The sequence below is a fragment of the Camelus dromedarius genome, unplaced genomic scaffold (genome assembly GCF_036321535.1).
Source record: "Camelus dromedarius isolate mCamDro1 unplaced genomic scaffold, mCamDro1.pat HAP1_SCAFFOLD_179, whole genome shotgun sequence".
Taxonomy (NCBI): Eukaryota; Metazoa; Chordata; class Mammalia; order Artiodactyla; family Camelidae; genus Camelus; species Camelus dromedarius.
The window spans coordinates 4,077,503-4,205,451 of record NW_026989756.1 but is presented as its reverse complement, the minus strand read 5'-3'; the positions used below and the strand labels follow the sequence as shown (position 1 = coordinate 4,205,451).

At 40.1% G+C, this 127,949-nt stretch overlaps 1 protein-coding gene and 1 long non-coding RNA gene across 2 annotated transcripts; both read right to left on the bottom strand.

The window, feature by feature from the left end:
- Nucleotides 1-59,514: 59,514 nt before the first annotated feature.
- LOC135320534 (uncharacterized) lies at nucleotides 59,515-85,936 on the bottom strand. The gene is made up of 4 exons (XR_010379708.1): nucleotides 85,192-85,936; nucleotides 77,631-77,783; nucleotides 76,774-76,881; nucleotides 59,515-59,532 (listed from the first exon to the last, which is right to left on the bottom strand). It is a non-coding gene; the product is annotated as an uncharacterized LOC135320534 (long non-coding RNA).
- Nucleotides 85,937-89,902: 3,966 nt separating this feature from the next.
- LOC116152163 (serine/arginine repetitive matrix protein 2-like) lies at nucleotides 89,903-117,796 on the bottom strand. The gene is made up of 13 exons (XM_064483668.1): nucleotides 117,765-117,796; nucleotides 110,432-111,464; nucleotides 108,855-108,930; nucleotides 108,454-108,573; nucleotides 108,267-108,348; nucleotides 106,906-106,971; nucleotides 106,045-106,108; nucleotides 104,607-104,674; nucleotides 102,516-102,647; nucleotides 101,038-101,145; nucleotides 99,053-99,167; nucleotides 98,604-98,666; nucleotides 89,903-96,379 (listed from the first exon to the last, which is right to left on the bottom strand). Exons 1-3 carry the CDS (start codon nucleotides 117,794-117,796, stop codon nucleotides 108,922-108,924), a joined length of 1,074 nt encoding a protein of 357 aa, XP_064339738.1. The 3' UTR covers nucleotides 89,903-96,379; nucleotides 98,604-98,666; nucleotides 99,053-99,167; nucleotides 101,038-101,145; nucleotides 102,516-102,647; nucleotides 104,607-104,674; nucleotides 106,045-106,108; nucleotides 106,906-106,971; nucleotides 108,267-108,348; nucleotides 108,454-108,573; nucleotides 108,855-108,921.
- Nucleotides 117,797-127,949: the final 10,153 nt, after the last annotated feature.

Here is a 127,949-nt window from a genome sequence, read left to right as displayed (position 1 = left end):
TGAAGAAAAAGAATAAGGCTGGAGAAATTATCCTCCCAGATTTCAGAAAATACTACAAGCTCAGTAATCAAAACAGCATAGTATTAGTACAAAAACAGAAATATGGATCAATGGAACAGGATAGAAAGCCCAGAAATAAACCCAGAAAATTTTGGTCAATTAATCTTCAACAAAGGTGGCAAGAACATACAATGGAATAAACAGAGTCTTTTCAGCAAATGGTGTTGGAGAAACTGGAGAGAAGCATGTAAATCAATGAAGTTAGAATACTCCCTTACGCCATACACAAAAATAAATGCAAAATGGATTAAAGACTAAAACATAAGACAAGACGCAATAAATTTCCTAGAAGTAATCATAGGCAAAACATTATCTCACATGCATCTCAACAATGTTCTACTAGGGCAGTCTACCCAAACAATAGAAATAAAAGCAAAACTAAGCAAGTGGGATATAATTAAACTTACAAGCTTTTGCACAGCAAAGAAAACCATAAACAAAACAAATCGGCAACCTATGGAATGGGAGAAAATATTTGCAAAAGATGAAACTGAATGGCTTGGTCTCCAGAATATATAAACAGCTCATATGACTTAATAAGAAAAACAAACAACTCAATCCCAAAATGAGCAGAAGACCTAAACAAGCAATTCTCCAATGAAGACATATAAATGCCCAATAGGCTCATGAAAAAATGCTTAAAATAACTAATTATCAGAGAAATGTAAATCAAAACTACAATGAGATATTATCTCACACTAGTCAGAATGGCCATCATTCTAAAGTCTACAAATGAAAAATGCTGGAGGGGGTGTGGAGAAAGGGCACCCTAATACACTGTCGGTGTCAATGCAGTTTGGTGCAGCCATTGTGGAAAACAGTATGGAGATTCCTAAAAAGACTAAAAATACAAATAACTTATGATGCAACAATCCCACTCCTGGGCAATTGTACAAAGGGAATGCTAAATCAAAAATACGTCTACACATCCTACAGCCAGCATAGTACTCAATGGTGAAAAACTCAAAATCTTCCCACTAAAATCTGGAACAAGACATGGTTACCCACTATCACCACTCCTATTCAACATAGTCTTGAAAGTCCTAGCCACAGCAATCAGGCAAGAGAGAGAAATAAAAGGGATCCAAATTGGAAAAGAAGAGGTAAAATTGTCACTATATGCAGATGACATGATATTATATATAGAAAACCCAAAAACTACTAGAAATTATCGCAGAATTCAGCAAGGTAGCAGGTTACAAGATTAGCATTCAAAAATAAATTTCATTTCTTTACACTAATGATGAATCAACAGAAAAAGAATGTAAAGAATCAATCCCCTTTAAAATAGCCCCCAAAATAATAAAATACCTAGGAGTAAATCTAACCAAGGCAGTGAAAGACTTCTACACAGAAAACTATAAAATACTGATGAAGGAAATTAAATAAGACAAAAAAAAAACGGAAAGATATCCCATGCTCCTGGATTGGAAGAATCAATATTGTTGAAATGGTCATATGCCCAAGGCAATCTACAGATTTAAGGTGATCCTTATCAATTTACCCAGGACATATTTCACAGAAGTAGAACAAATCATAATAAAATTTACATAACACTGTTTAATAAAAGCTATTTTTGACAAACCTACAGCCAGCACAATACTCAATGGTGAAAAACTGAAAACTTTCCCACAAATATCTGGACTGCAGTTGGACCAAAAAAAAAAAAATTATTAAGAAGAACATGATTAGAACAGCTGGTAGAATTTGAATATGAACTGTGGCATACATAATAATACTGAATCAGTATTAAGTACCCTGATTTTGATAAATATATTGTGATTGCATAAGAGAAATCTATATCTTAAAAAATAGTCACTGAATTTGAGACACGATTTCTATAAATTATACTCAGATCATTCAGAAATAGATATGCCCAGGAGTGGATCATGCGGTAAGTCTATTTTTAGTTTTTTGAGACATATCCATAATGTTTTCCATAATGGCTGTACCAAGCATATGATCTAGCAATCCCACTCCTGGGTATATATCAAGAGGGAACCCTAAATTGAAAAGATATATGCACCCCAATGTCCATAGCAGCACAATATACAATAGCCAAGATGTGGAAACATCCTAAATGTCCATTGACATATGACACTATAAAGAAGCAGTGTTATATTTATACAATGGAATACTATTCAGCCATAAAAAAGAATAATATAATAACATGGATGGATATAGAGATCATCATTCTTAAGTGAAGGAAGCCAGAAAGAGAAAGAATATATATGGTATCACTTATATGTGAAATCTAACAAATGAAAGAAAAGGAACACAGTAATGAACTCATCTACAAAGTAGAAACAGACTTGCAAGCAAAGTAAATATTCTTATGGTTACTGGGGGAAAGCGAGTGGGAAGGGATAAATTTGGGAGTTTGTGATTTGCAAATGTGGGCCACAATATATAAAAACTGGATTGAAAAAAACAAATTTCTTCCATATAGCACAGGGATCTTTATCTCCTTCTGCTTCTTTTCCAATTTGGATCTCTTTTATTTCTTTTTCTTGCCTGAGTGCAGTGGCTAGGCCTTCCAAGATTAAGTTGAATAGAAATGGGGAGAGTGGACAACTTTGCCTTTTCCCAGATTTTAGTAGGAAGGTTTTCAGCATTTCACAATTGAGTTCTATGCTGGCTGTAGGTTTGTCATAAATAGCTTTTATCATGTTGAGATATGCTCCCTATAAGCCCACTTTGGTGAGAATTTTTATCATAAATTGGCATTGAATTTTATCAAATGCTTTTTCTGCATCTATTAAATTCAAATAAGAAATTATATGGAACCATAAAAGACCTAGAATTGCCAAAGAATTGCTGAAGAAAAAGAAAAGAGGCTGGAGGAATAACTCTCCGAGACTTCAGACAATACTACAAAGCTACACTAATCAAGATATTATGGTATTGGTACAAAAACAGACATATGGAATATTGGAACAGAATAGAGAGCCCTGAAATGAACCCACAAAATTTTGGTCTACTAATCTTCAACAAAGGAGGCAAGAATATTCAGTGGAGTCAAGAGAGTCTCTTCAGCAAATGGGGTTGTTAAAACTGGACAGCAGCATGTAAAGCAATGAAGCTAGAACACTCCCTTACATCATACAAAAAAATAAACTCAAAATGAATCAAAGACTTAAACATATGACATGATACAATAAACCTCCTTGAGGAAAATATAGGCAAAACATTATCTGACATACATCTCAAAAATATTCTCCTAGAACAGTCAACCCAAGCAATAGGCATAAATGAAAGAATAAACAAATGGGACCTAATAAAATTTACAAGCTTCTGCACAGCAAAAGAAACCATAAGTAAAACAAAATGACAACCTAGTGAATGGGAAAAAAATTTTGCAAATGAAATTGACAAATGCTTGATCTCCAGAATATATAAGCATCTCACACAATTTAATAAGAATAAAAACAAACAACCCAATCCAAAATGGATAGGAGACCCAAATAAGCAATTCTCCAAGGAAGGCATGCAAATGATCAATAGGCACATGAAAAAAAGCTCAATATCACAAATTATCAGAGAAATGCAAATTAAAACTAAAATGAGGTATCACCCCAAACAAGTCGGAATGGCCATCATTCAAAAGTTCACAAATGACAAATGCTGGAAAGGCTGTGGATAAAAGGGAACCCTCCTACACTGCTGGAGAGAATGCAGTTTGGTGCAGCCACTGTGGAAAACAGTATGGAGATTCCTAAAAAGATTAGGATTAGACAACATATGACCCAGGGTACCACACTTGGGCATATATACAGAAGGAACCCTACTTCAAAATGACACTTGCACCCCAATGTTCATAGCAGAACTATTTACAATAGTCAAGACACAGGAAGAGCCTAAACGTCTATCAACAGATGACTGGATAAAGCAGATGTGGTATATTTATAAAATGGAAAACTATTCAGACATAAAATCTGACAAAATAATACCAATTGAAGCAACATGTATGTTACTGGAGAATACTATTCTGAGCGGATTAAGCCAGAAAGAAAAAGAAAAATACCATATGAGATCACTTATATGTGGAAATATATGTATATATATATATATATATAACAGAGACAGACTCATAGACATAGAATAAAAACTTCTGATCAAAGGGGAATGGGGGTGGGAAAGGACTGGGATATCAAAATGTAGAAAATATACACAAAACTGTACTGTGTAGCACAGGGAAATATATACAAGATTTTGTGTTGGTTAAAAAAGAAGAGAAATGTCAATGAATGTATATATGCACATGCATAAGAGAAAAATGGTGCTCTACACTGGAATTTGAAACAAAATTGTAAAATGATTATGAATCAATAAACAGTTAAAAACAAAAAGAAAATTTAGTGGATGAGATAATAGCATGGCTAAAGATAGGAATTGGCAGACTAGATAATGAAGAGGGACTTAAAAGTGTTTGAGAAGACATGAGGACACAAAACTGTCAGTAAAAATATGACATATAAATTCAAGCGTAAACCAATGCAAACATTGCTGTTGAAACATGGGAAAAGACAAAGAATTCAAGGTTAGGACATATAGGATTCCCAGATGAAAAAGAAAGATTATAAAAGAATAAGAAAAAAAAAAAACAAAAAAAAGGGCTGAAAATGTATTCGAAAAATATCAGACTGAAATTTGCTGAAAGCCAAGAAACAATCATCTATACGAAATCAGGAAGCAAACAGCTTCCAAAGCAGGCGGAATCCCAATAGACTTACAAGCAGCTGTATTATCATTGAAATCATCAAAGTTCATGATCAACCCAATGATTTTAAATACACCTAGAGTAAAGCAACTTAGTCACAACAGAACCTCCAGAGGGGTTTCAGCTGATATCCCTACAGAAATATTGAAGGACAGGAAGGAGTGCCAAGAAATAGAACAAATCCTGAATGAGAAAAAGCTGCAAACTAGCGTAGCCTATGCCACAAGACCGCGCTTTAAAATAATGGCAGAAGTAGAGAAATTCACAGACCAGCAAAACTTAAAACAATTCAGCAGTTCTAACCTTATCCTAAAAGAAAGATTGAGATTTCTGCCCTGAATAGAAAAGAAGCAAGACGAAATGGAAATAAGAAAACCGTCATTGGAAATGCAAGAAGAGCTATGACTTGCAGAGAATAAACAAAAAGAAGGCAAGGAGGACATCAAAACCCTAAAGATGGGATAGGGTAGCAGGAAATCATTGGTGAGATTCAGCACTATACTAAGTGAATCAGCTTATATGACCCTCTGTTTGAAGCAAATGGAGAGATGCATGGCCTAATGTGTTTGCAAAACAAAGAACAAGCAAACAGACAATCAAACAAACAAACACCAAAACAGTACGGTTGGATGATATATATCCAAAGAACCATGATAATTCAAAAGAAAATACTCAAAGGGATGTCAAAGAGCTTTCAGCAAACATCGATGCAGTATTGCTGCTTGCATGTACTCAACAGACTTATATTCAGAAAACAGATGCGTGCAATAATATTCAAAAATACTGATTCATAAGAGGACATCGTGACCTAAACCAAATGCCTATTTTGAATAAAATCGATTCGTATTCCATGATATAGATTTACTAGTCTTCCAATAGGAAGAATGAATGGCCTATTCGACCCTACATAGAGAATAAATGGCATATGCCTTTAACAAAGACAAGTAGCTCTACAAAACTGCACTAAGAGCAAAAGAGACAGACAGTAAAGTGTACATTGTGATTGGATTAATTTCTAGGAATTTCAGCCGCCATGAATCAAATGGATCCATTTTCTGGGAGTGTGTGTGTTTCAGCCGAAAAGCAACAGACGGATGTGTATTCTGGGTGAAAGGCTATTACACAAACATAAGATTCCTATAGTGGGGTCTTTTTGTACTTTTAACTGTGAGAAAAGTTAAAGATGTGTGGAACCATAAAATTAACATGAACACACTTCCCTATTTTGTACTATGTATAGAGTTCTGAACTAAAGGAAAGAGGGTAGGAAAAAAAGGACCATGGGACGCTATTGGAGAGAATCACTTTTATCTTAGGAATCTCTCGTCTGATGCAGCCCCTCCCCCAACACTGGAAAGATGCAGCAAATATTAGAGATGGCAGTTACCGGTTGCATTCCAGATGGAATATTGGTGTGTTCAACCAGGCTTGTTGTGGCTGGTGGATCCAAGTTAACTGGACAGAGCTCTGTGGGTGGATCAGTGTCATGAAGTACTGCCACCCTCTGTGGAGCTTGGCTTAGGTCTAATTTCGGAAAGATTTGTAAGTTCGAGATACTGCTGCTTCCCAATGGCCTGAGATCACGGGTCAGTTTCAAGAAACTGAAAAGACAGACTGTGGAAGATCTGCCCATCATCAGCATACCGGTGAGGCTGTGAGGTACTTTCAGACTTGCCCAGTGCTGTAGAAGTCGACTTTAATGGAGACACGAAGAGAAGCTGGCAGAAAACCTGGCTGCACAGATTGAGGAGATGTGCGAACACATTGATGAGAGTTGTTCTGCTACAATGGAGAATACTGGCATGAAGACTTCTTTAGAGAATACCAGGCTTGAAAGACTTTCATGAGTCATGTTGAGCCTCACTGATACTAGCAGAAACCTGTGGAGGGTCAACGTTTACTTGAGGAAGGTACTCAATTCTCTGCTCCAAGAAGTGGTCCAAGATTCCTGACGTCTAAAAGAGAAGAAATGGCAGGGATGATAAAACCGCTCATGTTCTTGGAAGGGTTTGTGAGAATCCACATATCCCAAGGGGCATTTAAAAATCACACAGACCACAGAGCATGAGGCCCTGGTAAGCTTTCCCCGGGGTTGGGCCTAGAAATCAAGAAATTGCTCTTTCCTCCCCTCCACTCAGGCATCCATTTCAAAGGATCAGCACTTGAGCTGCAATGAAGCCAGTAGGAGAAAAGCAAACCACTCCTACGTACAGTGTTCCTCCAACTTCACACTTTGTGCACAACACTTAATTCCTCAAAGATCAAATACTGTCGGCTATAATAGATAGGAATAGGATACATAGCTCACACAAAGAAATGATGAACTTAGCCTAGTTTCAGCAAATGCTGGGGTTACGTCTACCTTGGGGTGAAGGGAGTGTGGTAAGTGAGGGGAATCTTTGACTGAACTTGATATATATTAGGCCTCAGTTTTTCTAGACAGTATAGGTAACAGTTATAAGTCAGTTAGTGAAGTGAACTGTAAAAGTCGCCATAGACATGTAAGGACACATGATATGTGGACCATCTTTTCACTTCATTGAAGCCCCAGGTGCAGTATATCATGTTGGTGCATAATTTGTTGGGTTAAACTGCTTTACCCAACATGATCAACCGATTGTTCTCATGGTTGATAGAAGAGCACCTGGTTCTCAATAGCAGAGCAAAACTGCAGCAGTTTTCTCATAGCTATAACGCCTCTAGGAGTTTGGAACCAAGAATACACATAAATATGGTGTTTTAGTTTAATTGGGTTTCCCTAGAGAGAAATGTTCCCCCTTGAAATGACAACATTGGCCAGTATGTGTCATTGGGAGGAAAGTGCAGCACATGCAGAAGGGAAACCCAGGATGGGGGTTATTTCATGGTTCCAATAGTTATTTCATGGTTCCTGTTGGTGTTGTAGGTATCAACAGTAAAGATTTGACCTGTCCCCTTCATCATTTTGGACTGCTACTGTACATTCTATCTTTCTATTTTTCCTTTAGACCTGACAAAATTGTAAAAGAACTTCACAAGTCTGGCTTGTAATTAGATTTAGTATGTTTCAAAATCTAACTTCATTTTCATATAAATCCCAAAATATGTAAATCAATTCTATTAACCTTTTGAAAGACTGCAACTGAGGTATTAACACAATGTCAAAACTGTAGTCTTTGGACAAACCCTCCCACCATGGCTGTATAGAAAACAGAGATAAGCAAGAATAACATTTCTGTGTGTTATATATAGAATGTGTTGATTTCTCGATGCCCAGTTGGCAGGGTATTAGTGCCAACTATGCTCACTCGTTCCCATGTACACAGCAAGATAAACATCCACTCACGAAGCCCTTGGTTCAGGACACATGCTGAAGAGTGGTCCCTTAGTTCCAAAAGAGAATGAGGCCTCAGAAAACCTGGGAGGAGGAGAAGGCAAAGTAGAGAATGGAAATCAGTGCAGTACCTGACGTCTGGTGATGGAACAGCAAAGGTGAAACTCTGTTTTACTTGGACACACAATCTCAAGCGGAAAGGACACATGGGATTGAAAGCGATGCGCTGAGTGTTAGAAGCATGCACAGAAAACTCTTGGCTGACAGAACTCAAGGAAATCAGCACAAAATATCCCCACAATTGATTCTGAGACCAAGATCCGAGCTGCCAAATTTGAGCTAGCATTGGCTGTGGAAAATGAGGTATAAGGCTATGGATGATGTCACACGCTGTGTCTCAGGGATCCGGAGTGTGTTGTGGATTGTGGTTTGCCCTACCAAGAGAGGAAACTGACCTTAGACCCCAATGTGAAAGCAACCACCCTGTGCACAAAGTTGAGTTTATCGAAATGTCCTATGGCCACATTCACTGCATCTGCAGGCCAAGGGAACAATTTGACATTTTGCCAATAGAGCATGAGTGGGGCTCAATTAGAGAAATCATGCATCTGGTCTGAGGGATCCAGGGGTCCTTGGGGTTGAAATCAGATTGCAAAGTGTTAGGATCAGCTAGTTTCCTAGCCTGGACTAGGATTAAGTTTTGGTATGAGGCAGAGGATGAGGGACATCGCTGTGTTTGCCTTCGTGGTCCCAAGCCACAAGGATGAGAGAACAAAGGTTAGTTGTCTAGGTCCGCAGCATGAGAAGATGAAGCATTTCATTCACCATTACCTCCCAAATGCAGATGCTACATTTTGGATAGTACTGAAATTGTACGGCACCGAGGACAACTTGGCGGGGCTGTGGGATAATGGCAGCAGGCCCTGATGCATGACATCCTTAGATATGTTTCCACAGGTTTTTCTGTAGACAGAGAAGCTCTGGAAAGAACAGGTAAAATTGGGACATTCCCATAGAACTAGAAAGGACAAGTGCACTAACAATATTCTGTTTTGAAAACACTCCAAAATGACATACAACAGCCTACAGAGCTGAAAACATTTAGATGCTCCATTTCCACAAGAGGAAGGGTCCTGTGCACTTTCAGAAAAGTGACATAAGCATAATAAAAGGAGATTATTCTAAATGATGCACGTATGGTGTGTTCATCACAACAAAGTTATCACCAGTAAATAGAGGTATACCAGACAACACACACAGGAAGATGAAATGGCTTCAATGTCAAGGAAAATTTGTCTTCAGGGAAATATCATGGGATTGGGTACACCAAATAGACTAAAAGTTTCACTTAACCAAGCCTTATAAGTCTGCATTAGATACCTGATAGTACTTGACCAATAGAGATAAAGATATAGTAAAAGAAACAGGAAGTAACAATTTCAGTTCCAAAGAGATTGAAGGCCAAAAAAAAGCTTTCAAACAACTAGATTTTGAAACATTACTAGAGAAATTATTGAAAACGGAGGTGAGAGAAACAATAAAGAACAACAGTGTCTCAGAATCACAAAAGGCAGAATATCAGAAAAGGGGAAGAGAACCTCTAAGATGAGCCAAATAAAATAAGTAAACTCTATGTATAAGATAATAGCAGGTTAAAAGTCAGTCCTGAGCAGTCTAGATAATGCAGAGCGACTCGTGAATGTCTGTGAACAAAGGGGAACAGAAATCCCTCTATCAGAAGATGACACAGAAAAGCTAGTGTAAACCAATGCAAATATTGCTGTTGAATCCTGGGGTAAGACAAAGCATGAAAGACTAGGATTCATAAGAGTCTCAGAAGGAAAAGCTGGGTATAAAAAAAAAAAAAAAAAACCTCTGAAAAGATATTTGGAGAAAAATCTGACTGAAATTTGCTGAAAGCCAAGAAACAATCATCTATACGAAACCAGGAGCAAACAGCATCCAAATTATGTGGAATCCCTATAAACCTACAAGCAGCTGTATTATTCAAATCATCAAATTTCATGATCAACCCAGTGATTTTAAATGCACCTAGAGGAAAGCAACTTAGTTACAACAGAAAGACCAGAGGGGTTTCAGCTTATACCTCGACAGAAATATTGCAGGACAGGAAGGAGTGCCAGGACATAGACCAAAACCTGAATGAGAAAAATCTGCATTCTAGGGTAGCCTATGCAACAAGACTGCCATTTCTGATAACGGCAGATCTAGAAAATTTCATAGACCGGCAAAACGTAAAAGAATTCAGCAGCTCGAACCTTATCATTAAACAAAGATTGAGAATTCTACCCTTAATAGAAAAGTAGCAAAATGAAATTGAAATAAGAAAACCATCATTGGAAATGCAAGAAGAGCAAAGAGTTGCAGAGAATAAACAAGAAGAAGGGAAGGAGGACATTAAAACCCTAAAGATGGGAGAGGGATGCAGGTAAACATAGGTGATTTTCAGCACTATACAAAGTTAATCAGCTTATATGACTCTCTGCTGCAAACGGAGAGAAGCATGGCCTAATGTGTTTGCAAAACAAAGAACAAGCAAACAAACAAAAAATCAAACAAACAAACAAAAACCAAATACTATGGTTGGCTGACATATACCCAAAGAAACCATGATAATTCAAAAGAAAATACTCAAACGGGTGTCAAGAATCATTCAGCATGCATCGATACATTATCGCTGCTGGCATGTACTCAAAACACTTGTATTCAGAAAACAGATGCGTGCATTAATATTCAAAAATGTTGATTCATTAGAGCATATCGTGACCTAAGCCAAATGCCCATTTTGAATAAGATTGATTCGTATTCCATTATATAGATTTACTAGACATCCTACAGGATGAATGAATCGCCTATTCAACCCTACGTAAGAATAAATGTCATATGCCTATAACAAAGAAAAGTAGCTATACAAAACTGTACTAAGAGCAAAAGAGACAAACATTAAAGTGTACATTAGGATGGGCTTCATTTCTAGGAATTTCAGCCCCCATGAATCAAATGAATCCATGATCTGAGAGTGTGAGAGTTTCAGCCAAAAAGCAAGAGACAGATATGTATTCTGGATGAATGGCTATTACACAAACTTAAGATTCCTATAGTGGGGTCTTTGTGAACTGTTAACTTTTAGAAAGGTTAAAGACGTGTGGAACCATAAACTTAACATGGACACACTTCCCTCGGTTTGTACTGTGTATAGAGATCTGAACTAAAGCAAAGAGGGTAGGGAAAAAAGGACCATGGGATGCTAATGGAGAGAATCACTTTTACCTTAGGAAACTCTCGTCTGATGCAGCCACTCCCCCAACACTGACAAGATGTAACAAATATTGTGGATTGCAGGTACCGGTTTGATTCCAGGTGGAATGTCAGTGTGTTCTGCGAGTCTTGGTGTAGCTGGTGGATCCAAGGTAACTGGGCAGAGCTCTGTGAGTGGATCAGGGTCATGGAGGGGCTGCCGCCCTATGTGGAGCTTGGCTTAGGTCTATTTTTCAGGAAGCTGTGTAATTTCGAGATACTGATGCTGCCCAAAGACTTGAGATCACGGGTCAGTTTCTAGAAATTGAAACAGCAGACAGTGGAAGATCTGCCTGTCATCAGCTTACTGGTGACGCTCCGAGGGACTTTCAGACCTCCCCAGTCCCGTAGAAGTCGACTTCATGGGAGACACCAAGAGAAGCTGTCAGAAGGATGAGTGCACGGATTGAGGAGAGATGTGAACACATTGATGAGTGTTCTTCTGCTACGATGGAGAATACTGGCATGCAGACTTCTGTAGAGAATACCAGGCTCAAAAGACATTCATGAGAAATATTGAGCCTTGCTGATACTGACAGAAACTTGTGGAGGGTCAACGTGCACTTGTGGAAGGTACTCAATTCTCTGCTACAAGAACTGGTCCAAGAATCCTGACGTCTAATAGAGAAGAGATGGGAGAGTTGATAAAACGCCTATTGTTCTTTTAAGAGGTCATGAGAATCCACACGTCCCAAGGGGCATTTACAAATCACTCCGACCTCAGAGCATGAATCCCTGGTAAGCCTTTTCCCAGGGTTGGTCCTAGCTATCAAGCACTTGCTCTTCCCTCCCCTACACTCAGGAATCCACTTCAAAGGATCAGCACCTGAGTTGCTTTGAAGCCAGTAGGATTATAGCAAGCCCCTCCTAGAATCAGTGTTCCTCCAACTTTACTCTCTGTGCACAACACTGTACACCTCAATGTTCAAATACTCCAAACTAAAATAGGTAGGAATTGAATATTAACTCACACAAAGAAATGATGAGCTTCCCCTAGATTCAGCAAATATTAGGGTTACATCTTCTTTTTGGTGAAGTGAGTGTGGTAAGTGAGGGGAATCTTTGACTGAACTTGTATATGTATGTGTCCTCAGTTTTTCAATACAGTATATGTAATATTATAAGTCAGTTAGTGAACTGAAGTGTAAAAGTCGCCATAGACATGTAAGGACACATGATATGTGAACGGTCTTTTCCTTCATTGAAGCCCCTTGTGCAGTATATCATGTGGGTGCAGACATGGTTGTGTTTAATTACTTTACCCAACATGATCGGAAGATTAAGCGTTCTCATCGTTGATAATAGGGCACCTGGTTTTCAATAGCCTATCAAAGCTGCAGCAGTTTTCTCATAGCTATAATGCCTCTAGGTACTTTTGGATCCAAGCCTATATATAAATATGTGGTTTGGGTCACCTTCTGTCTTCCTACAGAGAAATGTTACCACTTGAAATGACAACATTTGCCAGTGTGAGTCACTGGGAGGAAAGGGCAATACATGCAAATGGGAAACATTTTGTGGGTTTTTTTCATGGGACCAACATTTATTTCATTCTTCCTGTTTTTGTTGGAGGCATCAACATTTAACCGTTGACTTGTCCCCTTCATTATTTTGGACTGCTTTTTTCATTCTATCTGTCTTCTTTTCCCTTAGAGCTGAAAAAATGATACCTTAACTTGCCAAGTCTGACCTGTAGGCAGATTTAGTATGTTTCAAAATCTATCTTTATATTCATGTAAACCCCCAAGTATGTAAACCAATTCTACTAACTTTTTGAAAGACCGCAACTGAGGTATCAACACAATGTCAAAACTAGAGTCTTCGGACAAACCCTCCCACCATGGCCGTATAGCAAAAAGAGATATCAAGAATAACATTTCTGTGAGTTATATATGGAAAGTGTTGATTTATCGATGCCCAGTTGTCAGGGTACCAGTGCAACATACGCTCACTCGCTCCCATCTACACAGCAAGATAAACATCCACTCACCCAGCCCATGGTCCACGAACTTGCCAAAGGGTGATCTCTTACATCCAAAGACAGAATGAGGCCTCAGAATACATGGAAGTGGGAGAAGTCAAATTAGAGAATGGAAATCATTGCAGGACCTGATCTCTGTTGATGGAGAAGCAAAGGTGAAACCCTGTTTTACTTGGAAGCACACTCTCAAGCGGACAGAATGCATGGGATTGAAAGCGATGTGCTGAGTGTTAGTAGAGTGCACAGCAGATGCTTGGCTGGCAGAACTCAAAGAAATCAGCACAAAACATTGCCACAATTGATTCTGAGACCAAGATCGGTGCTGCCAAATGTGGGTTCACAGTGGCTACGAACAATGAGGAATAGGGCAATGGATGCTGGCACACGCTGAACCTCAGGGATCTGGAGTGTGTTGTGGATTGTGGTTGGCCCTATCCAGAATGGAAACTAACTTGGGACCCCAATGAAAATGCTACAATCCTGGTGCATGAGGTTGAGTTTCTCGAAATGTCCCATGGCCACATCAACTGCATCTGCAAGCCTAGGGACCAATTTGGTGTTTTGCCAATAGAGCACATGTGGGGCTTAATCAGAGATATCATGCATATGGTCTGAGTGATCCAGGGGGCCTTGTGGTTGAAATCATTTTCCAAAGGCTTAGGATATGCTACATTTATAGCCTGGAATGGGATTACGTTTGGTATGAGGCAGATTATGCCAGAAAACTCTGTGTTTGCCTTCGTGGTCCCTAGTCACAAGGATGAGAGAACAAAGAACACTTGTCTAGGTACACAGCATGAGAAGATGAAGCTTTTCCTTCACCATAATCTTCGAAATGCAGATGATACATTTTGAATGGCACTGAAAGGTTACAACACCAAGGACACCTAGTTGGTGCTATGCAGTAATGGCAGCAGGCACTGATGCATGACATCCTTATATATGTTTCCACAGTTTTTTCTGTAGACAGAGAAGCTCTGGAAAGAACTCGTTACATTGGGAAATTCCCATGGAAAAAGAAAGGGCAAGCTCACTGTCATGATGTTGTTTTCAAAACACATCAAAATGACATTAAAGGGCCTGCAAAACTCAAAACCTTGACATGCTTCATTTCCACAAGAGGAAGGGTCCTGTGCACTTTCAGATCAGTGACATAAGTGTAGTAAAAATGACGTTATACTAAACAAGAAGAGTATTGTGTGTTCATCACAACAAAGGCATCACCAGCAATTAGAGATATACAAGACAACACACACAAAAAATGACATGGCATCAATGAGTAGGAAAAATTGTCCTCACAGAAATATCATGGAATTGCGTACACACAACAGACCAAAAGTTTCACTTAAAAAGCCCTACAAGTCTGCATTAAATACCTGATAGTAATTGACCAGTAGAGATATAGAAGTATAGTAAAAGAAACAGGAAGTACCATTTTCAGTTCCAAAGAAATTGAAGGCCCAAAGAAAAGCTTTCAAACAACTAGACTGTGAAACACTATCAGAGCAATTATTGAAAATGGAGGGGAGAGAAACACTGAAGAACAAGAGTGTCTCAGAATCACAAAAGGCAGAATTCTAGAAAAAGGGAAGAAAACCTCTAAAGACGAGAAAATAAAATCAGAAAACTCAATGGATGAGATATTACCAGGGCTAAATTCTGTCCTAATCAGACTAGATAATGCAGAGGGACTCGTGGATTACTGTGAAAACAGGGAAACTGAAATCCCTCTATCAGAAGATGACATAGAAATGCAAGGCATAACCAATGCAAATACTGCTGTTGAATCCTGGGGTAAGACAAAGCATGAAAGAATAGGTTTCATAAGAGTCCCTGAGGGAACAGCAAGATATAAAACAAAAGACAGAAAAGATATTTGGAGAATAATCAGATTGAAATTTGATGAAAGCTAAGAAACAATCATCCATACAGAAAAAGGAAGCAAACAGTGTCCAAATTATGTGGAATCCCAATAGACCTTCAAGCAGCTGTATTTTCATTCTAATCATCAAAGTTCATGATCAACCCAGTGATTTTCATTGCACCTAGAGGAAAGCAACTAAGTCACAGCAGAACTGTAAGAGTGGTTTCAGCTTATATCTCAGCAGAAATTTTGCAGGACATGAACAAGTGCCAGGACTTGGACGAAATCCTGAATGAGAAAAATCTGCAATCTAGGGTAGCCTATGCCACAAAACCACCATTTCTAATAACAGCAGAACTAGAGAAATTCACAGACTGGAAAAACTTAAAAGAATTCAGCATTTTGATACTTATCTTAAAGAAATATTGTGAATTCTACCCTGTAGAGAAAAGAAGCAAGACCAAATGGAAATAAGAAATCCATCATTGGAAATGCAAGAAGAGCAATAAGTTGCAGAGAATTAACTAGAAGGCAAGGAGGACATCAATAACCTAAAGATGGGAGAGGGAAGCAGGAAAACAAAGGGGATTTTCAGCAAAATACTAAGTAAATCAACTTATATGACTCTCTGTTTGAAGCAAACAGAGAGATGCATGACCGAATGTGTTTGCAAATCAAAGAAAAAGCAAACAAACAAATAATCAAACAAACAAACAAACACCAAAAGAGTACGGTTGGCTGATATATATCCACAGGGTCATGATAATTCAAAAGAAAATATGCAGTGATGTCAAGGTTCATTCAGCACTCATTGACCAAATATCGCTGCTTGCATGTACTCAACACACTTGTATTCAGAAAACAGATGCGTGAATTAATATTCATAAATATTGATTCATAAGAGCACATCATGACCTAACCCAAATGCATATTTTGAATAAAATTGATTCATAGTCCGTGATACAGCTGTACAAGACTTCCAAAAGGATGAATGAATGGCATATTCAACCCTATGAAGAGAATAAATGGCATACACTTAGAACAAAGAAAAGTAGCTCTACAAAACTGTAGTAACAGTAAGAGAGACAGACAGTAAAGTGCATTATGGGATTGGTTTCATTTCTAGGAATTTCAGCCCCCATGAAAAAAATGGATCCATGTTTTGAGATTGTGGGTCTTTCAGTGGAAAATCAACAGACAGATATGTATTATGGGTGAATGGATATTACACAAACATATGTTTCCTATAGTGGGCCTTTTTGTACTGTTAACTGTTAGAAAGTTTAAAGATGGGTGAAACCATAAACTTATCATGGACAAACTTCCCTTCGTTTGAATTGTGTTTAGAGTTCTGAACTAAATGAAAGAGGGTAGGAAATAAAGGACAATGGGACTCTAATGGAGAGAATCACATTTACTTTAGGAACCTCTCGTCTGATGCAGCCCCTCCCCCAACACTGATAAGATGCAGCAACCATTGTGGATGGCAGTTACCGGTTTGAATCCTGGTGGAATTGTTGTGTGTTCCACGAGGCTTGTTGAGGCTGGTGGATCCAAGGTAACTGGGCAGAGCTCTGTGGGTGAATCAGTGTCATGGAGGGGCTGCTGCCCTCTGTGGAGCTTGGCTTAGGTGTATTCTTCAGGAAGATGTGTTATTTCGAGATACTGATGCTGCCCAATGGCCTGAGATCACGGGTCATTTTCTAGAAACTAAAAGGCAGACAGTGGAAGATCTGCTTGTCATCAGCTTACTGGTGAGGCTCTGATGTACTTTCAGACTTCCCCAGTCCTGTGGAAGTCGACTTTATGGGAGACACGAAGAGAAGCTGGCAGAAAGGCTGGCTGCACGGATTGAAGAGAGATGCGAACACATGAGAGTTGTTCTGCTACAATTGAGTATACTCTCATGGAGACTACTTTAGAGAATACCAGGCTCGAAAGTCATTCATGAGACATATTGAGACTCGCTGATACTAGCATAAAACTGTGGAGAGTCAACGTGTATTTGAGGAATGTACCAAATTCTCTGCTCTAAGAAGTGGCCCAAGACTCCTGACGTCTAAAAGAGAAGAGATGGCAAAGATGATAAAACCACTCATGTTCCTGGAAGAGGTCGTGAGAATCCACACATCCCAAGGGGCATTTACAAATCTCACAGACCACAGAGCATGAAGCCCTGATAAACCTTTTCCCAAGTTTGGGCTTAGCTATCAAGCAATTGCTCTTCTCTCCCCTCCACTCAGGCATCCACTTCAAAGGATCAGACCCTGAGCTGCAATGAAGCCAGAAGGAGAATAGCAAGCCCCTCCTAGAACCAGAGTTCCTCCAACTTCACACTCTGTGCACAACACTGAACTCCTCAAAGGTCAAATACTCTCGAATAAAATATATAGGGTTTCAATATATAGCTCACACAAATAAATGATTATCTACCCCTTGATTTAGCAAGTGCTGGGGTTACGTCTTATTTGGGTGAAGAGAGTTTGGTAAGCGAGGGGATTATTTGACTGAACTTGAATAAGTATTTGTCCTCAGCTTTTCAAGACAGTATAGGTAACTATTATAAGTCAGTTAGTGAAGTGAAGTGTAAAAGTCTCCATATATATATAAGGATACAAGTTATGTGGACCGTCTTTTCCCTTCATTCAAGTCCCGGGTGCAGTATATCAGGGGGTGCCCACTTAGTTGGCTTAAATTACTTTACCAAACACGATCAGATGATTTACCTTTCTCATCGTTGATAAAAGAGAACCTGTTTCTCAATAGTCTAGCAAAGCTGCAGCAGTTTTCTCATAGCTATAATGCCTCTAGGTGTTTTGGAACTAAGCCTATATTTAAATAAGTGGTTTGGGTTGCCTTGTGTCTTCCTAGAGAGAAATGTTACCCATTGAAATGACAACATTGGCCAGTATGAGTCACTGGGAGAAAGGGCATCACATGCATAATGGAAACACTGGGTTGGGGTTATTTCATGGTTCCAATATTTATTTCATGGTTCCTGTTTGTATTGCAGACATCAACAGTAAACAGTTGACATGACACCTTCACCATTTTGGACTGCTATTTTACATTCTATCTGTCTATGTTTCCCTTAGAGCTGAGAAAATGTTACCTGAATTTGACAAGTCTGGCTTGTAGGTAGATTTAGTATGTTTCAAAAACTAACTTCATTTTCATATAAATTCCCAATTTGTACATCAATTCTATTAACATTTTGAAAGACCGCAACTGAGGTATCAACACAATGTCAAAACTGGATTCTTTGGAGAATCCCTCCCACCATGGCTTTATAGAAAAAGAAATAAACAAGAATCACATTTCTGTGTGTTATATATGGAAAGTGTTGATTTATTCATAGTCAATTGGCAGAGTACCTGTGCAAACAGTGCCCACTCGCTCCCATGTACACAGCAAGATAAACATCCACTCACCCAGCCCGTGGTCCAGGACACTTGCCAAAGAGTGGTCTCTTACTTCCAAAGACACAATGAGGCCTCAGAAAACCTGGAAAGATAAAAAGGCTTTGTAGAGAAAGGAAATCAGTGCAGGACCTGACCTCTGCTGGTGGAGCAGCAAAGGTGAAACCCTGTTTTAGTTGGACGCACACTCTCAAGCGGACAGGACGCATGGGATTGAAAGCGATGTGCTGAGTGTTAGTAGAGTGCACAGCAGATGCTTGGCTGACAGAACTCAAAGAAATCAGCACAAAATATCCCCACAATTGATTCTGAGACCAACATCAGTGCTGCCAAATTTAGGCTCGCTTTGGCTATGAACAATGAGGGATAGGGCTATGGGTGATGGCACACGCTGAGTACCAGGGAACTGGAGTGTGTTTGTGGATTGTGGTTGGCCTTATCCAGAGAGGAAACAGACCTTGGACCTCAGTGAAAAAGCAACAAACCAGGCGCATGAGGTTGAGTTTCTCGAAAGGTCCCATGGCAACATCCACTGCATCTGCAGGCCCAGGGTCCAATTTGGAATTTTGCCAATAGAGCATGTGTGGGGTCTAATTAGAGACATCAAGCATCAGGTCTGAGGGATCCAGGGGGCCTTGGTGTAGAAATCAGTTTCCAAAGCCTCAGGATCTGCTACATTGATAGACTGGACTGGGATTACGGTTTGTTATGAGGCAAAGGATGTGGGACAGCACTGTGGTTACCTTCATGGTCCAAAGCCACAAGGATGAGAGAACAAAGAACAGTGGTCTAGGTTCACAACATGAGAAGATGAAGCATTTCCTTCACCATTATCTACGAAATGTTAATGCTACATTTTGAATGGTACTGACAGTGTACTTCAGGGAGGATACCTAGCTGAGGCACTGTGATAATGACTGCAGGTCCTGATGCATGACATCTTTAGATATGTTTCCACAGGTTTTTCTGTAGACAGAGAAGCTCTGGAACGAAATCGTAACATTGGTACATTCCCATAGAAATAGAAAGGACAAGCTCACAGTCATGACGCTGTTTTTGAAACACTCCAAAATGACATTCAACTGCTTTCAGAGCTGAAAAGCTTTACATGCTTCATTTCCACAAGAGAAACAGTCCTGTGCACTTTCAGTACAGTGACATAAGCGTAGTAAATTGAGGTTATACGAAAAGAAAAGGGTATGCTGTGTTCATCACAGTAAAGGCATCACCAGCATTTAGATAAATACAAGACAACACACATAGGAAAATGACATGGCATCAATGTGTAGGAAAAATTGTCCTCACACAAATATCATGGAACTTTGTACACACAAGAGACTTAAACTTTCACTTAAAAAGCCCTACAAGTCTACATTAGATACTTGAAATTAACTGACCAGTAGAGATAAAGAAGTATAGTAAAAGAAACAGGAAGTAACATTTTTAGTTCCAAAGAGGTGGAAAGCTCAAAAAAACAAAGCTTTCAAACAACTAGACTGTGAAACACTATCAGACATTTATTTAAAATGGAGGTGATAGAAACACTGAAGAACAACAGTGTCTCAGAATCACAAAAATCAGAATTCCAGAAAAGGGGAAGAGACCCTCTAAAGACGAGCAAAATAAAATCAGCAAACTCAATGGATGAGATAATAGCAGGGCTAAAGTCAGTCCTAAGCAGACTAGATAATGCAGAGGGACTCGTGAATGACTGTGAACACAGGGGAACTGAAATCCCTCGATCAGAAAATGACATAGAAAAGCAAAGGAAAACCAACTCAAACATTGCTGTTGAATCCTGGGTTAAGACAAAGCATGAAAAAATAGGATTCATAAGAGTCCCAGAGTTAAAAGCAAGAAAAGATTATTCAGTCTGAAAAGATATTTGGAAAAAAATCAGACAGAAAATTGCTGAAAATGAAGGAGCAATCATCTATACAAAAAAAGTAAGCAAGCAGCATCCAAATTATGTGGAATCCCAATAGACCTACAAGCAGCTGTATTATCATTCAAATCAACAAAGTTCATGATCAACACAGTGATTACCAATGCACCTAGAAGGAAGCAAATAAGTCACAACAGAACTTCCAGAGGGGTTTCAGCTTATATCTCGGCAGAAATATTGCAGGATAAGAAGGAGTGCCAGGACTTAGATGAAATCATGAATTAGAAACAGCTGCAATCTAGGGTAGCCTATGCAAAAAGACCACCATTTCTAATAACGGCAGAGCTAGAGAATTTCAGATACCTGGAAACGTTAAAGAATTCAGCAGTTTGAAACTTTTCCTAAAAGAAAGATTCAGAAAACTACCCTGAATAGAAAAGAAGCTAGATGAAATGGAAATAAGAAAACCATCATTGGAAATGCAAGAAGAGCCATGAGTTGCAGACAATAAACAAGAAGGCAAGGAGGACATCAAAACCCTAAAGATGGGAGAGGGAAGCAGGAAAACATAGGGGATTTTCAGCCCTATAATAAGTGAATCATCTTATATGACTCTCTGTTTAAAGCAAACAGAGAGATGCAAGGCCGAATGTGTTTGCAAATCTAAGAACAAGCAATCAAACAAACAAACACAAACAAGCAAACAAACAAACACCTGTTGCTGATAATATCCACAGGAACCGAGATAATTCAAAAGAAAATATGCAAAGTGATGTCAAGGATCATTCAGCACGCACTGACCTAGTATCAGTGCTTGCATGTACTCAACATACCTGTATTCAGAAAACAGATGCGTGCATTAATATTCATAAATATTGATTCATAAAAGCACATCGTGACCTAACCCAAATGCCTATTTTGAATATAATGGATTCATACTCTGTGATATATTCTTAAAAGTCTTCCAACATGAAGAATGAATGGCATATTCCACACTACAAAGAGATTAAACGGCATACATCTATAACAAAGAAAAGCAGCTCTACAAAACTGTTCTAAGAATAAGAGAGACAGACAGTAAAGTGTACTTTGGGAATGGTTTCATTTCTTGGATTTTCAGCCCCCATGAAACAAATGGATCCATGTTCTGAGACTGTGGGTCTTTCAGTGGAAAATCAACAGACGGATATATATTATGGGTGAATGGATATTACACAAACATATGTTTCCTTTAGTGGGTCTTTTTGTACTGTTAACTGTTAGAAAGTTTTAAGATGGATGAAACCATAAACTTATCATGGACACAGTTCCCTCCATTTGTACTGTGTTTAGAGAAATGAACTAAAGGAAAGAGGGTAGGAAAAAAAGGATCATGGGACGCTAATGGAGAGAATCACTTTTACCTTAAGTACCTGTCGTCTGATGCAGCCACTTCACCAACACTGTAAAAATGCAGCAAAAATTGAGGATGGCAATTACCGGTTGGATTCCAGGTGGAATGTTGGTTTGTTCCACGAGGCTTGTTATGAGCTGGTGGATCCAAGGTAACTTGGCAGAGCTCGGTGGGTGGATCAGTGTCATGGTGGGGTTGCCACACTCTGTGGAGCTTGGCTTAAGTCTATTGTTTAGGAAGCTCTGTAAGTTCGAGATACTGTTGCTGCCCAGTGGCCTGAGATCATGGGTCAGTTTCTAGAAATTGAAAAGTCAGACAGTGGAAGATCTGCCTGTCATCAGCTTACTGGTGAGGCTCCGAGGTACTTTTAGACATGCCCAGTCCTGTAGAAGTTGACATTATGGGACACACAAAGAGAAGCTGGCAGAAAATTTGGCTGCATGGATTGAGGAGAGATGCGAACAAATTGATGATGGTTGTTCTCCTACAATGGAGAATACTGGCATGGAGACTTCTGCAGAGAATCCCAGGCAAGAAAGACAATCACGAGATATATTGAGCCTCGCTGATAATGGCAGAAACCAGTGGAACACCTACGTGCACTTGAGGAAGGTACTCAATTCTCTGCTCCAAGAACGGGTCCAAGATTCCTGATGTCTAAAAGAGAAGAGAAGGCAGAGATGGTAAAATCACTCATGTTGGTGGAATAAGTCGTGAGAATCCACATGTCCCAAGGGGAATTTACAAACCATTCAGACCACAATGCACCAAGCCCAGGTAAGCCTTTTCCCAAGGTTGGGCCTAGCTATGAAGCATTTTCTCTTCCCTCCCCTTCACTCAGGCATCCATTTCAAAGGATCACCACATGAGCTGCAATGAAGCCAGTAGGAGAAGAGCAAGCCCCTCCTAGAATCAGAGTTCCTCCAACTTCACACTCTGTGCACAACAGTGAACTCCTCAAAGGTCAAATACTCTCGAATGAAATAGGTAGGAATTGAATAATTAGCTCACAGAAAGGAATGATGACCTTCCCCTACATTCAGCAAATGCTTGGGTTATGTCTTCTTTGGGGTGAAGGAGTGTGGTAAGTGAGGGGAATATTTGACTGAACTTGAAATGTATTAGGCCTCAGATTTTCAAGACTGTACAGGTAAATATTATCAGTCATTTAGTGAACTGAACTGTAAAATTCGCCATAGACATTAAAGGACACATGTTATGTGAATGGTCTTTTCCCATCAGTCAAGCACTATATCATGGGGGTGCAGACTTGGTTTTGATAATTGCTTTACCCAACATGATCAGACAATTAAGCATTCTCACCACTGATAGAAGAACACCTAGTTCCCAATAGCCTAGAAAAGCTGCAACAGTTTTCTCATAGCTATAATGCCTCTAGGTTCTTTTGGAACCAAGCATGCATGTATATATTTTGTTTGGTTTGTCTTGTGTTTTACTAGAGAGGAATGTTACCCCTTGAAATGCCAACTTTGGGCAGTATGTGTCATTGGGAGGAAAGGGCAACACCTGCAAAAGGAAAACCCAGTTTGGGGGTTATTTCATGGTTCCAATACGTATTTCATGGTTCCTGTTCATGTTGGAGGCTTCAAAAGTTAACAGTTGACATGTCCCCTTCAACATTTAGGACTGCTATTTTACATTCTATCTGTTTATTTTTTCCTTAGACCTGACAAAATGTAACAAAAATTGACAAGTCTGGCTTCTAGGCAGATTTAGTATGTTTCAAAAACTAACTTCATTTTCATATCAATTCCAAACATGTAAATCAATTCTTCTAACCTTTTTAAAGACTGCAACTGAGTTATCAACACAATGTGATAACTGGTGTGTTCGGACAAACCCTTCCACCGTGGCTGTATAGAAAATAGAGCTAAGTAAACATCATATTTCTGTGAATTATATCTGGAAAGTGATGATTTATCACTGCCCATATGTCAGAGAACAAGTGCAACATGTGCTCACTCACTCCTATGTACACAGCAATGTAAACATCCACTCAACCAGCCCTTGGCAAAGGACACTTGCCGAAGAGTGGTCTGTTAATTCCAAAGACAGGATGATGCCTCAGAAACCTGGAAGGAGAAGAAGACAATGTAGAGAACGGAAAACACTACAGGATCTGACCTCTGGTAATGGAGCAGCAAAGGTGAAACTATGCTTTACCTGGACTCACACTCTCTAGCACACAGCACACATGGGATTGAAGGTGATGCGCTGAGTGTTAGAAGAGGGCACAGCAGATGCTTGGCTGACAGGACTCAAAGAAATCAGCACCAAATATCCCCACAATTGAATCTGAGACCAAGACCAGAGCTGCCAAATTTGAGCTAGCAGAGGCAGCAGAAAATGAGGGATAGGGCTACGGATGATGTCACATGCTGAGTCTCAGGGATCTGGATTGCGTTGTGGGTTGTGGTGGGTTCTATCAAGAGAGCAAACCGACTTGTGACCCCAATGAGAAAGCAACCACACTAGCATGCGAGTTTGAGTTTATCGATATGTCCCATGGCCACATCCACTGCATCTGCAGGACCAGGGACCAATTTGGCATTTTGCCAATAGAGCACATGTGGGGCTCAATCAGAGATACTGTGCATCAGGCCTGAGGGATCCAGGGGGCCTTGGGTTTGAAATCAGTATTAAAAGTTTTAGGATCTGCTACATTCATAACCTGGAGTGGGATTACGGTTTGGTTTGATGCACAGGATGTGGAACAGCTCTGTGGTTGCCTTCGGGAAACCATAACACAAGGATGAGAGAACAAGGAAGAGTGGTCAAAGTCCACAGCGTGAGAAGATGAACAATTTCCTTCAGCATTATCTCCCAAAACCAGATGCTACATTTTGAATGGCACTGACATGATATTGCACTGAGTACACATAAGTTGGTCTGCGGGATCATTCCAGCAGGCCCTGTTGTATGACATCCATAGATATGTTTACACTGGTGTTTCTTTAGACAGAGAATCTCTGTGAAGAACTGGTAATATTGGGAGATACCCATGGTAATAGAAAGCACAAGCTCACTGTCAGTTTGCTGTTTTGGAAACACTGCAAAATGACATAGAGCAGAATGCAGAACTGAAAAATTTTAGAAGCTTCATTTCCACAAGAGTAATTGTCCTGTGCAGTTACAGAATTCTGAGATAAGTGTAATAAAAATGAGGTTATACTAATCGAAATAGTATGGTGTTATCATCACAACAAAGACAACACCAGCAATTAGAGATATACCAGACAACACACACAAGAACAGTACATGGAATCAATGTTTTGGAAAATTGTTCTCACAGAAATATCATGGAATTGAATACACACAAGAGTCTATAATATTCACTTAACAAAGCCCTATAAGTCTTAATTAGATACCTGATAGTATTTGAAAGTAGAGATAAAGCAGCATAGGTAAAGAAACAGGAAGTACAATTTTCAGTTCCAAAGAGACTGAAGGCCCAAAAAATATGCTTCCAAACAACTAGATGGCAAAAAGTTACCAGAGCATGTACTGAAAATGGAGGTGAGGAAAACACTGATGAACAACATTTTGTCAGAATCACAGAAGGCAGAATACCAGAAAAGGGGAAGAGAAACTCTATAGAGGAGCCAAATAATATCAGAAAACTCAATGGATGAGATAATAACAGGGCTACAGTCAGTCCTAAGCAGACTAGATAATGCAGAGGGACTCGTGAATGACTGTGAAGACAGGGGAACCGAAATCCCTCGATCAGAAGAAGACATAGAAAATCAAGTGTAAACCAAAGCAAACATTGCTGTTGAATCGCAGGGGAAGACAAAGAATGAAGGACTATGATTCATGAGATTCCCAGATGGGAATGCAAGAGATTAAAAAAAAAAATTCTTAAAAGTTATTTGTAGAAAAATCAGAATGAAACTTTCTGAAAGCTAAGAAAGAAACATCTATATGATTTCAGGAAGTACACAGCATCCAAAGGAGGTGGAATCCAAATAGACATACAAGCAGCTGTATAATTCAAATCAACCAGGTTCATGATCATCCCAGTGAGTTAAAATGCACCTAGACGAATTCAACTTAGTCACAACAGAACCTCCAGAGAGGTTTCAGCTGATATCTTGACAGAAATATTGCAGGACAGGGAGGAGCGCGAAGACATAGATTTTAAACTGAATGAGAAAATGCTGCAATCTAGGGTAGCCTATGCCACATATCCGCCATTAATAATAACGGCAGATCTATAGAAATTCACAGACTGGCAAAACTTAAAAGAATTTAGCAGTTCGAAACTTACCATAAAACAAAGATTGAGAATTCATCCCTGAATAGTAACGAAGCAAGATGTAATGGATATAAGAAAACCATTATTGGAAATGCAAGAAGAACATGAGTTGCAAAGAATAAAAAAGAAGAAAGCAAGGAGGACAGCAAAAGCCTAGAGATGGGAGAAGGAAGCAGGAAATCATAGGAGATTTTAAGCACTATCTTAAGTGATTCAGCTTCTATGACTCTCTGAAGCAAACGGAGGGATGCATGGCCTAATGTGTTTACAAAACAAACAACAAGCAAACAAACAATCAATCAAACAAACACAAAAAGGATATGGTTGGCTGACATTTACCAAAGGAACCATGATTATTCAAAAGAAAATACTCAAAGTGATGTCAAGTAACATTCAGCAAGCATTGACCCAGTATTGCTGCTTGCATGTACTCGAAAAGCTTGTATTCAGGAAAATGATGCGTGCATAAATATTCATAAATATTGATTCATACAAGTATATGATGACCCAAATCAAATGCCGAGTTTGAATAAATGGATTCATATTCCGTGATATTGACTTAAAACTTTTCCAACAAGATGAATCAATGCCATATTCTACCCTAGGTAGAGACGAAATGGCAAAACCCTATAACAAAGACAAGTAGCTCTGCAAAAATGTACTAAGAGCAAAAGAGACAGACAGGAAAGTGCACATTGGGATTGGTTTCATTTCTTGGAATTTCAGCCCCCGTGAAACAATTGGATTCATTTTCTGAGAGTGTGGGTGTTTCAGCAGAAATCAACAAACGGATATATATTCTGGGTGAATGGATATTACACAAATATAATTTCCTTTAGTGTGTCTCTGTGTACTGTGAACTGTTAGAAAGTTTAAAGTCGTGTGAAACCATAAACTAAAAATGGACACAATTCCCTTGGTTTGTACTGTGTATACGGATCTGAACAAAAGGAAAGAGGGAAGGAAAAAGGACCATTGGACGTTAGTGGATAGAATCACATTAATCTTAGGAATCTGTCATCTGATGCAGCCCCTCCCCCAACAATAACAAGATGTAGCAACCATTGGAGATGGCAGTTACCGGTTGGATCCCAGGTGTAATGATGGTGGGTACCACTAGGCTTGTTGTGGCTGGTGGATCCAAGGAAACTGGGCAGAATTCTGTGGGTGGATCAGTGTGATGGAGGGGCTGCCGCCATCTGTGGAGCTTGTCATAGTTCATTTGTTAGGGAAGTACTGTCAGATCAAGATAATTCCCAAAGACCTGAGATCACTGGTCAGTTTTCAGAACCTGAAAGGGCAGACAGTGGAAGATCTGCCTGTCATCAACTTACTGGTGAGGATCCTAGGTCCTTTCAGAATTGCCCAGTCCTGTTGAAGTCGACTTTATGGGAGACACGAAGAGAAGCTGGCAGAAAAGCTGGCTCCACGGATTGAGGAGTAATGAGAAAAGATTGATGAGACTTGTTCTGCTACAATGGAGAATACTGGCATGGAGACATCTGTAGAGAATACCGGGTTTGGAAGGCATTCATGAGACGTATTGAACCTCGCTGATACTGGCCGAAATATAAGGAGTGTCAACCTGCCCTTGAAGAAGTTATTCAATTCCCTGCTCCAAGAACGGGTCCAAGATCCCCGATGTCTAAAAGAGAAGAGTTGGCAGAGATGATTAATGTGCTCCTGTTCTTGTAAGGGGTCATAAGAATCCACTCGTCCCAAGGGGCATTTACAAACCATTCAGACCTCAATGCACCAAGCCCAGGTAAGACATTTCCCAGGTTTGGGCCTAGCTATCAAGCACTTGCTCTACCCTCCCCTCCACTCAGGCATCCATTTTAAAGGATCAGCACCTGAGGTGAAATGAAGCCAATAGGATATTAGCAAGCCCTTCCTAGAATCAGGGCTCAAAAACCTTCACTCCCTGTGAACAATAGTGAAATGTTTAAAGATCAATTACTCTCAACAAAAATATATAGGTATTGAATAATTAGCTCACAAAAAGAAATGATGACCTTCCCGTAGATTAAGCAAATGCTGGGGTAATGTCTCCTTTGGGGTGAAAGGAGTGTTTAACTGAGGTGAATCTTTGACTGAACTCGAATAGTTATTAGGCCTCAGTTTCACAAGACAGTATAGTCAAATATTATAAGTCAGATAGTGAACTGAACTGTAAAAGTCACCAAAGACATTAAAGACACAGGACATGTGGACAGTCTTTCCCTTCAGTCAAGCCCCGGGTGAACTATATCATGGGGGTGCAGACTTGGATTTGTTAACTTGCTTTACCCAACATGATTGGAAGATTAAGCGTTCTCATCACTGATAGAAAAACACCTGGTTCTCAAAAGCCTAGCATAGCTGCAGCAGGTTTCTCATAGCTATAATGCCCCTAGTCATTTTAGGAATCAAGCCTAATGTATATATTTTGTTTGGAATTTCTTGTATTTTAGTAGAGAGGAATATTACACCTTGAAATGCCAACATTGGCCAGTATGTGTCATTGGAAGTAAAGGACAAAACTTGCACAAGGGAAACCAAGGTTGGGGGATATTTCATGGCTCCAATAGTTATTTCCTGGTTCCTGTTGGTGTTGGAGGCTTCAAGAGTAAAGAGTTGACATGACCCGTTAAAAATTTGGACTGCTATTTGCATTCTATCTGTCTATTATTTCCTTAGAGCTGACAAAATGTTACAAAAATAGACAAGTCTGACTTCTAGGTAGATTTAGTATGTTTCAAAAAATAACTTCATTTTCATATAAATCCCAAAACATGTAAATCAATTCTATTATATTTAAAAACTGCAACTGTGTTATCAACACAATGTCAAACCTGGAGTCTACGAGAAACACTCACAACAAGGCTGTATAAAATATAGAGCAAAATAAACATCATATTTCTGTGAATTATATCTGGAAACTGATGATTTATCAATGACCAGTTGGCAGAGAACCAGTGCAAATTGCCCTCACTTGCTCCTATTTACTCAGTAATGTAAACATCCACTCACCCAGACCTTGGCAAAATACAGTTGCTGAAGAGTTGTCTGTTATTCCCAAAGACAACATGAGGCCTCAGAAACATTGAAGGAGAATAAGGTAATGTACAGAATGGAAACCAATAAAGGATCTGACCTCTGGTAATGGAGCAGCAAAGGTGAAACTCTGCTTTATTTGGACGCACTCTCTCAAGCTGACTGCACACATGGGATTGAAGGTGATGCACTGAGCGTTAGAAGAGTGCACAGCAGATGCTTTGCTGACAGGACTCAAAGAAATCAGCACAAAATATCCCCAAAATTGATTCTGAGACCAAGACCCGAGGTGCCAAATTTGAGCTAGCAGAGGCAGCAGAAAATGAGGGATAGGGCTATGGATGATGGCACACGCTTATTCTCAGGGATCTGGATTGCGTTGTGGGTTGTGGTGAGTCCTATCAAGAGAGCAAACTGACTTGTGACCCCAATGAGAAAGCAACCACACTAGCACGCGAGTTTGAGTTTATCAATATGTCCCATGGCCACATCCACTGCATCAGCATACCTGAGGACCAATTTGGCATTTTGCCAATAGAGCATGTGTGGGGCTCATTCAGAGTTATTGTGCATCAGGTCTGAGCGATCCAGGGGGCCTTGGGATTGAAATCAGAATTAAAAGCTTTGGGATCTGCTACCTTCATAACCTGGAGTAGGATTACGGTTTCATTTGAGGCAGAGGATGTGGAAGAGCTCTCTGGTTGCCTTCATGAACCCATGACACAAGGATGAGTGAACAAGGAATAGTGGTCAAAGTCCACAGCATGAGAAGATGAAGAATTACCTTCAGCATTATCTCCCAAATGCAGATGCTACATTTTGGATGGCACTGACATGGTACTGCACCGAGGACACATACATCAGTCTGCGGGATCATTCCAGCAGGCCCTGTTTTATGACACGCATAGGTATGTTTCCACTGGTGTTTCTGTAGACAGAGAAGCTCTGGGAAGAACTGGTAATATTGGGACATTCCCATGGCAATAGAAAGCACAAGCTCACTGTCAGTTTCCTGTTTTGGAAATGCTCCAAAATCACATACAGCAGAATGCAGAGCTGAAAATATTTAGAAGCTTCATTTGCACAACTGGAAGTGTCCTGTGCACTTTCAGGATTCTGAGATAAGCGTAATAAAAATGAGGTTATACTAATAGAAATATTATGGTGTGTTCATCACAACAAAGCAACACCAGCAATTAGAGTTATACCACACAACACACACAAGAACTGGACATAGAATCGATGTCTAGAAAAAATTGTCCTCACAGAAATATCGTGGAATTGTGTACACCAAAGAGTCTATAATATTAACTTAACTAAGCCCTATAATTCTACATTAGATACGTGATAGTACTTGACCAGTAGAGATAAAGACGAATAGGAAAAGAAACAGGAAGTAACATCTTCAGTTCCAAAGAGATTGAAGGCCCAAAAAATAAGCTTTCAAATGACTAGACTGCATAATGCTACCAGAGCAAGCATTGAAAATGGAGGAGAGGAAATCACTGAAGAAAAAGAGAGTGTCAGATTCACAAAACGCAGAATACCAGAAAAGGGGAAGGGAAAATCTAAAGAAGAATCAAATAATATCAGAAAACTCAATGGATGAGATAATAACTGGGCTAAAGTCAGTCCTAAGCAGACTAAATAATGCAGAGGGACTCGTGAATGACTGTGAAGAAAGGGGAACAGAAATCCTTCGATCAGAAGAAGACATAGAAAAGCAAGTGTAAACCAATGCAAACATTGCTGTTGAATCACGGGGTAAGACAAAGCATGAAAGAATATGATACATAAGAGCCCCAGAGAGGAATGCAAGAGATTAAAAACAAAAAAGAAGCCTGAAAATTTATTTGTAGAAAAATCAGACTGAAAATTTCTGAAAGCCAAGAAAGAATCATCTATAAGATTTCAGGAAGTGCACAGCGTCCAAAGGAGGTGGAATCCCAATAGACATACAAGCAGCTGTATAATTCAAATCTACAAAGTTCACGATCATCCCATTGATTTAAAATGCCCCTAGACGAAAGCAACTTAGTCACAACAGAACCTCCAGAGGGGTTTCAGCTGATATCTCGACAGAAATATTGCAGGACAGGGAGGAGTGCCAGGACATAGACCATAAACTGAATGAGATAAACCTGCAATCTAGGTTAGCCTATGCCACATGTCCGCCATTAATAATAATGGCAGAGCTAGAGAATTTCACAGACCGGCAAAACTTAAAAGAAATCAGCAGTTTGAAACTAACCCTAAAAGAAAAATTGAGAATTCTACCCTGAATACACAGTAGCAAGTTGTAATGGGTATAAGAAAACCATTACTGGAAATGCAGGAAGAGCTTGAGATTCAAAGAATAAAAAAGAAGAAGGCAAGTAGGACAGCAAAACCCTAGAGATGGGAGAGGGAAGCATTAAATCATAGGTGATTTTAAGCACTGTCTTAACTGAATCAGCTCCTATGACTCTCTGTTTGAAGCAACCGGAGAGATGCATGGCCTAATGTGTTTGCAAAACAAACAACAAGCAAACAAACAATCAATCAAACAAACACAAAAAGGGTACGGTTGGCTGACATATACCAAAGAAACCATGAATATTCAAAAGAAAATACTCAAAGTGATGTCAAGGATCATTCAGCACGCATCGACCCAGTATCGGTGCTTGCATGTACTCAACACACTTGTATTCAGAAAAATGATGCGTGCATAAATATTCATAAGTATTGATTCATAAGAGTACATCGTGACCCAAATCTAATGACGAGTTTGAATAAAATGTATTCATAGACCATGATATAGACTTACATTGTTTGCAACAGGATGAATGAATGCCCTATACTACCCTAGGTAGAGACGAAATGGCATAAGCCTATAACAAAGACAAGTAGCTCTGCAAAACTACACAAAGAGCTAAAGAGAAAGACAGTAAAGTGCACATAGGGGTTGGTTTCATTTCTTGGAATTTCAGCCCCCAATAAATAATTAGATATATATTCTGACAGTGTGGGTGTTTCAGGAGAAAGCAACAAACGGATATGTGTTCTGGGTGAATGGATATTACACAAACATAATTTCTTTAGTGTGTCTCTGTGAACTGTGTACTTTTAGAAAGTTTAAACTCGTGTGAAACCATAAACTAAAACTGGACACATTTCCCTCCGTTTGTACTGTGTATACGGATCTGAACCAAAGGAAAGTGGGAAGAAAAAAGGACCATGGGACGCTAGTGGATAGAATCACATTAACCTTAGGAATCTGTCGTCTGATGCAGCCCCTCCCACAACAATAACAAGATGTATCAACCATTGTAGATGGCAGTTACCTGTTGGATTCCAGGTGGAAAGCTGATGGGTACCTCGAGGCTTGTTGTGGCTGGTGGATCCAAGGAAACTGGGCAGAATTCTGTGGATGGATCAGTGTGAGGGAGTGGCTGCCACCCTCTGTGGAGTTTGTCTTAGGTCTTTTTTTCAGGAAGCTGTGTAAGTTCGAGATACTGCTGCTGCCCAAAAACATGAGATTTCGGGTAAGTTTCCAGAACGTGAAAGGGCAGACAGTGGAAGATCTGTCTGTCATCAACTTACTGGTGAGGCTCTGAGGTCCTTAAAAAATGGCCAATTCCTCTTCAAGTCGACTTTATGGGAGACACAAAGAGAAGCTGGCAGAAATGCTGGCTGCACTGATTGAGGAGAGATGCGAACACATTCATGAGAGTTGTTCTGCTACAATGGAAAATACTGGCATGGAGACATCTCTAGAGAATACCAGGCCCAAAAACCTTCATGAGACATATTGAACCTCGCTGATACTGGCAGAAATATATGGAGTGTCAACGTGCCCTTGAAGAAGTTACTCAATTCCCTGCTCCAAGAATGGGTCCAAGATTCCTGACGTCTACAAGAGAAGAGATGGCAGAGATGATAATAGTGCTCGTGTTCTTGGAAGAGGTCATTAGAATCCACACGTCCCAATGGTCATTTACAAACAATTCAGACCAAAATGCACCAAGACCAGGTAAGACTTTTCCCATTATCGCCCTTGCTATGAAGCCCTTGCACTAACCTACCCTCGACTCAGGCATCCATTTTAAAGATCAGCACCTGAGGTGAAATGAAGCCTGTAGGAGAAGTGCAAGCCCCTCCTAGAATCAGGGTTCCAACAGATTCACACTCTGAGAACAACAATGAAATCCTCAAAGATCAAATACTCTCGACTAAAATAGATATGAATTGAATACTTAGCTAACAGAAAGAAATGATGACATTCCCCTAGATTCAGCAAATGCTGGGGTTATGTCTTCTTTGGGCTGAAGGGAGTGTGGTAAGTGAGGGGAATCTTTGACTGAACTTGAATAGGTATTAGGCCTCAGTTTCACAAGACAGTATAGTCAAATATTATGTCAGATAGTGAACTGAACTGTAAAAGTCGCTGAAGACATTAAAGACACAGGTTATGTGGACCGTCTTTCCCTTCAGTCAAGCCCCGAGTGCACTATATCATGGGGGTGCAGACTTGGATTTGTTAAATTGCTTTACCCATCATGATCGGAAGATTAAGCATTCTCATCACTGATAGAAAAACACCTGGTTCTCAACAGCCTAGCATAGCTGCAGCAGGATTCTCATACCTATTATGCCTCTAGGTGCTTTAGGAATCAAGCCTAAATGTATATATTTTGTTTGGATTTTCTTGTATTTTAGTAGAGAGTAATGTTACATCTTTAAATGCCAACATTGGCCAGTATGAGACATTGGAAATAAAGGGTAACACTTTCAAAATGAAAACCCATGTTGCAGGTAATTTCACGGTTCCAATAGGTATTTCCTGGTTCCTGTTGCTGTTGGAGGCTTCAAGAGTAAAGAGTTGACATGTCCCGTTTAAAATTTGGACAGCTATTTTATATTCTATTTCTCTATTATTTCCTTAGAGCTGACAAAATGTTACAAAAATAGACAAATCGGGTTCTAGGTAGATTTAGTATGTTTCAAAAACTAACTTCATTTTCATAAAGATCCCAAAACATGTAAATCAATTCTATTAACCTATTTAAAATCTGCATGTGAGTTATTAACACAATGTCAAAACTGGAGTCATCGGACAACACTCCCACCATGGCTGTATAAAAAATAGAGCAAAGTAAACATCATATTTCTGTGAATTATATATGTAAAGTGATGATTTATCAATGCCCAGTTGACAGAGAAACAGTGCAACATGCGCTCACTTGCTCCCATTTACACAGTAATGTAAACATCCACTCACACAGCCCTTGGCAAAGGACACTTGCCGAAGAGTGGTCTGTTACTTCCAAAGACAGGATGAGGCCTAAGAAACCAGGAAAGGGGAGAAGGCAGTGTAGAGAATGGAAACCACTACAGGATCTGACCTCTGGTAATGGAGCAGCACAGGTGAAACTGCTTTACTTGGACGCACTCTCTCAAGCTGACTGCACACATGGGATTGAAGGTGATGCGCTGAGTGTTAGAAGAGGGCACAGCAGATGCTTGGCTGACAGAACTCAAAGAAATCAGCACAAAATATCCCCACAATTGAATCGGTGAACAAGATCCGAGCTGCTAAATTTGAGCTAGCAGAGGCAGAAGAAAAATAGGGATAGGACTACTGATGACGGCACACGCAGAACTCAGGGATCAAGAGTGCATTCTGGGTTGTGGTGAGTCATATCAAGAGAGCAAACAGAACTGTGACCTCAGTGAGAAAGCAACCACAATGGCGTGTGATGTTGAGTTTATCGATATGTCCTATGGCCACATCCACTGCATCTGCAGGACGAGGGACCAATTTGGTATTTTGCAAATAGAGCACGTGTGGGGATCAATCTGAGATATCATGCATCTGGTCTGAGGGTTCAAGGGGCGTTGCGGATGAAATCAGCATTAAAAGTTTTAGGTTGTGCTGCATTCGTAACCTGGACTGGGATTACTGTCTTGTTTGAGGCCGAGGATGTGGAACACCTCTGTGGTTGCCTTCGTGAAACCATGACACAAGGATGAGAGAACAAGGAAGTGTGTTCAAAGTCCACAGTGTAAGAAGATGAAGCATTTCCTTCAGCATTATCTCCCAAATGTAGAAGCTACATTTTGGATGGCAATGACATGGTTCTGCACAGAGGAAACATAGGTCGGTCTGTGGGATCATTCCAGCAGGCCCTGAAGTATGACATCCATACATATGTTTCCACTGGTGTTTCTGAAGACAGGGAAGCTCTGGGAAGAACTGGTAACATTGGGACATTCCCATGGAAATAAAACTTACAAGCGCACTGTCTGTTGGCTGTGTTGGAAACACACCAATATGACATACAGAAGAATGCAGAGCTGAAAAAGTTTAGAAGCATCATTTCCACTAGATGAGATGCCCTGTGCACTTTCAGAATTGTGAGATTAGAATAATAAAAATGAGGTTATACTAATTGAAATATTATGGTGTGTTCATCACAACAAAGGCAACACCAGCAAGTAGAGATATACCAGACAACACACACAGGAACAGGACATGGCATCAATGTCTAGGGAAAATTGTCCTCAAAGAAATGTCATGGAATTGAGTACACCAAAGAGTCTAAAATTTTCAATAAACCAAGCCTTATAAGTCTAGATTAGTTGCCTGATAGTACTTAACAAGCAGAAAAAAAAGCAGTATAGTAAAAGAAACAGGAAGTACCAATTCAGTTCCAGAGAGATTGAAGGCCCAAACAATAAGCTTTCAAGCAACTAGATGGCAAAATGCTACCAGAGCAGGCATTGAAAACGGAGGTGAGGAAAACTCTGAAGAACAACAGTGTCTCAGATACACAAAACGCAGAATACCAGAAGAGAGGAATGGAAAATCTTAAGAAGAATCAAATAATATCAGAAAACTCAACGGATGAGATAATAACTGGGCTAAAGTCAGTCCTAAGCAGACTAAATAATGCAGAGGGACTCGTGAATGACTGTGAAGAAAGGGGAACAGAAATCCTTCGATCAGAATAAGACATAGAAAAGCAAGTGCAAACCAACGCAAACATTGCTGTTGAATCCTGGGGTAAGACAAAGCATGAAAGTATAGGATTCATAATTGTCCCAAATGGAAAAGCAAGAGATAAAATAAAAAATTCTGAAAAAGTATTTGTAGAAAAATCACAATGCAAAATGTTGAAAGCCAAGAAAGGATCATCTATACGAATTCATGAAGTACACAGCATCCAAAGTAGATGAAAATCCAATAGAACAACAAGCAGCTGTAGAATTAAAATAAACAAAGTTCATGAACATCCCAGGGTTATAAATGCACCTCGAGGATAGCAACTTAGTCACAACAGAACTTCCAGAGGGGTTTAAGCTCATATCTCGGCAGAAATTTTGCAAAACAGGGAGGAGTGCCAGGACATAGGCCATATCCTGAATGAGAAAAAGCTGCAATCTAGGGTAGCCAATGCCAAATGTCTGCCATTTCTAAGAATGGCAGAGCTAGGGAATTTCACTGACCGGCAAATCTTAAAAGATTTCAGCAGTTTGAAACTGATCCTAAAACACAAGTTGAGAATACTTCCCTGAATAGAAAAGTAGCAAGATGAAATGGAAATAAGAAAACCATTATTGGAAATGCAAGAAGATCATGAGTTGCAAAGAAGAAACAGGAAGAAGGCAAGGAGGACATCAAAATCCTAAAGATGGGAGAGGGCAGAAGGAAATCATAGGTGATTTTAAGCACTATCTTAAGTGAATCAGCTTATATGACTGTCTGAAGCAAAAGGAGAGATGCATGGCCTAATGTGTTTGCAAAACAAACAAACAATCAAACAAACAAACACCAAAAGGTTACAGTAGGCTGACATATACCAAATAATCATGTTTATTCAATACAAGATACTCAAAGTGATGTCTAGGATCATTCAGCACGCATTGACCCAGTATGGCGGCTAGCATGTACTCAACACATTTGTATTCAGAAAACAGATGCGTGCATTAATATTCATAAATTTTGATTCATAAGTGCATATCGTGACCCAAACCAAATGACCGTTTTGAATAAGGCTGTGTCATAGAACTTGATATAGACTTCTAAGTATTCCAACAGGATGAACGAATGCCATATACTACCCTATGTAGAGAAGAAATGGCATAAGCCTATAGCAAAGACAAGTAGCTCTGCAAAACTGTACTAAGAGCAAAAGAGACAGACAGGAATGTGCATATTGCGATTGATTCACTTCTAGGAATTTCAGCCATCATGAAAAAAATGGATCCATTTTCTGAGAGTTTGAATGTTTCAGTAGAAAGCAACAGACGGATATGTATTCTGGGCGAATGCATATTACACAAACATGAGTTTCCTTTAGTGGGTTTCAGTGTAATGTGAAATTTTAGAAAGTTTTAAGACGTGTGAATACGTAAACTAAAAATTGACACACTTCCCTCTGTTTGATCTGTGTATACAGAATTGGACCAAAGGAAAGAGGGAAGAAAAAAGGACCATGGGGCGCTAGTGGATTGAATCACATTTCCCTTAGGAACCTCTAGTCTAATGCAGCACCTCACCCTTCACTGAAATAATGCAGCAAACTTTGGGGATGGCAGTTACAGAATGGAATTCCAGGTGGAAACTTGGTGTGTACCACAAGGCTTATTGTGGCTGGTTGATCCAAGGTAACTGGGCAGAATTCTGTGGGTGGATCAGTGTGATGTAGGGGCTGCCATCTTCTGCGGAGATTAGCTTTGGTCTTTGGCTCGGGAAGCTGTGTAAGTTCGAGTTACTGCTGCTGCCCAAAGACCTGAGTTCAAGGGTAAGTTTCCAGAATCTGAAAAGGCAGAAAGTGGAGGATCGGCCTGTCATCAGATTACTGGTGAGGCTCCGAGGTACATTCACACTTGCCCAGGCCTGTTGAATTTGACTTTAAGGGAGACACTAAGAGAACCTGGCAGAAAAGCTGGCTGCACAGATTGAGGAGAAATGCGAATATTTTGATGAGAGTTGTTCTGCTACAGTGGAGAATACCGGCATGGAGACATCTCTAGGGAATACCAGGCTCGAAAGTCTTTCATGAGACATACTAAATCTCGGTGATACTGGTAGAAATATACGGAGTATCAATGTGCACTAGAGAAAGTTACTGAAATCACTGCTTCAAGAATGGGTCAAAGATTCCTGACGTTTGAAGGAGAAGAGATGGCAGAGATGATAAAAGCGCTCATGTTCTTGGAAGAGGTCATGAGAATCCACAGGTCCCAAGGGGCATTTACAAACCATTCAGACCAAAATGCACCAAGCCCAGGTAAGCCTTTTCCCAGGTTTGGGCCTTGCTATCAAGCACTTGCTCTTCCCTCCCCTCCACTCAGGCATCCATTTTAAAGGATCAGAACCTGAGCTGCAATGAAGCCAGTACGAGAAGAGCAAGCCCCTCCTAGAATCAGAGTTCCCCCAACGTCACAATTTGTTAACAACCGTGAAATCATTAAAGGTCAAATACTCTCGATTAAAATAGATAGGAATTGAATATTTAACTCACACAAAGAAATGATGACCTTCCCCTAGATTAAGGAAATGCTGGGGTTATGAATTCTTTGGGGTGAAGGGAGTGTGGTAAGTGAGGGGAATATTTGACTGAACTTAAATATGTATTATTCCTCAGTTTTTCAAGACAGTAAAGTCAAATATTATAAGTCAGATAGTGAACTGAACTGTAAAATCGTGAAAGACATAAAAAACACAGGTTATGTGGAGCATCTTTCCATTCAGACAAGCCCCGGGTGCAAAATATCAAGGGGGTGCACACTTGGTTGTGTTAAATTGCTTTACCCAATATGATCAGATGATTAATCATTCTCATCAATGATAGAAGAACAACTGGTTCTCAATTACCTTGCATAGCTGCATCAGGGTTCTCATAGCTAAAATGTCTGTAGGTGATTATGCAATCAAGCCTAAATGTATATATTTTGTTTCGTTTCTCTTGTATATTCCTAAAGAGGAATGTTTCCCCTTGAAATGCCAACGTTGGCCAGTATGTGTCATTGGGAGTAAAGGGAACCACATGCACAAGGGTAACCCAGGTTCATGGTTATTTCATGGTTCCCATAGGTACTTCATTGTTCCGGTTAGTGTTGGAGGCTTCAACAGTAAAGAGTTGACATATCCCCTTCAACATATTGGACAGATATTTTAATTTCTAACTGTCTATAATTTTCTTAGAGTTGATAAAATGTTACAAATTTGACAAGTCTGGGATCTAAGTGGATTTAGTATGTGTCAAAATCTAACTTCATTTTCTTATAAATCCCAAAACATGTAAATCAATTCTATTAACATTCTTAAAAACTGCAACTGAGTTATCAACACAATGTCAAAACTGGAGTCTACGGACAAACACTCACACCTTGCCTATATAGAAAACACAGCTAAACAAACATCACATTTCTGTGAATTATATCTGGAAAGTGTTGATTTATCAATGCTCAGTTGGCAGAGAACAAGTGTAACCTGTTCTCACTCCCCCCATGTACACAGCAATGAAAACTTCCACTCTCACCCAGCCCTTGGAACAGGAAACTTGCCGAAGAGTTGTCTGTTACATCCAAAGACAGGATGAGGCCTCAGAAAACCTGGAAGAAGTAGACGGCAAAATACAGAATGGAAACAAGTGCAGGATATGACCTATGGTAATGGAGCATCAAAGGTGAAACTCTGTTTTACTTGGACGCACCCTCTAAAGCGGGCAGCACACATGGGTTTGAAGGTGCTGTGCTGAGTATTAGAAGAGGGCAAAACAGATGGTTGGCTGAGAGAACTCAAAGAAATCAGCACAGGATATCCCAATTGAATCTGAGACCAAGATTCGAGCTGCCAAATTTGAGCTAGCAGAGGCAGCGGAAAAAGAGGGATAGGGCTACGGATGACGGCACACGCAGAACTCAGGGATCAAGAGTGCATTGTGGGTTATGGTGGGTCCTATCAAGAGAGCAAACAGAACTGTGACCTCAGTGAGAAATCAAACACACTGGCGTGTGAGGTTGAGTTTATCAATATGTCCTATTGCCTCATCCACTGCATCTGCAGGACCAGGGACCAATTTTGCATTTTGCAAACAGAGCACATGTGGGGATCAATCAGAGATATCATGCATCTGTTCTGAGTGTTCCAGGGGGCGTTGGGGCTGAAATCAGTATTAAATGTTTTAGGATAAGCTACATTCGTTACGTGGACTGGGATTACGTTCTGGTTTCAGGCAGACGATGCTGAACAGCTCTGAGGTTGCCTTCGAGAACCCAAGACACAAGGATGAGAGAACAAGGAAGAGTGGTCAAATTCCACAGAGTGAGAAGATGAAGCATTTCCTTCAGCATTATCTCCCAAATGCAGAAGCTACATTTTGGATGGCACAGAAATTGTAGTGCACCAAGGACACATAGGTCGGACAGTGGGATCATTCCAGCAGGCCCTGAAGTATGACATCCATACATAAGTTTCCACTGGTGTTTCTGAAGACAGGGAAGCTCTGGGAAGAACTGGTAACATTGGGACATTCCCATGGAAATAAAACTTACAAGCGCACAATCTGTTGCCTGTGTTGGAAACACACCAATATGACATACAGAAGAATGCAGAGCTGAAACTCTTTAGAAGCTTCATTTCCACTAGAGTAAGTGCCCTGTGCACTTTCTGAATTGTGAGATTAGCATAATAAAACAGAGGTTATACTAATTGAAATACTATGGTGGGTTCATCACAACAAAGGCAACACCAGTAATTAGAGATATACCATACAACACACACAGGAAAAGGATATGGCATCAATGTCTAGGGAAAATTGTCCTCACAGAAATATCATGGAATTGTGTACACCAATGAGTCTAAAGTTTCACTTATCCAAGCCTTTTAAGTCTATATTAGATACCTGATAGTACTTGACCAGTAGAGAAATAGAAGTATAGTAAAAGAAACAGGAAGTACAATTTCAGTTCCAAAGAGACTGAAGGCCCAAACAATAAGCTTTCAAGCATCTAGATGGCAAAATGCTACCAGAGCAAGCATTGAAAATGAAGGTGAGGAAAACACAGAAGAAAAACTGTGTCTCAGAATCACAAAAGGCAGAATACACGAAAAGGGGAAGGGAAACTCTAAAGAAGAAGCAAATAATATCAGAAATCTCAATGTATGAGATAATAACTGGGATAAAGTCAGTCCAAATCAGACTAGATAATGCAGAGGGACTCGTGAATGACTGTGAAGATAGGGGAACAGAAGTCCCTCGATCAGAAGAAGACATAGAAAAGCAATTTCAAACCAACACAAACATCGCTGTTGAAACTTTAGGTAAGAAAAAGAATGAAAGAATAATATTCATAAGAGTCCCAAATGGAAAAGCAAGAGATAAAATAAACAATTCTGAAGAGGTATTTGTAGAAAAATCAATGAAACATGCTGAAAGCCAAGAAAGGATCATCTATATGAATTTATGAAGTATACAGCGTCCAAATGTGGTGAAATCCCAATAGACCAACAAGCAGCTGTAGAATTCAAATAATCAAAGTTCATGATCTTCCCAGTGATCTAAAATGCACCTTGAGGAAAGCAACTTAGTCACAACAGAACTTCCAGAGGGGTTTAAGCTCATATCTAGGCAGAAATTTTGCAAAACAGGGAGGAGTGCCAGGACATAGGCCATATCCTGAATGAGAAAAAGCTGCAAACTAGGGTAGCCAATGCCAAATGACCGCCATTACTAAGAACGGCAGAGCTGGGGAATTTCACTGACCGGCAAATCTTAAAAGAATTCAGCAGTTTGAAACTGATCCTAAAACACAAGTTGAGAATCCTTCCCTGAATAGAAAAGTAGCAAGATGAAATGGAAATAAGAAAACCATTATTGGAAATGCAAGAAGAGCATGAGTTGCAAAGAAGAAAAAGGAAGAGGGAAAGGAGGACATCAAAATCTTAAGATGGGAGAGGGTAGCAGGAAATCATAGGAGATTTTAAGCACTATCTTAAGTGAATCAGCTTATATGACTGTCTGTCTGAAGCAAAGGGAGAGAAGTATGGCCTAATGTGTTTGCAAAACAAACAAACAATCAAACAAACAAACACCAAAAGGTTACAGTTGGCTGACATATACCAAAGAAACATGTTTATTCAATACAACATACTCAAAGTGATGTCAAGGATCATTCAGCACGCATCTAGCCAGTATGGCGGCTAGCATGTAACCAACACACTTGTATTCAGAAAACAGATGCATGCATTAATATTCATAAATATTGATTAATAAGTGCATATTGTGACCCAAACCAAATGACGGTTTTAAATAAGATTGGGTCATAGAACGTGATATAGACTTACAAGCCTTCCAACAGGATGAACGAATGCCATATTCTGCCCTACGTAGAGAAGAAACGGCATAAGAATATAGCAAAGACAAGTAGCTCTGCAAAACTGTACTAAGAGAAAAAGAGACAGACAGGAAACTGCACAATGGGATTGGTTTCACTTCTTGGATTTTCACCCCCATGAAACAAATGGATGCATGTTGTGAGAGTGTGGGTGTTTCAGCAGAAAGCAACAGAAGGATATGTATTCTGGGTGAGTGGATATTACACAAACATGAGTTTCATTTAGTGGGTCTCTGTGTACTGTGAAATGTAAGAAAGTTTCAAGACGTGTGAAACCGTAAACTAAAAATGGACACACTTCCCTCCGTTTGTTCTTAGTAAAAACAACTGGACCAAAGGAGAGAGGGAAGGAAAAAGGACCATGGGACGCTAGTGGATTGAATCACATTTCCCTTAGGAACCTCTGTTTTAATGCAGACTCCCCCATCAATGAAATAATGCAGCAAACATTGGGGACGGCAGGTACCGGATGGAATTCCAGATGGAAAGTTGGTGTGTACCACAAGGCTTGTTGTGGCTGGTGGATCTAAGGTAACTGGGCAGAATTCTCTGGGTGGATCCGTATGATGGAGGGGCTGCCGCCCTCTGTGGAGATTGGCTTTGGTCTTTTGCTTGGGAAGCTTTATAAGTTCGAGTTACTGCTGCTGCCCTAAGACCTGAGTTCAAGTGTAAGTTTCCAGAACCTGAAAGGGCAGACAGTGGAAGATCTGCCTGTCATCTGATTACTGGTTAGGCTCCGAAGTACATTCAGAATTCCCAGTCTTGTTGAAGTCGACTTTATGGGAGACACGAAGAGAACCTGGCAGAAAAGCTGGCTGCACGGATTTAGCAGAGATGCGAACATATTGATGAGAGTTGTTCTTCTACAATGGAGAATACCGGCATGGAGACATCTCTAGAGGATACCAGGCTCGAAATTCTTTCATGAGACCTACTAAACCTTGGTGATACTGGTAGAAATATACAGAGTGTCAACGTGCACTAGAGAAATTTACTCAATTCCCTGCTCCAAGAACGGGTCCAAGATTCCTGAAGTCTAAAAGAGAAGAGATGGCAGAGATGATAAAAGCACTCATGTTCTTGGACGAGGTCATGAGAATCCACAGGTCCCAAGGGGCATTTACAAACCATTCAGACCAAAATGCACCAAGCCCAGGTAAGCCTTTACAAAGGTTTGTGCATAGCTATCAAGCACTTGCTCTTCCCTCCCCTCCACTCAGTCATCTATTTTAAAGGATCAGAACCTGAGATGCAATGAAGCCAGTTGCAGAAGAGCAAGCCCCTCCTAGAATCAGAGTTTCTCCAAATTCACACTCTGTGAACAATGGAGAACTCCTTAAAGTCAAATACTCTCGACTAAAATAGATAGGAATTGAATACTTAGCTCACACAAAGAAATGATGACCTTCCCCTAGATTCAGCAAATGCTGGGGTTATGTCTAGTTTGGGGTGAAGGGAGTGTGGTAAGTGAGGGGAATCTTTGACTGAACTTGAATATGTATTCGGCCTTCAGTTTTTCACGACAGTATAGTCAAATATTATAAGTCAGATAGTGAACTGAACTGTAAAATTCATGAAATACTTTAAAGACACAGGTTATATAGAGCGTCTTATGCTTCTGTCAATCCCCGGGTGCACGATATCATGAGGGTGCACACTTGGTTGTGTGAAATTGCTTTACCCAATATGATCGGATGATTAAGCGCTCTCATCAATGATAGAAGAACACCTGGTTCTCAATTGCCTAGCATAGCTGCATCAGGGTTCTCATAGCTAAAATACCTGTAGGTGCTTTTGGAATCAAGCCTAAATTTGTATATTTTGTTTGGTTTTACTTGTATTTTCCTAAAGAGGAATGTTACCCCTTGAAATGCCAACATTGGCCAGTATGTGTCATTGGGAATAAAGGGAACCACATGCACAAGGGAAACACAGGTTCTCGGCTATTTCATGGTTCCAATAGGAACTTCATGGTTCCTGTTGGTGTTGGAGGCTTCAACAGTAAAGAGTTGACATGTCCCCTTCAACATTTTGGACTGCGATTTTACTTTCTAACTGTCTATATTTTTCTTAGAGTTGACAAAATGTTACAAATTGACAAGTCTGGAATCTAGGTGGATTTAGAATGTTACAAAAACTAACTTCATTTTCTTATAAATCCCAAAACATGTAAATCAATTCTATTAACCTTCTTAAAAACTGTAACTGAGTTATGAACACAATGTCAAAACTGGGGTCTACAGACAAACCCTCCCACGATGGGTGTATAGAAAACAGAGCTAAACAAACATCACATTTCTGTGAATTATATCAGGAAAGTGTTGATTTATCAATGCTCATTTGGCAGAGTACCAGTTTAACCTGTGCACTCTCACTCCCATGTACACAGCAATGTAAACATCCACTCACCAAGCCCTTGGCACAGGAAAATTGCCGAAGATTGGTCTGTTACATCCAAAGACAGGATGAGGCCTCAGAAAACATTGAAGCAGGAGACGGCAAAGTAGAGAATGCAAACCAGTGCAGGATCTGACCTCTGTTAATGGAGCATAAAAGGTGATACTCAGTTTTACTCGGACGCACACTCTCAAGCCGGCAGGAAACTTGGGATTGAAGGTGATGCCCTGAGTGTTAGAAGCGTGCACAGCAGATGCTTGGCTGACAGAACTCAAAGAAATCAGCACAGGATATCCCAATTGAATCTGAGACCAAGATTCGAGCTGCCAAATTTGAGCTAGCAGAGGCAGCGGAAAAAGAGGGATAGGGCTACGGATGACGGCACACGCAGAACTCAGGGATCAAGAGTGCATTGTGGGTTATGGTGGGTCCTATCAAGAGAGCAAACAGAACTGTGACCTCAGTGAGAAATCAAACACACTGGCGTGTGAGGTTGAGTTTATCAATATGTCCTATTGCCTCATCCACTGCATCTGCAGGACCAGGGACCAATTTTGCATTTTGCAAACAGAGCACATGTGGGGATCAATCAGAGATATCATGCATCTGTTCTGAGTGTTCCAGGGGGCGTTGGGGCTGAAATCAGTATTAAATGTTTTAGGATAAGCTACATTCGTTACGTGGACTGGGATTACGTTCTGGTTTCAGGCAGACGATGCTGAACAGCTCTGAGGTTGCCTTCGAGAACCCAAGACACAAGGATGAGAGAACAAGGAAGAGTGGTCAAATTCCACAGAGTGAGAAGATGAAGCATTTCCTTCAGCATTATCTCCCAAATGCAGAAGCTACATTTTGGATGGCACAGAAATTGTAGTGCACCAAGGACACATAGGTCGGACGGTGGGATCATTCCAGCAGGCCCTGAAGTATGACATCCATACATATGTTTCCACTGGTGTTTCTGAAGACAGGGAAGCTCTGGGAAGAACTGGTAACATTGGGACATTCCCATGGAAATAAAACTTACAAGCGCACAATCTGTTGCCTGTGTTGGAAACACACCAATATGACATACAGAAGAATGCAGAGCTGAAACTCTTTAGAAGCTTCATTTCCACTAGAGGAAGTTCCCTGTGCACTTTCTGAACTGTGAGATTAGCATAATAAAACAGAGGTTATAATAATTTGAATAGTATGGTGTGTTCATCACAACAAAGGCAACACCAGCAATTAGAGATATACCAGACAACACACAGAGGAACAGGACATGGCATCAATGTCTAGGGAAAATTGTCCTCACAGAAATATCATGGAATTGTGTATACCAAAGAGTCTAAAGTTTTCACTTATCCAAGCCTTTTAAGTCTATATTAGATACCTGATAGTACTTGACCAGTAGAGAAATAGAAGTATAGTAAAAGAAACAGGAAGTGCAATTTCAGTTCCAAAGAGACTGTAGGCCCAAACAATAAGCTTTTAAGCATCTGGATGGCAAAATGCTACCAGAGCAAGCATTGAAATTGGAGGTGAGGAAAACACAGTAGAAAAAACAGTGTGTCAGAATCACAAAAGGCAGAATACACGAAAAGGGGAAGGGAAACTCTAAAGAAGAAGCAAATAATATCAGAAAACACAATGGATGAGATAATAACTGGGCTAAAGTCAGTCCTAAGCAGACTAGATAATGCAGAGGGACTCGTGAATGACTGTGAAGACAGGGGAACAGAAATCCCTCGATCAGAAGAAGACATAGTAAACCAAGTGCAAACCAACGCAATCATCGCTGTTGAATCCTGGTGTAAGACAATGAAAGAATAGGACTCATAAGAGTCCCAAGTGGAAAAGAAATAGATAAAATAAAAAATTCTGAAAAGGTATTTTTACAAAAATCACAATGAATCATGCTGAAAGCCAAGAAAGGATCATCTATACGAATTCAGGTATTACAAAGTATCCAAAGCTGGTGAAATAGCAATAGACAAACAAGCAGCTGTAGAATTCAAATAAACAAAGTTCATGATCATCCCAGTGATCTAAAATGCACCTTGAGGAAAGCAACTTAGTCACAACAGAACTTCCAGAGGCATTTCAGCTCATATCTCGGCAGAAATTTTGCAAAACAGGGAGGAGTGCCAGGACATAGGCCATATCCAGAATGAGAAAAAGCTGCAATCTAGGGTAGCCAATGCCAAATGCCCACTTTTTCTAAGAACGGCAGAGCTAGGGAATTTCACTGACTGGCAAACCTTAAAAGAATTCAGCAGTTTGAAACTGATCCTAAAACACAGGTTGAGAATCCTTCCCTGAAAAGAAAAGTAGCAAGATGAAATGGAAATAAGAAAACCATTATTGGAAACGCAAGAAGAGCATGAGTTGCAAAGAAGATACAGGAAGAAGGCAAAGAGGACATCACAATCCTAAACATGGGAGATTTTAGCAGGAAATCATAGGTGATTTTAAGCACTATCTTAAGTTAATCAGCTTATATGACTGTCTGTCTGAAGCAAAAAGAGAGATGCATGGCCTAAAGTGTTTGCAAAACAAACAATCAAACAAACAAACATAAAAGGTTAAAGTTTGCTGACATATACCAAATAACCATAGATACTCATACAAAATACTCAAAGTGATGTCAAGGATCATTCAGCACGCATCAACCCAGTATGGCGGCTAGCATGTACACAACACTCTTGTATTCAGAAAACAGATGCGTGCATTAATATTCATAAATATAGATTCATAATTGCACATCGTGACCCAAATCAAATGACGGTTTTGTATAATATTGGGTCATAGAACATGATAAAGGCTTACAAGTCTTTCAAAAGAATGAACGAATGCCATATTCTACCCTACTTAGAGAAGAAATGGCATAAGTATATAGCAAAGACAAGTAGCTCTGCAAAACTGTACTAAGAGCAAACGAGACAGACAGTAAAGTGCACATTGTGATTGGTTTCACTTCTTGGAATTTCACACCCATGAAAAAACTGGATCCATGTTCTGAGAGTGTGGGTGTTTCAGCAGAAAGCAACAGAAGGATATGTATTCTGGGTGAATGGATTTTACACAAACATTAGTTTTCTTTAGTGGGTCACTTTGTACTGTGAACTGTTAGAATATTTCAAGATGTGTGAAACAGTAAATTGTAAATGAACACAATTCTTTCAGTTAGTACAGAGTAAAAAATATGGAACAAATTAAAGAGGGAAGAAAAAAGGACCATGGGAAGCTAGTGGATTGAATCACATTTCCCTTAGGAACCTCTATTTTAATGCAGCCCCTACCCCATCACAGTAAATATGCAGCAAACATTGGGGAAGTCATTTATCGGATGGAATTCCAGATGGAATGTTGATGTGTACCGCGAGGCTTGTTGTGGCTGGTGGATCCAAGGTAACTGGGCAGAATTCTGTGGGTGGATCAGTGTGATGGAGGGGCTGCCGCCCTTTGTGGAGATTAGCTTAGGTCTTTTGTCCGGGACGCTGTGTAAGTTCGAGATAATGCTGCTGCCCAAAGACCTAAGTTCACGGGTAAGTTTCCAGAACCTGAGAGGGCAGATAGTGGAAGAACTGCCTGTCATCAGCTTACTGGTGAGGCTCTGAGGTACTTTCAGACTTGCCCAGTCTTGTTGAAGTCGACTTTATGGGAGACACGAAGAGAAGCTGGCAGAAAAGCTGGCAGCACGGATTGAGGAGAGATGCGAAAATATTGATGAGAGTTGTTGCGCTAAAATGGAGAATACCGGCATGGAGACATCTCTAGAGAATACCAGGCTCGAAAGACATTCATGAGACCTACTGAACCTCTGTGATACTGGCAGAAACATTCAGAGTGTCAACGTGCACTTGAGAAAGTCACTCCATTCTCTGCTCCAAGAAAGGCTCCAAGATTCCTGACGTCTAAAATAGAAGAGATGGCAGAGATGATAAAAGCGCTCATGTTCTTGGAAGAGGTCATGAGAATCCACAAGTCCCAAGGGGCATTTACAAACCATTCAGACCAAAATGCACCAAGCCCGGGTAAGCCTTTTCCCAGGTTTGGGCCTTGCTATCAAGCACTTGCTCTTCCCTCCCCTCCACTCAGGCATCCATTTTAAAGATCAGAACCTGAGCTGCAATGAAGCCAGTAGGAGAAGAGCAAGCCCCTCCTAGAATCAGAGTTCCTCCATCTTCACACTCTGTGAACAACAGTTAACTCCTTAAAGGTCAAATACTCTCGCCTAAAATAGTTAGGTATTGAATACTTAGCTCACACAAAGAAATGATGACCTTCCCCTAGATTCAGCAAATGCTGGGTTTATGTCTTGTCTGGGGTGAAGGGAGTGTGGTAAGTGAGAGGAATCTTTGACTGAACTTGAATATGTACTAGGCCTCAGATTTTCAAGACAGTATATATAGGTAAATATTATGTCACATAGTGACCTGAGCTGTAAAAGTCGTGAAAGACTTTAAAGACACAGGTTTGGTGGACCGTCTTTCTCTTCAGTCAAGCACCGGGTGCACGATATATTGGGGGTGCAGACTTGGTTGTGTTAAATTGCTTTACCCAACATGATCGGATGATTAAGCGTTCTCATCACTGATAGAAGAACACCTGCTTTTTAATAGCCTAGCATAGCTGCAGCAGGGTTCTCATAGCTAAAATGCCTATATGTGCTTTTGGAATCAAGCCTAAATATATATATTTTGTTTGGTTTTTCTTGTACTTTCCTAGAGAGGAATGTTACCCCTTGAAATGCCAACATTGGCCAGTATGTGTCATTGGGAGTATAGGGCACGACATGCACAACGGAAACCCAGGTTCTCGGTTATTTCATGGTTTCAATAGGTACTTCATGGTTCCTGTTGGTGTTGGAGGCTTCAACAGTAAAGAGTTGACATGTCCCCTTCAACATTTTGGACTGCGATTTTACTTTCTATCTGTCTACATTTTTCTTAGAGCTGACATAATGTTACAAAAATTGACAAGTCTGACTTCTAGGTAAATTTAGTACGTTTCAAACACTAACTTCATTTTCATATAAATCCCAAAACATGTAAATCAATTCTATTAACCTTCTTAAAAACTGCAACTGTGTTATCAACACAATGTCAAAATTGGAGTCTTCGGACAATCCCTCCAACCATGGCTTTATATAAAACAGAGCTAAACAAACATCACATTTCTGTGAATTACATCTGGAAAGTGTTGATTTATCGATGCCCAGTTGGCAGAGGACCAGCGCAACCTGCGCTCACTCCCTCCCATGTACACAGCAATGTAAACTTCCACTCACCCAGCCCTTGGCTCTGGACACTTTCCGAAGAGTGGTCCGTTATTTCCAAATACAGGATGAGGCCTCAGGAAACCTGGAAGTAGGAGAAGGCAAAGTAGAGAATGGAAATCTGTGCAGGATCTGACCTCTGCTGATGGAGCAGCAAAGGTGAAACTCTGTTTTACTTGGACGCACACTCTCAAGCGGACAGCACACATGGTACTGTAGGTAATGCGCTGAGTGTTAGAAGAGTGCACAGCAGATGCTTGGCTGACATAACTCATAGAAATCAGCACAAAATATCCCCACAATTGATTCTGAGACCAAGATCCGATCTGCCAAATTTGAGCTAGCAGAGGCAGCGGAAAATGAGCTATAGAGCTACAGATAATGGCACACGCTCAGTCTCAGGGATCTGGAGTGTGTTGTGGGTTGTGGTGGGTTCTATCAAGAGAGCAAACCGATTTGTTACCCCAATAAGAAAGCAACCACATTGGCGTGTGAGGTTGAGTTTTTCGATATGTGCCATGGCCACATCCACTGCATCTTGCAGGCCCAGGATCAATTTGGCATTTTGCCAATAGAGCACGTGTGGGGCTCAACTAGAGAAGCCGTGCATCTGGTCTGAGGGATTCAGTGTCCCTTGGGTTTGAAATCAGTATTAAAAGATTCAGGATCTGCTACAGTCATATCCTGGACAGGGATTATGGATTGGTTTGAGGAAGAGGATTCGGTACAGCTCTGTGGTTGCATTCGTGCACCCATGACCCAAGGATGAGGGATCAAGGAAGAGTGGTCAAAGTCCACAACGTGAGAAGTTGAAGCATTTCCTTCAGCATTATCTCCCAAATGCAGATGCTACATTTTTGATGGCACTGACATGGTACTGCCCAGAGGACACAAAGGTCGGTCTGCGGGATCATTCCAGCAGGCCCTGATGTATGACATCCATACATATGTTTCCACTGGTGTTTCTGTAGACAGAGAAGCTCTGGGAAGAACTGGTAACATTTGGACATTCCCATGGGAATAGAAAGCACAAGCGCACTCTCAGTTTGCTGTTTTGGAAAGACTCCAATATGACGTACAGCAGAATGCCGAGCTGAAAAACTTTAAGCTTCATTTCCAGAAGAGGAAGTGGACTCTGCACTTCCAGAATGGTGAGGTAAGTGCAATAAAACGAAGATTTACTAATTGAAATAATATGGTGTGCTCATCACAACAAAGGCAACACCAGCAATTAGAGATATACCAGACAACACGCACAGGAACAGGACATGGCATCAATGCCTAGGGAAAATTGTCCTCACAGAAATATCATGGAACTTTGTACACCCAATTGTCTAAAATTTTCACTTAACAAAGCCCTATATATCTATATTAGATACCTGATATTACTTGACCAGTAGAGATAAAGAAGTATAGTAAAAGAAACAGGAAGTACCATTTTCAGTTCCAAAGAGTTTGAAGGCCCAAAAAATAAGCTTTCAAATATCTAGACTGCAAAACACTACCAGAGCAAGTATTGAAAACTGAGGTGAGGAAAACATGAAGTACAACAGTGTCTCAGAATCACAAAAGGCAGTATAAAAGGTAAGGGGAAGAGAAACTGTAAAAACGAGCCAAACAATATCAGAAAACCCAAGGATGAGAAAATACCAGGGCTAAAGTCAGTCCAAAGTATACTTGATAATGCAGACGGACTCGTGAAAGACTGTAAAGACAGGGGAACAGAAATCCCTCGATCAGAAGAAGACATAGAAAAAGAAGTGCAAACCAATGCAAACATTGCTGTTGAAGCCTGGGTTAAGACAAATCATGAAAGAGTATGATTCGTAAGAGTCCCAGATGGAAAAGGAAGATTAACAAAAAAAAAAAAAAGCCTGAAAATATAATTGTAGAAAAGTCAGACTGAAACTTGCTGAAAGACAAGAAAGAATCATCTATACGAATTCAGGGACTACACAACGTCCAAAGGAGTTGGAATCCCAATAGACCTACTTGCAGCTGTATAATTCAAATCAAGAAAGTTCATGATCACCCCAGTGATGTAAAATGCATCTAGAGGAAAGCAATTTATTCACAACAGAACCTCCAGAGGGGTTTCAGCTCATATCTCGGCCGAAATATTGCAGAACAGGGAGGAGTGCAAGGACATAGGCCATATCCTGAATGAGAAAAAGCTGTAATCATGGGTAGCCTATGCCACATGACTGCCATTTCTAATAACGGCAGAGCTAGGGAAATTCACAGACCAGCAAAGCTTAAAAGAATTCAGCAGTTCAAAACTTATCCTAAAAGAAAGATTGAGAATTCTACCCTGAATAGAAAAGTAGCAAGATGAAATGGAAATAAGAAAAACCATTACTGGAAATGCAAGAAGAGCGTGAGTTACAAACAAGAAACAAGAAGAAGGCAAGGAGGACATCAAAGCCATAAGATGGGAGAGGGTAGCAGGAAATCATAGGTGATTTTAAGCACTATCTTAAGTGATTCACATATATGACTCTCTGATTGAAGCAAACGGAGTGATGCATGGCCTAATGTGTTTGCAAAACCAACAACAAGCAAACAAACAAACAATCAAACAAAGAGACAGACACCAAAAGGGTACGGTTGGCTGACATATACCAAAGAAACCATGAGTATTCAAAACAAAATACTCAAATTGATGTCAAGGATCATTCAGCATGCATCGAACCAGTATCGCAGATTAAATGTACTCAACACACTTGTATTCAGAACACAGACGCGTGCATTAATCTTCATAAATATTGATTCAAAAGAGCATATTGTGACCTAACCCAAATGCCGATTTTGAATAAGATTTGGTCATAGTCCGTGATATAGACTTACAATTCTACCAACAGCAAGAATGAATGCCATATTCTACCTTAAGTAGAGAAGAAATGGCATAAGCCTATAACAAAGACAAGTAGCTCTGCAAAACTGTACTAAGAGCAAACGAGACAGACAGTAAAGTGCACATTGGGATTGGTTTCATTTCTCGGAATTTCAGCCCCCATGAAACAAATGGATCCATTTACTGAGAGCGTGGGTGTTTCAGCAGAAAGCAACAGACGGATATGTATTCTGGGTGAATGGATATTACACAAACATGAGTTTGCTTTAGTGGGGTCTCTGTGTAATGTGAGCTGTTAGAAAGTTTCAAGACGTGTGAAACCATAAACTAAAAATGGACACACTTCCCTCCGTTTGTACTGTATATACAGATCTGAACCAAAGGAAAGAGGGAAGATAAAAGGACAATGGCACGCTAGTGGATAGAATCACATTTAACTTAGGAACCTCTCGTTTGATGCAGCCCCTCCCCCAACACTGACAATATTCAGCAACCATTGGGGATGGCAGTTACCGGTTGGATTCTAGGTGGAATCTTGTTGTGTACCGCGAAGCTTGTTGTGGCTGGTAGATCCAAGGTAACTGGGCAGAATTCTGTGGGTGGATCAGTGTGATGGAGGGGCTGCCGCCCTTTGTGGAGATTGGCTTAGGTCTTTTGTTCAGGACGCTGTGTAAGTTCGAGATAATGCTGCTGCCCAAAGACCTAAGTTCAGGGGTAAGTTTCCAGAACCTGAGAGGGCAGACAGTGGAAGAACTGCCTGTCATCAGCTTACTGGTGAGGCTCTGAGGTACTTTCAGACTTGCCCAGTCCTGTTGAAGTCGACTTTATGGGAGACACGAAGAGAAGCTGGCAGAAAAGCTGGCTGCACAAATTGAGGAGAGATGCGAACATATTGATGAGAGTTGTTCCGCTACAATGGAGAATACCGGCATGGAGACATCTCTAGAGAATACCAGGCTCGAAAGACATTCATGAGACCTACTGAACCTCTGTGATACTGGCAGAAACATTCGGAGTGTCAACGTGCACTTGAGAAAATCACTCCATTCTCTGCTCCAAGAACGGCTCCAAGATTCCTGACGTCTAAAATAGAAGAGATGGCAGAGATGATAAAAGCGCTCATGTTTTTGGAAGAGGTCATGAGAATCCACAGGTCCCAAGGGGCATTTACAAACCATTCAGACCAAAATGCACCAAGACCAGGTAAGCCTTTTCCCAGGTTTGGGCCTTGCTATCAAGCACTTGCTCTTCCATCCCCTCCACTCAGGCATCCATTTTAAAGGATCAGAACCTGAGCTGCAATGAAGCCATTAGGAGAAGAGCAAGCCCCTCCTAGAATCAGAGTTCCTCCATCTTCACCCTCTGTGAACAACAGTGAAATCCTGAAAGGTCAAATACTCTCGCCTAAAATAGTTAGGAATTGAATACTTAGCTCACACAAAGAAATGATGACCTTCCCCTAGATTCAGCAAATTCTGGGTTTATGTCTTGTCTGGGGTGAAGGGAGTGTGGTAAGTGAGAGGAATCTTTGACTGAACTTGAATATGTACTAGGCCTCAGTTTTTCAAGACAGTATATATAGGTAAATATTATGTCAGATAGTGACTTGAACTGTAAAAGTCATGAAAGACTTTAAAGACACAGGTTTGGTGGACCATCTTTCTCTTCAGTCAAGCACCGGGTGCACGATATATTGGGGGTGCAGACTTGGTTGTGTTAAATTGCTTTACCCAACATGATCGGATGATTAAGCGTTCTCATCACTGATAGAAGAACACCTGCTTTTCAATAGCCTAGCATAGCTGCAGCAGGGTTCTCATAGCTAAAATGCCTATATGTGCTTTTGGAATCAAGCCTAAATATATATATTTTGTTTGGTTTTTCTTGTACTTTCCTAGAGAGGAATGTTACCCCTTGAAATGCCAACATTGGCCAGTATGTGTCATTGGGAGTATAGGGCACGACATGCACAACGGAAACCCAGGTTCTCGGTTATTTCATGGTTTCAATAGGTACTTCATGGTTCCTGTTGGTGTTGGAGGCTTCAACAGTAAAGAGTTGACATGTCCCCTTCAACATTTTGGACTGCGATTTTACTTTCTATCTGTCTACATTTTTCTTAGAGCTGACATAATGTTACAAAAATTGACAAGTCTGACTTCTAGGTAAATTTAGTACGTTTCAAACACTAACTTCATTTTCATATAAATCCCAAAACATGTAAATCAATTCTATTAACCTTCTTAAAAACTGCAACTGTGTTATCAACACAATGTCAAAATTGGAGTCTTCGGACAATCCCTCCAACCATGGCTTTATATAAAACAGAGCTAAACAAACATCACATTTCTGTGAATTACATCTGGAAAGTGTTGATTTATCGATGCCCAGTTGGCAGAGAAGCAGCGCAACCTGCGCTCACTCCCTCCCATGTACACAGCAATGTAAACTTCCACTCACCCAGCCCTTGGCACAGGACACTTTCCGAAGAGTGGTCTGTTACTTCCAAAGACAGGATGAGGCCACAGGAAACCTGGAAGCAGGAGAAGGCAAAGTAGAGAATGGAAATCTGTGCAGGATCTGACCTCTGCTGATGGAGCAGCAAAGGTGAAACTCTGTTTTACTTGGACGCACACTCTCAAGCGGACAGCACACATGGTACTGTAGGTAATGCGCTGAGTGTTAGAAGAGTGCACAGCAGATGCTTGGCTGACATAACTCATAGAAATCAGCACAAAATATCCCCACAATTGATTCTTAGACCAAGATCCGATCTGCCAAATTTGAGCTAGCAGAGGCAGCGGAAAATGAGCTATAGAGCTACAGGTAATGGCACACGCTCAGTCTCAGGGATCTGGAGTGTGTTGTGGGTTGTGGTGGGTTCTATCAAGAGAGCAAACCGACCTGTTACCCCAATAAGAAAGCAAACACATTGGCGTGTGAGGTTGAGTTTTTCGATATGTGCCATGGCCACATCCACTGCATCTTGCAGGCCCAGGATCAATTTGGCATTTTGCCAATAGAGCACGTGTGGGGCTCAACTAGAGAAGCCGTGCATCTGGTCTGAGGGATTCAGTGTCCCTTGGGTTTGAAATCAGTATTAAAAGCTTCAGGATCTGCTACAGTCATAACCTGGACAGGGGTTACGGATTGGTTTGAGGAAGAGAATTCGGTACAGCTCTGTGGTTGCATTCGTGCACCCATGACCCAAGGATGAGGGATCAAGGAAGAGTGGTCAAAGTCCACAACGTGAGAAGTTGAAGCATTTCCTTCAGCATTATCTCCCAAATGCAGATGCTACATTTTGGATGGCACTGACATAGTACTGCCCAGAGGACACAAAGATCAGTCTGCGGGATCATTCCAGCAGGCCCTGATGTATGACATCCATACATATGTTTCCACTGGTGTTTCTGTAGACAGAGAAGCTCTGGGAAGAACTGGTAACATTTGGACATTCCCATGGGAATAGAAAGCACAAGCGCACTCTCAGTTTGCTGTTTTGGAAAGACTCCAATATGACGTAGAGCAGAATGCCGAGCTGAAAACCTTTAAGCTTCATTTCCAGAAGAGGAAGTGTACTCTGCACTTTCAGAATGGTGAGGTAAGTGCAATAAAACGAAGTTTTACTAATTGAAATAATATGGTGTGCTCATCACAACAAAGGCAACACCAGCAATTAGAGATATACCAGACAACACGCACAGGAACAGGACATGGCATCAATGCCTAGGGAAAATTGTCCTCACAGAAATATCATGGAAGTTTGTACACCAAATTGTCTAAAGTTTTCGCTTAACAAAGCCCTATAAATCTTTATTATATACCTGATATTACTTGACCAGTAGAGATAAAGAAGTATAGTAAAAGAAACAGGAAGTACGATTTTCAGTTCCAAAGAGTTTGAAGGCCCAAAATTAAGCTTTCAATCATCTAGACTGCAAAACGCTACCAGAGCAAGTATTGAAAACTGAGGTGAGGAAAACATGAAGTACAACAGTGTCTCAGAATCACAAAAGGCAGTATACCAGGAAAGGAGAAGAGAATCTCTAAAAACGAGCCAAATAATATCAGAAAACCCAAGGATGAAACAATACCAGGGCTAAAGTCAGTCCAAAGCAGACTTGATAATGCAGACGGACTCATGAAAGACTGTGAAGACAGGGGAACAGAAATCCCTCGATCAGAAGAAGACATAGAAAAAGAAGTGCAAACCAATGCAAACATTGCTGTTGAAGCCTGGGGTAAGACAAATCATGAAAGATTATGATTGGTAAGAGTCCCAGATGGAAAAGCAAGATTAACAAAAAAAGCCTGAAAAGATAATTGTAGAAAAGTCAGACTGAAACTTGCTGAAAGACAAGAAATAATGAGGTATACGAAATCAGAAAGTACACATACCAAAGTAGTTGGAAACCCAATACATCTACATTCAGCAGTATTATTCAAATCAACAAAGTTCATGATCAACCCAGTGATTTTAAATGCACCTAGAAGAAGTTAACTTAGTCACAACACTACCTCCAGATGGGTTTCATCTTATATGTCGAGAGGATTATTGCAGGATAGGAAGGAGTGACAGGACCTAGACCAAATCCTGAATAAGAAAAAGCTGCAATCTATGGTAGCCTATGCTACAAGAGTGCCATTCCTATTAAAGGCAGAGCTAGATAATTTCTCAGAGCGGCAAACCTTAGAAGAATTCAGCATTTAGGAACTTATCCTTAAAGGAAGATTGAGAATTCCACCCTGAATCTAAAAGTAGCAAGTAGAAATATAAATAAGAAAACAATTATTGGAAATGCTAGAAGAGCAATGAGTTGCAAAGAATAAACAAGAAGGCAATGAGGAAATCAAAATCCTGAAGATGGGAGTGGGGAGCAGGAAATCAGGTGATTTTCAGCACTATACTAAGTAAATCAGCTTACATGACTCTCTGAAGCAAACGGAGAGATGCATGGCGTAATGTGTTTGCAAAACAGACAACAAGCAAACAAACAATCAAACAAATAAACACAAAAAGTGTACAGTTGGCTGACATCTATCCAAATGAAACATGATAATTCAAAATAAATTACTCAAAGTGATGTCAAGGATCATTCAGCCTGCATTGACCCAGTATCGAGGCTTGCATGTAATCAACACACATGTATTCAGAAAACAGATGCATGAATTAATTTTCATAAATACTGATTCGTAAGAGCATATCGTGACCTAACCCAAATGCCGATTTTGAATAAGATGGAGTCATAGTCCGTGATATAGTATTACATGTCTTCCAACAGGATCAATGAATGGCATATTCAACCCTACGTAGAGAATAAATGGCATACACCTATAACAAAGATAAGTAGCTCTGCAAAACTGTACTAAGAGCAAAAGAGACAGACAGGAAAGTGCACATTGGGATTGGTTTCACTTCTAGGAATTTCAGCCCCCATTAAAAAAATGGATCCATGTTCTGAGAGTGTGTGTATTTCAGCAGAAAAGCAACAGACGGATATGCATTGTGGGTGAATGGATATTACACAAACAAAAGATTCTTATAGTGGGTCTTTGTGTAATGTTAACTATTAGAAAGTTTAAAGACGTGTGAAACCATAAACTTAACATGGACAGAATTCCCTCCATTTGTACTGTGTATACAGATCTGTACAAAAGGATAGAGGGAAGAAAAAACGGATCATGGGACACTAATGGAGAGAATCACATTTACCTTTGGAACCTCTCGTCTGATGCAGCCCCTCCCCCAACACTGACAAGATGCAGCAACCATTGGGGATGGTAGTTACCGGTTGGATTCCAGGTGGAATCTTGGTGTGTTCCACCAGGATTGTTGTGGCTGGTGGATCCAAGGTAACTGGGTAGAATTCTGTGGGTGGATCAGTGTCATGGAGGCGGTACCGCCCTCTATGGGGCTTGGCTTAAGTCTCTTTTTCGGGAATCTGTGTAAGTTCGAGATACTCGTGCTGCGCAATGGCCTGAGTTCACGGGTCAGTTTCCAGAAACTGAAAGGGCATACAGTGGAAGATCTGCCTGTCATCAGCTTACAGGTGAGGCTCCGAGGTACTTTCAGACTTGCCCTGTCCTTTAGAATTTGACTTTATAGGAGACATGAAGGAAGCTGGCAGAAAAGCTGGCTGCATGGATTGAGGTGAGATGCAAACACATTGATGAGAGTTGTTCTGCTACAGTGGAGAATACTGGCATGGAGACTTCTGTTGAGAATACCAGGCTCAAAAGGCATTCATGAGACATATTGAACCTCGCTGATACTGGCAGAAACATATGGAGTGTCAACGTGCACTTGAGAAAGTCACTCAATTCTCTGCTCCAAGAACGGGTCCAAGATTACTGACGTCTAAAAGAGAAGAGATGGCAGAGATGATAAAAGTGCTCATGTTCTTGGAAGAGGTCGTGAGAATCCATACGTCCCAAGGGGCATTTATACACCACTCAGACGACCAAGCACAAGGCACAGGTAAGCCTTTTCCCAGGGTTGGCCCTTGGTATCAATCACTTGCTCTTCCCTCCCCTCCCCTCATGTATCTATTTCAAAGAATCAGCACTTGAGTTGCAAAGAAGCCAGTAGGAGCTGAGCAAGCCCCTCCTAGTATCAGAGTTCCTCCTCCTTCACATTCTGTGCACAACAGTGAAATCCTCATTTGTCAACTACTCTCGACTAAAATAGATTGGTATTGAATTCTTCGCTCACAACTTGAAATGATGATCTTCCCCTAGATTCAGCAAATGCTGGGCTTATGTCTACTTTGGTGTGAAGGGAGTTTTGTAAGTGAGTGAATTTTTTTGCCTGAATTTGGATATTTATTTATCCTAATTTATTCAAAACAGTATTTGTAACTATTATAATTCAGTTATTGAAATGAAGTGTAATTGTTGGGATAAATATGTAGTGACACTTTTTTTGTGGACCATCTTTTCACTTTTGTCAAGTCCCAGGAGCAGGATATAATGTGATTGCTGTATTTTTTGGGTTAAATTGCTTTTCTCAACATAATTAGTCGATTAAACATTCTCATCTTTGATAGACGAGCACATGATTCTCAATAGCCTAGCAAAGCTGCGGCAGTGTTCTCATATCTATAATATCTCTAAGTGCTATTGAAACCAAGCCTATGTAAAAATACATTGTTTGGGTTTCTTTGTGGTATCCTAAATAATAATTTTTCCCCTTGAATCACCAACATTGACCAGTATGTGTCATTATTAGGAAAGGGCACCATATGCACAATGGAAACCTAGGGTTGTGGTTGTTAATGGTTCTAAGAATTATTTCATTGTTTCTGTTAGTGCTGGAGGCACCAAGAGAAAACTGTTGACCTGCCTCCTTCATGACTTTTGGCTGCTAATTTATATTTTCTGTGCATTTTTCTTATTTGGATATTTCAAGCTGGTACCTAAATTTGGCAACACTGTCTTATAGTTAGATTTAGTATGTTTCTAAAACTGTCTTTATTATGATACATTTCCCATGTATGTAATTCAATTTTATTATTTGAAAGTCTGCAACTGAGGTATGAACACATTGTCAGACCTGGAGTTTTCGGACACATCCTCCCACAATTGATATACAGAAAAATAGCTAAACAAGAATCAAGTGTCTGTGAGTTATGACTAAATTGTGTTAATTTATCCATGCCAAACTGTCAGAGTACCAGTGCAAACTTCGCTCACTCTCTCCCATGTATACAGCAAGATAAACATACACTCTCCCAGCCCTTGGCTCAGGAACCCTGCTGAAAAATGCCCAAACATCTCTTACTTCAAAAGTCAGAAAACTCTCACATAACCTGGAAAGAGTAGAAGGCAAATTAGAGAATGGAAATCAGTGCAGGACCTGGCCTTTGGTGAGGGAGCAGTAAAGGGGAAACTGTGTTTTACTGGAATGCACACTCTAAAGTGGACGGGTCATTTGAGATGGAAGATAATGTGCTGAGGGTTAAAAGAGTGCATAGTGGACGTTTGGTTGACATATCTGAAAGCAATAATCACAAAATTTCTCTGCAATTCATTCCCAGACCAATACTCCACCTGTTAATTTTGAGCTAGGAGTGCCTGTGGAATCTGTGTGTTAGGGCTGTGGCTGATGTCACAAATTTATTCCCAGGGGTTTGGAGATTGTTTTGGGCTGTGGTTGGTACTATCTAGAGAACAGATCTGCCTGGGTCCTCTCTTAATATTAAATCTGCTGGCATATGTGTTGTGGATTAGCTTAGTAACCCAGGGCCTTAGTCACAGTCTTTCCACATCCACGGTATAATTGCTCATTTTCTCCATAAAGGAGAAATGGGTCTCATTCAGAGCCATCTTCATCTAGTTTCTAGAATCCAGGGCAATTTATTGTTGAAATCAGATTCTATAGCCCAAGGATCTGCAACTTTCATAGGCAGGATTGAAATTTCTTATTGTCCAAAGCAGAGGTTTTTGAAATGCCCCATGATTGCCTTTGAGATCCAATGCCTTATTGCAAGAGTTCTTGGAGCAGAGATCTGCTGAACAATAGGTGAATTTGAAGCCTTTCCATCAGACTTGACTACCACATGCTAATGCAACAATAGTTGTGGTGCTGACCCAGTACTACACTAAGGACCCAACTGTGGCACTGCACGCTTCAACAGGTTCTAATGTGTGACATCATTAGATTTGTTTCCACTTTTGTTTTTGTTTGCAGAGAACCTGAGGGAACCCATTATAAAATTTTGACTTTTCCGTGGCAATAGTAAGGATGAATGCACTTTCATGAGAGTGTATTGGAACCATTCCCTATCCACATATCCAGCCGGCAGCCCAGAAACCATTTGGAAGCCTCTATTCCAGCAAAAATTACTAGTCCCAGCACTGTCAGAGCTATGATAAGCATTTAACCAAAATGACACTCTGCTAACTTTACTAGAATAGGTTGTATTCACCACAACAAAAACCACACTGGCAATCATAGATATAACAGGCAACAGACACAGAAGGAATACATGGCATCATTACATACCAAAAACAATCCTCACAGCATTAATACTAAATGTGCACAGAAATGATTTCACTTACAAAAGCTATTCAAGTTTATAATAGATAACTGATAATCCTTAACCCATAGCGATAGAGAGATATAATAAAATTAAAAGAACCATTCCAAATTTTCAAAAGACAGGAGTCTCCTGAAAGAACATCCAATGTATTAGACCACCAAAATTTACTAGAATATGACTTGAAAAGGGAGGACATAAAAACACTGAAGGAAATCTTGAGTCTATGAATACAAATGCAGGCTAGTATAAATGGAAAGAGAAACACTTTAGATGAGCCAAATATAATCAGAAAACTCAACGGTGAGAATAGCTAAGCTAAAGACAGTCCAAATCGGACTAGATAATGCAGAGGAACAAATAAGTGACTTCGAAAGCAGGATAACCGCAATCACTGAGTCAGAACACGACATAGAAAAGCAAGTGAAAACTAATGCAAGCAATGCAACTGAAACCTGGGATAAGAGAAAACATACCAGTCTATGACTCATAGGGATCCCACATGGAAAAGAAGAAAGACAAATGGTTTGAAGAGATATTTGAAGAAATCAGACTGAAATTTTCTTAAACCAAAGATAGAACCAGCTATCTTAACACAGGAAGCACAGAGGGTCCAAGCATAATGAACCCCAGTAGGCCTACAACAATATATATTCTAATTTAAATGGCCAAAGTTGATAATAAAGAAATGATTCTAAATGCACCAAAATAGAAACAAGTGCATTGCAAGAGAACTTTCTAATGTCTTCAGCTGATTTCTTAATAGATAGATTGGTAATTTTTTCTTCCCTCTTTCATTTTGTGTTGATCTCTATTCCAAGAACTGATGAAAGGCAGATTCCTTCAGTCTAAACAAGATGAGTTGGCAGAGATTCTATAAGTGTTCAAGTTCTTGGAAGAGGTCATCAGAATCAACACATCTCAAGGGGCTTTTTCAGACAATACAAGAGACCATGCACCAAGCCCTGTTTATACTTTTCCCAGGAGTGGGCCAATGTATTAAGACTTGCTGTTCCTTCACACTAAACCAGCCATGCAGGTATACCTTCAGTCTGCTACTGCAGTTGAATTGGAGCCAGGTCCAATTTTACCAACACTGTAGGGAGAACCTGAGCCTGCTACTGCAGGAGACACAGCACTGTGTCCCATTTCACCAATCTTTCAAGGAGGCCCTGAGCCAACTCCTGCAGGAGACTCAGAGCCAAATCACATTCCACCAGCTGTGTAGGAAGAACCCCAAGCCTTCACTTGCAAGGGATCCAGGAATGTGTCCAATTCCACAAGCCTTGTAGGGAGACCTTGAGCCTATTCCTGCAGGAGAACCAGATCTCTGTCATATTCCACCATCCCTCCAGGAAGATGCAGGGCCTCCTCCTGCAGGAGACTCAGGAATGGGTCCAATTTCACCAGTCCTGCAGGGAGACTCTGAGCCAATTCCTGCAGGAGACCCAGGACTGGGTCCCATTCCATCAACCCTGCACTAAGACCTTGAAGTGGGTCCAATTCCACTAGCCTTGCTGGGTGACCCACAAGCCTGATCCTGCAGGAAAATTAGAGATATGTCATATTCCAGAAGCCCTGCAGGAAGACTGAAAACCTGCTCCTGCAGGAGACCCAGGAATAGGTCCAAATCCACCAGCCTTGCTGGGAGAGCACAAACCTGATCCTGCAGGTGATACAGAGCGAGGTACAATTCCAACAGCCCTGCAGGGATATCCTGAGGCCACTTCAGCAGGAAACACATGACTGGGTCACATTCCAATATCCCAGAAGGGAGACTGTAAGCCTGCTACTCCAGGAAACCCAGGACTTCGTCCCATTCCACCAAACCTGCAAACACTGAGACTGCATCTGCAGAAAACAGAGTGGGTCACATAACACCAGCCCTGTAGTGAGACTACAAACCTGCTCCTGGGGGAGACCAAGCCCTTCACAGAGAACATGAGCCAGCTCCTGCAGAAGAACAAGAGTTGTGTGACATTCTACCAGCTCTGCAGGTAATCCCTAGGCTTGCTCCTGCAGGAGACAGACATCCCAGTCCAATTCCATCAGCCTTTCCAGGGAGAATCCCAGCTTCCTCTTGTAGGAGAGCCAGAACTAGATCTCATTCCACCAACCCTGCACGGAAAAACTGAGCTTGCTCCTGCAGGATACCCACAGCCTAGTCATATTCCACAAACCCTGCAGGGAGACACTGAGTCTGCAATTGCAAGAGACCGAGGACTGGGACGAATTCCACCAGCTCTGCAGGGAATCCCTCACCTGCTCCCATAGGAGACTAAGAGCCATCAGTTCTGGTGGGGTCCCTAAGCCTGCATCTGCAAAAAATACTACAGAGTGGAGTCACATTCCACCAGCCCTGCAAAGAGAACAGAACCTGCTGCTGCAGGAGACACAGGACTAGGTCCCATTCCACCAAACTTGCAGGGATACCCTGAGCCTTAGACCAAGGAATGGGACAAATTCTGCTAATCTTCTAGGGAGACCATGAGCCTCTCCTGCAAAAGAACCAGAGATGGGTCATATTACAGTATTCTTCCAGGAAGACCCAAGGCCTGTTCCTGCAGGAAATGCAAGAACAGGCCCAATTCCTCCAGCCTGAAGGTAGAGTCCAAATCTGTTCTGGCAGGTGACCCAGAGATGGGTCCCATTCCACCAGCCCTGCAGGGAGACTCTGAGCCTACTTCTACAGGAGATCCAGGAATGGGTCCCATTAAACCAACCCTGAAGGGAGAAACAGAACCTACACTTGCAGGAACCACAGAGCCAGGTCACATTCCATCAGCCCTGTAGTGACCCCTGAGCTGGGTCCAATTACACTATCCTTGCAAGGAGACCATGTGCCTATTCCTGAAGCAGAACAAGTGATGGGGTCATGTTCCAACAGCCCTGCAGGAAGACCTGGAGCCTGCTTCTGCAGAAGACCCAGGACAGGGTCTGATTCCACCATCCCATCAGGGAGAAAACTAGCCTGCTCCTGCAAGTGACCAAGGTCTGAGTCATATTCCACTAGCCCTGTAGGAAGAACATAAGACTGCTGTTACAGGAAACTCAGAGCCATGTGCCATTCCAGCAACACTGCAAGGAGACTCTGAACCTGCCCCTGCAGGAAACAGAAACCCAGTCACATTCCACAAGCCCTGCAGGGATACCTGAGCCTTCACATGCAGGAGACCCAGGCCTGGGACCAATTCTACCAGCCCTGTGGAAAGACCCTGAATAAGCTCTGGCAGGAGACTAAGAGCCATGTCACATTCCACCAGCCCTACAGGTAATTTATCAGCCTGCTCCTGCAGAAGACCCAGAGCCAGGTCACATTCCATGAGCAATGCAGGGAAACTTAGAACCTACACCTTCAAAAGATCCAAGATTTGGACCAATTCCAATGGCACTGCACGGAGACCATGAGCCGTGTCCAATTCCACTAGCCCTGCAGGAAGGCCCCGAGCCTACTCCTACAGGAGAACCTGAGATTGGTCATATTGCAACAGCTCTAGAATGACCCAGAGCCTGCTCCTCCAGGAGACACAGGACTATGTCCCATCCACCAGCCCTGCAGGGAAACCCTGAGACTGTTCCTTCAGGAGAACCACAACTGGCTCACATTTCACCAGCAATGCAGGGAGACTTAGAGCCTGCACCTTCAAGACACCCAAGAATTGGACCAATTCCAACAGCACTGCAGGGAGACCATTAGCCAGGTCCAATTCCACTAGCCCTGCCTAGAGACCCCGAGCATGCTCCTGTAGGAGACCCAGCACTGGGTCTCATTCCACAAGGCTTGCAGGGAGAAACTCTGCCTGTTTCTGCAGGAGACCAACAGCTGAGTCACATTTCACTAGCCCTGAAAGAAGACCCCAATCCTGCACCTGCAAGGTACCTAGGACTGGAACAAAATTGACTAGCCCTGTAGAGGGACCCTGAGCCTGGTTCTGCAAGAGAATCAGAGATGGGTCATATTCCAATAACTCAGCAGGGACAGTCTGAGCCTGCTCCTGCAGGTGATACAGAGTAGGGTGAAATTGCAAAACCTTGCAGGGACACCATGAATCTGCTGCTGCAGGAGAAAAAGGATGGGGTCTCATTCCACAAGCCTTACAAGGAGACCCTGAGCCTGGTCTTGCATGAGATCCTGAGCTGGATCCTGCAGGAGACACAGGACTGGGTCCCATTCTACCAACCCTGCAGGGGAACCCGAACCTGCACCTGCAAAAAACACAGAACCGTGTCACATCCCACCAGCTCTGCAGGGAGACTGTAAGACTAGCCCTACAGGAGACCTAGAGCCAGGTTACATTACCAGTCCTGCAGGGAGACCCTGAGCCTGATCTTGTAGCTCCTCCTGCACCTACACACACACTTCTATGAGACCCAGAGCCAATTCAGGCATCACCACCCCTACGGGCTGAGATGCCTCTGCAAACACCAACACTGTCATCTAATTCTCAGAATCAACCCACTCCCAGACTCGAACTTTCTTCCCTTCTCCTGGAATCATTTTTGTTTGTTTTTTTCTGTAATTTCCTTGTTTTCTTTCATGTCATTTAGAGTATCATCTATTTTTAAGTTTTAAGTTTACAATAATAAAATTTAGATGTTTTTCCATTTTAAATTGTGCAATTCAGGAGTATTAAGTGCATTCACAATGCTGTGTAACCATCATCACTGTCTAGTTTCAGACTGTTTCTTTCCTCATAATAAAACCCTGTATCCAAACCACACATTCTCTTTTCTCCCTCCCCTAGCCCCTGACAAGCCCTAATCCTCTTTCTCTCTGTGTGTCTTTCCCTACCCTGGATGTTCCCTATCAATGAAATCATACAAAAGGTGGCTGTTTGTGTCTGCTCTCATATTTTAACAAGGGACTGGTGTTTTTTTTTTTTTTTTACTTGAAGTAGCATTTTGGTTATTTGAAAGGGAAACCCAGGTGGATTAAACATGAGATGTACAAAATGAAAATTTTTAGTAACTATGTGCATAATCTCGAGATAGGCACTGCTATTCTATGTGTGAAACCAGAGCCAGAAGGGAGATGCTTAGCTCTTCCTGTGGCAAAACATAACCTACAAAATAAAAAATAATAATATTCAAAAGCCATGAAAGTCAAACCACAACCTGGAAAAATCATTTTTCATAACCTAAAGTCAGAGAAATGTTTCACATCCCTGTGGTCCAAAAACTTCTTGAAACACTGTGTTCTAAACAGAAACAGAACAAACACATACAATTCCAACAAGAGGAAATGCAGGTGGCCAGTGTATATTAGAGGTGCTTGACCTCTCAAGTGAGGATGCACACAGATGTACACACTTTGGAGACAGCATTGGTCACCATCACACTGGCAGGACTTTAGCCTGGTGACAACCAGCTCTAGTGACAACATAAGGAGGCAGAGGCCACAGTTGATCCCCTGGAGGGAAGAGTGAGCAGACACTCCTCTCTGGGAGAACAGTATGCAGGGTGAATTACAGTTCCACAAGTTCACCCCTTTCCGAGTAGTGCTGATGCTTAGTGTTGATCATACAAAAATTCTTGCACAATTTTTCAAAGATGTCTTTTCAAGGATGTTCATCACAGTTCTGGTTTAACTAGTAGGAGATTGGAAGCAACACTAATGTTCATGGAGAGGGGGTGGGATTCATCAGTTCTGGTTCACATGGAGGAATGATTGTTGTGCAGCTGGAAAAATGACTGCTAGGTCTTTACCTGATGTCAAGGAAGCCCTCAGTTTGGATGCTTGTTAATCCATCATCTACATCCCAGATGCCATCTATGACCACATATGTGTCAAATCATCATAGATTTAAATGAATCTTGTGGTGTGTGAGAGACAGAGGCAGAGAGAATAAGAGAGATAGAGACTGAGAGATGTTCACCAAGCCATTCATGACGGTCACTTCTGGGGGTGGGATTTGCAAATCTCTGCACTTTTCCTTTAGGCAACATTTCAAGTGTTCATAATGTATCTATATTGCTTTACTAATTCTAAGGTATTTAAAGCATATGTTACTTGAGATTCATTCATATTGAATCCACAGCGTAAAGTTTATTATTTTTATTTTAAAGTATTTGTTACAAGTACAATCAGCATTTATGAGAGTAAAATGATAAATTCTAAAGAATGAAGAATCAGATAAAGAACAAAACCTTTTGGTGACTCAGACACAGGCCAGCTAGTTGGCAGCAAATGGCAGGGTGGGACAGGTTTCTCTAGAAGGTTGTGTATGTTCTGAATCAGCATCCAATAGAGGCAAGGAAAAATTGCAAGACATGTACGCTGGAAACTACAACAGCTTGTTGAGAGTAATTAAGAAAGACCTAGCCCTATTTTAAAATTTGAAGGAGCCAAAGTGACAGAGTAGACAGACTCACAGCTTGACCTCTCCCACAAATACACGAAGAATTACATCTACAAAAACATTGAATTGCACAGAAACCTCCTGAACTCTGGCACAGTGTCTCTCATTTTGAAATACAGGAAGATTCTCACAAAATATGGTAAGGAATAAAAAGAAGAAAGACAAATTCAGTGCAGGACTGATCCTGCAGGGAAAAAGTAGCATAGGAAGAAAGGCACCCTCACACTGGGACACAACCTCTCTAGCTGGGAGATCAGCTAGGAAAGAAGCAGAGCTTCCAAGGTTTGGAGGAGACAGTGGCAACTGCATGGCAGGCAGAACTGGGGAATACTGACACAGAGGGTCCCTGTGATGACCAGCCCTAGACATGAACTAGCAGGGATGAGCCAGGACTGGCTACTGGAGTCAGTGAAGAGCCCAGGCAGAGGGCTGGGTCACACTGCAGAGAGGCAGCATCAGGAAACTAGAGGGCAGTGTGAGCTCTGGCTATGTGTGTGTGTGTGTGTGGAACAGAACAGACTGAAACTCTCATAAAAAGCACCAATGTTGGTATAATGGGGGAGGAATGATGCATGGCTGTGCCAAAGTCACTTTCTCCACTTGGCTCCATTGTTGGTGTGTTCTCACGAGAAGAGAAATGGGGCTTGGTCATAGCCAACACTGCTGGACAAAGGCAGAGCTGAATGTTGAATCCATATCCTGTGCCATTGCAACTTCACAGGCGGGACTGAGATTTGTTTACAGCCACAGGCAGAGAGGGTGGATTTGCTCTCTCTGGTCACTTTGTGGATCCACACCTCTGGGACTTACAGGCAGTGAGTGGAGTTCTGACTCAAGAAGGGTGGCCAGTGAGGGTATTTACAACAGGGTGGTGTATGGTTCCATATGTGGATGCGGGATTGGGGTTTGAGCTGAACCTGTAGTGGACCACAAATTCATGTGTGTGACTACACACTTGCTAAGGCAGGTCCAAGGGACTGACACTGCTGGATCTGCACTGATGTTTCCTGGGGCTCAGAACCTGAGGGGCACCAGAGTAGGTGGCTGACATTCCCATAGCTAAAGCAGGGATAAAGCCAACATCAACAAATAGTACTTTGTAAGTCTGCATAACAAGTGACAGACAACACCACAGAGGGAACTCCCCAGTGGAAATCTCCTGCTTAATTTTCTTCACAACTGAAGTACTCCCACCCTGCCTACTACACACCACAGCTCAGAAACGGGTCTAGAAGCCAGAGAAATATAAGTAAATAAAGAAGCCGAGGAACCACTTTCAATTAAAAGAACAAGAGAAATCCCCTGAAAGAACAAACAGTAAAATAGACTGATAGTCTACTAGACTTCAAAAAGGGAATGATCAACACACTGAAAGAACTAAAAGAGACTATCAATAGAGACAGAAAACTTTGAAAAGAAAATTTAAACTATAAAGAAGAGCTAGTTAAAAATAGAAAATTCAACTACAGGCAATCAAAAACAGACTAGATAATGCAGAGGAATGAATAAATGACTTAGGAGACAAGATAAAAGAAATAACCCAATACAGCAGACATAAAAGCCAATAAAAACCAATTAAAGCAAGATAATATAAAGTGCGCCAGCCTATGCATAATAGTGGGTCCCAGAAGGAGAAGAAAGAGAAAAGGGGATTGAAAATATAGTTAAAGAAATCATGACTGAAAACTTTCCAAACCTTAAGAAGGAAAGAATTATCCAAGTACAGGAGGCACAGAGGGTCCCAAACAAGAAGAAACCAAACAGACCTACACCAAGACATATTATAATTGAAATGGTTAAAGTTAAAGATAAAGAAAATATTCTAAAGGCAGTGAGAGAAAAACAAAATGTTAGTTACAAGGGAGCCTCATAAGCATTCAGCAGATTTCTCTACATAAAAACTTCTGGCCAGAAGGGAGTGGCAAGATATTTTCAAAGTCCTGAATGAGAAAAGGCTGCAAACTAGGATATTCTATCTAGAAAGACTCTCCTTTAGAACAGAAAGAGAGAGAAAGAATTTCACAGACAAGCAAAATTAAAAGAAGTCAGCAGTACTAAATCTATGCTAAAAAAAAATTGAAAGTTCTAATCTAAATAAAACATAAACAGGAAGCTATAGAAATTAGGAAACCATAATTGGAAATGCAATAAATACAGTGAATTGCAAGGGAAAACATGAAGATATAAATAAGTCAGTAAGTCAATAAAGAAAGCAAGAAAGAAAGAGAGAATAGCAAAATCATAAAAGGTGAAAGAGTAGAGCAAGAGAATATAGATTTTGTTCCCTTTCTTTTTTTTTTTTCTTCTTTCTTTTTGTCTCCTTTCTTTTTAGGATGCACTTGAGCCTACATGACTATCAACTAAAACCAAACAGATGAAGTAAGGGGTTACCAGACTTGAAAGACAAGATAACCACAAATCAGAAGTATATAAAGAGTCATAAAACCCAAAAAGAAACCAAGCTTATAGAAAAGAAATTTATCATATGACAAAAATGAAAAAAAATTAAAAGAATGAAACAAATAAGAAATACCAAATCAACTGGAAAACAAATTTCAAAATGGCAATAAAACCACATCTATAAAATAACTACTATAAATGTCAATGGACTAAGTGTTCCAATCAAAAGAAAAAGTGAAGGAGGAGGAAAGATGGTGGAGTAAAAAAGATGCTCAGAGCTCACCCTCTCCCACAAATTCACCAAGAGTGACATCCACAGACACACCCACCACCCAGAACACCTGCTGAACTTTGACAGAATATTGCCTTCTTCAAAAGATAAAATTTTCCACAAATCTGGTAGGAGAAAAGAAGAAAAAGGAAAATAGTTCAGGACCATTCCAATGAAGAGGGAGCTGCAAAGGAGTAATAGCATTAATACACTGGGTCTACCCAACTCCAATGGCGAGTTCAGCAAGATGGATAGGGAATATCTGCGGCTCGGATCTGTACAGAATAGACTTTGACTGACAGAACTAAGTTAATTGGGCACAAAGAGTCCCAATGATCCCCAGCCCTAGACGTGAACCAGCAGAGGTGGGATGGGACAGGCTGTCTGAGTCGAGCAGAGGATTCGGGCTGACTGTACAGAGGAAACCTTGGGGGACTACAATGTTCTGTGTGCCATGGCTGGGAGAGTATACAGATTAGAACAGCCTGGGTCCCCCATAAAATCCAAAAAAAAAAAAAAAAAAAAGGCAAAGCAACACTGCTGGTGTGCCCAGGGGGGAAGGGGATCCGTAGCCTTTGTGTCCACAGACCCACAGTGCCATTATTGGAGACTTCTTGGGAGAAGAGAGTCAAGGCTCAGCCATAGCCACCATATTTTCTGGTTCATGGTTCCCAGGTGAAGGAGGGGTCAAAAGCTGAATCCCTACCTAGGGGCTCCACAACCTCATAGGTGGGACTGAGATTTGTTTACAGTCCCAAGCAGAGGGGACCATTACACACCGATGCCTCTCTGAATTGGCTTTTCTAAGACAAATGGACAAGAAGCAGTGTTCTGGAACAGAGCAGGGGTGACGGCTAGTGCAGCTGTTTTCTCTGAGTCCACCTATGAAGCATGGACCTATTGCGGCAGGGGAGCTACCTGCCAACTACCTTGCACAAGTGTGGTGCTGGGACCAGGCATCTGGTGGGGGTGCAGACCACCCACAAACTGATGCTGGGACACAGACCAGGAGCACGACTGGAGGGCCTCTGGAACCAGCAAGTGGAGTTTTCACAGTAGGATATGGGCAGGAGTGTGACAACCACAGGAAAAAAAGGAGCTCCTGCTCAATAGCCAGGGCAGACTCAGGCCACCAGAACACCAGCCACACCACCAACAAAGGGGATAACAGGCAAAAGGCATGGAAGGAAGACTTGGCAATCACCCATAATTAAAAACAACCTTATGACAAAATTATTAAGAGTGCATATTCTTGGAGAAAGGCCAAGATAGTGGAGTAGAAGGATACTTGTATCTTATCCTCTCCAATAAATACACCAAGACTGACATTCACAGACACACCCATCCACTCAGAACATCTGCTGAACTTTGATAAAACATTGCCATCTTCAAAAGACAAAATGTGCCACCAATCTGGTAGGAGAAACGGAAAAAAGAAGGAAGAAAATGCAAAATGGCTTGGGGTTGGTCCTTTGAAGAGGGAGCAGCAAAGGAGGGATAGTGCTGGTTGACTGGGTCTCCCCCTTTCCAATGGAGAGGTCAGCAGGATGGACAGGGAACCTCTGAGGCTCAGATGTGTACAGAACCGCCCTTGACTGACAGAATTAAGTTATATGGGCACAAAGTGTGTCAACAACCCCCAAACCTAGAAGTGAATCAGGGATGGGAAGGGACAGGCTGCTGGATCCAGGCAGACTCTGGTTGACTGTACAGAGGTAACCCTGGGGGACTACAGTGTGCTGTGGACAACTGCTTGGATTGTATACAGATCAGAACAGCCTGGGCCCCCCATAAAATAAGAAAAAAAAATAAAGCAAAGCAACATTGCTGGCTTGCCTGAGGGAAGGGGAGTTTTGTCCTTTGTCTCTGCTGACCCACAGCAACATAACTGGTGATTTCTCAGAAGAAGAGAGATGAGGCTCAGCCACAGCCATCATACCCACCCAGGCAGAGGCAGGGTTGAAACCTGAATATGTACCTGGCAGTTCTGCAGCCTCATAGGTGGGACTGAGACTTGTTTACATCCCCAGACATATAGGAAGGTTCTGTCCTGGTGCGTCTATGAACTCGCACCTCTAAGACAAATGAACAAGGAGCAGACTTCTGGCAAAGAGCAGGGACTAGGGCTGGTGTGGCCATTTGCCTCAAGCCCACTTACAGAGTGTGGAACAGATGTGGAGTGGGGAGTAGCACTGAACAGGGGACCAACCAACCCAACTACTGTGCAGGACTGCTGCACCTGGACACGGCATTGGGAAGGGGCACACCCTGCCCACCTACCATGCAGGAGAGCAGCACCAAGATGCAGCATTGGGAGGAGATGTGACATGTCTACCTCCAGGCACTGGGAGCAGCACAGACCAAGGGTGTGACCAGAGGGTCTCTGGAACCAATGAGCTGAGTTCATGAAACAAGGCAGGGGCAGGAGCTGTGACAACCACAAAACAAATAGGAGTCCCCATTCAATAGCCAGGGTAGGCTCTGGTTAACAGGTTAATGGCCACATCCGTAACCAAAGGGATAACAGACAAAAGGCAAAGAAGTAAGACTTGGCAACCACACTTATTTAAGAAAGACCTCTTGATAAAATTATTAAGGGCACACAATCTCCACGGGAACATCCTCTCTTCTTTTTCTGTTCCATTTTCTTTTACTTTTTAAATGTTACTTCTTAAATAATTTTTATATTTCTATTTTTAATCCCTTTTAAAATTTTCTTTTAAAATACTAATATTATTATCTTTCAATTTGTCCAATTTCATTTTTATCTTTGTTTTGTTCTTCTGTTATGATGATACTCTGTTCTCAAATATTTTTCTTCCTTTAATGTTTTAAAAATTCATCCCAACTCAATTGTTATCTTGTTTCAATATGTTCTTCTGTTATTGATTATACTGCTTTTAAAACTAATTTCTTTGTGCTTAGTTTTATTTCTGCATCCACTTTATATAAATAAATAAACTCCTAAAGGACGACAGTAGATAACTGATACTCCATAAGCCATAGTGCCAGAGAGATATAAGCAAGATGAATAAGCAGAGCCACCTCTCTCAATTAAAAGAACAAGATATATCCCCTGAAAGAACAATCAATGAAATAGACATTGATAGTCTACTAGATGATTTCAAGAAAGGAGTGATCAAAGTACTGAAGAAACTAAAAGAGATTGTCTATAGAGACAGAGAATATGTCAAAAAACGAAATTGAAACTCTAAAGAGGAGACAGTGAAAATTGGAAAACTCATTTGCTGAGATGAGAGTTGAGCTAAAGGCTGTAAAATGTTGGCTAGATAATTGAGAGGAATGAATATGTGACTTAGAAGACAGGACAACATAACAGCTGAGAGAAAACAAATAAAAACCAATGAAAGCAATATAAGGGACCTATGGAATAACATAAAGCATGCCAACCTACTCATAATGGGGGTCCCAGAAGGAGAAGAAAGAACAAAGGGGATTGAAAAGGTATTTGAAGAAATCATGACTGAAAACTTCCCAAACCTAAAGAAGGAATCAGATATCCAAGTGCAGGAAGCACAGAGCGTCCCAAACAAGGAGGACCCAACAGACCCACACCAAGACATTTTACAATTAGGATGACCAGGGTTGAGAATAGGAAATGATTCTAAGGGCAGCAAGAGAAAAACAAAGGATGAGATACAAGGGAACCCCATAAGATTTTCAGCTGATTTCTCTACACAAACAGTAAGGCCAGAAGGGAGGGGCAAGGAATATTCAAAGTCCTGAATGAAAATATGATGCAGCTTACGATACTTTATCCAGCAAGGCTATCCTTTAGAATAGGAGAGATAAAGAACTTCACAGACAAGCAAAAACTAAAAGAATTTAGCAACACTAAACCTATGCTAAAGGAAATATTGAAAGACCTACTCTAAACAGAAAAGAAGCAGGATGCCATAAAAAGGAGAAAACCATGATTGGAAAGGTGATTGCTACAATGAATTACAACAGAATAAACATGAAATCATAAAAGAGGACATCTAAATCATTAAGGGTGGGGGAGGCGAGCAAGAAAATATACAGGTTTCTCTCTCTCTCTCTCTCTCTCTTTTCTTCTTGGTAGGATGAGTTTGAGCTTATATTACTATCTGTTTAAAACAAACAGATATAGTAATGGGTTAATATATGAACAAAGTAGGGTAACCACAAGCCAAAAATTTACAATAGAGTCACAAAACTAAAAAGACACCAAGATAATAAAAAGGAAAATTATCAGACCACAAAAAGAAAAAGAAAGGAACAAAGAGGAAATACAAAATCAACTGCAAAACAAAGTTCAAAATATAATAAACACATATCTATCAATAATTATTATAAATGTCAATGGACTAAATGCTTTAATCAAAGGACATAGAGTGCAGAGTGGATAATAAAGCAAGTATCTACAATACACTGTATACAAAAGACCCACGTTAGGGAGAAGGACACACATAGATTGAAAGTGAGAGGATTGAAAAAGATATTCCACAAAAATGGAAATGACAAGAAAGCAGGGATATCAACAGTGATTTCAAATAAAATAGACTTTAAAACAAAGATTATAAAGAAAGATTAAGTAGGACATTATATAATGATTAAAGGAGTCATAGATGAAGATATTACACTCATTAACATATATGAACCCAATAGAGGAGCACCTAAATACATAACAGATAAAAAGGGAAAATTTGATCAGAATACAGTCATGGTAGAAGACTTTAACTATCCATTAACATCACTGGACAGATCTTCCATACATAAAATTAATAAGACAACGTAGAAATTAAATGATAAAATAGAACAATTTGTCTTGGTTAATATTTTCAGAACATTATATTTCCCTAAAATAGAATATACCTTCTTCCCAAGTGCACGAACCACATTTTCTAGGATAGATCATATACTTTGGCACAAAAGAAGCATTAACAATTTGAAGAAGATAGAAAATATTTGAAGCAACTTTTTCTGAACACAATACCATAAAAGTAGAAATTAACTACAGAAAAATAAAGAAGAAATAAATGACAGCATGGAGATTAAACAACATATTACTTTAAAAAAAATGGGTGGATGATGAAATCAAAGAAGAAATAAAAAAAAAAAAAACACAGTGAGACAAATGATGATGAAAACACAACCACACAGAACCTATGGGATCCAGAAAAGGCAGTGCTTAGAGTGAAGTATATAGCGAGAGAATCAGGTCTACCTCAAAAAAGAGGAACAACTGCAATAAACAATCAAACTTACCACCTAAAAGAATTAGAAAAAGAAGAGCAAAAAATAACAAAAGTAAGCAGAAGGAAGGAAATAATAAAGATCAGGGAGGAAATAAATAAAGTAGAGATATTAGAAACATTTGAAAAAATCAAGCCAAGAGATGGTTTCTTGAAAGAGTAAACACAATTGACAAAATTATGCTCTATGCTGCAAATTGACACAACAATGAAAACTGACTATAACTCAATAAAATAAAAATTAAAAAATAAATATATTAACAAAAGAAAAAAGAAAAGGTAGTTTCTACTCACCAGACTGGAGGAGGGGACTGCACCCCATGCGGGGTCACACACCATGGGAAAGCCTGGGGTCAGGATCGGAGGAGCAGGGTTCTGTGGACAGGATCTGTCACAGGGTTTCTGCAGGAGGGGAGGGTGAAGCATGTGAGCAGGCTGAGGGCTGGCCATTTGAGTAAGTTCATGGGCTCTGGGGTGGAGGGGCTCCCCCAAGTGTCTGGACTTGACTCTGGGTGAGTTGGGCAGGTGGACAGTGGCTCAGTGTGAGTCCAAGTCCAGTGGAGGGGGTAGTGCGTTAGATCTAGAAGGACTCCTTCTGGGGTGGGAAGGCCCATAATGGAGGCAGGAGGCCAAGCCCAGGTGACTGAGAACAGGGTGTGTCCTGCATAGGCCTGCAGGGCTGACGAAAGCATCCAGTCTACAGAAGGTGGAAACATGGTCCATACAAGGGCTCAGCTCAGATGTCACCCCATCAGAGGAGCCTTCCTTGCCTGCACAGTCTACAGGGACAGCCTCCTCCACGCACATCTCCAAAGCAGACACCTGCTCCATCTCCTGCATAGCATTCAGGAACCGGGCCCCTGCTCCACGCCCAGCCATGGTTCCGCTGCCCTGAGGAAAAGCCCTCACAGAAGCCATCAAGCCCTGCACGACCTGGGCCCCACCTCTCTGTCTCTTATGCCACCACTGTCTCCACCTGGCCCTCTTCTCCTCCACTCCTGCACTCCCCCAGCCCTGTGTGCTCTCCAGAGCACGTGTCCCTCCTAACATGCTGTGTGTGTTCACTGTGTCTCATCCACTGCATGCCTCCCACCCAGGTCAGTATCCAGTGCACAGTAGGGCTCAGTAAGTAGAGAATGAATGACTCTTACCATCACTGCTGGGAAGACCATTGTCTGTGGCCTACAGTGATCACACACCCGTCACACACTCGCTGAGGTCCTACTGTGTGTTGGGCGGGTTCCATATACCGGGCACAGCAGGGAGTGAAGCAGGCAGGTCTCCATTCTCATGCAGCAGACAGCCTGGTGGGGGACACAGAGAAAATTAAGTAAAATATACACAATGTCCGGAGGTGATATGTTCCATGGAGAAAAATAAGGTCAGGGAGGACATTTGAGCAGATTCCTGGAGGTGTTCAAGAAGCAGGCGGAGAGAGACCCTGGCTGAAAGAGCAGCCAGCGCAAAGGCCCTGAGTCCAAAGTGGGATGCGCGTGGAGGGTCTTAGTTATCCGTGTGAGTTCTTAGTCCTGCCTTGAGTACGTATGTTGCTTTTATTTGTAAACCTTGATTTCACCTTCAAAGCAAATTAAACTGCATCATCAATCTGCATAATTTAGCCAATTCTGTTTCAGGTGTTGTTGGCACAATGGCGGGCTAGTTACTTGGGTTGGTAAAGAATTACCAGCGTCTGAGAAGGGTCTAGGAAAGTTTAATAGGGACACTGCTATAGGCAACATCAGGCCACACAGGCAAGAGGTGCCTACACGAGTGCCAAGGTTGAGTGTGTGGGGTCTGTTATTGGGGGGGTGCTGTTCACACAAGGAGGAGGCGGCTGCATGATCAATTCATGCACAGGTACCTGGTTGGTTGTGAGATATGTCAGGGGCTTCTCTGAACAACAGGCTTTACCACATTAATAAGGGCAGGATGTGAGGCCTCTCTTCCTGGGGCAATGAGTTTTCATAGGGTAAACACACAGCAAGAGAAGATGTTTTATAGCTTGTGGAAATGCAGGTGTGCAAAGGGTCCTGCAGTGGGGAGTGGGAGGTAAGGTGCCACTGGGCTCTAGGCACACAGAGAGCCCAGGGGTGAGGGTGTATGACTCTAAAGAGTGCCACCTGGCTTCACACCAGGGACTTTATGTGAAAACAGGAGAATCTAGGTTGTCAGCACGTGTCTACTCAGTGACCTCCCTAAGCCTAGCTCTGTCAGGCACCAGGTGGCTGTGAAATGAACATGAAGGTCCCCACCCTGAGGACCCCAATGAATGAACATCTTGACATCCTCAAGCCCCTTCCCCTGCACCACCACCTCACCTCATCTGGGTCTCAGGCTCTGACCCTGATATCAGTGGCACCTTTGTTCCCTATATCCAGCTCCTCTGGACGTCTCTGTGATGAGCTGTTCCATGTCAGCGAGCGCCAAACTGAGCTCTGCCTTTACCCCATGAATGCTTCCTCCCTGTGAAGCCCCTTGTGAAGGAGCCACCACTAGCAGGATCCTTCAGCCCTGAGTCTCTGCCTTCCCCACCCCTCCGATTTCCCCCAGCCCAAGATCCCCTCTGGAGGTCCCTATTATCCTCTCCCTCCCACTTCAGTCTTGGGCTGCACACCAAATCCCTCTTCACAATCTCCCACAAGAGAGGTCCAGGTCCACTTGGGGACACTGAGGTGACACAGGCGGGTGTTGCTGGGAATGAAGAGAAGGATACTCTAGCAGAGGAGAGGCAAGGGCTCCCAATCCACCAGAACACAGGCTAAAGTGGGGGCAAGACACCCATAAAGGGTGAGGCAGGCATCACACTGCAGCCCAGCCCTCTGCTCCCCCAGGGTGCCCTGTGTTTCCTGCTTTGGCCTGGGGGACTTCCCCCCTCACTCTCTGTTAGAGGGGTGCCCATTCATTCATTCACACCCTCATTCACCATGTACATGGGTCCTGCTCAGTGCCAGGCCTCAGCTGGATGACAGCTCATCCTTGGGGACACAGCTCAGATCTCACCTCCTCCATGAAGCACTTCTGGATTCCCACCCCTCCTGAAGTTCCTCTGGCCTCAGTTGGGACCACTAGGGCTGAGACCACACTCTGATTACCTCCCAAGTCTGTGATCTCTGTGAAAGCCCTGGGCCCAATATGGAAAGAGACTCAGAAAAATGGGGCCAAAAGGGGCTAAGAAAAATGTTACTAGTTCTCTATTACAGAGAAGGGCACTGAGCAGAGAGAGGGCAGTGTCCAACCAAAGCTACAGAGGAGGGTCTCAGTGAGCCCTCCCTTGGCCCTGTTACTAGTTCTCTGTTACAGATGAGGACACTGAGCCACAGAGAGAGAGCAGAGCCCTGCTATAGCCTTGGCCCCATGGCCTGTGTCCTTTATTACTACCTCAATGCTGCCAGCAGGGGTGTGGGCCTGGAATGGAGGTTGAAAGCAGCCTGACCCCCAGGACCCCTTCATACACAAAGTCAGTCTCAGGAAACACCCCTCAAGACCTACTCTACACCCCTGGGATTGGGACCTGATTGCTGTTCCTGGAAGCTGGCTGGGCTTCCCTGTGAATTGGCCCAGGAGATGCTTGGGACAGACACAGGGCCCCTGAGGCTCCCTGTCCCCAGATGAGCAGATCTGGTCCCCTTGACTGTCCCTGGCAGAGGCCTGATGACACGAGGTGTTGGTCGGGTAGCCAGCTGTGGAGATGAGGAAATGGGAGCAACATGCAGGTACATGCAGAGGTCCAGGTATTCACTCAACAATCATTGATTCAGGCCTTGTAGTGTGGCTTGCCTGGGCCCAGGCCTGGGTGTCCAGTAGTGAATACAGTCAAACCCTTGAGCCTTCTGGGAAAGCAGTGCTCTGAGAAACGGGCCCTCAGAGCCCCCATCCTGCTCCCCATGAACAATCACACTGAGATGAGGCTGCAGCCATGGGTCCCAGTGGAGCGTGAAGGGAGGAAGGAAACCCAGAGTGGGCACTGACCATGAGCCTGGACACTGGAACCAGATGGCCTGGGCTCTGTAATCTGGGGTGGTCACCTCCCCTGTTCTCTCTGTGCCTCAGTTACTTCTGCAGAAATGGGTGATAACGCCTGTCCCTGCCCCACAGATTTTCATGAGGAGTCAGTGATCTCTTATGTGTGTAGGACAGTGCCTGGTTATGGGTCAGGATCCTGCTCACCTCACAATATTCTGTCCCACTTTAAAGATGAGAAAGCCAAGGCTAAGGGGGTTATGAGACCAGCCTGGGCTAGCCCCCTTCTCATGCTCTGCTGTCCAGGTCTCCTGCTTTTACATCATCCCTCTGCCCCCATATCCACCCAGCAAAGTAGGTGCTGAGAATCTGAGCAAATCAGAGTATGAATGGAGGCACACCCTCTCCCCAACTTGAGCTCTTGGGGCGGTGGGCAGGATGGGGATATCGGGCTCCCCCAGACTGTCCAGGAGGCCCAGCATGTCCATCACCTCATTTCCACTCAACACGGAGGTGTATGTCCAAGGGCCAGAGGACGATGGAGTAACCCAGGGTGGGTGGATGCTAGGTAGGGGTGGGAGGCACAGAGTGGCCCCTGGAAGACAGTGTCCAGGCAGCCAAGGTGTGGGGAATGAGGGTGCCCAGAAGGGGCAGAGGACAGAGTCCAGCCTGGACACCACCCCCTGCTGGACCCTGATCTGGGGTGAGAATTGGGACAAGCCAGGGCCCCGCTAGGGCTCCTCATCCAGCAAAGAGGTGAGGAAAAGTTAAGGAGACAATGGAGGCTGACCCCACCGTGCTCCCTGTGTGAGGGTGCTGCTTCCAGGATCCTGGAGGTTCCTTAGACCTTTGTGAAGTGGCTGCTGTTTCCAGCCCCATGTGGGCAGAAGAACTGAGGCAGGGAGGACAGAGTGACTCAGGACAGAGCTAGGATTCATTAAAGAGTGTGTGCACCTCTCGCTGAGAGCAGCCTCTGGGCATCATGGACTCAGGAAGTGTCTTGTCCTCCCTCTTAAGGCTCCTGGCATGTTAGGCAGGAAAGGTCCCAGTGCCCATACCTGGGCCTCTCTGGGTGATGCTGACATGTGGGATCATGATGGTCCTGGGAAAGGAGAGAGAATGTAGGCTTGGCGTCAGGTCTGCATCAGACCCTAATGATGCCCCTAATGTTGTGTGACCTGGAAACTCCCTGACCTCTCTGTGCCTGGCTTTCCAGCTCTGACACAGAGGACTGCTGTGCTTGGCACACAGTAAGACCTCAATCAGAGGAAAAAGCCAGCCCTTCCCCAGGAACCTCTCCTCTTACATGCCCAAAACTAAGCCCATGTGCCACACATCACCAGAGCTGATACTTGACAAACAGGCAAGTGAAATCCAACAACCCCTCCCTCCTGCCTGAGGCCCTTCCCTCCTCAGTGAGTGGCTCAGAGCAGGTCTCTGCATCCCAGAAGCCTGAACTGAGCCTTGTGACCTGGAGGAGTCCCTGTTCCACACAACTTTTTTTCCAGGTGCTTCCAACAAGACACAAGAACACCTGGTCAGTCTCTTAGCTGCAAGGTCCTCCCTTTGCAAATTCCCCCATCACATCCGGGCTAGAAGATGTGAGTTCCAGGGCACATGACCATCCAAATGATGACTTCAGGGAAACATCCCTGCCCACACTGCACTCTTCAGAGCCCACCTTCTAAAAGAAGACCCACGGTTGTGCACAGTTTTATCACAACACAGCCCTCACCCACCCACCATTGGAAACATGTGAGAAGCAGAGATTCCCAAGTGCCTGGACCCCTGTCATCCAGAAAGCAGAGGTTAGGGTAACAGACAGAAGGGGAGAAAGTATTTTCATACTATGTATCTGATAAGGGGTTAACACCCAAAACATATAAATAACTCTTACAATTCAACAGCAAAAAAACAAGCAATCTGATTTAAAAAGTGGGCAGAGGAACTGAATAGACATTTTTCCAAAGAAGGCACGCAGATGTCTAACAGGTACATGAAAAGGTGCTCAACATCACTCACCATCAGGGAAATGCAAATCAAAACCACAATGAGATATCCCCTCACACCTGTCAGGGTGGGTGTCATCAAAATACAAGAGATAACAAGTGATGGTGGTGGTGTGAAGAAAAGGGAAACTTCTGCAATGTTGGTGGGAATGTAAATTGGTGCCATCACTCTGGAAAAGAGTAAGAAGACTCCCCCAAAATTTAAAATTAAAACTTCCGTATGATCCAGCAAGTCCATTGCTGGGAATATATCCAAAGGAAATGAAATCACTATGTCAATGAGACAACTGCACCCTCACGTTCACTGTATCATTATTTACAATAACCAAGATATGTAAACAACCTAAGTGTCCATCAACAGATGAATGGATACAGAAAACGTGACGCATATATATGTATATATAATGGAATCTTATTCAGACATTAAAAAAATGAAATCCTGCGATTTGTGACAACTTGGATGGACCTTCAGGGTATTATGCTAAGTGAAATAAATAAGACAGAGAAAGACAAATACCTATGATCTCATTTATATGTGGAATCTACAAAATAAACCGAAACCCATAGAAACAGAGATCAGGTTGGTGGTTGCCAGAGGTGAGTCAGGGGGTGATTGAAATTCGGGAAGATAATCAAAATGTACAAACTTCCAGTTAGAAGATAAACAAGTCCTGGGGACATAATGTACTGCAAGGTGACTGTAGTTAACAACACTGCACTGTGCAATTGATAGTTGTTAAGAGAGTACCTCTTAAAATTTCTGATCACAAGGAAAATAGTGTGTGACTATGGGTGATGACAGACGTCAAGTAAACTTAATGCAGTGATCATTTCACAATATGCACATGTAACAAGCCATTATGCTGCACACCTGAAGCCAACAAAGTTATGTGACAATTGTATCTCAGGAATACTTATCCCAGGAAGCGGGGGTGCGAGCCTGGACTACCTACTGCAGGAGCTGCCCTTGCCCTCCAACAGCAGAGGGTGGTAGTTGTGACAGGGACTGTAGGTCCCTCAAAGCCTAGAATGTTTACTGTCTGGACCTTCACAGGGAGAGTGTGCAGACCCTGCCCTGGAAGACGGTGGTCATGGAAGCAACAACGGCCTGCCTGTGAGCAGGCTCAGCCCAGACAGCTCCTGTGCTCTGCTGTCACCGCATTTACTTCCCTCCACACCCTCAGAGGGAGAGGCTTCAATGTTCCGATTTTACACATGAGAAAACTGAGGCTCATTTGCTTTGAATTATTGACCAAGTGGTGGGGGAAGCTTTGAACTCCAGTGTTCTGATTTCAAAGCCACATCTCAGTCCTGATTTTTAGAAGGTGGAGGTCCAGGCACTGGGGACCCTCCACCTTCCTCACTTGTAGTCTTACTCCAGGGCTGCCATCCCCGAGGCGTCTGGGTGAACACATTTAAACCGCTTACTCTGCACCAGCTGAGCCCTTGGCTGCCAGTCTGTTGTCGCTGCCTGACACCAGCTGAGTTTTACAAGTGAACCATCACCCCCTGCCAGCCCACCTGCCCTGCTATGTGGGGCAGACCCCTCCTAGCCTGATCATTCTAAACCCTTAGCTCACACATTTGCACAACTGCATCGAAAGGGCCCTACTCCCTGTGTGGAGGTATCGACAAGGGGAAGGGAGGGGAGTTTTGGGTGGCCCCTTACTCTGAAGGTGACACATGACAGGGACATGTTCATGTCCATAATGGCACTCAATTTGAAGCTAAGAACATGGTCACAGCGAGGGTTAAAAGCTGAGAGGCTACAAGGCTGCTGAGAAAGGGGCTTGACTATTGAATTGTAAATGTGTAATTTAATTTAAAAATTAGCCTCCTGGGTGATAAGAATTTGCCCCTAAGGCCAGAATTGGCCACCTGACCCCTGGGTACCCCTCAATTCCAGGATGTAATCATCTGAGCATGGAGGGGGCTTAAATTGGGGTGCTGTCCTCTCAGTCATGGTGCACCTGCCCACGTGTGCACCCATGAACTGCAGTTCTCACACATCAAGGCACCTCTCATGCCCTGCCAAGGAGGTCCAGGTCATAAGGAAGGGATGACAGACTGTGAGGTCACACGTGTGCCCCTGCAGGGGTGAATGTTGTATAGGGCAGAGCCCCCCACTCTCACCTCCAGGAGGGGTGCTGGAGGGAGCAGGACTCCTGAGCCCCTAGGCTTAGCAAGCATCCTGGCTGAGGGTGGGGAGGCTGTCCACTCTGAAGTCATAGGTCAGATGGTAGATTGGGGTCCCACCCCCACAGCTCACCAGTGAGAACGTCTAGTCTGTTTTCTCTGTAAACTGGAACCCAGTCACCCTCACCCTCAGAAGTGGGGGCAGCCTGTGTAAATTACAACACAAAGCCCTGGGCTGTTTCAGGTGCCTGGGGGTGTCCAGGCCCCTAGGCCGGGCAGGTGGGAGAGGACATGTATGGGTTAGCAGGTGTGAGAGCAGGGCTGAGACTTGGCTGAGTGCATGCACTCTAATATCCAGGAACTGCGAGCTACCACTAGCAAATCTGTTCACTGAGGCCATGTGTACTCTCCCTTGTCATTTACAATCCCCTGTTTGAACAGAGGCCTCTGAAGTCTATTAGCCACATTGTTGCCTGTCACCACACTGTTGCAGTTCCAGGGTCTCCATTTAGCCAGCTTGAAGGAATAGTCAAACTTTTTCTTAAAACCAGTGACAGAAAACCAAAGTGGCTTAAAGAAGCAAACAGGGCAGGAGAGAATGACTTACCTAACTGAGACATCCACAGGGAGATAGCTTCAGGCAGGGCTGTACCTGGTGCTCAGTGACATCAGCAGAAGTCATCCTTCCCCACCTCTGGGCTCTGCCACTGGTGTCATCTTCACATGGCTCTGCCTTTACGAGAGCAAGATAGTCACCAACTGCCACAGGCTGACATCACCACCCCTCAACTCCCAACTGAAATAGAACTTCTCTGCTCCCAGGATTCCAGCAACTAGGCCTGACCTCCGTGGAGCCTGATTGGGCTGGTGCCCAGCCCTGAGCCAATCACAGTGGCCAGGGAGGATGGAAAATGCTGATTGGCCAGATCAAGGCCATGTGACCATCCTCTCCAGGAAACCTGTGAGCTGTTCACCTGTTTTCAGGTTGGGAGAGTGTGATGTCTCCCAGAGGATCCTGCTACTAGCACAAACTGCAGGTGGCACAATGAGCTGAAATGAGCCTGTCTGCTTGGTGACAAGTGACAGGTCACTTAGTGGTTCCCTGCTCCAGGGAGGGAGGCATGTCCAAACAATATTGGGGCTTCAGAGCCAGAATGTAGTAGAAAAGCCTCCCAGTCTCCCAAAAGGTGGGAAAGTGAGCAGTGACACTGGAAAGGCACTCCTCTCTGTGGCCCTTGGCTTTCTCCTTGTTACAGTGGAGAGTGCAGTGTTGCCCCTGACAGCCCCCTTCCCTGCTGGGAGGCCTTTGCAACAGGTGGAGAGTGCTTGGAAAAGCCCACTTATTCTGAGGAACTGTTATTGTTCCTGGTGGCATTATTATTTTCATGTCACTTGTGAGGTGGGCCCTGAGGGGTCCCTGATCTGTGGGCACAGACACCCACAGAAACTTGACCCAGTATTGCTGTTCATTCAACAATGACTTACCGAGCACCTACTGTGTGTCAGTTTCCCAGGGTAGAGCAGTGGTGTTGACAGCACAAGCCCCTGCCTCACCTCATCTCTGCATCCCAGGTGGGGTCACCAGAATGGGAGTTCAGGAAGCAGAGGACATGGCCGAAGCCTTGTGGGAACCCCTGGGTTTTTCTCTGTGCTGAGGGCACTAGCAGCACACCGATTGTGGGACTCAGTACCCGCAGGACGCAGCATTGATGGGTAAAGGAGAGGGGCATTTCTACAAGCCCATCCTCACTAACCCCAGGCTCCAGAGGGCAGCTCCACTCTGCTCAACCCAAGGGGGCATCTTCCACCATCCTGATCACCCTCTGGTATTACTCCCCGCTCAGATGCACTTTTTCCTGTGGCAGCTACACTCAGAATATGTGTTTGTTTCTCTCCCATGTGGTTAAGTGGACTTCAGATACATGATAGTGATGGAGTGGCTAAGCCTCTGGGCAGATTGCTGGGTGACCCGCGGAAATTGCTGCACATGGTGAGCTCCCTTCTGCCAACCAATGGGCCAGGCCCCACCACTGTTCTGTCTGTTCTACCTCACTTAATCTGCACAGACACTCTGTGCAGGACATCCTGTTATCCCCCATCTCTGATGACCTTGGGTGGACAAAGCTTGGGTTTGAGAAAGTTGCCCAGGTCACATTGTTGACAAGTGGGGAGCTGGGGATTTGCACCCTGGTCCCAGGAGTCTGGATCATGGAAAGGCCTGGGTGGGGCAGCTTATTGCCAAGGGAAGTCCTGCCCAAGCCTCTCCCATGAGAGCCCACCCAACAGCACATCTAGCAGAGTCAGCATTTCCTGGACCAGATGGACAGAACCTCAAAACTTCTTTGCAAACAGATTGTTTCCATGTTCTTTTGCAAACACAGAAAGGCCACAGGCCAGGGAAGGATAAGGCCAAGAGTGTTTTCATTGGGGAGAGTGAAGGACAAGTGTGAAGACACACAGCACTCCCAGCAGCCCTCTCGGCAGAGCCTGCCACTGGGTGAGCAGCTACCATGACTACCTACCATAATCCTGTGAGGTTCATGCCTGTACAAGCCTGCCTGTGAGAAGAGCAAAGTGAAGCTCAGAGAGGTGTGGGGACACTCCAAAGACAAACAGATAAGGTGGGATCATCACCACCATGCTGTGCTGGGACAGGCAGTCACCTGTCACACTGCTCATGCATGGCCTGCTGGGAGTAGTGAAGGCCTGATAGGAGCACAGGAACACTGTGGTGAAGGTGATGTTTCTACCTGGGACAGCTGGTACCGGGAACTCTAGCTGATTCTTCATTGTGCCTGCTTTGAGTGTCAGCATGTTGCAGCCTCATGTAGGGGAAGGGCTGCCTCCTTTCCACACCGGTGCACAAGGAAGAGCATGCACACACTGGCATCACCATAGACCACCGGCAGGATCAGGATCTGGAGCTCAGAGCAGAAACTGCCAACACCAGGAACTGGTGCAAGAGGAGGACCTGGGTGCCCCCTGAAACATTTCTAGTTTTAAAAACATACTTAATTAGGGGGAAGTGATAAACAGTTGATCCCTTCAAAATATTCGGTTATCCAAGGAACAACAGCACCTCAGCATTGTAAGAGGATTAACTCAGTCATCAATAACCATCACTATAGGTATGAGAAAACAGTGTTAGGAGTTACAAAAGGGTCTCAAGATCATGCAGGTCAGAACTGAGAGCCGTCCAAAGCATGTGCTGCATGATAGTCTCTCTAAGCTACCTGAGGCTTGGTCTGCTCCTGACACAGGGCAGATGGTCTGAGAAAACCACACTCCTCAGGGGACCCCAGGGAGTTGACAGAGTTGAGTTTGGGTTCCTGATCATCTTCTAAGTTTGGAATTTTGAGATTCTTCTGCACCTGTCCTTCCTCCAGAACAGAATCTGATTCAGGCGGGATTCCAAGGACTGAGGCATGTGTCAGGCAAGAGAGCAGGCATGGCTGGATGAGAGCATCGCCAGTGCCATCAACAAAGAGGCCAGGGCACTAAGATTTCCAGTGATTTAGCATCCTGGCTGGGAGGGGTCATGTGTTCTACAGTGAGTTCTGAGTATCCTGCACCGCCCTCGAGGACCTGCAGGGGGCGCGCGAAGCCAGCGTGTCTTAGATGGTGGTGCGCATGCACAGTTCGCGTCAGCAGCCAGCGTCTTCCCTGGGGGCGGAGCTTGTTTTCCTCAGGACTGAGCGGGCGGCGCCATGGAAGCTCCGGGACAGCGCTGCCTGCGTGTCCGCGGGAGGAGGACTCTCCCCGCCCGCTGTCTGAAGTTACGCCGGTTTCCCACGGCCTGAGCCCGCTTCCTGCTGGGGTGTGTGTGGACCTGACCGAGCTGGGGCCCCGGCCGGCTGGGCAGGAGGGGACGGGTGCGCTGGCGGGTCCGCTTCGACTATTCTCCTTGCCCGCCGGGAGCGGGTGAGTGTCCGCGTCCATCCGGGCCGCTGGAGTGTCCGTGCCCCTGGTCCTCACTGCCCGGGTCCCCGCTCCCCCATGTGATCGGAGGTGTGTACACTAAGGGTCAGGAGCCGGGATGCGGGTGTGAGTGTCCGCGCCCCTGGTCCTCACCGCCCGGGTCCCCCTTCCCCCGTGTGATTGGAGGTGTGTACACCGCGCGGGTCAGGAGCGGGGATGCATGTGTAATGGGAAAGGGGCTGAGAAAGTACTGAAAGAGTTAAAGAGAAGTGTGTAAAATCACATTATGTTAATTTTTATATTTTAAGTGTGTCAAAGTCAGAGTTTATCATGCTTTTACTTTCTTGTCTTTAAAGGCATGCAATCATTTATTTTATACTTAAAATATGCTTCTCATCTTATCTCGTTTTCAAGTCAAAATACTGCCATGGTTGACATTTTCTCATAATATAGTGACAATCTTCAACATGTGTGAATATAAACTCATTGAAAAAATCTTGCAGCATTCCATGGTGAGTAGTCTTGTTAAAAATAATATCCGGGCCATTACTAAATTATTACAAAAATATAAATTTTTTTGAATCACTTTTAGAAGTTCCACACACACTGGTATTTTTAAAACACCAACCAGTGCATAGTGCTTAAGACCATTTAAGATGAAATATATTCAAACCTAAAACTTTAGAATACTCAAAAGGCAGGATAATGGCTGCTTTTTCATTGCAAATACATTTTTTCTTCATAAGTGCAAAATACGAAAGTATTCAGCTAAATTTTGTATATCTTTATTCAAAAAGTGAAATTAGAATATAATCTCCTTATTTCTTATATTAAGGCTATTTCCCATAAAAATTGGTATTTTTATCTGTAGGATCTTAATTGTCCATTCATTTGTTTTTTCTTTTGGTTTCTTTAACAGAGAGTGCATTCTTGTGTCTTTTTAGAGTTTTTAATTCTGCTAACTTATTCCAAGAGACTTTCTGACACTGATAGTAAATAAGGGGAGAGCCCTTATAGTAACTGTGCATCTTTTCATGTAGTCAGGATTTTTTTTTTTTTTTTTTGGATAACATTTTTTTACAATTTCCACTTGGTTCACAATATTATCCCATTATGACAACTCAATGAAAAATTGTAATCTGTTTACACCAAGACACTTATGTCAGCACAGTGTGCTTGATGATATGATTTTACATTAGATTATAATATAATTATTTTATTTGATTTACATATATACTAATACACATTTTATATATGTACACACATATATGAATATCTACTAAATGCCATTAATTTGCATGGGGTGGTAGCTGATAACATGTGATCTTTCTGACCATTGGCTATTCTTATGTGTGTCTAACGTACTTCTTAGAACAGATACTAGAACATCACACCTCTCATTATACAGTATTTTAAAGGTTATATTTTATTTTACTTATTTTTAAACATTTTTTATTGAGTAATAGTCATTTTACAATGTTATGACAAATTCCAGTGTAGAGCACAATTTTTCAGTTATACATGAACGTACATATATTCATTGTCACTTTTTTTTTTTGCTGTGAGTTACCACAAGATCTTGCATATATTTAAGATTCCACACATGAGTGATCTCATATGGTATTCCTCTTTCTCTTTCTGTTCTGCTCCACCTAGAATAACATTCTCCAGGAGCATCCATGTCTCTGCAAATGGCGTTATGTTGTCAGTTTTTGTGGCTGAATAGTATCCCATCATATAAATATCCCACATCTTTATCCAGTCATCTGTTGATGGACATTTTAGGCTGTTTCCATGTCTTAGCTGTTGTAAACAGTGTAGAGAAATCAGCTGAAAACCTTATGGGGGTTCTCTTGTAACTCACTCTGTTTTTCTCTTGCTTCCTTTTAGGATCATTTCTTTATCCTTGACTCTGGCTATCTTGATTAGGATGTGCCTTGGTGTGGGTCTGTTTGGGTTCTTCCTGTTTGGGACCCTCTGAGCCTCCTGTGCTTGGATATGATTCCTTCTTTAGGTTTGGGAAGTTTTCAGTCATGAGTCCTTCCCATACCTTTTCAATCCCCTTTGTTCTTTTTCCCCTTCTGGAACTCCTATTACGCATAGATTGGCACACTTTATATTACCCCATAGGTCCCATATATTGTTTTCATTGTTTTTTATTTGTTTTTCTCTCAGCTGTTCTGATTGGGTGCTTCCTGTTGTCCTGTCTTCTAGATCACATATTTGTTCTTCTGTATTTTCTAGTCTGCTTTGCACAGCCTTTAGGTCAGCTCTCATCTCAGACAATGAGTTTACTAATTCTGCTTGGTTCTTCTCTATAGTTTCTATTTCATTTTTGACATATTTTATATCCCTAAACCCTATTTCTTTTAGTTCCTTCAGTACTTTGATCACTCTTTTCTTGAAATCTTGATCTAGTAGGCCATCAATGTCTATTTCCTTGATCATGCTTTCAGGGGATTTCTCTTGATCTTTTAATTGGGAGTGGTTTCTCTGCTTCTTCACATTGCTCATATCTCTCTGGCACCGTGGCTTAAGGAGTATCAGTTACCTACTTAACCTGGAGATGGTGTGCCCTTAATGATTTGATCGAGAGGTCTTTGTGTCTTCGCCCTGCTTCGTGAACTCAGCTTGCTCTTTCACAGGCCTTCTGTTGGCGCCCTCATCTGTGCTGCTCTCAGTGGCTGTTGGCTAGCAGATTGTGTCCCCTCCTAACACTAGGTCAGGAGCTGAGCTCTTACCCAGTGGGCAGGCAGGTCACTCCCCCTCCTGATGCCACAGTCAGATGCTGTCCTCAGGGGGAGGCAGGTGGGCAGATCACACCCCATCCCAGCACCGTGGTCAGGTGCTGTGCCCTCTCCTGGTGCTGGTCACTCCGCTGCTCTGTGCAGCTGCCTGCTCTGCCTCGGGTAGGCGGTCTGTAGGTGGGCTTGGGAAGACCGCGGAACAGCCCCGCCTACGCTCTGTGCCAAATCTGAGCTCCTTGTTTCTCTTGGCAGCACAAGTTCTCTGAGGTGTCAGGGTAGAAAGATCCTCCCTGCCTCAGGCTATAAACAAGTCTCAGTCCTGCCTAGGAGGTTGTGGAGCCCCCACGTGCAGATTCAGGCCTCAGCCCCGCCCCCGCCCGGGCACTATGCACAGGAGGAGATGGTAGCTGTGGCTGAGCCCTGCCTCTCTTCTTGCGGGATGTGCCAGTAATGGCACAGGTCTGAGGAGACAAAGGCTAAAGCACCCCTCCCCCCAGGGCACATGCCTGTTTACAGTTTTGTTTACCTTCTGAGTTAAAATTTACCTGACAATGAGATGTATAAATTAGGCTTTTGAGGTTCATCCTTGTATCAGTAGTTGATTCTTTTTTATTGCTGAATAGTATTCCATTATTTGAATATACTATCATTTGTTTTATCCATCCTCCTACTAATAAATACTTAGGCTTTGGATATCTTTTTTTGCAAGCAAACATTTTTTTAAAAAATGCAAATATAATATACATGCTTAAATGTGAACACATCTTAAGTATGCAGCTCAGTGATTTTTCACAAAGTAAACACATCTATGTAACCTTCATCCAGTCAAGAAACAGAACATTGCTGTTCCACTTTGGGTTTCTTCCCAGATACTACGGCACCCCTTTGATGGACTCACCATCCTAAATTCAGCCACCATGGATTGGCTTTTTTGCTTTTGAAATTTTTGGTCCCATACTTTCCACTCAAAATTATGTAAGATTCATCCACTAGTGTTTTCTGTAAACTAGTATATTTATTTTTATTGCTTTAAAGTATACAACTTGTATGCATGTGCCACCACTTATGGTCATGTATTGTTGAAAAGTGTTTGGGTCATTTTCTATTTGGGGGTATAACAAATAGTGATTATGAGAATTTTCTGGATGTCCTTTGGTGCTCAGAAGTAGAAGTTTCTGAAGGGTACACACATGGGTTACCCTTGGTAATATGGTGTGTGTGTGTGTGTGTGTACACATATACACACACACATATACATATATAACTTTCATTCAAAAAGCCTATTTCCAAAGTATTTGTAAGAATTTATATTCCCACTGGCCATGTGTAAGAGTCCCCATTGCTTGTTGCCCTCACCAATGCTTCGTATCACTTAACAACTAACTATTCTAGTGGATGTCTAATGGTGTTCCAAGTGTGGGTTTAGTACGTATTTCCATTATTACTAAAGAGGTCAGCCCCTTTTCATAGCTTATGTGGATTGTTTTTGTGTGTGAGAAGCACCTGTTCAATTTTTTTGCACATTTTAATATTAAGGTTCTGCCTTTTTCTCCACTGGTTCTTGTTCTTTATATGCCCTAGATACAAGTCTTTTGTTGGATATAGGTATAGCAAATATATTTTCCCACCGTGTGGCTTAGCTTTTCACTTTCTTAATGGTATCTCTTGATAAAAATAATTCTTAATTTTACTGAAGTCCAACTTAAAACTCTTCTTTTATGTTTAGTGCTGTGTCCTGTTTAAGAACTCTTTGCCACTTCAAAGTCATTAAAATATCTCCTACACTATTTTCTAGATGCTTTATTTTGGTGGGGGATTAGGTTATTTATTTTAATGGAGGTACTGGGAGTTGAACCCAAGACCTTATGCATGCTAAGCACACATTCCACCTGAGCTTTACCCCCCCCAGATGCTTTGCTTTATGTTTCAAATTTATTAGATTTATAATCTATCTAAAATTACTGTTCATGTATGGTACAGGGTTTAATTCAATACTGTTCCATTGGTCTATATGTCTAATTTTAGGTAGTTATCACATAGACTTAATATTGTTTTATAATATGTCCTTTAACATTGTTCTTTAATATCATCTTGGCTATTGGCCCTTCACGCTTCTCTATGTATTTATAATCAGCTTGTCAAGTTCTACAAAAAAACAGTAACAACAATTAACTTTTGGGGATTTTGATGTGCACATATAAATCTTTGAATCAGTTGAAGGGTAACTGACATCTTTAAAATGTTGAGCCCTCCAATCCATAAATTTGGATTATCTCCCCTATACTTATTTTTATCACTGCTGTAACAAATTATCACAAATTTTGCAGCTTAAAGCAACACAAACTTATTGTTTTATGGTTCTGTAGGTCGTCAGGAACAGGTATCACTTGGCTAAAAATCAAGATGTCAGCAGCACTATGCCCTTCTGTAGGTCAAAGGAAGAATGTATTTCCTTGTCTTTTTCAGCTTCTAGAGTTCACCCACACTTCTTTACCCATGGCCCTTCCTCTATCTTCAAAGCTAACAGCTTTACAGCTTTCTAATCCCTCTTCCAAAGTCATATCTTTCTGACCACAGCTGGGAAAGATTTTCAATTTTTAAGGACTCCTGTTGTTAGACTAGGCCCATGTAGATAATCCAGGCTAATCTCCCTGTCTCAGAGTCCTTAACCTGATACATCTGCAAAATCCCCTTTGCCATGTAAAATAACATATTCACAGATTTCAGGATTAGAGCATGGATATAGGTAGGGGTCAGTGTGGTGCACTATTCTGTTTATCAAACTGTTTAACATTTGACGCTTTCTGACTAACGTACAAGATAGAAGACCCTGATCATGTTTAGAATGCTTCCTCTGCAAAATATTGGGCACTGAGTTTATTTGAAAGGACTGAAAATAATATTACCACAGGAATGGTTTTCTAATTCTACTGACATTTACTTACTTTATACTTAAATACCCAAAATGGTCAGCCAGGAGTGGAATCTTGGCAAATAAAATAAAAGTATAATTCAAGCTTTTATCACTGAATTTACTAGCTAATTCTATTTTAGAAACAGACAAAATAAAACAATTTAGAGTAAGTCTGCTTACTTATATATTAAGTGAACATAAAGTTTTAAAAGCATGAATGAATATGGGATAAAGTGAGCATCATAAAATGTAATGTTAATATTTAGTACCTGCAAATCAAACTCCCAATTTATAAACAAGTTCATACTGTATAGCACAGGGAACTATATCCAATACTGTTTTGTAGTAACTTATGGTGAAAAAGAGTATGAAAATGAATATATGTATGTTCATGTATGAGTGAAGCATTGTGCTGTACACCAGAAATTGACACAACAGTGTAAACTGACTACATATATATATATATTTGAAAGGACTATATATACCAAGAAAAAAATTAGATTGATAACCAACAAAAAAATCTGTCAGTAATATAATGCTAGAGACACTGAGACACAAAAGAAAATCTCAGGCATACATCTGTTTATAGAGTCATAGAAAAAATAGTGCCTATGCAAGTCCCTGATAAGCATGAGAAAATAGGAAAGGCAATATAAAAGTTCAAAATGCTTTGCTATGTAAGAGCCGCAAGATGACTCAGACACAAACTTATGTGGTCAAAATGTTTATATAATTAATGATAACTTAAAGTAATTGAGGACATCATTTTAAATGAGATTAAAATAGCTGCACCATTTTCATATTACTAAGCAAGTCATTTCTGTTTACAGTAGGTTTATATTATTTTTATATGTATTTATGTTTTATAAAGACATCAACTTAGATCCTGGCTGATAACTGACAGTAGAGCAACTGACTGATTTAAATGGGTATCATAGGCTTATCAGATTTCATATGCTTTAAATATACATTAGTTATTAGCTGTCAGGAAGAGTTCAATTTTCATTTATTCTAACATAGCTGTGTCACAGGCAGGTTACTCTGTATTTACAATGGAGGATCATGATAGATATAAAGATATCAAGTCTTATTGATCTTCATAGGGGTGCTTTTATAAGAAAAGGAGAATAAAATAAGAAAAATCTAAAATACTACTTTTTTTATAGTGTTCTAACAGTTTTATCTTTATTTTTATTTTTTTACTGAGTTATAGTCCGTTTACAATGTTGTGTCAATTTCCTGTGTACAGCACAATTTTTCAGTCCTTTATGAATACACGTATATTTGTTTTCATATTTTTTCACCATGAGCTACTACAAAATCTTGAATATATTTCCCTGTGCTATACAGTATAAACTTGTTTATCTATTCTATATATACTGTCAGTATTTACAAATCTTGAACTTCCAGTCTGTCCCTACTCACACCCTGTAAAATACTATTAAATCAACATATATTTATGAAGAACTATGAAAAATGGGAAACTATAAGTTGTTTCTTTAAATTGGAGCAAAGAGAACTACTTTAACTGGGAAAATAGTTAAAATCTGGCAAGTTTTATGATTTCATGTTCACCCCTGACAGCTTTTCTTTCCTCCTTTCTCCTTCAATCTTTTTTGGGCCTTCTAAAGAATTAAATTAAAAAAAAGAAAAAAAAGAAAGAAAGAAAGAAAAAAAGAAAATTAAGAAACAGCTTTGCATCTAAAATAACCTCCTAACTGGAAAGATTGTATACTTTGTGGAAAATTTACAGCTGCCAACTTATGATCTATGTCTCTGTCCACACTGCGTTACTTGTTAGGAAGGGTCTTAAAAAAAAAAAAAAGTAAAGAAAAATAGCAAATTATAATGGCTTTTACATTTTAAATTCTTTTCTATGTGTTTATAATCTGCTCTATCATGAGTTATTAAGATAAACATTATCAGCTATACTCTACTTTCCTATCATGCACATTGTGACTCTGAGAAGCACTCACGCTCTAACTTACCATCTGCAGGTGGTGTACAGGTTAATGCAGTTCTTTTGACAATATATGGTTTGTAGTCTAGTTGTCTAACTACTACATAATGGAAAAGATGTAGAACTACTGGTACCACTGCCCTCGGTCTCTGTCATTTACCTTAAACATACCTGGAAAAGTAGATTCAAAAACTCATTGTCAAGAACATTTTTCACACTCCAGATCTGATATTCTTCTAGAGTTAAGATGGCCATTCTGAAAGAGAAACAATATTTAAGAACATCTTAAATCTTCATTTTCTTATATTATTTGAATAAAATGTTTTATTAAACTTGCAATGGTCATTTGCCTAAAAGAAAACTAATGATTTAATGTAGATGCTATGTGTTCATCTAAAAGTAGGCCAGCAAAAATAAGTTCAAAAGTAACCAAACTCTGAAGTAGTGAGTCATAACGTGGGCAATTTATCACCAAAAATCTTCCTCCAGTAAGACCTGGGAAATAACTCACAGTATCTTCTGGTTCAAGGTGAAGTTTACTAACAGAACCCACAAAAGGTTCTGGGTAGAGAAAAAGGATTATTTACTAACTTTGAAAGCATTTTTCCAAACTCTCTGGATTATGCCCTTTGACCCTAACAATTTTCTAAGATCTTCTTTAAAACATCTGGCATTATTACACTTCTTAAGAGATTTAAAAGAACTAAATATATATAATAAATGAGTATCTATATTAACATTTCCTCAAAATAAAATTTAACATTACTTTCACAAGTTGAGTAAAGCAGTATTTTTTTTTTTTGGTGTCAAAGTGTACCAAAAATTACATTTATATACAGTAGACTATTTCTTGGGAGGCAAAAATATAACCAAATGCCTCTTACTTCATGTTTTGAACAATCACCTTAACAATCCTAGATGAATAATAATGTTCTTAGCTTTTATTACTTAGTTATATTTTTATTATTTAATGATTTATTATTTAATGATACTTAATATTATTTATTATTAATGATATTCATGTATTCATTCAATATATAATACCATTTATTATAAGAAAAGATTTTAAAGCACTGTGATGGTACTTATTGGCTTTCATGATGCAACTTCCATTAAAGTATATTAATACCAATGTAATGGTACAAAATAATGGGTAATATTGTCACAGTCTAGTCACCAGTGAATATGGGTAATATGTTTGGTTGAAAGGTCCAAATTCTATTCTAAATTTTTACCATTTCATTATTATGGTTACACGGAGATGGAGCAGCTAAATGATCTTTTTTTTTAATGTTCAAAAGTACAGTCATAAGAAGAAACTCGGTCTTACACAAAAATAGACAGCAATGATAACCTCCATACTTATCAAACACCCAGAAAAAAGGCGATGGAAATTGTATCTCTACATAAGGTATTTCCTAAAAGAAACTTTCCTATGTTTCTGTTTTCATATATACCAAATAGAAATGGCTACCTTAGTTTTGGGCAGAAAAGTAAATGAAGATGGTTATCTGAATTGCCAAACAAAGATCAAGCCCTGAAAAATTCATTTCTATTATTTATTTCTATTGAGTGTCAGTTAATAAGACTATGATGATTTCTTCTGGATTTGTGATTAAAAAAAATGTTACTTATTTTTCTAAGCCTGTATAAGACCACTATGGTCTACATCCTACCATCTGCTACTTGGTACATGTCAACATTTGAATACAAAGGGTCAAATTAACTCATATGTGTCTCACATATATGGATTATCTTCAGTTTCACAGGGATACATAGACATTAAGGCAAACCTATTATAATATCTTTAATAAATGTTGTGAAACTAAAAAAATTCAAGGCTTTATTCTTTGTAAAGTACATGCTCGTTTCTGCTATTATACAATTATTCTGGCTGCTATTAAAGAACTCAGGACAGACCCTCACCAATATTATTGAAAAAAAAATTTTTTTAAACAATATACACCACCCAGATTGAGATAAAAAATAATTTCCATCATCCCAGATATCCTATGGTCCTTCCCAGTTAAATCACCCATCTCCAAAATCACTATTTTAACACTTATTAACATTAGTTCTGTCTCTGTTCTAGAACTTCATATAAATTGAATTGTACAATGTGTTCTTTTATTCTGTGGCTTCTTTTGCTCAATATAAGTTTTGTCTTACCATAATGTATTAAAATGGGAGAAGTAAAGATTATAAACTACAGATGGCAAGGGCTGTCTCTACTTAATTTTTATAAAATGCCTAGCTTATAAAATATAATGTTTTTATGTAAATAACACTTAATGGAGTTGTTTAAAGGTGGAATGGGCTTTCTTTAGGGACAACTTGGAGGTATTGTAACGACAGGTCCAAATAAGCATTTAGCAGGCATGATGTAGAAGAGATTCAAGTATGTATACGTAAGGTATGTATAGCAATTCAGAATATAATGTATTTTTAGAAAAGAATAAATTAGTCTCTGCTAGACTCACCTTTGTGGTATCATGCGCATTCTATGTGTCTTCTACAATGTTGGATACATCCACGTGTAATTCCTTTAAAACCAGAAACCCAAATCAGTAGTTAGGAAGGAGAAGGTATCATTTTTATTAGCCAGTAGCTGAAGTATAAAGTATTTTCGGTCAAGGTTTTTCTTTTTTTTTTTTTTTAATTACAGAAATAGATTGCTTGTTTACCTTAAAAATTTATGACAATTTTCCAGTGGTTTCATTGTTTTTTACATAATACATTCAGTTTATTAAATTTTCTAAGGCAAATTCTCTTCCCAATTTTGCATCTTTGTCTATGAATATTTTGAGTAGCGTAATATAGAACCTAGAAGTAGTAAGAAATCTTTATCTCACCCTCTTTTAAAAAATTCTTCACTCTATGTTCCTGTTGGAAGTTTACATGCAAGAAGATGTATGCAATCAGACTTTACCAGGATATCATCGGTGCAGTTGTCCTTCCAGACCTCTAAATGTGCAACCACGTGTCTCTCAGTTCAACCCTAGAAAGAACTCCGTCACCGTCAACATCAAATACCTTGAAGCAAACTAAACAAAAGAAACTCTTATGGAGGGAAATTACTTTCATATTCTGAAGTATAATACATTTTATTACAAGCTGCCCTAGTAAAATTACTTTGTTCCTCAAACAACTACATTCTGGATTAAGTTCTTATTTGGAGGACACTGTGTCCTTAAAGTCTTTTGAACTTGTAGGAATTCCTGTACACTTCACAAGTCTCTCTCCTTATATCACTAGCCAGCTTAGAGAACTCTATCCTTCACCTAAATCTAAAGTTAAATTTCTTGCAAACTGAAAAAGGGCCAAGTTACTATACAATATCTCACAGATTTTGAGAAGGTAATTCAAGCTTTTAAATTAATTTCTAATATTTAAAACTGATCACTTCAGAGTTGATTCTTACAATGCTGAAAATATTCCATCTACATTAAGAATCAACAAAAAGCTGGTACAGTAAGCCCCCTGTATCCATTGGTTCTGCATTCACAGGTATAAACAATAGATCAAATATATATATATATATATATATATAAAATATATATATATAACTTTCCCAGAAAGTTCTCAAAAGCAAAACTTGAATTTGCTATGCACTGACAACTATTTACATATCATTTACATTGTATTTACAAATAATTACATTGTATTAGGTATTACAAGTAACCTAGAGATGATTGAAAGTATACAGGATGATGTTCATAGGTTATATGCAAATACTATGCCATTTTACATAAGGACTTAAGCATCCATGGATTTGGTATCTGAGGGGGTCACAGAACCAATCCTCAGCAGATAATGAGAGATGACTGTATAAAGATTTTGCCGCTCCAATGTAATTAATGTGCACCCAATATTTTTGCCTAAGAACAATTTCAAATCTTCAATGAAGTTTATATACAACAAGCTAAAAATCCGAAATATCAGCACTTTGCTAATTAACATCAATATCAGAAAAATTGCTAGTTAGTCTAGTTGGTTAACTTCCACTAGTCCACTGGCAAAAAATAAATTAAAAAAAATTTAAGACAATAATTAACCTCAATTGAGAAAAAAAGACTTCAGCCTCTTTAATACCAGAACTTTAATGTGAACAAATAATCTATCACAAAGCCAGGTTAGAGTAATGGTATACTATCAGGGAAGATAAAAGAAATCTAAAGTTTTAAGATTAAATAATTATCTACTTCACACACCCGTGTAACAATTATGCTATTAAATTAACTGAGTGCATCACAGTACAACATTACTAAAGAATATTGAACTATTAAGTATCATACCCAAAATATGCAGTATTTGTGAAGCTGTATTTTACAAAGATGCAGAGATAATGACCCTAGTGAATATATAAGAATTAGGTTCCAATTAAATGTAAACTGCTGCATTTTCCTAACCAAATATATTTAAGATTTATTAATGTAATATGCTTATAAATTATGCTATAATATTTTAGCTAGGTTTAAAAGATAAATTTAGTATTTAATAAAATTGTTTTATCATAAATTTAATTTTGCTAATAAAATATCAATATACACAGTGCTAGAAAATAAGTTGGAATTCAAGTTAAGCAAGACAAATTTTCTATATAGACTACCAGAAAATATTTTCTATATGCTTAACATTCTCAAACACATCATGAATGATGTAGTTCATTTATCATGAATTGTATATTCATCTGGAAAATCAACCATTATTAATAAAAAAGATCTTAAATTACTCCACAGTAAAAAAGAACAGATGATTGAACCTTTACACTGACCTCAGTAAAACCTCAGCAAGAGATTGCTATTTGCCAAAGGGATGAAAATTCAAGCTTTAATCAGATGATTTTTTACATGAATGGATGCTAATTTTTTTCTCTGTATAGCTTCCAAATTTTGTGATGTTTAACACACTTACATTTCTGTCTTTCAGCCAGAGGTCCTCTGCAACAAGCTGATAACCCACAGGATATCTCCTTAAAATCTATGTGGCTGTCATGATTTTCACCAAAAGCGTTAAATAAACCTGTAAAATAGGAACACAGAATAAATCACAGCCAACAAACTTCCTGTTAATAATGACATGCTTATGAAAGGAGGCATGACTCGCATAAACTGACTTAGTTTTTAAAAGTTATCAGTAGTTTCCACTGTCTTAGGAAGTTTTTTTTTTCCCCCCTGGCATAATTATAACCAAAATTTAACTTCCTAGAAGAAAATACTATCATTTAGTGTTTGGTTTTGTCTGCCTACCTGTCTCTATCTTATATTAATTCCAAAAGTCTAAAGTGATTGTAGAATGTAAAAAATAAAAGTATATTTTAAAAATGTAACTGGAAAAAAGTCAGAGACCACAATTATCCTAATTTGGAAAGACTAAGAAGAAAAAGGAAAAAAGAAGAAGAAAAGTTGAACTCTATCAAAAATATACTGTGTTGTTATTAACAAGCTTCATACAGCTCCTTCATGAAGCAAAGAAAACTAACACACTATATTATAAGAGAAAGAAATTCTGTACTGCAGTCTTCATTGTACCACTTAATCTGTATACATAAATATATTAAATTTCAGAAATAAAGGGCAATTTATAATCTAATCCTGTGGATTTTAAACTTTTCATAAAAAATAAGTGGAATCATTTTGTTTTCAAATGAAATGATTTCTCAATCTCTAATTCTAAAAAGGTAAAAACATAACTGCACTGCTGAAGTGGAAGCCCTGTCTGTTCTAGCTCCCCTAACAAATATTTCTAAAACACACTAGAAACCTGAAGAATACAGACTATTTCAAGAATCTAATTCTGTGCCCTCAAAGAGCAGAAAATTGAAGCTAAGAAGTAGTTAAATGACTTGCTAAAAGTAAGAAATTTTTTTAAAAAGGTCTGAATCAGAAGCAGAACCCAAGCTTTCAGATTTCAAATACAGTTTTTGTGATTATCACCCACAACTACTCCTTGTAAACCTCATTTAATTATATATATATATATATATATATATATATATATATATATAGTAGTGAAAAGTTTAGAGCTAAGTGGGGACCTTAGAGATGGTCTAGTCCAGTGGTTTCTTAATTTTTTAAGGGTGGGGGAAGGATACAGCAGTGGAACCTTCTTCTATATAAAAGAAATACAATAGACATTACTCAGCTGAGGAAGAGGTGGGGTCATGTGTGGAAGCTAGAGCTTTGCCTATTCAGTGTCCACCACCCTGACCTTGCACCAGATGCTGAGGCACCGCACTGGAGCACAGTTTCATAATGATTTTCTTGGTCAAATCAATTTTATATATGAGAATATTCAGGTGCAGAAAGGTAAACAAACTTACACAAGGCTCCATAGGTGGAACAAGGCTCACGTGTTTAGCAAAGAACATTTGTAGAAAATAGGATTCCCACCTTCACTCAGAGATGGACAAATTGGTGGTGAAGCCAATGGGCCAAATGTCTCTAAATCAAGTCATCCAGTTCAGGATTGAGCCCTCAGCAACCAATAGCATTTCTCCAGATGAATGATGTCTGATTCTTCCACTAACAAATCAAACAAGATTATAAAATCTCACTCTTCTCTTCTGGACAATTAATTAGTTCATCCTGATAATGTAACTTCTAAAGATACATTTTAATTTCCCAGTTAAACTGTTAAAAATCTACCTAAAACAAAAACTCTGAAAGACAAATATATTGTATATAAAGTGGCATGAAAATTAAATTCAAATTAACATAAAAGAGGCTTTAAAATGGGAAAAAAACTTGCAATTTCCCATTAAGCAGGCTGTTTAATTCCAACATGTAAAATAATAAACTAAGATATTTATTTTTTGCTTCCCACACTTTTATCTGTATTCACTTTGGTGATTTTAATCTCTATCTTGGATTTGAAAATTCCTGATCATAGTCTCTCCTGGCTACACAGGTAACACACTAATAGCAGAATCTATGTTTGAGTTATCCTGTCACTATGGTAACCATTTACACATTTAATACTTATTAAATAAATGTACAAAGGGGATAGACCTAAGCTTCTCCTTCTTGGCCCTAAAATTCTTACTACCCCTCCTATAAAGGCAGGAGCCTCCTCTGTAGGACAGAGTGTAAATGTATCTCCTGAGAAGGATTCCCCAACAAGGGCTGTCTTTACAGCATGCTTTTAGATAAGATGTTTTTATGGGACATTTCAATAAAAGGATCAAGGACCTAAGCTTCCCAGTATGGTGGGAGTTGTGATGGGCATGGGAGGATGCTCACTTGGGAGGATGAGATGTTAAAGACACTAACAGTGAAAAGGACAGGGCAAGATGAAGGGCGATTGGGAAACAGGACCACAGAGATGTGACATCTACTTCCCACTGTCATCTAAGTGATACCTACTTGAAAGAAATATTTTTACAGTTAAATTCTATAATGGGGGGTTATTTAAATGAAGCACACATATACTCAATGAGTAGATCACATAATTTTTAGAGATTCAGAGTGCATTAGCATTTTCAGAGTACTTTTTACATCAATAACTAGTATTTATAAATTCCTGTGCGCTAAATAATTATGTGGAATTGTTTCCATTTTGCTTTTAGACTTACTACAGCTTAACCTATTCAATGCACTGATACAGAGTAATTTTTCTAATGAATAAAAATGATAATATACAACCTTGTTAAAGATTCTTTAATTTCTCCATCACCAGATTTATGAACACTTAGGCCTATGTGTCAGGCCCCATTTCTTGCCAGCTTTTTCACCAACACCTTACATTTAGGTTATATTGCATTACCCAGAGGTCGGGAAATGTTCTTTCACACATCCATGTCTTTATTAGGTCCTGTGTCCTCTGAGGAGAAACCTTCTCCCCACTTTCACATCCTTCCATTTTACAGCCTAACCACTAATCCTTCTGTGAACACCTTCTAGTGCTTTCCAACCTCACCAGCTACCCCAGGGTTTTAACTTCTCTCCTCCACAACTGTCCTCCACTGTATATAGTATCCAATATTCAAGTGAAGTATGAGTCCTCATTTACAGGTCTGTGGCCTCTCTAGATTATAAAGTATTTGGATTCAGAAACCTTGTGCTTCTATCACTGTAGCTGCTAGAATTCATTTCATAGGACCTGATACATAGTAACCACACAATAAATACTTGCTGAATGAATGAATGAATGAATGAATAGCCAAGGCAATCTTCACAGCCAAGGCTTCCCCATCCCAGCTCAGTATTCTTTCTGTTATATCAAAGAGACTCTGCCCCATGAAACAATAGACCCTGCACATTTTAACAAATGTATACAACTATTAGGAACTATTATTAGAACAGAGACTAGCACTACTGTTCTCAAAGTTATGTCACATAAGTAGTGTATTAAAGCTCATTCTGATTTGTTATTTATACAAATCAGCTATGTCTGTCACCAGTTTAAATATTAGTAATTTAGAAAACAAAAGTTATTGATTTATCCACTCATCAAAAAACATTATGACAGATCTACTTACATACCTCTTTTGTCAGTTTATATACCAACTGGAAAAGAAGGGGTGTACAGTCAACTCTGAGAGTATAATTGCCTGCAAAATAAATAAGAGAGTATTTTAATACCTCCAAATGGACTTCAAACCTGTATTTAATTCTAACTTTATTTTCTAATTATAAACAAGATATAACAGATTTCAAATTGAAGGCATCATTCCTGGAGAATTAAAAATAGGGTGGACCCTACAGATTATCATATTCAGTGAAGTATGTCAGACAGAGAAAGGCAAATATCAAATTATATCACTTATATGTGGAATGTAAACAAACAAAAAAATGATACAAATGAACTTATTTACAAACCAGAAATACATTCACGACATAGAAAAGAAACTATGGTTACCCAAGGGGAAAGGGGGAAGGGAAGAGTGATGTTAGGAGTTCAGGACTAACAGATATACACTATTATATATGAAACAGATAAACAACAAGGACCTACTGTATAGCACAGGGAATTATATTCAGTATCTTATAATAACCTATAATGGAAAAGAATCTAAAAACTGTATATGTATATGTATATGTATATGTATATGTATATGTATATGTATATGTATATGTATATGTATATGTATATAACTGTGTAACTTCGCTGTACACCTGAAACTAATATTACAAATCAAATGTACTTCAGTAAAAACAAATAAATAAAATTTTAGAATAGATAGATAGGTAGATAAATAGACAGACAGACAGTCTGGCTAAAACTTAAACACAAGGTGGAAATAACTCTTCAGGAGCCAGAGAGGCTGCAGCACACACTCAGGATAGGAGACTGCAGAGGCAGACTCTGCTGCTAAGGCCGCAGCTCCTGCAGTAACATTAAGGGCTATTGCTCATTATGGCAGCAGTACCTAGGGGTCTTTGGCAAAGGAAGTGGTAAGGCCATAATGTTCACGTTTTTATTCATTCATTCAATTCAATATCAAGACGTTAGACTAGAGCGTGTCAGTAACTAACATGTATCCTGTGACACTTACCTAGAAATGACCATAACACGATGAAAGCCTACAGATGCACATGCCACATGTCAGGGTCAAAAGGAAGTCTGTAGTGGGTGCTTATTTCAGAGTTGGTCCAATGCATACAGGAACTATTTCTGTATGAAATACTTTAGCCCAACTTTTAAAAATAGCTCCACAGGAAGAATGTCAAAAGTACTAAAGTTTTAAGTAGTAATCCAAGATAGGCAAATGGTAAATATACTAAAGAAATTAGGATCAATAGCTTAGTTATGAATCATATTGATTCATTTGAATCATAATAATGTTCTCTCTGGTAAAATGGAGAAATGGAGGTATTATTGAGGCATCTCATAGAAAGAGGATAATCCTAGTTTATGAGTTGGAGTTGACAGACTTAAATACTAGTATACTATTTAATGACAATCTGAAATAAAATTTACCTTCTGTGCATGAGTCTGCATTGATATATGCAACCTCTCTCTCCTGGAGTGTTTTCACATACTCCTGTAGTTGAAGCAAAGCAGTCACTTAACTCACGGCATTTACAATTGTGGAAATACAAGCAAAACAAATTAATTCAGTAAAAGAGTGGTTTGCAGATACCATTATAAATCAAATGCCTATGCCTTTGACCATAATTTTAAGAAAATGCCATTAACTGGTTAATAATACTAGTGCAATTAAAACAAGAAAGAAAAATATTAGTGATGCTGTAGCCACTGTTCATAGCAACAGCAGGGAGACCCAGAGGAAAACTGTCCCTGATCCCCTGCACCATAATATGAAGGGGTAAGGCTCGGAGATGCTCAGCCTCACCCTGGATCTACTGGAAGAGAACTGCTCAAAGTAAGGCCTGGAAATCTGTATTTTTAAAAGGTGTCCCTGGCAATCCTTACAGACATTAAAGTATGAGACCCCTTGACGTTGGGGATCCAAGTAACTTTACCATATTAAAAGTGAGGAAGTTGGAAATTTGATTTATCAAGAATTTTTTGAAAGAGAAGATATTGATGAAAAAGAAAAAGGAGGGGATGATAGAGAAAAAACTAGAGGGAGAGAAGAGTGGCTATTAGGACAAAGACAAGACATTTCTCTCTCACACATACATGCACACACGCACACACATTCTAGAAAAATACAGCAGAAGAAGACTAATGCCATCATACACATGGGAATATGCGGAGAGAGCTCTTTTCTTCTCTCTGTTTCTCTCTCTCTCTCTAGCTTGCTACCTTATAAGAGCAGTTACAGTAAAAACATTTAAAGCTGTGACTGGTCATCCCACAAATGAGAATTCTCACCTCTGCACTTGGCCACACGGGATAGATGACAGCTGATTCTGCTGCAGAGTTTCCATTATGACAGAGCTACAGTAGAAATAAAAAAGATACCTTAACTATATGTAAAGGTAAATGTGCTGCTGAATATGATCAAGAAGCTAGTAGAAAATGGGAAACAATATTCAAATTGTCTTTTAATTCAAATGAATTTAAATTAATGCAAGGCATATTATCTTGTGTCTTGGATTTATTTTATCTGTATTCTAAGCTGCTTAAATTATAGAAAGACACATGTATTTCTATATACATGTATTCACAAGAAATTACATATTTCTAAAAGTAAATGACCTTAATGAATAAGATCTGATTCATGTAAATAAGTGTATTATGAAATGCATGTTCATAACGCCAACATAATAATAAGACTTTGCAATATACATGGAATCAAATATGATACAAGTAACTGTGATTTTATTCCCATACTTATTTGATTCATATTATTATTTTAAAGTATGCAGAAATGAGTCAGAAGGAAAGCATTTTAAAAACCAGACACAATGATAAGAAAGATATGATATTCTTTAAACCAATTCTATAAAATTTGGACTCATAAATGATGAACAAAACAGAGGATAGTCACAGGAAAGTGCTTTTTGGTGCACCTGCCTTTAAAAAAATACACAAGCCTACCTTGAACATGTAAGAACTTAGAGTTACTGGACAGAGAGCCTAAGGGAAGAAGATGAAAGAAGGGGGCCTATGAGAGACACTTTAAAATAAAGCATTAAGAGCCAGTGACAAATGAAAATTAATCATAATTGAATTAAAAATAAATCCTTGAAATTTTAGAGTAATTCAATTTACAAAATCAATATATTATACTTCCCAATCAGGCACTTTTGTAAATGGTAAAATATACGTATGGTTACAATTTAGTATGGAATCCATAAAGGAGAGACTATAATCAGAGTATAGTCATCTTAAAAGAGCATGTTGTTTTCCTAGACAGAAGAAATCCAAGGAAACTGTAAAAACTTGAAAATTAATGCCAAGGATCTATATCAGATTTTCAATAAGCTAATTCACTTGTCAGAAGCAGCTTCCTAGGTTTGACTATTTTCTGAGCTTACAGATTTTACTTATCACAAAACAAATATAAACAGAAACTAAAATACTTTAAAAATAATGAAAAAATTGGTTTGTACTTAGTAATTAAGAGGTTGCTCTGTTTTGCCAAACTGATGTAAAAGCAAAAACAAACTCTATTTCTTAAATTTTCTTGAGTATTTATCCAAATTAAAACAATATCAGGTAATGGAACACATCTGTGATTACCCTGAGTTACATGTTGACCAAGAAGATACGTTTTCTGTCTTAGTTACCTCAGCCCATTTGTGGAACCCAGAAGTCCAATTTTTTCTTCATCCCAGCCGGCAAAAATGGTAGTTCTTCTTGGTCTCCAGCCTGTAATCATTGTTAACATACATGGTTAGGTACATCTGCCTAAAAACAAAGGAAAATTCACTCAAGTCACTTTCTGTCATCACTTGCCAAGGAAACATTATTTACCTCTACTAATCAGTTTTCCAAAATTCTGGACAACTTCTTATAAATCAGCAGTTCCACTGGTTAGGTCAATACCTCCAAATACCCAGAAGTCCTGATGATCTCCCAGAATAACACACCTATCTGGAAAGGAAGGCATTCAAAAGAATGACAACTTAGAATGTATTACAAAGAGCAGTAATTTATGTTTTTAAATTAAACTTCCTCCTGCTTGAGTTTCCTCCATAGAAAACCATCAAGGTAGTGTCTCCTTTTAGAATTTACCTTTTTTTCCCCACATTTAATTATATCACATCAACCAGGAAAAAAATATTAAGAGTTTATTAAAATTTATCTTCTCTTACTCCTGTAATCTTTGTAAAAACAAAATGTTTTAAGACATTTTAAAAAATTCACCAACTCACCAAGTTTCACAGATCCTCAGGTAGTTCTGATTACATCGTAAATGCTTGTGATTTTCTTGATGTTATTTTAACCTTCCTAGAATTTCACAAAGGGAACAAATTACTTCACATACAGCATTATGTCTAACAGGTTCCTTTCAATGTTTTGTTATAAGTCTCAGAAGTACAGAAAACTGTTTAATAGGATGATAAATTCCCATATGCCCACCACCTAAATTCAATCATCGTTAATACTGTTGAACTATTTGCAAGCGAGTTGCACAAATCATGACAGTTCTCTCCTATGTATTTAAGAATGCACCTTATGGTGAAGTTAAAAAAAAAAAATCAGTATTTTATATTTTTCCTCCCTCATAACTCTATTGTTGGTATTTATTTAAACTTCAAAATTATTATTCAACGTGAAAAAGAATCTTGTTCTTAGCATTTTTTTTTTTTTAAAAAATGTGTATTTGTCCATTTAGAGCTCAAATCAATTAAGGGATATAAGCCCCAGGTGCTTTTTTTGATATTTTGACCAGGGAAAATTTCTGTTTCTGACTTTTCTCTTAAACTGTTACTGAAGCTACATGCTCTGTTTTCCTTGTGTCTGCATGTGTCTGTTTATAAATCACATTTGTCATTGTGTACCTCTAGCAGGTATTAATACATGAGATAATAAAGTCTCCTATGTTAAAGGAACTCCATTCTAGTTGAGTTAAATAAAGACTTTTTAAAAAAAAATTCTTATAAAATAAAACTGAACTTCTAATACATTAAGAGTTCTGAAATTTTAAAACAAGCTTCTTACAGAACTTATAAAATACTTGCAGAATCCAAATTCACATTGCTAAGGCATATCATTAACCAACAAGGCTCATTTAACCATTTTAGTTTAATAAAAACAGCTATCTCCTCTCTGATTCATCAGTGTGAAGTTTCCCTTTCCCTCTACATTTCAAGCCAGTCAAACTAAAGTTCTGATCATGCCATGCTGTTTCCCAACCCTGCACAAGCTGTCCTCTGCAGCTGGCGTTTACTGCCTGTCTTGATTCCTTGGAAATCTTACTGTTTGTGTAAAATTAAGCTCAATGAGCACCTGTTCCGTAGTCATGCCTCCTTAACACCAGTGCTGTCTGGGGTTAGTAACAGTAACGACTATGATGGTAAGCGCAGGGGGCCATGTAGCAGTTAAGCGTTCACCACTGTGACCATCTAACCCACCCCCACAGAAGTGACCAGTGAACTTCTCTCCTTTCCCCCTTCTCTCCTACTCCTTCCCTTAAGTTAACCTAGGGTTTTGCGTGCATAGTGTTTTGACAGTTATCTGAAACACTGTTTTAAACCGTCAGTTGAAAAGGGAAGACAAAATGTTACACCTGGCCCGGAGGAGGAGAGGTGTGGGAGTGGCCCAGAAGAAGCCGAACGGGACGCGCGGCCTCGGATCACAACACAGCACCGTTCCTTCCCGAGATTCGCAGCCGGGAAAGCAGAGGCCTGGGGCCCGGACCACCTCGGGGCCTTCAGGGGCCTTCAGGGGAGGCCAAGGGAGGGACGGAGACCCGCGCAGGGCTGGGGAGGGGCCAGCAGGGACTCACCGTCTGTGCAGCGGCTCCTGACCCACGGCTGGGCAGGCGGCGGTGGCGGTTGAGGCTGCGGTGCCGGCTGAGGCGGCGGTACCGGCTGAGAGGGCTGAGGTGGCGGCGGTACTGGCTGAAGGGGCTGAGGCGGCGGCGGCTGCGGTACCGGCTGAGGCGACGGCGGCTGCGGTACCGGCTGAGGCGGCGGCGGCTGCGGTACAGGCTGAGGGGGCTGAGGCGGCGGCGGTACCAGCTGAGGCTGCGGCGGCTGCGGTACCGGCTGAGGCGGCGGTACCGGCTGAGGGGGCTGAGGCGGCGGCGGTACCGGCTGAGAGGGCTGAGGCGGCGGCGGTACCGGCTGAGAGGGCTGAGGCGGCGGCTGCGGCGGTTGAGGCCGCGGTGCCGGCTGAGGGGGCTGAGGCGGCGGCGGCTGCGGTGCCGGCTGACGGGGCTGGGTGGGCGGCAGTGGCGGTTGAGGCCGCGGGTCCGGCTGAGGGGGCTGAGGCGGCGGCGGTTGCGGTGCCGGCTGAGGCAGCGGCGGCGGCGGTGGCGGCCGCTGGAAGGACTTGAGGGACTCGAAGGCCTTCGCCAGCTTTTCCAGGGTCGCCATGGCGGCCTCCCGCCCCGCGGGGTCAGCCCCTGGAGTCGCCGGGCCGACCGGCGGCTCTGGTCAGCAGCGGTGGCAGTGAACGGGGCTCGGGGCCGCCAGCAGGTGCGGACCCCAAGCGCGCGGCCATCTTGGAGCCGTCCCGACAGCCCCCGCGGCCCTGCGTCCTGCCACGCTCCGCCGGTGGGGCGGGGCCGGGCCGCCGGATTGACAGCCGGAGGCAGCGGCCTCCGCCAATGGCTGCCGCGCCCGCCCCTTGGGCCCAAAGAGCCGCCAGGGCTGCTGGAGTCACTGCGTTCTTCCCGGCGAGGGGAGAGGGGTACTGCACGGAGATCGGGAGGGCGGTTCAGGGGCGGGGTTGCGTGGCACGGCGAGGAGGGTGGGGAGGGCGGGGTGACTTGTGATTGAGGGTCTCTCTCAGCGAGGGGCGTTCCCGGACGACGCCTAGCGGGTGGCAGGGAGGCGGGGCAGTGGGCTGGGAGCCCGAGACCCCCGCGGGGCGCTTGCCCACCCCTCGGCGCGGGCTGAGGGCCGGCTCGCCGGACAGCCTGCTGTAATATGCTGACTGTTATATATTTGGCCTTACCCTTGTTAGTTGCCTCAAATCACTCCTTGTTCACCTTCATGATCATTACCATAGATATACTTCTTACAATCCTCGTACTTACTATGTTGCCTCATTCTACAGGGCCATACACATGCTATTCTCACTCTCAGAAATAATCTTTTACACATCAATGCCCTACTCCCCTCAAGAGATTTGCCTATCTAATTCCAATCACTCTCAGTGCTCAGCTAATTTGTGAATTCATAAAGCCCATTACATTAACATAATTTCTTAACACCATGTAATTCTCCTTTATCACATTATTAAAGTATGCTTTATAATAACATAAAAACTCTTCCATGCATGAAGGTAGATATTAAACAATTAAGTTCACAGTATAAAGTTGTAAGTACATATACTGTATATTATGAAAAATGTTAAGGAATAACATACTATCGTTAAATTCATTCACAATTTTTCATAGAAATATGGAAATATTTATTCCAAGTTGGATCATCACTATATGTGTGTGTGTATATATGTATATATCTTTCATCCTTCATTCACATTATAAGTTCTGATAAAATATTGCCAACAAATAACTTTTATACCCTAAATTACCAATAAAGGAATAGGAAAGAAGGGAGAAAAGAAGAAAGGAAAGAAGGAAATTGAGGGGTTTTAGAACTCTTGAGATTGAGACATATTAGATAAAGACTCAGATCTGTACATTTATGTATGATAATTATTTTCCTAAAATTATATAAAAACAAAGAAAACTGAAAGCTAAATATAAAATTATTTACAACCCAAATTTGAGATTAATTTATATCTTCAATTGATATGCATTTTTTAAATTTAATATTACACTTTTCCATTGCTATAATATAATCAAATTCATAAACAGAAAACTATATATGATATATACATCCTCTCACCATTGATAACATCTCTGAAAGCATTTTTGAAGTAGAATACTTTATATTTAAAGTTTTTATCATTAGAAAGGCTTTGAATATTTTAACACTATTAGATTTAATTTGCTTCATCGTATTATTTTTTCCATTACATGAGAAATAATATCTTATATGGTTTTGATTCATTCTTTAAGTAATTTGTTAATATTGTGTAATAAGTGAATTCATGGAATTAAGGAAAGAATTTATTTTAGGGCCTGACATGTAACAGTTTGACTACAAATCCTTCCTTCCTTCCTTCCCTCCTTTTTCTCTTTCACTCCCTCTCGTCTTCCTCTCTCCCTCTCTTCCCTACTTTCTTCTTATTCCTTCCTGATTTTAATAATCAGATTTACTAGCTAGCAGGACCATTTTACTGCCTCTGTAGATCTAGTCTTCCACAATTATAGCCATCTTATTCTACATTATATTAGTGTGATAAGCACACATATAGATTACTTTTATCAAATATGTAACTTGTAGTTTTGATTTTAAGTTAATTAGCTATTTAATTCACATTGTCCATCATTTCTTAGAAGTCATGGAGTATTCTTTCCAACACTTAAATGAGATATGTAACCAATGGAATTTTTTCAACAGAATAGTGAAACTGAATTTTAGCAGTGACATGCAATAGTTTTGTGGATATTTATTGATAGAATTTTGTAAGATCTCTTCTGTAATGTATACAGTATGTACATTTTTTGCACCTGTCAAAGAACTCCAGGCTTTGAAAAGAGAGGTTCTAATGGATCATGTGTTAAACTGCATTGGTTGATTGATCCTTATAAAAGCATGTTTAGTCATTGCTGTTTTTGGTAGTGGTTTTACCAAAAAAAAAACTGACAAATTTAATTGTGATTGTTAACAAATAATTCATAGATTATGTGTTATCACATAAAAAAGAATGAATAATTGAATGCAAAAAATTCAACATGACAACTTCTACTCTATTGAAGTGTTCATATTGACAACTACCGTCTCCTTACACAATAGTTGCATTTAGTTAAATGTCTTGAAAAACATAATTTGGAAAACTCAAGGTCCTCGGGTGCCAGAACCTTTAATGTGCAATTCATTTTCACAATTTATGATTCTAAGAGAGTTGCTCCAAGTCAAGAAGAGGGAATCTGTTAATCAAAATTGGCAGAGAGGTACAGAGACGATTGCTTCCAGGTAGTTTTCTTTTTTCAAAGACACACAGGCATTGTGTGAACAAGACACTTCTGTTGTTTTTGTTTTTGAGTTAAGATTTTATTGCTGAATTCTGATCAAAATAATTTATACATTTTAAATTTGCACTGAATGAAGGGAAAATCTGCACAATATGGATCAGTTAGATTGAACTTTGTATTCTCTTTTGACAAGTGTGTGTCCCTATACTTTTGCATATAGATCAAAAACAGTACTTCAAGGCATTCTCACCAACAGCAAGCAGATCTCCAATTTAGAGTGTCTTGTCTTGCTTTTAATTTGCATTTAGAGTGTACCTTATTCTAGTTGGGAAGTTGTAGTCTCACTTCTGTAAGAGGAATAGTGAAGCTGTTTATATGTGAACTTGTTACATGTTGGTATTATTGTGTCTGTTGGGGGCTGGGAAATAAGTAAGCTTAATAAATTGATTCAATTTTGAGTGTGTTTGAATTTAATGAAACTTAAATTGTACTGATTGATTCTCAACACTTTAATTACAGGTTAATTTCAGATCACTGAATTGTTTTATTTACATCAGGGCATCACAGATAGGATAGAATGATATGTTGTAATATTTTGGATACAGTTATTTTGGTTTTCACACTAATTAAAAGTTTTACCTCCATCTCCACCAAGGACAAAGGGACAAGAATACAGTTGTTTAGAAAATGATACATTTGTAGGCCATCTGCTCTTTGCATAGAACTGCATGAGCATTTGCTTATAAAAAGGAATTACGCTCCTCTTTTTAGTGTGCAGATTAAAGACAAGCCAGGAGAGAAAATATTAATGCAGACAATGAGAGGGCAAAAGCAATATGATTTGTTAATTACTACAGGAATGTAAAATGCAGGTGGAAAGGTACATCAGTGAAGGTTAACCTAAATCTTGAATTGTGAAACAAGCTATAACCGTGTAATTAAGCCGAACTATTTACAATTGTTCAAATGCTTTGAATTTTTTAATCTCAAATCCTTTGCTCAGAATGTTCTTCCCTGTGTCCTATTAGCTTGTTATTTATTTTGAAGATTTTTCAGAATTGCTCCATATTATCCTTCTGTAACTCCTCTGAACTACCCTCAGTAGAATTAAATGTTTCCTCCATTGTGCTCCATTAGTAGCTAGTACATACCTTTATCATATAACTATTCAGATACTTGTATATCTCTTCAGCTTGACCTTAATCCCCTAGAAGTCAAAGCTTTGTTCTATTTTTTCTGTATCTCCATTTCCTAGTGCATGCTCCCAGATTTTATTCCTCTACTCAAACCTTACTATTAAATCTATACTGGAAGTATCTTCTCTAGACACTCTTTGGGGAACCTGTTTTTATGACTTATAATTGCAGCCCAAGATATCTCTCATTATACCTCTAACTTCAATCTGATCACCTCCTCTGAAGTTTGACCTATACTCAGCTTTCCACCTGACATCTCTGCTTTAATGCCAGAAAGGGTGTCTCTAACACATTTTGCAAACTCATCTCACTCCTTCCAGAAACTATGTCCCCTATTTTGCTGCTTAAGCTCAGATTTTAGGGGCCATCCTTGATACTTCTGTATTCCTTAGTCCTCACATACAAAAAATCACCAATTCCTGATAATTATATTTCCAAAAAACACCTTCTTGATCTTCAGCATCAGGGCCACCACCCAGCATCTTCTAATATCTTTCTCTCCTTTTATTCACTGAATTTCAGTTGCACTGGACTCTGGTGTACTGAAGACTGTGACTTTTACCCATCTCAGTACTTAAATGTGATGATATTCTATCAGAAAAACATGAATTTGAATTCTTGGGCATGGCTATTTCCTTCTCTTCACTCAGCTCTCAGGTTGATTTACTTCTTTAAGGACAATATTGGGCTGCATATTCTATACAAGTATCTGCTACCCAGATTGTTTTCTTACAAAGCACTTATCTCTTTCTTAGTACTTAAAATGTCATTATTTTGTATTCATGTCTGCCTTTATTATATAATATTCATTTCCCCATTCTAAGTTAAAAACCACGAAGATAGTAATCATCTCACCATTATGTACCAAACATGTAGAACAAAGCCAAGCACATAAGAACACCATAAATATTTGTTAAAAAGATGAATGCATAGATTGAGAAAGAATCAAGAGAAACACCATAATCAGAAGGATAGAGGATGCTATAATGCAAGTTTCGTGGAGGCAGGCATATTTTGTTTTAATCATTATATCCCTTTGTCTAAGGACATTCTGATGTGTTACATGTATTCAATATTTGTTGAATAAATGTAAGAATTTAGAAAGCAATGCTTAAAGCAGTTTTGAATGACAACATCAATGTCAGGATATAGATTCAAGAAAAATAAAATTAAATCCTTCCACATGCATGACACACTTCAGTTTTTACAAAATTTCTGCTAACTATATTCACTGCCTTATCAATCAGTAAATAAAAGGGGTAAGAGCAGTTTTTTGGGTCACTGTATAAGATAATGTAATCAAGGTAATGAAGAAGCAGAAATAACTTAAAATCAAGGAACACAGTAATAAACTGACTAATTATCAAAATGACTTTCATGGAGAAGAAAAAATAACAAAAAGCACTCATTATAAATTTTGATCTGTAAGTAACAAAGGGAAAAACAAGAATTTCAAAAAAAATTAAGTATACATTTAATGGTATAAAACTTCTATAAAAATTGGTTTTCTGTCACTTTATACAATAGTTATCCAACTGCAAAACTGTACAATAACAGCTTTCACATTTATTTCTTCTAAAGTCAATGCATTAGGCTAATTTCTCCTATCCCATTTCTGTTTCTTTTCACTCTCTCCAGGAGACAATGGAAAAGACTTCTAAATAACTACAGCATTTGGTCAGTTCACAATGGAGGGAAAAATGAACGGCGTAAGGAGCTAAAAATCATCTATAGTTTGAGTGTTAACTTTCAGATGATAAACAACCCTCAATCTATTTTAGATTCTATTTTAGAAAGAATGAGAGGAGTAAATATGATATAACTAAATATCCATCCAAATAAATTTCAGAAATACACATAAATAGATTTTTAAAAAAGTTAACATAAAAGCATAATTTAAATTACAACTTAAACAAGGCTTAAATTTAATCCTAATTAAGCTGCACATTTCTTTGTATAATGTTCAGTGTGAGGATCTCATTAAATAAGTGTTTTCTTCTAAGTCTTCTCAAAAAGCAAGGGCATTATATTGCTTTTCATATGCTTAATGATATCTGTTTTGTAGTGTACTCTGATAGACACTAAAAAAATTCCTTTTATGGGCCCCAAGATCCCTGACATCACAAGGAAATGATTCATTTACAACTTCGGTAACAGATGAGTCTTTTAAGCAGTGATTTGGGGCTATTGTTAATAACAAGGTACATGAAAGCTTCTTTATAAAACTAAAATTGTATAATAAGGGAGGGTTTATTATATTAAATGGTAAATGTATTATGTAAATTGTTTCATGGAATCCCACACTGGGGACCTGGGCCTATTGTTTCCCTTTGAATAACAGATTCTTCCCTAAATCATTTGAAATCTGTTCCCTGTAAATTTTAAATAGGATAACATTATTTCGTTATAATAGAGTAGTTTAAATTTAAGCACAACCATTCTGTTTCAATTATTGAAGTGTCATTGGGATTTAATTACACAATTTGAAAGACTGAGAGCAAAAACTACCTGTGTGCTCCTGATCTGGGAAGGAAGGCCTGGCTCCTCTAGACCAGGGTTTCTGGACTTTGGCATTATTGCCATTTTGGATGGGATTGTGCTTGTGTGTGTGCCTGTGGTAGGAGGGAGTGAGGAGGGATGCTGACTTGTACATTTTATGACATTTAGCAGCATCTTAGACGAGATCACAATATCATTGCACTCCTAGTATGACAATCAAAAATCTTTGCAGATCTTACCAAATGTCCCAGGGAAGAATTACTCCAGGTGGAGACCTACTGCTTAAAAAAATAAATAAATAAATAAAAAACTCTGAGCAACCCACCTGGCCACTTAAAAGCATAATCCTTCAGCCTCTCCTCCTTGGATACCTGGTGGAATCAGTGCCGCAGCTGTCACCCATTCCCTACGAAAATCACTGCCTTTGTCTGAAGTAGTAAAGCTGAGATACTGCACTCAAGAACTCACTACCAAGCAGTGAGCAATCTCCTCTCTACAAACATCATGGACTCAAGTCAGGAGCCCTTTATCCTTTACCCTCTTCCTCCACCCTCTAAGGTAGATGGAGGTAGTAACCAGATGTGCTTTATTCAATCTATGGTTTCTGCCAATAGCCACATAAGAGAAATGAAGCTGCTTTTGTTGGTTTAAAAACTGACCCCATGCATGGAGGGCAAAGAGAGCCTGAAGAAAGAGGTAAACCACTCCAGACTGGTAGGTGGCAGGTTTAATAAGCATGGGAAGTTACATATGAGGTTTGTCTTGGGTGGCTGTGAGACAAATAGACTTCTGAACCTGCCCACGAGAATCTTAAAAGTTTATTTGGAGGCCTTTACTGGATTCAGTCACATGTACTTTCCAGATGGTCTGCATCATACATTGCTCTCTCAAGGCTGAGTCCTTGAAAACAGCTCCAGCTGTGGGAAAGGTGGTCAGAAGGTACATGGCAAGGGCAGGGGAGGGGTTGAGGAGCCTCTGATTGGTGGGTCCAGCTCATGAGTCAGCTGAAGTCACATCCTCTCATTGATGACCTCCAATAGCTCTTTGTTTCATTTTTGAAGCTCAAAGATCATCTTTACCTAAGCCTTTATTAAGGACCTGTATGTGTTAATAAGCCAGGCCTGTTGACATTTTATATCTATTTAAAAGACCATGGTGATGTGTCCTTCCATGGATTGTGATCACATGTAACCATAGGTCCACAGTTTCTGCTCTGGAGAAAATAATAAATAGGAACAGTGCAGAATCCCACCTTTAGATGAGCAGCTACCTTCAGATGTGGCTGACAGAGGACAAGGCCAATAAGCAGGCTAGTCCACTCTCATCCATCCTTTCTAAGAAAGAAGCAACCACAGCTCAGGGTCTCTAGAATTTCTAGACAGGTGAAGAAAGCCACATTCTGGCAGGGGGCATGAATAGTGAACTTAATATCTAGATATCACTTGATATTTAATTTGTCAGGGAAAATTTATTGAAATAATTTTGTCCAATTCCTGTTGGTCAGTGTTGTTTCAGTTATTTTGTGTTGAATGAAAGAAACACCTGGAAACTTAACAACTTAAAAAGATAACCATTACTTCTGTCAGGTTCTCTGGGTCAAAGCAAGTCATAGACAAGCCCAGATTCACAGAACTGAGATGCAGATTCCATCTCTTGAATAGGAGGTGCTATAAAATATGTTAGTCATTTGTTTTGTAATTTTTCTTAGATGTTCTGAATTTCATTAATTTTGCAGTTAAAACAATTAAATGAGGTGTTTTTCAAAGTAAGAAAATATCCTTAATTTTGGCAGGAGCTATGAAATTTATAATAAAGATTTGCACAATGTTTATAAATGATTCTATTTGAAGAGCAGGCATAGACAATTGTATTTTATAAAGTGCCAAGCCCAGGAAAAAGGTACTGCTTCTAGGAAAATTGACTGCAAGCCTTTTTTCTACTTATTTCTTTTTCTTCCTTTGTTCTTTCCACTCAAATTTTTGATACTTGGATGTCTTCACGTGGTAGAACAGAAGTAGTATTTTTTTAAATAACATTGAATAAATATTTTACTATATCCTCTTACACAGTTTCCTGTAATATTAATCTATAGGTTTATTTACTTTTAGGGGAAATCATGATTCCATTAATGTGCCCAGGATCTTTTAAAGAGTGTTTTTGGTTCATATTCAGATAACAGATGCTCTGAGGCTATGTAAACTACATAACTTTCTCTCTGCCATGACAACAATTATAAGCACTTTGCTTCTGGCTTATTTCCATAGCTTTTAATATATAAAAATTCCAAATTATATCATTTTATATTTGGTGTCTGTGTATTTGCAAACATACTATTCACATGGAGATTTTGCTTATAAGCTTAAAAATGACAAAAATATTTGTATAAAATTATAGATTTAGGAGTCCTATAAAGTTTGCTATTCTATGATCATATATATATTACATATTTTTCTCTTAAAAATATGATATATTCACAAATGTACTATAAGACTGTAGATCTAAGAATAAAGGCTTATGCCACAAAGAAAGCACAGTACAAAAAAGGACATGAAGAAGGGACATAAGAAAGTTTGAAGCCATTAAGTAAGAAAGTACAATAGAAAAGAGGATGAGGAGGAGAATGATATAGAGTAGTTTAAAAAAATTACAAAAAAGCAATGTATATGTTTTCTTTCCTCTTTTTCATAATTTTATGTGCTTTTACTGTTTTCAGAGTAAGCCACACAGTAAAAGAAACCCACATTCTACTGCTGAATACTCAAGCATGCTTTGAAAGAAGCCATGGTTTAAACTGTGTGGGACAGCAGAATATTTCGGTGGACCTGAGCTCAGATCTAGTCCTACCCTGACATTTGCCATCTGAAATGAGCTGGGGAAGCCTCCCTGAAACTCATTTTCTTCAACAGGAAATTGAACATGATAATAGTTCCCTCTTAGTGTCAATGTAAATTTTGAATTTTTTTAACACAATCTTTTTTTGAGGTGAGTGTTGGCCAAGGTAATTTGGTCTGTTTGTTTGTTTGTATAATGGAGGTCCGGGATTGAACGTAGGACCTCGTGCATGCTAGGCATGCACTCTACCACTGAACTCTAACCTCCTCCTCAAATCTGAATTCTTGAAAAATTAAAATATGTGCAGAACAGTGTAATAGTCCAATAAATGGTAGATATTTTACAAATATACACCAACATATTTTTGAGGAACCACTTTCTATTCTGTTTCTGTTATACAAGAAATTTTTATATTTGTAGTAAATAAAATATATGCAGATACTTGAGAAGTCAACCTCTCAACCTTTGCTCAACCTTTAAGCAAACACGTCTAGACTGTTTAAAATTTTAGGGATGTCCAAAAATTTCTTTTGCATCTTGCTGATATTTATGTTTTTTGACAAAATCAAGGGTTTAAAAAATGTTAGTGTAAAGTTGATTCACCAATACTTAAATACTTAAAAAGTGCTTTTTTCCTCTTGTTTATCTGGACTGGAACTCAAAGCTTTCACAATTCAGTTCTCACATTGATTCCTTTGGACATCTTTCAGTACATGGTGTCCTATCTCTGTGTCTAGACAACTTTTTCATAAGACAAAAGATGTTGGAGTAGTGTGTGTGTGTGTGTGTGTGTGTGTGTGTGTGTGTGTGTAAATTTTTTAAGAAATTATCTAATAGATAATATCACTGCCTTAGAGAAAATGCTCCACTGAAGATCAATTGAAATTAGAAGAATACCTAAGACTTTTTCATGGCCAAATTGAGCCCATATTATTCCTTCACATCCACCCCATAAAACTTGTCATGGTTTTCTTCAATCCCACTAACATTTTCTCATCTTTTTCTCTCTTTCTCTCTCTCTCTCCCTCTTCCTTCTTTCCCTTTCTTCTTCAATTCTTTGGAAACCTCAAGCCACTATCCTCCTTGGAAATTAAGCCTGACATTCTCTTCTCCCAATATCCTGTTGTGGCTGAGTGTCCATTTGTCACACCCCAGCTTGAAATCTAACTCCCTAAGAGAAGACATTCAGAACACTAGCTCTAAAATAGCCATGAAAACATCCTCACTCTATACCTCTGCCCCCTTATTTCTTCTTTACATTTTTATTTTCTGCATTCTGAAATTACTTTACTTATTTTTTTTCATTTACAGTGTCTCTCTCCCAGTTAGAATGTAAGTTCTTGGAATGCAAAAATTCCACAGGCCTTTAGCATAGAGAAAATGTGTGATGAATACATAGTATATATATTTGAATGACTAACCTTTTCAATCAATAGATGTATGAATATATTAATAAGGGCTGGAGAGGGGACAGGGAGACACACTTTGACTTACTCCATTCATAATTATTTCCTAAAGAATGGGTGAGTGGTTTATCTCCTGGAACACATGTAAGTCAGTGTTACACTCCTATGTGTGCGTGGGGAGGAAGTTTATTATGACATCACTGAGTGGCTCACTTGAATCTCCTTTTATCCTGAAAATGTTTAGATATATCTGCTGTGCTACACACAGAAAAAGTGATAGAGAAAGCTGGCCACCACTTGGTTTATTCTCTTCCAAGTCCATTATATTTTTCAATTTAAATATGAGAGATAATCAATACACTGGGTGCATTCCAGATGTGTTTTTAAGACAGTAAACTGTAAATGTGATATGACCTGAGGTTGAAAAAAGAAAACTGTGTGCAGAGGCATCAGTGAATTTCAGTGCCATCACTGAGCAGAAGTAGCAAGAAGGATTTTGAAAGCAGGGAATGCAGCTTGTTCCTAGGGGCATTCTAAGTTTTAGGCAGTTTCTGCTTTTTTTCTCTTCCAAAAATATTAAATGATCTTACCAATGTTATTCACCTTTCTTACAGTAATTTTATTTTACATATTTACCATGGCTGATTCTACTAGAACCTGAGTTAACCTATCACAAGAAAATCATTCTGAACAGAGACACAGTAAATTATCACAAGGTATGGGTTAAAGCAGTTTATGAAAAAAACTATCTTACTCAGGAAACAACTTAAAGGAAAATTGGATTAATTCTCTTCAGGAAGCAAAAAGTGTTTGTTTATTTAGTTATCTGCTTAGACATCAGGCATATAATGAAATTATAGATATATATGCACGTATATGTATATAAAGTCCTGCTCTTCTTTTCTTCAAAATTCCTAGATTTTCTATGAAGTCTTTTCTATTAGCTTCATTACATTCACCCTTTTATTCATTTATCTATAAGTAAAGTTGTATTATAAAATTACCAAATGCCAGGCACTAATCTATAGTAGTGAATTCACAGGTCCCTAGCCTCACAGAGTTTACACTGTATTGGAAATTATTAGCTGGCGTTTAAGAGCACTCCTGATACTCCAGCAGTCTTAGGTCTTTGGTGGGCATTATGTTAATATCATTTCTCATTCAAAGGACAAGGAGATGAAGTCTCAGAGCATGCAAATCACTTCTTCAAGATCATCAAGCTAGTAAGCATTAAATATGAGATTTAACCCCATCCAGTTTGCCCATGCCCACGAGTCCAGCTGCCATGCTATTTCACCTTTTTAACACATATTCTTCTAATACGTATTATCTATGCTACTCACATGTTTCCTTGCGTTTTTAAGTAAATTTAATATTTTAATGGTGAAAATAGAAAACAACACAGAAATTTGGAAAATGGAGAAAATATTCATATTGACACCATGTTATAACTATTATTCTCTAAATATTCTCATGTTTCAATCTGTTAACACTTGGAATCATAGTTCATGAGCAATTTCACCTCCTGTCTTTTCCATTTTATTATAATGTTTCTATTATGTTACATGCAATTCACATACATTTTATTATAATGTTTCCACAATGCTACACAGAGTTCATAATCATTATTTTTAGAGGCCACTTAAATGTATATTGAGTTGATATAGCATAATATAATTAATACTCTCATTGGTAGCTATTTTACTTCACTGGAGGGAAGAACTCCATGATTTTATCACATAAAAAAGGTCTTTAGAATTTCAATTCAAGTTAATTTGAACATGTGCAATTGTTTGACAACTTTACGATAGCTAGCCTTCCAGGTACTGATATGTCTCCAAAAATGCACTTCAACAAATATTTCTTGTAGCCTAACATTCACCACTCACTGTGATAGGTCTTAAGGATGTTTAATTGGTGGGAAACAGTCTCTAAACTGAAGAAGCTTCTATATCAGTCACAGGTGACAGAAATCCAAAACAGTATTAGCTAGAACATATAAAAATGCAGCAAGTCTAGTAATGTGGTGTTGATGAAAATGGATTTGATAGAAAGGGCTTTGGAAAAGGTAATATTTACACAGAAATCTGAAAGGGTGGTAGAAATTGGTTGCTTAGGTTGAGACTGCTCAGGCTGCTATAACAAGATACCACAGACTGGGTGGATTAAACAACAGGCACACTTATTTCCATACCATTCTGGAGGCTGGCAGTCTGATATATAGTTGCCAACAGGTTGGTCTCTGGGAGACTTCTCTTTCTGCCTTGTAGATGATGATCTGCTCTCTGTGTCTTCATATGTCCCCTTTTTTGTATGTACATGGAGAGAGAACCTGTATCTTTTCCTCTTTTTATAAAGACAGAAGTCCTGTGGGATTAGGGTCCTACCCTAATGACTTAATTTAAATAATTACCTCATAAGTGTCCTATGTATGGCCACAATCACATTGGGGGTTAGGACATCACATGACATCATATGAATTTTAGAAAGACACAATTCAGTCCACAACAGATAAGCAGAAGGGTGGAGATGAGAAATGAGTTAAATCCTGAGGAAGGGAAGGGATAGATGGATAGATAGGTAGGTAAAGTTCATCAATAATACATTTAGAAAATTGTTTTAAAAACATGATGGGGAGAGAAGAAACTAGTAAAATAACTTCATGCTATCTTAGAGGAAATTAAATTGAAATTTCCAGCAAAATTAACAATCACAGTTTGAACAGGTCACTTAAAACAAGACAGGAAATCAATTATTTAATAGCATTTTTAGTTTATAGGTTTGCTTCTAGTTAGGGTCAAGTATGAATAATTAACTTACTTGATTACAAAACCATTCTGAATAATCTGCTTATAATTTTAAAGATAATATGAAAACTATAATCATAAAATGTGAGAGAAGAAAATATATAGAGAGATGAAAGAAGGTTGTTAACAAGAAATATGTACCTCCAACAGAGGTCTCTAAAGAAACTAAACTAAAACTTTGTCAGGGCAGGAGACAGGAATAAGATTATAGACTCAGATTCTTCTTTTGACCAATATTTGGACAAACTTGATCCGATTGATAAAGATGAAAAGATGACACCTGCCTTAAACTTATTATCTAATAATGATGTTCAAATGTTTTCAAAGGCTGTCTGTATTTCAATATATTAAATCTCTTTCTGTATTATGAGAGTTAGAGTTCAAAAAATCTTCCTTTGTGGACTCACAATATATGTTAATATGACAGCTAAATTTTTTACATATTTTTAGAAAATGAAAATGATTTATTAAATACAATTTTAATAATTTGATTTATAAAAGAGCTGGAGGTGGCAACCCACAATAAATTAATCTATTGTGAATTATGAAAATATTAATCAGCTTGATGTAAACATCTGTGGTTCACAGAAATGGCCTGGAATTATTTATCAGTGTCATTTCTCCTTTCTGCCTCACCTAACTCCACTTAATGACTGGGACTCGCATGTCTTTGTCATTACATAGGGAATAGAATATGTGCCAAAACATACAGCTCAGGGTTTAAAAGTTAAATTGCATGAATATTTATGAATACACTGTCTAGTATACAAAAATTCTAAAATACCTCAATGATTGAGATTTAGCATTCAACTTGACAGAGTGAGAAAATGTTCGCTTTAAATTTAAAACAAAATAACTACCATTTCTTAATCTGTTAGACTGTACTAACAGCTTTACCTCCCCTATTTAATTTAACTGTTCAAAACAATTTTATTTAAAAAATACTGAAGAATGCATGGGAATGCAAATTGATGGTAAGTTATAAAGCCAGAATTTGAAATCAAGTATATCTGATTCAAGATGCCATGCTCATTTTTCTCATCTGCAAAATTGAAAAAATATATACCATGTCCTCCTTAACTCACATTATATTCAGGTTCAAATGTAAGAGTGAGAATATTGTAAATTGTGACATCAAAATAGTTGTACAATTATTTATTCAGCTATGGGTGATGGTTGCTAGTACAAGCTAATAACAACATAAAACTCATATATATGTGGATAGTTGAGTTAGAATGAAGTTCTTCAGTGGATTAACAGGAATTACTGAAAACTTGTTTTGTGGTTGTTAAGTTCATCAAATCATTGAAGAAGAAATGTTTGAAAAGTCCTTTAAATCACATAAAGAAGGTAGATGTTTGATCCAATTCCAAATCAATATCCCTTCCTCCTTTAAAAACATATGTCTAATTTCCAGCTCACTCTACATATTTTTTCCAAATCTTTCAAACCTCTATGGCATTCTTCTCTGGTGTTTCTATATGAAAAGCTTCCTGGATGTCTGTTTTATATTGTTCTAGCACTTATCCAAATATTCATTTTTAATTAACATTTCCTATCTCTATTTCCTAAGGCTTTTATGTAACTGTGTCTATGATACCAGAGAGATCACGGACTTTGCTTCTGTAAGTCACAAAACCCTTCAATTAATTGTCCTGCAATTAGCAATGCACAATGAAGAAGTAAGTTCTTAATATTTGCTTGTGGTTGACAAGTATTATGACAATGCAATTTTCTGAAAAGGTTACCAGCTCACTGGGAGTGTTTAACAACCTGGGGCCTGACATAATAGACCATATTGCATTCATATCTAACATCATGAGGCCCACTATAATATAAATGATGAAACTAAGCAAATAGGTAAACTGGTAGAGACTTTATGCATGGATTAATGTCTTTGAAAAATGTTTATTAGTGTATTTGTACCTCCAGTATGTCTGAAAAATGTAGGTAATAATCTACCTTCTGGAACAGCACTGAATATATATATGTATATGTGTGTATATAAATATATATATATGTATATGTGTATATATATGTATGTGTATATATATATATGTGTATATGAATACATTTACTTAGTTTCACATCCACACACCCACAAGCAAACATACAAAATATCCATTATATATATTTGTAAACTTATATAGAGGACTTCCTTTTTTATGTGTGAACTATGCACTTGGTATCTTATTTTTAAAACACATTATGCGTATAAGAAAGACTGCATTACACATATCCATATGTAGGAGCCTAAGCGATTGTTGATCTTTTTTTTAAATAGGACTATTACTCAATGATCTCTTATTTCTAAATCCAGAACTCTCTTCCCTACTGTCCTATGAAGGGGAAAGTGGCATGTGTGTTGAAGAGCAGAAGTAGATGAGAGGCCTTTGTAAATCAAAGAATGAAAACTCATCATTTTGTCCTTAGATATGTGACATAAAATTTAACCACATTCATCAAAGGAAAAACATTCAGGAAAAACTTTAAGTCCCCTAGTTCCATTTGTTAAAGGTGATATAAGTTGATCTTTTTTATTGCTTTATGCTTTTTTTTTTTAAAAATGAATTTTCCTCATTGAAGAAGTTTGCCCTGCCTTGGAAAACAACTTGCCATCAAATAAGTTCACAAGATATTTACAAGCTTGATGCATTAAAGGGAAGAATTTTTGTATACAAGTCTTTGCAAATTTTCTTCGATGAAATGCAAGAAGGGTTTGATTTGTATGAGATTCTACTTGATGGCAAACTGGGCAGAGCTATCACATGGTTCCCAGGAGGCTTACACCCAACAGCATGAAAACTTGGAAGTCTGCCTGTATTACCTTATGTGATGACTGCAGAGCTCAATCGCACTTAATATTTAATATCATTGGCAAGATGCCTCCAGCAGCCACTGAATAATATGGAGTAAAAATGTCTTAATCTCCAAAAGATTGCTGCCTTGTGAAGTAAATTACTCTAGTTACATTAACAAGTTAACTAGGTACAAGGTGAGAATATAAAATCTTAGAACTAAACTCTGGTTCATATATATTCAAAAGGTAGCAGGATAAAAGCAATGTATAGACTAAGAAGAAGCAGGGAGATATTTGTGATGTTTGGACACCAAAGATGTCTGAAATTTATGAGAAAGAAGTATCAACCTAGTGTAAAAAGCTGGGTCTCCTTTGGCTCTAATACTAAGTTTGTCATTTATAAGTAGTGTGATGTTGGACAAGTAACTTAAATTCTTAATATCTGTTTTCTTGATTGTAAAATTGGATTAATAATGAAACCTAGCTCATGGAATTATCGGGGAGGCTTTAAAGGATAAAATACATTAAATTATTAGAACATCTAGACTTTTATACTATAGTTTTATGTTATTATCATTATCAAAGTCATTAAAATTAGGAATTAAAAGTGATCATTTTCTTTACTTTTCTATATGTAACTTCTATTGTTACCACAATTTCTTTATTTCTTAATGCCTACATTCAGTTCAAGCTCTAAAGAGAAAAGACTGA

What these genes read in the sequence shown, in the direction of transcription:
- LOC116152163 (XM_064483668.1), bottom strand. Translation starts at nt 117,796, where the DNA reads ATGGGTGACAGCTGCGGCACTGATTCCACCAG. An exon ending in TGCGGCACTGATTCCACCAG is followed by an intron (nt 111,465 to 117,764) that starts GTATCCAAGGAG and finishes GCCACCCGCTAG; the next exon opens with GCGTCGTCCGGGAACGCCCC.